This window comes from Desmodus rotundus, chromosome 8 (assembly GCF_022682495.2).
Source record: "Desmodus rotundus isolate HL8 chromosome 8, HLdesRot8A.1, whole genome shotgun sequence".
NCBI lineage: Eukaryota > Metazoa > Chordata > Mammalia > Chiroptera > Phyllostomidae > Desmodus > Desmodus rotundus.
In genome coordinates, this window is record NC_071394.1 from 59,202,513 (window position 1) to 59,346,691 (window position 144,179).

The 144,179-nt window shown below is 37.2% G+C and overlaps 1 protein-coding gene across 1 annotated transcript; it reads right to left on the reverse strand.

Annotated features, from left to right (window-relative positions):
* Nucleotides 1–3,308: 3,308 nt before the first annotated feature.
* Nucleotides 3,309–48,978, reverse strand: IL7 (interleukin 7). The gene is made up of 6 exons (XM_045186145.3): nucleotides 48,717–48,978; nucleotides 43,161–43,294; nucleotides 13,251–13,331; nucleotides 12,103–12,234; nucleotides 7,747–7,800; nucleotides 3,309–5,583 (listed from the first exon to the last, which is right to left on the reverse strand). The coding sequence occupies exons 1-6, from the start codon at nucleotides 48,724–48,726 to the stop codon at nucleotides 5,464–5,466; spliced, it is 531 nt and encodes a 176-aa protein (XP_045042080.1). The 5' UTR covers nucleotides 48,727–48,978; the 3' UTR covers nucleotides 3,309–5,463.
* Between the last annotated feature and the right edge of the window lie 95,201 nt (nucleotides 48,979–144,179).

The following is a 144,179-nucleotide window of genomic DNA, read 5'->3' on the forward strand; positions in this document are numbered from 1 at the left end:
AGTATTCAGTTGTGATGAATACTTAATGATTGAGACCATCATGTTTAAAATTTTAAACAGGAGTTATCTCTAGTGAAAATACCAGATTAGACATATTTGTACTCACTGTTTCTTAGGCTAGAAGTGAACACTGCTACCATAAGTAGAAGCTCAGGAAGTGAAAAAATAATAATAGGAAGAAGTGTAACCGGGCAGCGGGGGATCCAGTGGCGTGCCACTACATTCACGCATAACACAAATACTTTAGGGGAAGCAAAGACGTTTTTATTAATAGGGTTCCCAATTTGAGGGGCCATTCCCAGCCTTCCTCTTCCTCAAAGCACAAAAATTCCCTTGTTCCCCCAAAGCTTAATGTCCAAACCCATGCCCAGAAATTCCCGATCACTCCTTATCTGCAGCTCAAGGTTGTTACTCAAAGGGGTCTCTGTTTCTCCAGCTCCAGCCTTTCTCCGGTGTGCACTCATGAGGTCAGTGTCTCCACTTCCCCTCCAGCTTTTCCTCTCTCAGGACTGCCAGATCACTCCAGACGGTCTTGAAGGGAAAGTTCCATCCTTGTGGCCGAGGTGCCCAATGCTGCCTGCACCCTTGGGGCTGAGGAATGTTCCCAGTTCACTCCTCCATGTGCCACTTGCAGCCTCAGAGAGGAAAAGTAGAGGGTGAGCTTCTGCCCGCATTCTGTTTTAAAATCCCCCAATCCCACCTGCTGCCACAAGCCAGTGGGAGTGTCCAACTTTTCAACCAATGTGTACTAATGTTGACTTTGTTCGCCTTTGCCCCTCTTCCAGTGCGATGTTCGGCAAGGGGGCAAAGTCTCCAGTCCTGCATAGGTCTCATCCCAGGGCGGGATGTTTGGCCCCCACAGCTCACACAGGTGCAGTGCAGCCAGTGTCACAAGCAGTGTTGAACGTTTACAGGAGCCCCAAGTTGTGGGAAGGCTATCAAGCCCTAGCTCCATTTTTTTTCCAGGGGCCCCGAGCCCCCGTCTCTGCCCTTTTTTCTGCAGGCTTTGCTGCTCGGTTGCCAGAGCAACACACCCTGGCTTGTTTACAATCCCCTGGGGCAATTTCCTTTACCATCGGCTCCTCCTTTTGCAAGAAGGGCAAGCCTCTTCTGGGCACCCCTACTTACTTCCCCAGCTGTTTGGCCTGACACCACCCTGTACAGAGGTACACAGCTACAAAGAGTAGGACTCTTGTATGTATTTGCGTTGCAAGTATAAGTATTTTATATGGTAAGTATATTTTTAGTAATGAAATAGATTGAATTTTCCAACTGACTGTATTATTGAAAGAACAGTGGAATCATTAAAATGAAGTTAGTGATAGCCACACTCATTTTTAGTCTCATTTAAAATTTCTTCAGTTAAAAATGTTACGGTCACCATACTCATTGACTACATGTAAAAGTGTGTATGTGACTTGCTTTTTTTTTGCCACTAGGGGGTGTTTTGGGATAATATTACCAGCCCTGTAATTGTTATTTTAAAGGCCTCTCAGCAATATAGGTATGGATTTTTTTTTTTGAAACATGAAATTACAGAGCTTTATAAGAGCTAGGTTGTTTTTGTTTTGTTCTGATTTTGCAATCCATATGTTGGTTCTCAGAAACGTAGTCTAGCTCATCTTGGGCATTAGTGTGCTTATAATTGCCAGAAATATTTAATATTTACCTCACAGTATTTTGTTATCAATTACACATCTCTAACACATTACTCGTGCACATTACCAAATACTCCATGGTCTATTACTTTCATATTTCATTTTAGTTGTACAACAGTTATAATCTCCTTTAACATAAGACATTTTTCAGCCATTTAGCCTAACAACATGACCTGTGAGAGTGACATCTATTTAAATAGGAGTTGAATAAATCACTTAGACTAAATAATACTAACATGTACAAAGCTGAAGCTTTATATTTATAAATATTTTAAATATCCTTTATGTGGTCTTTATTATGTGAAGTCTTAAAAATCAGGAGAAATAATATGTGATTAAGTTTTTGCCCTGAAGTTGACATATTCAGTAATTTATTTGAAGAAGCTGATGTGTAAGCAATTACAACTTAGGACAAAAAGGATTTAACAGAGCTTTATTATGAAGTTACCAACAAAATGATGCAGAAGGTTGAAAATGGAGTTTCTTATCACAGGTTAAATGGCAGGCCATTCCTAATTTTCTATTCTTCATCCCTGTCCCAATGCTCAGGAGGAAACCTGGGGCGTATGAGAGCTGCATTACCTTTTGGAGGAAAAGGCCAGTGGCCGTGGGAATGATGTGTGTGTAGTGGGTCCACCCGAGCTGTAAAATGTGGGCAACTCGCATTGTCCAGATGACCGAGAGAGAGCGATGTGTGAAAGTCACTGATACTTCCCTCCATTCAGTCTTATCTTGCATAACTCTTCACTTTTACTTTCCTTTTTTCTCTTTGTCCAAGCACCTCAGCTTCTATACAATTTTGAATTTGCAACAATTAGGCTGGGAATAGGAGGAGGGTGCTGGTAGTGCTGAGTACACTCAACAATGAAGTGTTGATTCGACTCATCCAATCAGCAACCTTAAAGTACAATAAAAGTGAAAACTGCCATGGGGCATGATGATGAAAGACCTTACCACTGACAGCGGAAATATAAATTGATAATACTTTTTATAAGGTAACTAAATTTAATTTAAAAGCCTTTCAAATATTCATGTCTCATAATCTAGCAATTTTATTTATAAGATTAATTCTTGGAGGAATAATCTGAAGTGTGGAAAAATAATTATGCAAAACACATTTAATACTACTGTTATTGGTCTCATACATTCTTGGTAATGTGGTATTAAAGGTTATATATTCAGTAAAAAAGAGATCAAATAGTGGGGCAACATTAAAAAACTTTAAAAATCCTGTTGGGTCACCAGTCATTAGGGAAGTGCAAATTTCAACCCTGAGGAGATATCACCTCATGCCTATTAGAATGGCCATCATCAAAACGACAAGAGGTAACAAATACTGGCTAGGATGTGGGGAAAAGGGAACACTGTGCTCTGTTGCTGGGAATGTAATTTGGTTCAGCCACTATAGAGGAGCCTTAAAAAATTAAAAACAACTACCAAATGATGCAGAAATTCCACTTTTGGAAACAGAAACAGTAACTCCAAAAGATAACTGCACCCCCTATATCACAGTAGCATTATTCACAACAGCCAAAGCTTGGAAAAAATCTAAGTGTCTATTGATGAACAGATGAAGTTGTGAGATTATATATATATATGTATGTATATCCAGAAGGTATCCAGCCATGTAATATAAAAAACAGACATTTATTGAAAAGATAAGATACAAAAAACATTGTACATAAGACCATGACGCCTCAGTCCCCTTCAAAGTAGGCACCTTGGACTTTACACAGTTCTCTAAATCTCTTCCCTTTCATAGGCGATTTTAGTTTGGGGAAAAGCCAAGGAGTCACAGGGCACCAAATCTGGGCTATAGGAGGGCTGAGTCACCTGCAGATGTTTCTGAGGACTTGATGTTTCGCCAAAAAACCCTGCATGAGACATTACGCATGAGCAGGTACATTGTTGTGATGAAGCTGCCAATCACCAGTTACCCACAGCTGCGTCCTTCTGAATCATCCAAATAGTTTCAACGGAGAAATGTTCAAGCTTAACGCAAAATTTGATGCAGATTCATTGCTCTAGTCTCTCAGTCACATTGAATGCGATGGTCACACAGTACACATGCTCACTCAGCAGCACGTACCACCCCCACTGACTAGTACAGTGAAGTCATCATTGTCCACACACACACATTCCAGTCCACTCTCCTTGGCTGCCAGGTTACATCAATGTCACTCAAATTGTTCCCATTATATTAACAATGGCTGGACTTTTTCTGGACAGTATATATATGTATGTGTATGTATATATGTATATATATGTGTGTACATATATTCCATATTAGTATATATACATATATATAACACACATATATCATATATTTATATAAAATTCAGCCATAAAAATGAAGAGGAAATTCTACCATTTGTGACAGTGTGGATTGACTTTGAAAGCATTATGTTAAGTAAAATAAGTCAGACAGAAAGACAAATACTATATGATCTCATATGTAGAAACTAAAAATAAAAGCTCATAGAAAAAGAGATCAGACTGGTTGCTAGACATAGAGGGTAGGGGGAGGTGGTAATTGGAGGCAGGTGGTTAAAAGATACAAGCTTCCAGATGCGAGGTAACTAAGCACTAGGGCTACAGTGTACAAGGTGATGAATATAGCTAACATATGTAGCTGTATGCTACATAAGACAGTTGTTCAGAGCAAATCCTGTAAGTTCTCATCACAAGGAGAAAATATTGTTCCTTTTTTATTATATGAAAGATGGATGTTAGCTAAACCTAATGTATTAATCATTTCACAATATATGTAAATCAAACCATCCATCATGCCCTATGCCTTAAACGTACACAATGATGTATGTCAATTATTTCCCAATAAAACTGGGAAAAACATCCTGTTGCGATTAAGTGAATCTGACAGTGTTAATACATAGGTTATTTATTATCAAAGGAGAAATGTTGTCCAAAGTAAGCAATTTGTTTGTAATACTGTATGAAAATAGTTTAATATACAGATATAGTCAAAATTAAATATACACATTCCATTAATTAAAAGGCAAACATATATTATTCTCTTAAAAATATACTTTCCAAATTGAAAACTCATTTAGACATGTTTTATTACATATAAATGACAGAAGAAACTCAGTACTATGGTTTAGCATCCTTAGAACAGATAATTTCCTATTTTGTGGAATTATTTTTATTTTCATTTTAAAATATTTGCTATGCCATTTATTACAGGCACTGTGCAATACATTCATGTTTAATTACATGTCTTGATATCTCTCTTAAGCATCTTTTACTTCTTTATGTTGCTGCTTTAAGAGAAATGACTTGTTCGCATGGGCATTATCCATAGCTCCCTGTTAACTCTGAAACATTTTCAGCACAGATGACAACAATTTCCACACTTACTGCAGTATACTGATGCATTGGAGGCCATAAAATATTTTAGTAATAAAGCAATGTTAATTTTTAATTCTTGTAACCTTTATATACATCACAGATTTTAATTTCTTTTGAAATTTTAACAGGTCTAAATAATTAATATTGCAGCTAATACCTTACATGGATCATCTTACAAAAATCCGCACAAAATTAACACCAGCTGATCTATGTCCACATACGTATGAAATAGTTCCTTGATTGCAGCATTCAGTTTCCATTGTTTAAATCCATCTTCAAGTACCAAAGTACGTATTTCTCAGCTGCCCTAACCCATTCTTACCAGGATGCATTCAGTAACTTCTAGGAGGCATTCTCCGAAAAACTGCATGAGCAGATCAGTTCTTGAAGGATGCAACTAAAGTTCACACATTTTTATATTGTCACACCATACTTTTCAATGTTCTTTAGTGCCTCTCAAAATTTTATTCCAACAAGTTTGTATCTTTTCTAGTAGTATCTTTAGGAAACACATTTCATCCTGTCTTTTCTGTTCCCTTAAAGATTTTTTCTCTTCCTACAGAAATACATAAAAAAAAAAAGTTTTAAGTTCATATTTTTATAAATATACACATTTCCAAGTATGTATTTCTTAATTCTCATCATCTTAGGTTCTAGCGAAAATTTGGCGTCATGGAAAAGGAGAATCTCACACGATATTTTTAAGCTATGATTGCTAACTCCAGGTGTGGTTGTGGTTTAAGATCTAGCGTTCATTAAAGAGCTGTGTTGGGGGCTGCAACAGTAGGACAAGAATGTTGTTTCAACTTTTGTGACAACAATATTTGTAAATTACTCAAAAAAGGTTTTGTAATATGGAAAAATGTATTTTTTTGTGGAAGGAATAGTTAACACTAAAAATATGCGGAGTATTTTGGCAAAGATGATTAATTAGGATCTACCTGATTGAGCTTGTGCCCTAAGGTCCACCCCAACAGTCTGGTCTTCACTAGAGTATGGAGGACACCTGCCTCATTTCCTGATGAAAATCTTAAAAAGTGTCACCTATACAACCTACAGAAAATGGAGAAAGAGATACCTCGCATGGAAGAGACATACAGGGGAGTAGTGTTGCCTGTACTCAGTTTTACTCCTGAAAGACCCTGAGAAGTGGGACTGGTACATGGCAGAGGAATTCTTCACTGAGATAAGGCCCAATTATTGGGTGTTTTCTAGGTCGGTGTTGTGCTCAGTGCTTCGCATACATTATTTCATTTTATCTACTCCTCTAGGGTATTGCTGATTTCGCTTCCTTTCCTAGATGATAAAACTGAGCTGCAGAGAGGATAAATAAGCTGCCATAGTCACATGTCAAGATAAGTATGATGACTGGGTCTTGAGCTCAGCTATTCTATTTTAAGTCAGAGGTTCAGATCTCTTTTAGGTATTTATTTAGTAACAGATTAACTTTTGGCCTTTAAATAATCCATTCAAAAGATCAGACAACAGATATCAAAGGTAAGTATGAAGAAGAATTTCTATAGACTTCTCAATGAGGGTCCCAAGACATATTTTAAAGTATAAATTGAGGTTTATGTGACTAAGCAGATTTGAAATACATAGATGTGAAAATTTTGTGACTTTTCCTTAGAGACCAAGATTGAACATTCATTAAAAAGACAAAAACGAAGAACCATGATTTTATTTCTGTAATCCTGAGAAGACAGATAGATATTAACTCCCTTTTGTATCTTTCTTTCCAAATTTTATTTCTATTTTTATTCTCATGTCCTTTATTTCTTTTCTTTTCTTTCTTATGAAATTTATTGGGGTGACATTGGTTAATAGGATCATATAGGTTTCAAGTGTACATTTCCATGACACATTATCTGCATATTGCATTGTGTGCCCACCACCCAAATGTTCTTTGAAGCCCTCGTTGTATTTATATTGCTCATGTATTCATTTCAACTCTGCCACTTTGGGTGGAATTCCTAGGTTTCCGGAGTCCCAGGGTGAGCAAGCTTATCCTGTTTCTGTAAGAGGAGTAAGGAATTTTCATGTTTCCGTGTATCTACTGGTCAAATGACAATAATAACAATGAAAATATAAAAGAAAAACCCATCATTCTTATGAACCAGGGGTGTTTATTTTTACATGTCCTTTCCTATTTGATATTTACCAAGTTAATGTTTAATCATATTAAATTATCATGAGTTTTTATTCATAAATATGTTTATTTGCTATATAATGTGCAATATTTACTAGTATAAATATTTAATATAAATATAGAGTATTCACATATATAGTATATGTTATATACTCTATACTGATAAAATAGGTATAAAATGGGTTATTCATTTTAAATTAGTATTTCTTTACTAACAAACAAGAATGGCTTCTTTCTTCACATGCTTATTTTCTGGTTTATATTCTCCCATAGAGTTTGCCCATGTCTTTTGCCTATTAACTAGTATTTCTCAATTTTTTTGCTTTTTAAAAAATCAATGCTTTGATAGTTCCCCTAGCTTCTTGTATTTTAAAATAGTGGGTTGTTGTTTTTTTTAAGAAAGAATTTAAAGGACTCTAATTTCTAAGAAGTAACCTCTTACTCCTTTTAGTAACATTATAATGAATACTTTCAAAACCAACCATAAAAAAAGAAAATTCAAAGAGAAAATGAAGAAATTAAGGTAAGTAAAAAGCTAATGAAGAAAGAAAATCATACAATTATTCTCACCAAATTCTTAGTGGGTTGGGCTTCACCCAGGGAAGGTTGCTTTTTTTCTTTATCCTTAAAAACAAAATGACATTTACAACATTTAATATTAATTTTTGTCTCTTCTCCCATTAATAAAATTGCTAGTTTTCATGGATTACTCTAAACTCATTTAATCTTTTTGAGGATCTACTTTAAATTATTTATTGTTAGTATGGCAGAATACTAATTTCGTTTAGAAATAGAATAGAGCATACCTCATTTTATTTTGATTCATTTTACTGTGCTTCACAGACATTGCTTTGTTTTACAAGTTGAAGATCTGTGGCAATCCTGCACTGAGCAGGTCTATTGGTGCCGTTTTTCCAACATTAGTTCGCTTCGTGTCTCCGTGTCACAATTTGGTAATTCTCTCAATATTTAAAACTTTGCCATTATTGTTATATTTGTTACGATGATCTGTGATCAGTGATCTTTTATGTTACTATTGCAATTGTTTTGGGGTGCTGTGAACTGCACCCATATAAGATGGTGAACTTAACTGATACATGTTGTGTATGTTCTCACTGCTCCAGACCAGCCGTTCCTCTGTCTCACTCCCTTTCCTTGGGCCTCCCGATTTCCTGTGACACAATAATACTGATTTAGGCCATAGCCCAACAGTGGCCTCTGAGTGTTCAAGTGAAAGGAGGAGTTGCACTTCTCTCACTTTAGGTCAAATGGTACAAATGAGTAAGCTTAATGAGGAAGGCATGTTGAAAGCCAAGATGGATTGAAACCTAGGCCTCTTGCGCCAAAGTTAACCATGTTGTGAAAGCAAACACCCTTAAAGAAAATTAAAAGTGCTACTTCAGGGAACACACAAATGATAAGAAAGCAAAACAGCCTTATTGCTGATATGGAGAAAGTTTTTGTGGCTTGAATAGAAGGTCAAATAAGCCACACCATTTCATTAAGCTAAAGCCTGATCATGAGCAAGGCCCTAACTTCAATTCTATGAAGTCTGATAGAGGTGAGGAGGCGGCAGAAGGGAAATTTGGAGCTAAGAGTTTGGTTCATAAGGTTTAAAGAAAGAAGTCCTCTCCTTAACACAGAAGTACAAAGTGAAGCAGCAAGTGCTGATGTAGAAGCTGTAACAAGTTATCCACAAGAACTAGATCAGATAATGAAGATACACTGAATAACAGATTTTCCATGTAGATACAACAGCCTTATATTGGAAGATACCATCTAGAACTTTCATCGCTAGAAAGGAGAAGTCAATGCTTGGCTTCAGAGCTTCAAAGGACAGGTTGACTTTCTTATTAGGGACTAATACATCTGCTGACTTTAAGTTGAAGCCTGTGCTCAATTCCCATTCTGAAAAACCTAGGTCCTTTAAGAATTATGCTAAATCTCTCTGCCTGTCTCTATAAATGGACAAAAAAGCCTGGATCACAGCACATCTGTTTACAACATGGTTTGCTGAGTATTTTAGGTCCATTGTTAAGACTTACTGCTCAGAAAAAAAAAGATTCCTTTTGAAATATTACTGCTCATTGACAATCTACCTGGTCACTCAAGAGCTCTGATGGAGCTGGACAACAAGATTTATTTGTTTTCATACCTGTTCACACAACATGCACTCTGTAGTCCATAGAACAAGGAGTAATTTCAACTTGCGAGTCTTATTTTTTTTAAGAAATACCTGTCAAAAGACTATAGGTTCATAGATAGTGATTCCTCTGATGGATCTAGGCAAAATAAATTGAAAGCCTGGAAGAAATTCACCATTCCAGAGGCCAGGAAGAACATTTGTTATTCAAGGGAACAGGTCAAAATATCAACATTAACAGGAGTTTGGAAGTGGTTGATTCCAACCCTCATGGATGACTTTGAAGGGTTCAAGATTTCAGTGGACAAACTAATTGCAGATGTAGTAGAAATGGCAAGAGAACTGGAATCCGAAGGAGATCCTGGGGTGTGACTGAGGTTCTGCAATCTTACAATAAAGCTTTAATGGGTGAGGAGTTGCTTCCTATGGGTAGGTAGTAATGAAATCTACCCCTGGTGAAGATGCTGAAATGTCAACAAAGGATTTATAATATTACACAAACTCAGTTAATAAAGCAAGTTTTGAAAAGATTGATTCCAATTTTGAAAAGTTTACTGTGGGTAAATGCTATCAAACAATATCACATAAAACAGAGGAATCCTTCATAAAGGGAGGAGTCAGTCAATGTGGCAGACATAACATTGTCTTATCTTAGGAAATTGTCACAGCCACCCCAACCTTCAGTAACCACCCTTGATTAGTCAGGAGCCATCAACATCAAGATAAGACCCTCCACCCGCAAAAATATTATGACTCACTGAAGGCTCAGATGATAATTAGCATTTTTTTTAGCAATAAACTATTTTTAAGTTAAGGTATGTACATTTTTAGGCATAATGCCATTGCACACTTAATAGTCTATAGTATAGTAAACACAACTTTCATATGCACTAGAAAAACCAAAAATAATTGTGCAACTTGCTTCATTGTGGCAGTCTGGAACCAAACCCACACTATCTCTGAGGTCTGCCTACAGGAGAGAAAAGGAAGAAGCAAAAGAAATTAGTCTTCTGAATACCCTGGATCCACAAGTTTACAGGTATGCCCAGCACTGTGTTAATGGTTGTGAGGTATGAAAAACTAATATAGAAGGGTATAGTAACAGAGACAAAACTAGAATTTCAATCAACATGACAATAAAGTAATCGTTAAATTGTTAAATCCTAACCATAAATTTTATTATGCTTTACCCATCAGAAGCAAAATGAAATAAACAATAGGAAATGCTTATAACAGGCCAGACTCATGAAGAAATTTGATGTAGCTGACTATCTTTAACATCTCACCTTACCATTTTAAGAAAAAATGGACTGTATTAGATTAGTTAGGTTTGTACCATAATTTTATTTGCTTTCAAGAATAAATTATTTGTGTTTTCCTTCTTGACAGTTAGTTGGTTTTGGATCACAGTGATCCATGCAAAGCTAAACACATGAGAGAAGGAACTGCAAATATATAACATACCCATGACCCTTACCCCTCCATTGGTCAAGAGTTTGTTCTGCAGTTTTTCAGTTAAGCCCTGACTTGAGACTATACTCAACTCAGTTTCCAACAGTCACTACCAACCAATTGGATGTGTTAGCAACATAGAGTCTATCCCCCATTCCTGCATCAAAGAGTAGTTTGAAATCACTATGAGTAAGGATTAAGAGCTGGTAGGCTAGACTATGAAGTCTTCATGAATCTTGAGCTTGGCCTTGACAGATGTAGAGGTCAGGACAGATCAGATTTATAGAAAACAGTAGAAATAACACATAAAGGACTAACATAATGGGACAAAATGGGAAATAACCTTGGCAAATCCAGGACACCAAAAGGAGACTGACTAGCGTCGTGGAGAGAATGCATGGCAAACGAATGGTCCAACCTGCATCATCTTTATCATCAGTGTCAGTAAGGCTCAAAAACAGTCTCATCATTTTACCCTCTGTGAGCAACCATTAGCATTAAAACAATAATATGCCATCCTTTTTCTATCATTATTTTTTAAAATTATCTAAAAAACAGTCATAAGAAATCTTTTGGCTTTGTGTGGCAGCTGGTAAAATTCCTGAAGAGGGTGGGTAATAGTAATAATATAACATTTATTGAAATCTTCAATACTAAGCACTTTGCATGAAATACTAAGCACTTAGGCCATTTAAGCCTTTAATATCCTATAATGTAGATACTATATTCTTCCTCCATTTCATAGATGAAGAAGCTGTTGCCTAGTCTCAAGATACTGTCTTCCAAATTTTGTTTAATTGCTTAACAACCACTATCAGGAAAGTGGGAAAAAATAGCCATGTACTTATCAAAATTATTAAAACAAAGAAAGAGGAAATTTCTGGGTATACACACACACACACACACGTATACATATGTACATATACCCAGCATTAGCATAGAAAGGTATTTATTAAATACATTTATTACCTTTTGTATTGGCTATGTTTTTATAAATGTATACACCCATGGAATAAAATGATTAATAAGTTTTAAAGATAAAAATTTACCTTTACCCACCTAACTCATCCCACTAGCCTCCTTGAAAGTTATTATGGCAGTGAAGCATGCATTTTATTCCCCTTTTAAAATCTACTGACTTGCCCTAGCCAAGAGATGAATAGGTACTTTCGAACTTGAGATTGTCCTCTTCCACAATTGAGTAAACGTATATCAACTTTAAATTATAATAAGCACTTAGAATTCCATGATAATGGATCACCAGAGAACAATAATATCCTACCATGGGAGTAGTTTGTATTTTTGTTCAAAGTAAACAGTCCTCAGCTTACCTTCCTGGTGCAGTTCAACAGTTTTAATGTGCCCTGTGAAACTACTGATAAGTGGTGCTTGAAATCCTCACGGATATTCATTTTAACAAATTGCTTCAACTTGCGAGCAGCAGTTTTTAAAAACGTAGCTTCCTATTACAGAAAAAAACCAGAAGGGCTGTGATTCAAAGAAAATATTAAGAAATGATAAGCATTCTTAAGGATCCTAAAGCCAGAACCCTATTTCCAAATAATGCCCTACCTCCACCCAGATTTCTATTCCAGTTAATCACATGACTGACAATAACTAGACTGAAACTGCTGAGCTCCTAGGTGACAGCCTGAAGAGCCTAGAACTTGGTTTAATGATTAGCTGGTTTTTTAAACTCTCTTTCCGTGTTACATATGTGTGATCTTATCACTTGTGGGTGAACACCTAACAAATTTAATATTAAACAGTGAAAAGGGAGGTCTTCTGGAAGTGGCAATAATGAAAGGTATGTGTGGCTTTTCTTACTGTTATGTTTGCCCCTTTTAGCTATGGATGAATAGCTGGTAATAGGAAAATAGAGTCATATTCATCTAAAACAAGTTTTTCAGACATTTAATGTATTATGGAAATTAAAAAAAATAATTTACAGATATAAACTACTAGATGCCATGAGGTTAACTCAGCTATTATGAGTTTTTTAAAAAGACTATTAATACATTGGCTTTTTTTGAAAGAAATCACACCAATTTTTGTTAAAAGTTTTGTAGATTGTATTATTACACCAAGTACAAGTGCTAGTGATGTGAAGATTAGAGAATAGCGAAAAAATGTTCTGAATGCCTACAGCTAAATCATGCCCATAACATATCCATGTGTGTAATCACTCTAACAAGCTTTTTACTGCATAAAGATTTCAGATAAAACAGATATGTGTCTTTGAACCCAGCAATTCTTCTAGCATTTTACAAGTGAACATGAAATGATTAAATAAATAAATATAAAATCAGCACAGAAGACTATAGTATGAGATAATAGATCACTAGGAATTGTCTGGTTAGAACCAAAGGAATCTGTTATTAATATAATCAATATAATTATCTAACAGAGATACAAAAATATATCAGCTTCTATGAAGTCAAGTTTGAATAAGATATAAACTACAAATAATTGTCATTACCTTATCATCATCACATGAATGCCTTTTTAAAAAGTTAGGTTCATTATTCAGGCAATTACTAGCATTTTCTCTTATATGTTCCTGTAATAAATAATATAAAATTAAATGATTAAATTGGGAGCTTTTCTAAAAAGTAGTAATTATAAAAATAACAATGAACTTGGTAGTTATATGTACATTTTAAGGAAAATAACTTTAGCTTGGCTTAGCTGACAAGGCATGTAGAATGGTTTTCTATAGTTAAAGAATAAACAAGCATATACACAGAGCCTCACAGACTTGGAGCTCCCTCCAGACTCCACATTTACTCCCAGAAATCATTGAAAGAATCTGATTCATTTGGGAAAATAAAAGTACCTATTTTAGAAGTTACACTATATACAGAAAATACTAAAAATTTTGAGGTCTTAGAGTTGAAACGTACTTGAGGTTATTTGGTCCGATTTTCTGTCACTATCGAACAGTAACAAAGGGCACTTTTCATTAGAAGGAAGGGAAAACCTCTTGGGAGTGAGAGTCAAGTAGAAAGTCAGTCTGCAGCATTTTTTAACAATCCAATTTGTCTGGAATGTTTGAGGTAGAAATTTGCTGAGAAACAAAGGAAGAGAGTGTGTGCGTATTGTAAAGCAGGAGTGGGGAAGCAGACTGGTACATTCTCATACTTCATTGCTAAGGAATTCAAAGATGGGGGTTGCCTGAGTCAGAAGCTTTAGTGGACACATGAGGAAGAATTTCCTAAGGAATCAGATTCTCTGATGCACACGGTTGAACTAGGTCTGTCTGACAAACTGGCAAGTCCATGCAGTCAGAGCTTCTAGAACTTCAAGCAGTCTTAATATATTCTCACCAAAAAATAGGATAAGAAGTGGAGTAATGACGTAGTCATGGGCTTTTAATCTTCCTTCATCTGACTCTCAGAAAATGCATTACTCTTGCCACCTGTTAAAAGCTTAGATGGTTTCTAGGTTCACCCTAACCCTAAATGAATATACTATGTGTTATTCTTGCAGGAGTTAGTGTCTGAACACATAATCATTCCCTTAACCTGACTGTAGGCCAACGTGCAAGATCCTCTACCAAACCCTATAGGGAAACAAAGATAAGAAAATACTGTCCCAGTTTCTTGTGCCTTTTGATATAAAGGGTGGATGCTATATGCATTAGACATTTTTAAATCACTTCTTATTTTTGGAAAAGTATGTTTTTTTAAACAGATTTGTTAGTGGAAACCATCCCAGCCATACTGCAGATGTCTCTAGTGCAAACACATATATTCTTTTTTTTAAAGGTTTTATTAGTTTATTTTTAGAGAGCTGGGAAGGGAGGGGGAAGGAGAGGGAGAGGAACATCAATGTGTGGTTGCCTCTCGTGTGCCCCCTACTGGTGACCTGGCCTGCAACCCAGGCATGTACCCTAGACTGGGTATCAAACCAAGACCCTTTGGTTCGCAGGCCCGCGCCCAATCCACTGAGCTACACCAGCCAGGGCAACACATATATTCTTTATAACTATCCCCAGGTTGCCCTTATACACATTCCTGAAAAGGTAGTGGAGAACTACTATTTGTCTATTATCTTACTGACTTCCATTTAACCCCAAGCAGGAGAATAAATCACACATATATTTCTCTTTGATAAAACATATGTTCATTTTTTTGGCTATGCCATCCTTTGGCTATAGCCAAAAAAAAAATAGACAAATGTGCAGCAAATCTCTGATATCCTCCAATTTACCAAAAATATTGTATGAAAATATGTCACAGAATTAGTACACATTTCTTGGGGCATTTTAACAAACTGCATGACTCATGAATATTTGAAAAGCCATACTGGTTAAACCACTACTCCTGGTATTTAATAAAACTCATTTTAGGCAGATACAGAAAGGTAATGTTATGCCAGCTGATTCGTTTGCCAAGTGTTTGCTACAGTATATGAAGATGAGTGGGGGAGGGGAAATGGAGACAAGTGTACTTGAACAACAATAAAAAAAAAGATGTTATTATTCACTTGAAAGATTGACTTCTATAGAAGTCATAATTATAATTGACTAGTTGACTTTAGTACATTTTATGAATAAATTAAATATAAGTGTACAACTTTACTGTTAAATTTGCTTTCTGAAATTGTTTTCATTTAAGCCTTATAAGAAGGATGACACAGACTAAGATTTATAGAATTCTGGAGTTGGAAAGAAGCTGCTACAGGGTCGGGCACAAAAATGCACCTTTTTTAATTACAAAATCATAAGCATGTAATTCTTATGTAAAAACATAACAATGTCACACTCAAGCACACCATATGACATTTTAGGTGAAATTTTCAGATTAAAACTATAAATTATTGCACCGTATTATGACCCTACCGACCACACTCAAGCAGGCCTTGCTTCTGCCGGACCCGGTATATCTCTCTTGATCTAACAAACGGTAGAATTGCTTTGCCAATAATAGTTTCTTATATGCATCTTAACATGTTTGAAGATTTCTTCATATCTATTACGAATATGGAAAAACCACAAGAGAAAAGCCAAGATCACTCTAACTCTGAACTGCAATATTTTCCTGTGTAAAATATTGCTTTATATAAGCTGTTCATAAAATACATGTCCTTTCACTTTTTAGAAGTACATTTTTTCTCATTTCAACAGTTTTATTATATCTTTGAATTTTTTCTATTGTAACAGTCTCATCTTCAGAAACACTAATTATGTATACAATGGATTATTTCACTTTTCCTTTTACATATTTGTCTTGTATTGTGTGTGTGTGTGTGTGTGTGTGTGTGTGTGTGTGTGGTTTTTCTCCATCATGCCTTTCGTATGCCTGTTCTAATAGGGCACTCATTTCTGGTTTTATTTTGTCACTATTTACCCCTCTGCCCCCAAATCTAGATAACTCACTTTAATTTCTTTCTATCTTTCATCTGATATAATACTATTTTTAGCTGTTTGTAATTTGGTTTCTAAGTGTTAAGAAGAAAATTATTGACATTTTCTACTGCTTTCATGGATAATTAATCTGTGGTCTGAATTCTTTATCTTCCTGTGTATTCATTTGGTTATTTGTGTGTTCATTTGGTCCTTTATTTTGGTAGTATCAGTACATAGTGTTTCTTGATTTTATGGTTATTTTTGAAGGGATGCTATAATAGATTAGATTATTGTTCAGCCACATAAACATATTAAGAAGTTCTCTTAATTGATCTCCATTTAACCAACTTGCTGAGTTAATCAATTCTCACTATTCCCTCTATAAAAATATATTGACTAATTGCCATAGCACATTGAACATTCTCAGCTATAGTCCAGTATCTTTTTTTGTATATTTTATTGATTATGCTATTACAGTTGTCCCCCTTTCTCCCTCTCTGCCCTGCACCACCCTCCCTCCAGCAGTCCCCCCACCCTTTATATGTCCATGGGTTGTACGTATAAGTTCTTTGGCCTCTCCATTTCCTATACTATTCTTAACCCCCCCCCCATCTATTTTGTGCCTACCAATTATGCTTCTTATTCCCTGTACCTTTTTCTCCCATTCTCACTCCTCTCCCTCCCTGTTGATAACCCTCCTTGTGATCTCCATTTCTGTGATTCTGTTCCTGTTCTAGTTGTTCACTTAGTTTGTTTTTGTTTGTTTAGGTTCAGTTGTTGATAGTTGTGAGTTTGTTGTCATTTTACTCTTCATAGTTTTGATCATCTTCTTTTTCTTAGATAAGTACTTTTAATATATCATATAAGGGCTTGGTGATGATGAACTCCTTTAACTTGACTTTATCTGGGAAGCACTTTATCTACCCTTCCATTCCAAATGATAGCTTTGCTGGATACAGTAATCTAGGTATAGGTCCTTGCTTTTCATGACTTTGAATACTTTTTTCCAGCCCATTCTTGCCTGTAAGGTTTCTTTTGAGAAATCCATAAATCAGAAAGCTGATAGTCTTATGGGAACTCCTTTGTAGGTAACTGTCTCCTTTTCTTTTGCTGCTTTTAAGATTCTCTCCTTTAATCTTGGGAAATTTATGTGTCTGGGTATGTTTCTCCTTGGATCCTACTTCTTTGAGACTTGCATGTCTAGTTCATTCACCAGATTGGGAAAGTTTTCCTTCATTATGTTTTCAAATAAGTTTTCAATTTCTTGTTTTTCCTCTTCTTCTTCTGGTCCCCTATAATTTGGATATTGGGACATTTAAAGTTGTCCCAGAGGATCCTAAGCCTCTCCCCATTTTTTTGAATTCTTATTTCTTCCTTCTATTCTGGTTGAATGTTTATTTCTTCCTTGTGTTCCAAATCTTTGATTCGAGCCCTGTTTCCTTCCTTTCACTGTTGGTTTCCTGTATATTTTTCTTTATTTCACTTTTCATAGCCTTCACTTCTTCCTCTATTTTTGACTGAACTCAATAATTTCTGTGAGCATCCTGAATACCAATGTTTTGAACTCTGCATTATATAAATTGGTTATCTTCTCACTGCTAAATTATTTTTCTGGAGTTTTGATCTGTTTCTAATATACTCATGTATTTTCATGCTCATGATTTGAGTTGTATATTTACTAAGTCAATTCCATTACAATAAGTTATACTTATTTATATATCAGTTAATAATTCTATATAAACCTAAGAACTATTAGTATGAGGATAGAGTTGTTTAGGGGACTTCTGGTTTCTAGTGTGACAGTCAAGGAGCTTAGGAGTAACCATTCCATCATAACAAGTAAAAATGTTGAATAGGCTGAAGAACCAGGAACTCTTCTTATACCATCAGAGGAGTGCAGTCACAGGGCAAACTGCTGCCCAAAATATTGGAGAGATAGACAGGTAGATATGATCATCACAATTTACAGGGGCCGGAACCTCTATGGGAAACAGTTCTGGGGTACAGAGACCCCAACTGTAATTGATGAATTGTTGGAGGCTCAGAATGGACAAGTCTGAGAAGTAAATACTCTAAGAAAACCCTATCACTGGGGGTGGGAAGCACACTTTTCCAACTTTTTCCTGCAGGAATTCTATAAATTTCTCACAGTGAATATCTGAAAAAAATCCCTTTGTGCTTCTGGCAGAGGAAAGGGAAAGGAACCATTCTGTCTATGCCAGAGCCTTATGTTCTTCACAATGCCCATTCTCGGGAGAAACTAGTTAACCAGAAACTGACCTACATCTGAAGTAAGGAAAATACCCATCTCAGACCCTCTAGCCATTCTGTCTTACCAAGGTGGAGGGTACTGAGCAGCACTAGTCAAGTTTATAGCCCCGAGGCACAGACTTATCAAAGACTGAGACCTAATCACAGGACTAGACACTGCTTCCTTTCTCCCCACACTCAGCACTACATTACTGCCACACATCTTTCTGCCCAGTACATCCTGTTCACAGTTCAACGAAAATTACAAGGCCTATTAAAAGGCAAAAAAGCACAATCTGAAGACACAGAGCATTTATCAGAACCAGAGTTAGATAGGGAAGAAATGTTGGAATCATCACACTGGGGAGTTTTTAAATCTATGATTAAGATGCTAAGGGCTTTAATAGGAAAAGTAGAAAACATGCAAGAAAAATAATGTAAGCAGAAATGTGGGAATTCTAAGAAAGAATCATAAAGAAATGCTACAGATTTTAAGAAGCTATAATAGAAAAATGGGCTCTATATTACATTAGACATGCCCAAGGAATCTTTGAACTTGAAGATATCACAATGGAAACTTCCAAAACTGAAAAGCAAAAAGAAAAAATACTGGGGAAATAAAGGAGAATAGTTGAGAACTGTGGACACCTACAAAATGTAACACGTGCACAGGGGAGTATTAGGATGAGAAAGAAAAGAACACAAGCCATATTTAAAGCAATAATGACAGAATTTTCTCCAAATTAATGCCACACACCAAACCACAGAACCAGGAAGCTCATAGATCACCAAGCAGAGAAGTGCCCTAAACCTAGGTATATCATGTTCAAACTTTAGGAAATCAAAGATTAAGAAAAATTCATGAAAAAAGCTGTGGGGCAGGACCTTTCTTATAGAGGACGAGTTAATTACATCCACCTGCCCTCAGAACACACACAAGCAAGAAGAGAGTGAAGTGACATATGTACAGTGTTGAGAGAGAAAAACCACCAATCTAGAATACTGTACCCTGATAAATTATCCTTTAAAAGCTTTCCTAAGATCAGGAACAAGGCAAGAACGTTCCTCACATTGTTTTTCAACACGCCATTAGAAGTCCTGCCTGATTCAATTAAAAAAAAAAAAAAGGAAATAGAAGGTATACAGATTATAAAGGATGGAACAAAACTGTCTTCTTTTACTACATGACAAAATCAACTATATACAAAATCTAAAATAATCAAAAAATAAATTCAAAATCTCCTGGAACTAATAAAATGACTATAGTAAATTTGCAGTATACAGGTTAGTGGAAAAAATTGTTTTTCTATATGACAGCAATGAACAAGTGGACTTTGAACTTAAACACACCATTTACAGTAGCACCCCCCAAAAATGAAATACATAGGTACAAATCTAACAAAATATGTACGATCTTCATGAGGAAAACTATAAAACTCTGATGGAAGATCAAAGAACTGAATAAATGGAGAGATAGTCCATGCTCATGAATTAGAATACTCAATGTTGTCAAGCTGTTATTTCTCCCAAATAGATTTAGAGATTTATCACAATCTCCATAAAAATCCCAGCAAGTTATTTTATGGATATCAATAAACTGATTTTAAAATCAGCACATGGAGAGGCAAAAGATCCAAAATAGCCATATCAATATTGAGAGAGAAGATCAAGTCAAAGGACTGACACTACCCAACTCAAAACTTACTGTAAAGCTACAGCAATCAAGACTGTGATAATGGCAAAATAATAGATAAATACATAATAAAACAGAAAGCAAGCCCAGAAGTAAACCCACATAAAAACAGGCAACTGATCTTGGACAAAGAAGCAAAAGCAATGTGATGGAGCAAAGACAGCCCCTTCAACAAATGGTGCTGGAGCAAGCGGACATACATATGCAAAAATAAATATAGTCACAGACCGTTACCTATCACAAAAATTACTTAAAATAAATCACAGTCCTAAATCTAAGACATAAAACAAGGCTTCTAGAAGGTAACGTAGGAGAAAACCTAGATGACCTTGAGTATGGTAATAGCTTTTTAAATAAAATCCCCAAAATGTAATAGCATGATTTATAAAAGAAGTAATCAATAATTGGGATTTCATTAAAATCAAAACTTCAAAATAGACACAAATACACTTTCCCCCTGATTATAGTAATTAAAGTAGCACTCTCCTTACCCATACACACACATGCAGCTGGGATGCGTATGTGTGTAATATGCACTATAATATAGTATATATATGTAATTTATTTTATTTACATATAGGAACATCATTCATATCCATACTATAATACATCATATCGTATATTACTTATATACACACACCTATATCTTTGAAAACAAAGTTTGCAAATTAAATTCTTTTAGAATTTACAGGTTGTTCACATAGGCAGGCAGGTAAGCAACAGGTTAACATGCTGTCACTTAATTACTGCAACTGTGATTAACCTTGCAGTCACAAAAACTGATTTCTTAAGAACCTTAGGTGTTTTTAAAAGGTAGCATTCTACCCAGAGGTGAATGCCACCCAGACAAGGCAGTATACCAGGTGCTTAAATAACATTGTTTCATTGTAACATTGATGAGATGCCCTAGGAACTGTGGAAGGGGCCACATATTAACCTGACAAGCTCAGGGTAGGTCTGCAAGGCTGCTTTCCAAACTCATAGACCTAAAGTAATCACAAAGGATGGTCTGAAATGGGGGACAGGGAGGGTGTGAAGGGATTAAGCAAAAAGGAGAAAAAGACTCATGGACTTGGACAACAGTGCAGTGATTGCGGGGGTGAGGGGTGACGTGTGAGGGATGAGCTTTAAGGGGTTTAAAATGGTAATGAAGAAAATGCGGTAAAAAAAAAAAATTAACTAAAAGCCATTTATGGCAAGTAGTCACGTCCTAGGTCAGCATTTTCCCTAACAATGGTCAATCTTTATCTTAACTAAACCCTCCTGTTGTCTTTTTGCATCTATGATAACACACCTGTGGATTGTCAAGGTAACTTCCCTTTTCCCCCAAAACCCTTGGGCACAAACTGAGCCCAAAGCACACAGAGAATTATTTAATCAGGCTTGAAAGACCCACATTCTCAGATTAAGCCCAACAATCATTGTCAGGTAGTAATGATCAAACAACAGATAACATTCAAGGAACTGTGAGGGCTTATTTAGAGTCAGGGTCAGATGGCTAAAGGGCCAGAAAACTTTGGGGAAACAAGCTCATTTCAGGCTTGGGCCCTTATCATTTCAAATGAGGGTATTAGCAAAGCAAGTTTCACAGGATTTTATGCATTCCTTCTTTTTTTTTGAAAACAGTGTTTTCTTTTTTATTTATTTATTTATTTATTTATTTTTAATTTATTTTTTACTGTTATTCAATTACAGTTGTATGCCTTTTCTCCCCTTCCCTCCCCCCACCTCCCTCCCCCACTCCCACCATCCCCCCTACTTCCCCTGCTTGACCTAAGCCTGAAACAATGCCGGAGGTGGGTGCCGCCCTGTGCTGGAAAGGGCAGGTTCCCCGGGGCAAGTAGGCCTAAGAAGGAATGCTTAGGTGAAATGGACACAAAAGCATTTCTTCTTAGGCCTACTCGCCCCGGGGAACCTGTCCTTTCCAGCACAAGGCCGCACCCACCTCCGGCATTGTTTCAGGCTTAGGTCAAGCAGGGGAAGTAAGGCAGTCAAGAGATAAGGAGACTTCTTGCAGACAAAATGAGGACTCAGGCTATGTAAAAGCTGAGGGGTGAGGGTCCATCACCTCCTTCTTCTATAGCCCCCCAAGTCTTTCCCTGAGAGCCCCCTCGTGATTGTGCCTGTCTTAGGTCATCCCTCCCTTGAGGAATCTTACCCATCATTGACTAACTGGTCATGCACTAGGGGCCAGGCAGGGTGAAGTAAAGTGGGCAGAGGCAGTGCTACTGCCAGGGAGATAAGCTTTGTCTCCTCAGTGGCGTAGAGTCCCAAGGTCTCTCAGTCAGCCTTAGCCATGGGGGGTTACAGCTTATGAAACCAGGCACGGCGGTTCCCAACAACTGAACTCTGTGTATATTTATTTATCTTGCACATTCAGTGAAATTCACCTAGCTCTAGGATTTTGAATTCATGCTCTTATTATCACAAATCTCAGTAGAAATTGGTCAGCTGAGGGTAAAACTTGATGAAAAATTGAAGGGTAGCCTGATTTCATTTTCCTTTATTGGAAACCTTTCCTTCCTATTCTTCCAGAAAGAAGTTGTTTGAAAAATTTCTCCTTGGTATATCCCAGTGTTTGTCTCTTGTTATTACTGTTGACTCACAATGAACAAACTTTATTTTTTCAAGATACAAAAATATATCTCTCTTCAATTCTGGAATTTTGGCTTCTGTTTCATTTGTTAGCTTTTCCTGAGAATCATTTATTATTCACAGATTATCTCTCTATGGTATCAATATGGCACCTTCTCTTAATTGTATTTATGCACAAATACAGAGAATACTAAGTATGTATATGTGTGTGTATGTATGTGAGAGAAAGAGATAGAAAGATAGAGGAAAGATAGAGAAGAGAGAGGTAAAAAGATAATATTTATAGTAGTGTAGTTATATAAAGTCTTTGCTTTTCTATGGGAGACTTTACATGTGTGTCTATGATGGTTACAACACAAAGTCACTCTTCTTTTTTTATACACTCATTATAATAAGTCGGTGATTTTCAACCTTTTTCATCTCATGGCACATGTTAACTAATTACTAAAATTATGTGGCACACCAAAAAATGTATTGTTTGCTGATCTGACAAAAATATAATTTTGATTGATGTACAAAAAATAACAATAGGAATTACCTATCCTTTTTGCTCTAAAGTGACTTTTCAAAAAAATCAGGTGCCTATATTTATATGAGAACTTTTGGTACCAAGAATTAACAAATAGGATGCAACCGATTAGGTGATATGATCAATAAGATGTAACTCCATTATATGACCTACATATTATGGTTCAGCAAAGGGCATTCATACTGGATAGTTATCATTCTGTAGGCTATTGTCATGTTTTTTATTTGACAATGGAAGGGAAAAGGGGCCAGTGCCTCTGACTGTCAGGTATGGCATGTTTTAAAAATTTTATGGCACACCAGTTGAAAATTGCCATTATAAGCCTTTAATTTTCTACCTGATGGAGCCTACCTCCTCGAAAAGTATCTTTGAAATTCCCCATGGTATTACCTAATGTGTGCTCTTTAATAAAATCAAGTTCTTCCACTTGGTCTGCTCAACTTGCTGTCAAAATCTGTCTCCAGAGATGATGAACTTTAATGAAATCACCAGTTTCCTGGGTAAAGCTGTTTCTCTAGTGACAACCATTAATGTCCCCACTTTGGTGGGGATCATAGCCCTTATTGAAACCAAAGCATTTCTCCGGGCATTGGAGCTTCTAACATGCCCATTTTAAAGGATATTGTAGAGTTCTTTTCATCTTACCTATTCTCTCCTCCCCATTATGCAGCAGTAAAGTGTTTGGCTTTTTTTTTTTGAAACTACCATAATTCCACTCCCACCTAAATTGGGCTTTAATGGGTCTAATACTTAGATACTAAGACAGTAAGGATTATCCTATCTTCCCTGCCAGAGAAATTGGCTGAAATAACCAAGGTCTAAAGCAATCAGAGCCTTGGTGTTCCCCTGGCATAGAGCTTGTCTCATAAGTAACCCAGTGAGTATGCTAGGAGCTTGGTTGATTAGTTATAGGCAAGACAATGGTCATTCTTCTGGATTTGAAAGAAGCAAAAAACCCTCTGGTTGCTACTGGAAAGCCACAGCATGAAGTCAAGTGACAAACAGAAACACAGAGTGAAAAAAATTGTAAAGAAATAGCACTGAAGTTCTGACTAAGCCACAACTGAGAGCACACAACTGCTGAACTTTTCAGTTATGTAAGCCAATGAAGTACTCTGTATTGTTTAAATTTATTTGTGTTCAGTTTTCTGCTACTTGTAAGTGGAAGCACACTAACTAATATATCTGCTTGAGCCTGGAAGCTTTCATAACCCATACCCTGGATTCTGGTTGCTCTGAAAACAGCTCTGATGAACAACCTCCACCAATGAAAACCTATCGCTTGCTCCTGCTCAACCTTCATATGGTCAGAGGAAGTCCACCTTGAGCATTAAAGTAGCTCCTCTCGCCAGGCCAGTGTGGCTCAGTTGGTTGGAGCATCATCTATAAACCAAAAGGTCATTGACTCAATTCCCAGTCAGCCTGGGTTGTGGTTTTTGTCCCCAATTGGTGTGAATACAGGAGCCAACCAAATGATGTTTCTCTGTCGCATCGATATTTCTCTCCCTCTCTTTATCCCTCCCTTCCCTTCTCTCTAAAATCAATAAGCATGTCCTCAGACGAGGATTAAAAAAAAAAGCTCCTCTCCTAACTGAGATTTTTGGAGCAATTTATTTCCAGCTCCAAAGACAAGAGAACATGTCTTCCTTTCAAAAAAAAAAAAAAAAAATCTGCCACATTTCCTATCCCAGGAATATCCTCTTCCTAGAATGACTGAAGGTGCAAATAGTACTCAGCACAACAACAGGCGCCACCACCATTCCACCTCATAATCCCAGACAAAGCAGATTCACAAACAGGCTAAGTGGGAAAACTAATGACATGCACAGCTAACACACAAATAGGTTTGCCCAGTTACAAAGCCCATGCAGTTTCCTACTACACTAACTTTGCCATCTCAGTAATGTGAACTTGATTCAAAAATTTTTTAATGGAAGGGTTGAGGTTGTAAGTTCTAGACAAAAGAAGAATGGGAAAATATAATCTTTTCTAAATCTTAAACCCTGTCCATATGACATAGTTTACAATCCTTTTTCTTTGCTTATTCGTTGTGTATCTACTTAGGAAATTTATTGGATATATGTGAATATTCATGTTTTGTACATAAAATAGAGTGATAACTGACTTAATTGTAAAGATAGAATGCTTTAAAAGAAAGATTACTTTTGACCAGTCTAAGAATGAAGTATAACCTGAGCTCAATCTTAAAGGGTACTTAAATGTGAGCATGTGAATATTTGGGGAGAAAGACAGAGGAAGAAGAAAATTCCAAAATGAGAGAACACAGAGCAAAGGTACGGTGGTACAAAAATGTGGAGCTCCTTTGGGAAATACTAAGTAGTCTAGTTCTGTTGTGATGGGGGGCAGGCAGTCCAGGGCAATGCAGAGAGTGTAAGTAGGCTAGAAATGCAGACTGAGAGCAGATTTTGCTTCCAAGATGCCCAGAGAAGGTATTAGTCCTGCATTCAGCAGAGAATGAGTGGTAACCTATCGAAAGTTGCTGGGCAGGATGTGGCATGACTTCAGCTCTCCCTTATGATGATTAGTCCATGCTGGGGAAGTGCTCATATTGTATGGGTGATCATGATGCTTATTTAGTTTGGCTGGAGAATCAAATTAGGTGATGAGTAAATGTAAATTATGGAAAAATACAATGCGAGGAGGTAGGTATAAAGCTGTGAAAAATACAGAAGGATCAGAAGGAACGCTGCTTGTGAGACTTTCTGCCTTGCTAGAAATGTGCATCTGGGATAAGTCCCACTGAATAAAGGAAGTGACTCCAATTTGGAGATGTCTTAGTATGTAAACAGGCTTCTTTATTTTCTAATAGTCATTGTGAAACAAATGATCAATTAATTAATTGCAAACTTAAAATCATTCTAAAATCTTTCTAAATTTTTCACCAAAATTTAGGAGAAAGAAAACATACACAAAACTTTTACACAAATATTTGTGTACTCAACTCTGCTTGTCCTAATATTCTGGATTCCTCTATTACCGAGAGTTCATCCTCAATAGACAGGTTTTCAGAAGGTATCAAGTTGCAAAGACAGAGACAGCACATTCTGATCAAACCCTGCATTCCTTGCCTTTCCTTCGTCTCTTGTCCAACTTTGCAAGTTAACAACGGTTGGGGCAGGGAGTGAGTAGGGAAAATCTTTTGGTGTTAGCATTTATTCTTTTTTATGACAATAAATACAAATTATTACACTCTGACATTTAAGAAAGAGGGGATATTGAATACAGTAATTTAATAGCCAAAACATGTTTCTTGCTAAATTTTTTGCTAAGATTCTAAGGTGACTATGTAGTACTATTAACTCATAACTATAAATTAATTAATTAAAGCTCTGATGCTACCAAAGTGTAATTTTGGTAATTCCCCAGTTTTTCTTATGACCAAGAGTAGCCCAAGTAAAGTAGTTTTGTTTTTTGCAATGAGTTTTTTATTAATAATCCGTTTATTTTGAATATTTAAATTAGGTAGGCTGAAAGAAGTATGCTTATCCAAGAAATGTTTAAAGATAAAATATATAACCCACAGATTAAGATTAGATCATTTTTCTCCAAGGAAAGTTTTAATGAAATTTATTGTCACTTTGCTTCTTATTTAACTTACGCTCATAAAATTGCATGTTTTATATTGCATGTCTTCATAGAAGATAAACAACAGCAGAAAGAGAAAGTTAAATGCATCAGTAAAATTGATGATCATCCACTGTAGAGAACACTCCAGGAATAAAGCAAAGAACACAAGAATAACATTGAAAATGACTATATTATAAAATATGGTGTTTCAAAGTAATATTGTAAAAGTGTCCCCAGAATGCTTTTTTATGCAGAAGAGTTGGAAAAGAAAACTTATAAATGTGAGTTTTCATTTGTGAAACTAACTCTATAGAATTTCTTTGATAAGGTTCAATTTCAGAAAATTCAATCAGCACAAAGCATTAGAAACACTTACGAAGGTATGAATATAGAACGAAGGAGGGTACCACAAAGTGTGATGAATAAATCTTAGTTGTTAAACCCATTCTTTATCTTGTGTAAAGTTCCATATTCATTGAAGACTTTCCTTTGAGGTGAATATATATTCTCTATTCATGCAAGGTCTTCCCAGCTTCAGCAACACACCCTAGATATATAACTTGCTTTTTTATTCATTTGTATTAATCATGGTGTGATTAGGTACACTTGGGCATAAGAAATGGTATTCCAGAAATACATAATTCAGCAATTGGCAGGTTTTCCCAAATATTAATGTTGGTGTCAAATACAGACACTAAATATTAGAAATCAGGCAACATATTCACCTGTATAGGGTATAGTGCTGCACATGAAAGAGTAATATCCTACTCTGGTGTATAGGAATGCTGTTATATAGAAGCTTCATATGGGGTGTCCATCCTCTGTTTATTCTAAATAGACTACAATCCTACATCTGTGCAATGGAAAGAACATTGAAACACAAGTGTGAATAGGTGCAGCTAGTGGCATTATATAATTTTTCCACTAAAGACAGTATATAATTTTTCAGCAGCAATGGGCCTCTGAGATTACACAAGCCAAAATTCTAATTTTATGAATTATGAATTTTAAAGCCCTACAGCATTTAATTGACTTGTCCAGAGTTTCCAACTGAAGTGACAAAGCTGAGATTCTGACCCAAACAATTCCAGACCAGAAGACCTTCCTGTGGCACTGTGCTGATACGATGTGGCCTCTCCTTGAATTTCCTCACCAGTGAAGAAATAAACTTGAGCAGTGGTTTTCACAAGGTCCAGTTAGAAATGGGCATCAGATGACAAAGAGTAATCAAGGCTGGAGGCCTCACTGGAGTTCAGTATGGGATTTATTTGAAAAAACTTCATGACAAAAAAATTGAAAGCTAGTTATTGATGATCTACCTCTAAGTTCTATAAATGCAAAATCATCTTGTATATGCTGAATTTTTTAAAACTTTCACTCTCATAAATCAAGCAATTTATTGTCATTGAAAAAATTATAGGTTTTTATTTACTTTTGTTCTTTTAAGGATGTAAAATAGGAAATTTAGAAGATATTATTGCAGACATATTTCCAACATGAAAAATATTTAGAGCCATTACTTCTTGAATGCTAAGTTCCTGGCATTGTTTCATGAATTTTGCATACATTAGTTCATTTAATCCTTATAATATCCCCATTAAATGTGGTTCTAATTTTAACCTCATTTTAAAAATGAAGAAACTAAAGAGTAAAAAGATTAAACAATTTATTCAACATCACATAGCTAAGCAAATGGCATATTCAGGCTAAACATGCTAATTTGGAAAAAGGGTCTTCTCAGATACAACTAAGTTAGGTCACATTCACAGGTTCACAGTGCGCATGTCACCTGGGGCACCACCATTCAACCGCATTTCATTATTTTTGGAGGGGCATTGTTTTTAAGAGATGCTGTTACTATGTGGTTTCTTGAAAGATTTTTCTCATTCTTAGGCTGCCAGTTTTCAATGACTTTATTTTTTGCAAAAAAGATTGTCTTTTCCTTAGTTCAATTTTATATTTTATACTTTTGTAAGGCCTTAGTTCATTTTAATGTGCGTCCATCTGTCATCTTACCCCTGCAGCACATTTTAAATCATGAATCACAGTGATACATGTACCTATAGGTTCTATTGTGTCATCATCCAACATAGTCTGTTAAAATCCACTACAAAGCTTAGAATCTACATTATATAATTTCTTTGTATTCTTTGTATAATTTCTTTGTAATGAGGTCATAGTAGTTTTCTAAACAGATATGAATGCCTCAGCAGGTTGAAAGTACTCCAATGTCATATCTTTTCAATTTTTCCAATTAAAGTAGGTCTATCCCGACTTGCTAGATTAGCAGAAATATTTATTTTCAAGCTTCTGAATTCAGAATACAGAGAGTTTAATCACAGATGATGTTTCCTTCCATTTGCCACGTAGAGGAAACAGGACTATCTGATTTATCCATAGCCTTTGGCTCATGCTTTTTCTTTCTTCTTTTGAAAGAAAAGCACTTATTTTGATGGCTGTAGCAGCTATGAGGCATCAACATAGAAAACCCATGCAACATAGTCTGATGTTCTTATTGGTCCAGATATCTGTACTAGCTCCAACCATACACAGGCCTCAGGGACCAAAATTATAATTATTTAATTCATATTTATATGCCCAACATTGTCTCCAAAGATATCTGCAATTGCAGAGTACTCAATCTGAAAGTGATGACAGTCCTTATTTTTCTAGAGTAAACTTTCTCCAACAAATGTCTTGAAACTTGTGTGGAGTCCAGGTAACCAGTTATGATTCCTTTCTCTCATGATGAATTCCCCATCAGTGGATAGCAGCCAGGAACAATTCAGTCTTTCATAAAGAATCTAATCTCATGGAACCTCAAAAAATAAGAGGTTGGGTTTTTAATGTCATTCTTCCCAGTAGAGTATCTATGGAAGTGTAATTATTTCTTCCCTAGCAACTAGTTGTGCATACCAAAGGATGTTGGATGTGGACAATTTCTGTAGTCTTAACATAAGCACTTTTAATTTTTAATTAATTACTTATTTTATTTTGCTTTTAAAAATACTTTATTTTTTAAAACACTTTTAGGTTTACAGAAAAAAGAAGAGAGAGTTCATATGTATTCCCTCCTCTCCATCCAGTCTGCCTTATTATTAATGTCTTTGCATTAATGTGTGGCACCTTTGTTATAAAACATGAATCATTATTGTTACATTATTAATATCAGAAGCTCATAGTTTACATTAGGGCTCACTCTTCGTGCTGTAAAGTTCTCTGGGTTTTGATGTGTATGTCATGAATTTACCATTACAGTGTTGCACAGATAGTCTCATTGCTCTAAAATTACACTATGCACCATCCACTCATTCCCTCTTCTCTCCCTCCCTCTCCAACCCCTGGCACCCACTGATCTTTTTAATGTCTCCATAGTTTTGTAATTTTAGAAGGTCATATAGTTGGAATCATATAGTATGTAGCCCTTTAAGACTGAATTCTTTCATATCACATGCATTTAAGATACTTCTATGTCCTGTGTGGCTTAGTAGCTCATTTATTTTTATCATTGGTTGTATTCCACTGAATAGAATAGTGTGGTGTCTGTCCAGGTATTTTGCCCATTTTTTATTAGATTGTTTCTTTTGTTATTGTTGACTTTTAACAGTTCTTTCAATATTTTAAAGGCAATTCCTTTATCAGATATACTTTTGCAAATATTTTCCCCCATTCTGTGGCTTGTCTTTTTATTCTTGTAATAGTTTTAATTTTTAATTAAATTCAACCTCATTCTTTTTCTTTCATAGATTGTATTATTGGGTGCTGTGCATCAAAAGTTACTACCAAGTCCAAGGTCACCTAGATATTATTACTATGCTGTTTTCTATGAGTTTTATAGTTTTGTGTTTATATTTAGGTCTAAGATCCATTTTGAGTCTATTTTTATGAGAGGTAGAAGGTCTATTTTTTGTGTGTGTGGATGTTCAGCTATTCCAACAATATTTGTTGAAAAGACTATCCTTTCTCCATTGAATTGGCTTCGATCATTTGTCAAAGATCAGTTGACTATATTAGTGTTGGTCTATATTGGGTTCTCTATTCTGTTCCATTGATTTATATATTTTTCACTAATATCATACTGTTTTGATTACTCTAGTTTTATAGTAAGTTTTGAGATTGGGTGGGGGCAGTACTGTTTTTTCCTTTTCAATATTGTGTTGGCTATTGTGGGTCTTTCAACATTCCACAAAAACTTTAGAGTCAGATTGTTGATATCCACAGAACAACTTGTTGGATTTTATTGAAATTGCATTGGTAATTGGCATCTTAACACTATTGGGTCTTCCTATCAATGAACATGGAGTATCTCTATCTATTTAGTTCTTCATTGATTTCTGTACATCAGGGTTTTGCAGGTTTTCTCATATAGATATTGCATATATTTTGGTATATTTTTACCTATTTCTCCTTTTTGATGCTGTTATGAATGGTGTTTTTTAATTTCAAATGCTGATTGTTCAAAAGCAATTGTCTTTTGTATGTTGTACTTGTATCCTGCAACCTTGCTATAATTGCTTTTAGGTCCAGGAGTTCTTTTGTTGACTCTTCTGTATTTTTTATGAAGACAGTGATGTCTTCTTGAAACAATAACCATTTTATTTCCTTTTTTAATTACTGGATTAGCTAGGAGTGGTAAGAGGGTACATCATTAACTTGTTCTTAAGATAAAGAGACTTTAAGGTATTAAAGAATTTTTAAAAGGAGAGATTATCAGATTTGAATTTTGGAAAGATAATGCAAATGCCAGTGAGGAGGACAGATATATACTGGCAGTAATGAGATCAACCAGGCTGAAGGCTGTGGAAGTTGTCCCACTGATATTTGATGGCTACCTGAACTAAGACTACAGCAGTGGAAGTCAGTAGAATGAATGACTTATGCAGGTGTTACGGGGATAAACTAAATCTATAGGATTTGATGATGAATGATATGAAAGAACGAAGGTGTCAAGGATGATTCCAGGCTTTCAGGACTGAATGACTGGACAAACGCAAATGCTGGTACCCAAGACACAAAATGCAGAAGCGGGAACAGGATAAAAGTGATGATAATTAACTCTCTATTGTGCATGATGTGTCACAGTACCTCTGGGTAGATATTTATAATTCATATTAGAATTAAATGGTTCCAAAGTTCATGGAAGAGATGTATACCTGTGGCTGATTGAGAGCTATCTATGCAAAGACAGAAGTTCAATCTCTGAGTTCTTATCTCTAGAATAGAGATAAGGACATTAGAAATTATAAAAGCCAATTATAACCTCTTAGTCATTAGATATTAAATTTCAGAACTTAAAAGAAAGGACAGCCCTTCATGAACATGTGTGAGACTCAAGCATTCCTAGAAAGTATTTGGCCTTCTCTAGTAGTCTTTAAATTTTAACCAGCCTCAAGTCTGGTGACTAAGACTTGCATAATTCAATCATATGAGTCATGTTTAGGCAAAATAATTTGTTGTGGATAAAATAATGTATAACATCCAAAACCAGTTCATATTGCATATTTAAAAAGTACCTGACATTTGATTTATAACAAATTTCCAAAGAAACAAATGTTCAAGAAAAAAGACTTCCTAGCCTATTTGAAACAAATTCTGGGTTCTTACTAACTATGGTATTGATTTAAAATTCATATGTTATTTATCCTATATCATTTACAATTCATATTTTTATTTGTATGATAAACTACTAGGTGCAAGGTACTGTCCATTCTGTGGGATACAAAGGTAAATCAAACATAAACTGTCCGTGACAAACTTATGGCCTAGTATGGGGAAATAAGATACAAACTTAGGTAAGTATTCAAGAAGTACAGAGTTAAGAATCACAGACAACTTTAAAATGAAATTAAGAAAGCAATACCACTTACAATAGCATCAAAGACACATAAAAGGCTTAGAAATAAATTTAACAAAAGCAGTTCAAAGGTTACAGTCTAGAAACTACAAAACATTGTTGTTGAAAGAAATTAAAGAAGATTTAAAAAATGGAAAAGCATACCGTATTCATGGATTATGACCATCATTTTGCATTGTGAAAAAGACAACACCCTACATGTTGGCCTACAGGTGCAATAAAATCTCTATCAGATTCCCAACTCACACCTTCCTAGAAATTGGTGAGCTGATTCTAAAATTTACATGGAATTGAGAGGGACCTGAAATAGCCAAAACAATCTTGAAAAAAGAACAAAGTAGAACTCACACTTTCTGATTTAAAAATTTACTTCAAATCAATGGCAATAGAGACAGAGTATACTTGCACAGGATATTAAATGTGTGTGTGTGTGTATAGAATAATAAATAATTCTATTGAATCATCCAGAAATAAACCCATACACGTATGGTCAAAAGATGTCAGGACTGTTCAGCAGAATAAAGAATAGTCTTTTCTTATCCAAGTATGGCTTACTTGTTGCTTTATAAGATAATATTTCTGAATAAATTTCACTCTAGTCTTTGATTATATGTTCACTGAAGACCGTTTAATATTATTATTTGTAAGAATTTGGCATAGAACACTGTACACAGTAGGGGATTGATGAAAACTAATGAAAGGAGGAAAATAATCCAGACAAGTCAGCAATGACAGAAAGAAGAAAACAATTTTTCCCATGTCTCAAAAAATTTGAGCACTTTGAGTGACCCCAGGGATAATTCAATTTCCACATTTTAAGGGGATTGAAGATTCCAAAGAGGTTAAATGAGGTATCCAAGTTCACAGCGCTTGCTAAGAACAAAGCTAGTAAAAACTTTTTTCTGACCCTTCGCTCAGGGTCCCTCACACTGCACTGCAGTGCTGCTTCACTGCAACGCAGTCTAATTGAGGCTGCCAGTGGAAAAATATTTTTCCATGATACAGAATATTGCTTTTTTATCCTCAAAATGGAGGTTTAGTCATAGATTTTAAAATAAAATCTGTAACAAAAATAATAGCTAATTGAGTTTACAGCTCAGTTTTTTTCTGTTTTATTACTGTGTTTGAGCTATCTACAGAAAAACAAACAAACAAGGAAACTCACATCAGCTAATACCCTCAGAGTGTAATATGTGGCTTTTCAGAGCGGACGCAACAGAATTTAGGTATCAGACTAAAATCAGGCGATTATTCTAATTTTGTCTTTGACTTCATAAATTCCTTCCAAATAAGTGAGGGATATACATGAAATTATCCAGTAGGCTTCCCATATCACTGAAATTCCTCAAAAATAGGAATCTCTGGGGATGAGGCCCAGCAAATTGTATCTTAACAAGCCTTTCAGTTTGTTCTGAAGTACCCCAAAATTTTGAATCACTGCTTTGGTTTATGCTCATCAACAAATTTCACCTAAATGACTGAAGTTGTTTCCCATTGTCTTGCTTTCCATCCTACCCTAAAAATTATCTACAGGGTTGCCAGAAATAAAAAGTTGTAAGATAAAAATCTGATGGCATTCTTTCATTCATTCATCAGATATTTATTGAGAGTTCTAGTCCTTCCCAGTACAGCAGTGAATTATGAAGGACAAAGTTTTCTATTGTTATGGCTCTTACATTGAGTGTCTTCCCCCTCCCCACACCTCTGCACCCACAAACTCCTCAGTGACTTCCTGATGCTTATGAAAAAGGCTCCTCTGTATGGTAGGCACAGCACTGAGTGGTCCAGGCTGCCTCTGAGGATTCAGTTCTCATCTTGCATCCTATAATACAGCCACAGCATGACAAGTGATTTCCTACTTAAATTCTTTTGTAAGGTGATCCATCCTCTCCCTGGGAGAGCCCCTCCCAACCCTGTTCTACTGTTTTTGGTAACACCTACATGTATTTTAAGATTCAAGAATCACGTGTGACCAAAATTCATGTAAGAACAAACAGATGGTCTGAATTGCCCTATGTCTAAGAAAGAAATAAAATAAATAATTAATAACTTTTTAAAAGAGCAAGCACCAGACCCTGATGGGTTTGCTGGTGAATTCTACCTAACATTTAAGAAATAAGTTAGACTGAATCTCTACAATTTCTTTTACAGAATGAAAGAAGAGGAAATACTTCCTAACTCATTCTATGACACCAGCATTGCCTTAATACCAAAATCAGATAGATACATTACGTAAGAAGAAAACCATAATCCAGTATGTTTCATGAACATAGATACAAAAATCCTCAACAAAGCATTAGTAGATCAAATAAAAAATATATACAAAGAAATGCACATCAAAATGCAAGATAAAAATATAAATGATAAACTGGAAAATGTTTTCAACAAATATGACAATCATAAAATTATTATACTTAATATGTAATGATCTATTATCAAATAATAGCAATAGTAATAAAAACCAACAAGAGAATGACAAGGGATAATGAGGGCTATGAGGGAGAAGATACCCTTAATCTCATTGCCACCCTTTCCATGGTCCATGCCACTAACTGAGCCATCCTGACAAGTGTGTGGAGTTATTTGGTTAAATTACTATGCAGAATCATGTTACCAACAGAGAGTTTTGCATTGCATTTGAATTCTAAAGCGTTTAAACAACAGAATCCCATAAAAAATGTAGACAATCTATAGAATAAATATCAATAATTGATTTAATGTAAATGATGGGGACCCATGAGAGCCAAAACAATCTTGGAAGAAAAAAAAAACAAAAAACAATTGGAGGATACACACTTCTAACCCCCAAACTAACTGCTGAGCTATGGTGATCAAGATTGTGTGTGACTGATATTAGGAAAGACAAATAGACAATGGAACAGAATTGGAAGTCCAGAAATAAGCCCATACATTTTGGGTTGAATTGATATTTAATAAAGGTGGCAAGATTATTAAATGCAGAAAACAGTCTTTATACTGAAAGTTTCAGGAACAGCTGAAAAAGAATAAAGTTGGACCCCCACCTCATACCATATACAAAAATTAACTAAAAATTGATCAAAGACTTAAATGCGAGCTTAAACTATAAATATCTTAGAAAAAAATAGGTGTAAATCTTTGTGACTTTGTATATATACCAAAAGCATGACCAACAATAATAGAAAGAAAGGAAGGAAGGAAGGAAGGAAGGAAGCAAGGAAGGAAGGAAGGAAGGAAGGAAGGAAGAAAAAAGAAAGAAAAGAAAAGAAAGACTGCATCAAAATACAAAACTTCTGTGCTTCAAGGGACACTATAAAGAAAGTGAAAGTACTACCCACAGGATGGGAGAGAATATTTACAAACTGCATGTCTGATAAAGGTCTAGTATCCAGAATATATAAGCAAAATTCTTGCAATTGACCAATAAAAAGACAACACAATTTAAAAGTGAGCAAGGATTAAAAGAGATGCCTCTTTAAAGAACATACAATAATAATGGTCAGTAATGAGAAGATGCTTGATCATTAGTCATTAGGGAATTGCAAATCAAAAAACAATGAGCCTTTGGTCAGGTGGCTCATTTAGATGGAGCGCCATCCAGTACATTGAAAGGTTGCATGTTTGATCCCCAGTTAGGGCACATACATACATAGGTTGTGGGTTTGAACCCTAGTCGGGGCACATATGGGAGGCAACAGATCGATGTTTCTCTTTCACATCTCTCTCTCTTTCCCTTTCCCTTCCTTCCTCTCTCTGTAAAGTCAATAAAAACATATCCTTGGGTGCAGATTAAAGAAAAGGAGATACCACTTTCCACACACCAGGATCACTAGAGTAAAATAGTCAGACAAGCCTTGGTGAGGATGTGGAGAAACCACAACCCTCATTTACTACTGGGGGGGAATGTAAAATGGTGCAGCCACTTTGGAAATAGTTTGGCTTTTCCTCAAAAGTTAAACACAGAGTTACCATATGATGCAGCAATTTCACTTGTAGGTATATATCCAAGAGAACTGCACAAAAACTTGTACACCAACATTCTAAGCAGTATTACTCATCATGGAAAAAACTCAAATGCCCATCAACTGATGAATGGCTAAACAAAATGTACTATATGCATAGAACAGAATATTACTGATATATAAGAAGAAAAGAACTACTGATTCATACCATAATATGGTTAACCTCGAAAACATTACACTAAGTGAAAGAAGCCCAACACAAAAGCTACGTGTTGCATGATTCCATTTATATGAAGTGCCTGGAAAAGACAGATCCATGGTGACAGAAACTAGATTAGTGCCTGCCAGCATCTGACGCTGGGGAAGAGAAAGTCACTACTAGTGATTTTCATCACTCTTTCAGGTGATGAAAATGTTTCGGAAGTAGATAACGGTTATGATTGCACAACTTGTAAATATATGAAAAGCCACTAAATTGCACACTTTAAAAAAAGTAAATTGTAAATTGAATTTTATCTCAATGCAAAATAATTAAAAATATAAAATGAATGAATGTAAATAAAGGGCAATGTCACAAGCAATCAAAGAAATGCAAATCAAAACAAAAGGTTATTTTTCCATTGCCTTGACAGATTTTATCAAAAACGAAAAAAAAGAATACTCAATGCTGACAAGAATTCTTATTGCTGTAAGAACTATAAATTGATTGGTTCTTTCTGGAAAATAATTTTGTTATATGTATTAAGAAACTTAAAAATCAATTTAATTTAGTTATCCCAATTCTAGGAATCTAAATTCCATATTTGGCAGATCATATAAAATCAGTGTCTTTATCATTTATTATGAACCTGCCTTCCCTAGACCCTATTTGGATTCTATATAATGGCCTTCAGCATATCTATTTTCTTACTTCTACAACTAGATTCCACCTTATTTATCTCATTAAATGGCTGTAACAGTATTTACAACACCTGCTCATCTCCCCAGTTCCTTTCCCTACAATTCATCCAGTCTGGTTACCATCTTAAAGTTTTTGATACATTCTGACATTAGTTAACATCACAACTCCCTAACCCATGTTCTCCCACAAAAATAGAAGGTCAGAGGGGTGCTATTAACTGCTTTGTCTCATAAGGGCATTTTCTAGAACCAGAATGCTTACACTTGAATTCCAGCTTTGCCACACGCCATCTAAGTTATCTGGGTCTCTGTACCTTTATTACATAGATATAGGAGACTGTTCTATGTGGCGTGGGTCCAGCTCCCACTCAGAAAGGCCAGTGGGGAGCAAGGTCCATCACACAGGACCCACACCCACGGATAGGTTCTCCCATGGGGAATCAGGCCTGCATTGTACCTAGACTGCTATGAGGCTTGCTTTTGCTGAAACTCCCTCACCCTGAATTGAGGCAGCAAATGTTTACTGCATATCTTTAAAGTAACTTCCTAAAATCTATGCTTAACCTTCCAAGGATGAGTGTAACCAGTTCAACCACTTTTCCCTTTACATTGGCAAATATCCTTCCCTTTTGATGTAATTAGCAACATCCTCTCCTTTGTTTTCTGTAACCACCTAAAGAGAACCTGTGCATAGTAAATGAGGACTTTGGATCCTCATTTACCCATCCTCAATGTAATGTACCCAGAAAGCAATAAAAGCCTGTCAAGGCAAGGGTCGGGGTGCTCCCCCCTTGAGAGAGTGGCAGCGCTGTCCCTTTTCCTCCACAGGACTCAGTAGTCCGTGTGAATTTGTCTATTTCATCCACAACACAAGGATCCCACAGGCCAGGATCCGCATCACATAGAGTTGTAAGAATTATAAAATTAATACATGGAAACTACTCAGAACAGCATTGGCAAATAGCAAAACCTATTATTATCACATCATTATCACCTCATAGAAATATTGTGAAGCTCAAGTAAGATAATGTGTATCAAACTCTGTAATGTACTATTATCATTGTGTATTATAGTGACACATGTCTCCATCACCCCCATAGATTACAGAAGAACAAGGACTACCACTTATTTTAATGGCCCACTTTGCACATAGCAAATGCTCAAATTTGTATTTTAAAGAAATGTTACCTTATGATTGAATCACCATTGACTTTTAGTTATGTTTAGAAGAAAGCCTAAATACCATTACATCAAGACCACTCCCCATCTTGCTATATAACACATAGGCCCACTCATGTCTTCTGCTATGTTCATGATCTTCAAAGTGGAGTCCACAATGGGCAGTCCACTGCAACAGGGGAGGGCAATTTTGAAAATTCTATCACAATTTACTTTTTATCTCATCTAGGTAAATTTTAATTTTTGTATGTATCATTACTAATGTACATGGAAATACTATAAAGATGATATAATATATAAATAAATGTTAAATGTGCAATGAAAGAATAGGATCAAAAAATTTTTACTGACTTCTGGCCAAGATGGAGGCATAGGTAGACACACTTTCCTCCTTGCACAACCAAAAGGACAACAACAAATTTAAAAACAAAAAATAACCAGAACTGCCAGAAAATCAAATGCTATGAAAGTCTGACAACCAAGGAATTAAAGAAGAAACATTCATCCAGACCCACAGGAGGAGTGGACAAGCAGCTGGAATGGGGATGACTCACAGCAAGGTGGTAGCTGGAGGACCATACAGGCAAGGCGGTGGCTGCTCGAGCAGGTGACCCCACAATTGTGTACAGATAAACTGAGAGGAACAACTGGGGAGCAAGACAGATGACACAACCCAGGGTTCCAGTGCAGAGAAATAAAGCCCCCAAACCTCTGACCGAAAAAACCTGTGGGGGTTGCACTGTTGGGAAAAACTCCCAGTCACACAGGAAAGTCTGTGGGAGAGACCCATAGGGTCCTAGAACATAAAAAATCCATCCACCTGGGAATCAGCACCAGAAGGGCCCAATTTGCTTGTGGGTAGCCAGGGAAGTGACTGAAAGTTGGCCAAGAGCCCAGCAAGCAGCACTGTTCCCTCTTGGACCCCTCCCCTACATACAACGCCACAATGCAGGTTGCCCCATCCTGGTGAGTACCTAAGGCTCTGCCCCTTATTATGTAACAGGCGTGTGGAGACAAAGCAATATGGCCCAAATGAAAGAACAGATCAAAGCGCCAGAAAAAATATAACTAAATGACAAAGAGATAGGCAACCTATCAGATGCAGAGTTCAAAACACTGGTAATAAGGATGCTCACAGAAATGGTTGAGTATGGTCGCAAAATAGAGGAAAAAGTGAAGGCTATGCAAAGTGAAATAAAGGAAAATGTACAGGGAACCAACAGTGACAGGAAGGAAAGCAGGACTCAAATCAACAGTTTTGAGTACAAGGAAGAAATAAACATCCAACTGGAACAGAATGAAGAAACAAAAATTCAAAAAAAATGAGGAGAGGCTTAGGAACCTCCAGGACAACTTTAAATGTTCCAATATCCAAATCATAGGGGTTCCAGAAGAAGAAGAGGAAGAGCAACAAATTGAAAACTTATTTGAGCAAATAATGAAGAAGAACTTCCCCAATCTGACAAAGGAAATAGACTTCCAGGAAGTACAGGAAGCTCAGAGAGTCCCAAAGAAGTTGGACCCAAAGAACACACACCACGGCATGTCATAATTACATTACTGAAGATTAAAGATAAGGAGAGAATCTTAAAGCAGCAAGAGAAAAGGAGACAGTTACCTACAAAGGAGTTCCCAGAAGACTGTCAGCTGACTTCTCAAAAGATACCTTACAGGCAAGAAGGGGCTAGAAAGAAGTATTCCAAGTCATGAAAGGCAAGGGCCTACATCCAAGATTACTGTATCCAGCAAAGCTATCATTTAGAATGGGAGGGCAGATAAAGTGCTTCCCAGATAGGGTGAAGTTAAAGGAGTTCATCATCACCAAGCCCTTATTATATGAAATGTTAAAGGGTCTTATCTAAGAAAAAGAAGATCAAAAATATGAATAGTAAAATGACAATAAACTTACAACTATCAACAACATAACCTAAATCAAAACAAAACAAAAATGAACTAAGCAAACAACTAGAACAGGAACAGATTCACAGAAATAGAGATCATATGGAGGATTATCAATGGGGAGGGGAGAGGGGAGAATGGGGGAAAAGGTACAAATAGTAAGAAGCATAAGTGGTAGGTACAAAATAGACAGGGGGAGGTTAAGAATAGTATAGGAAATGTAGAAGCTTATATGTCTGGCCTGTGGACATGAACTAAGGTGGGGAATGATGGAAGGGTGTATGGGGTAGAGGGGAATAAAGGGGAGAAAAAAATGGTACAACTGTAATAGCATAATCAATTAAATATATTTAAAAAATTTTTTACTAGAGGGGTGTACTATCTCAAAAGTCTAGACATCAGCATGCTACTCCACAATGTGGTCTGTCTCCTAGCACCAAGATGACCTTATTCACGTCCTCCTGGAACACACTGTGTATCTTTCCAAATCCGGCTCACAACTTTTCAAGTTGCAACTTGAATTCTTCACCGCAAGACCTAACCATCACCAAAGGTAAGCTTCTTAAAAGAAGTGTCTATATCTGGTCCATCATTGCCTTATTCCCAGTCTTCCACCACTCGTAACACAGAGATTGCTACTGGGAGGCAAGAGAGGGTGCTGGTTACCAGCAGAGGCTCAGATCCTTCTAACATTTAATAGACTGCACAGCCTGAGCCTCAGATTCTTCCTCTGTGAAATGAAGTTAGAAGAGTACCTGTCTGATAGGGACGTTGACATGGTTAAATCAGTTATAACCTGGAACATAACAAGCACTTTCAAGTATCAGTATTATTATGGTCTCCCTGAGATTTAAACACAGTCATGTCTGAAAAGTGTGCATGAGTGAGGGACGGAATCTTCTCTACCCATCACCTCATATTTACAACTTTCCTGAGATTATCATGGCACTTTTCACTTGGATTGATTACCGCACATACTTTTCCCTGTCTTGTGAATTAATCTCCTTAAGACCAGTAGCCATACTTTGCTTTGTTTTAATAGTGTCATTGTTGCTGCTGTGCATTTTAATGAGATTAGCTCCTCTGTGTTTCTGGGCAGGGAAGCTGGGAATCTAGCGACTAAACTCTCCTTTTGAATTGTCAATAGCATTTTTATTTATTTTTATTTTTTGCAGTTTCACATGAGTGTTGCAGAACTAATACTGGTTGATTCCCTGCCCAGATAATAAAGTTTAATAAAAAACATTATCTTGACTCAGGAAGATTAATTTAGTAGTATCATTTAGTCCAGAAAATGTCAAAAATTCATGAAATATAAAATGAAAAATAGTATAATCACTGTAGAAGACAGTTTGGCAGTTTTATTCAAAGCTCAACATGGTCTTCCCATACAATGTAGTAATCTCTCTCCTAGATATTTATCCAAGTGAATTAGAAATTCACTTTGTATGTCCACAAAAAACCCTGCACATGAATGTTTATAGAAGCTTTACTAATAAGTGCCAAAAATTAGGAGCAACCAAGACATGTCCTTCTATCAGTGAATGGAGAAACAAACTGAGGTACAATCATTCAATGGAATTTTATTCAATAAAATGAGATGAGGTATAAGTCATTCCACAATAAGTCATTGTGAAACCTTAACTTCACATTAGCAAGTAGAAGAAGCTAGTCTAAAAAATGTGTACTGCCTGACTCCAACTACGTGACCTACAAGAAAGGCAAAACTAGAGATACCACAAACAGGTGAGTGGTTGCCATGGGTTCAAGGGGAGGGCACGAGGGATGAATCAGTGGGGCATAGGGGAGTTTTAAGGGCATTTGAAACCATGCTATAGGACACTGTATTGGCAGACACATGACACTATGTATTTGTCAAAACCTATAGAACTGTACAACACAAACAGTGAAACCCAATGTCAACTATAAACTTTAATTAATAATAACATATCAAGATTGGTTCATCAATTGTAACAAATGTACCACAAAATTGCAAGATGTTAATAATAGAGGAAATTGTGCAGAGGGAGAATGGATATCTGGGAATTCTTTACATTTGGTGCAATTTTTTTGTAAACCTATAACTGCTTTAAAAATAAAATCTATTATTAAAAATTTTCCATGGTAAATAGAAAAATTAACTCACAGAAAATTATATATGCATATGTATACAAATATATACATACGTGCATGTACATATATTCGGATAAAATGAAATAGCTATACATGTATATCTTTTCATGATAATCTTAAATGTTATATTCTGTTACTTTCCCTCTTGACATTATGCTTCTGCAGAGACTGTTAATGACACATGAGGAAATGCACACAGCTATGCTAAATTATGCTCACAAAAAATTTGATAATGAACAGCAGTAGGGTTTAAATGGATAGTTGTGGGAGTCTGAAAGTCTAGGAAAGAATTATTTTTAAAGGATATAATGATGCCAGTTATGAAAATACATAGTAAGTAGCTCAATGAATTTTATTCTTTAGTTATTTCACTTTTAAGAATTACAAATGGATACTAGAATATAAAACTGAATAGTGACAGTACCTATTAAATTTTCCCAATAAGTTAGAGTGTGAGAACAGCAAAAGAAGTACATACCAACTCCTTGAAGCTGACCATAATAATATGCTGATATTCTTCACCATTTTTACCTTCAATCTCACAATCAGATGATGCTACTGGCAACAGAACAAGGATCAGGGGAGGAATTCCAAAGATATACCTAAAAGAAACTAAAGTCAACAGTAAGTTAAGAATAAGCTAAACATTATATGTCATATTATCTGATTTGATAGTAGCATTTCAATGGGACTGGCCACATAGTTCTAATAATTGTAAACATGCATCTTGGTGTTTTGATAGGGTGAGAAGAACTCTAAGATTCAATATTAAATAACAACAAAAGTAAGACAGAATTTTAGTGTTCAGGTTTCCTTCACTTTTTAATTGAGAAATTACTCTTTGAGACAGTGCAGAAAAGGGTAGATGCCAGCAGTCTCTTGCTTCTGGGAAACACTGAACATATAAATACTATTTAATTTTGATTTATGTTGAACATCCCTACAAGAAAAGGCATTCACAGGTGAATAGGTAAATCTAATGACAGGTATAAACAGTACGCATTTTTGAAATTTTATGATCTATGGCATGTGATTGAATATGTATGTAAAACTCAATGGTTGTCCAAGTCGATGCATTATAGGTTAATCTCCATGGTACTACTCTGTGATCATGTGTGTGTATTTATATGTGTGTGTGTGTATAGTGTTTACCCTTCCCAGAAATGTTAAAGTTGACATTTGTATTTTGAGACTCCTTATCTTTTCAGTAACTGCTGTTTCTAAGTGCCCAGAGACCCCTATCCTCCTCAAACACTGCTTAGCTTCTTGATGTTAGAAAAATCCAGTAAATAGGTTCACACCCTGTTAACTAATTATTTCTATCTGTTTTTTATAAGCCTTCCTAATTAGAGGCAATTGTGTAATCAAAAGGAATGAAATCATACATGGCATAATTTGGAGCAGTAATAATATAGGAATAGAAAGCCAGTGGTTCTCTTAGACATAAAAATCTGGTTATATAGGGACTTAATTCTTCATAAACCTGCCAGAGTATCTTGTCTGCATCTTTGGTAAACTCTCGTGTTACACTGACAACGTATTTTCTGTTAATTCCCCGAATGGACTTAACTGTATTTATTGAGTGCCAGGCATTTCACATGTGCACCGTCTCTGATGGAGATTACAAGCAATCCTCCTCAGAACCCAAGGTACTAATATTGTGACAATGACCTAAAGACTATTAAATATATCACAAAGTTCCCAATAACATTGTCATCTATGATATCATCATTTGTTATAAAAATCACTAGCACTTAATAAATTATGTGCTATGAAATACCCGTATTTTACAAATAAAGTAGGGTGGGTAGCAGATATGGGAACAAACATGAATCCTACATGAATCTCATCCTCACATGTCACTGACACTCGGAAAGGCAGTAGAAACAAAATGAGACATGGAATCTATTCATTGTTTCGCATGAAATATCTATATACATGACAAGCAACAATCCCTTAGGAGATTAATAATAATGGTGACACTAGTTTCCTTTAATTGAATACCATGTGACAAGCACCGTTAAGTGTCACATACATATCAGTTCTAAAGAACAAGAGTTCTGCAAGTCAGTCTTTTTCTGAAACATGGACCGTAGGTGCCAGGTCTGGATTTTAACCTGAGCTCGCTGCCTCACCAGGACTTGGTCAGAAATGGTCACCATCTTTTGATAACATGTAATCACATTGGTCTTCTGGATGCAAACCACTTCCGTGCAACATTATACAGCTCCGCTCTCTCTTCTACTACTGTTCCTTCAACCTGAAGATTCTCAAATGTGAACAACTACTAATGATTTACTAGGTCCCAACTTTGTAATCAGATTTGTATGGATTGTAGAGAAACTAACTTTTCTCTGTCACCTTACAGGTGTCCCCATGATGTACTTTGGGAGAATTAGATCATAAAAGAAAAGTTATATGGCATATAATTGAAATGAGCTTTAAGGGAAATACAATAAAGTAATTAAATACCAGAATGAAATACAGGCATTTTTACCTTTATACATAAATGGTATTCCAAAGGAACACCTTCTATGCTTTAATAAAGGAGGATGTTTTGTTTTCTATGTAGAGCACTGGCTGTGGTGTCTTCACCTCAACTTTTAATAATTCATGCTTCCAAATTCACATAAACCTGTTTACTCATTGAAAGGTATTTTATCAATGCTTTTGAATGATGACTTGGTGGAAAATTCAGTCTTTTTTTTTGTAAAAAAACTAGTTTCAAATTCTAAAACATAATATGACCTGTCAGTAAGAAGTGCTCTTTGTTGCCATTACTGTTAAATAAGTTACCCTCAGTAAGACTGGGGCAGTGCAGGGCAGTGAGGCTTTACAGAGTGGAGATGGGGTTTGTGTCTTGGTATGATGATGGGTTGTGGACTGAATGAATGACAGAGTATCTTTTAAGCTTCACTTTCCTGATTTGTAAAATGAAAACCTGAGACTAAATGATCCCTTCATGTCCCTTCCAATTCTCAAGCACTTTATTGTTCACACTCTACCTGGCCATCTACATGCGGTAACTCTTTAGATTTGAAATCACTCATGGACAATGCTGCAAGCACACCCTGGGCTTCGGACCTACATCTCACAGATTCCCAGCTCTCTTGCTAATGACTTGCACTTTGGTCTGTAATTGAAGTCTTTTCTCCACACCACATAGAAAGTAACATTAGTATTGCCTGGTTTGAGCTTGCTTTAACATTGTCACAATGGGAAAAGGACTCATTTTGTTTTGTTTCAAATTATATATCAGTACCCACACTTCCCCCAACCCTGACCTATTCATTAAGTTACAGAGAAGAGAAACCATAAAGAATAATGCAAGGCAAGCTAGGACTTGTGGAATTTTCTTTAGATCTCCTGAAGGGATTGAAACTGGAGAATTTGTTTTCAGCAGGGAATTTGGTTAAACCAAAATGATGGCTGTCTAAAAAATTCTTGTTGGTTTTTAATTTAAGCCAAATAATACATTCAATCCTCAGCTACTTAAGTTATGGGGTCAAAGTGAACATAAATAAATTAGTTTCTATAATCCATCAAATCCAATCTTTTTTTCAGCCCTTAAGACCAATAAGTGTTCATTGATTGTCCTTTACAAACATTACATAGACCTATTGTCACTGGAAGTTTTAAAAAGTGGTAAAAAGACTTTCAGGATGGATTAGAAAACATCTGAATGTATAAGACTTGGTTTTAATATGATCAATTGGCACAAGCAAATGGGTGAATAAAGAAAATGTTAATGAAGAGTATAAAAGAATCATATGTTATATGGGAATCAGCTTTTTAAGCTTTCAGAAATGAGTATGATGCTGCTCACATAAAGAAATCTTATAATCGCCATGAGCATATTCAGATTGGACTGTAAATTCTATCCACAAATCCCATGATAAACACTAAAGACATTTCTGAAGCCCTCCTATGACATTGCATATAATATTTCATATCCATTTCATGAATTAAGGACTGCCAATTATTAACATTCTTGCACACGGAGAATCTGAAACCCAAAAAGATGTTTTTTTCCATATATAAAGTCTAGCGAGAGGCAAGATTTAAATTCAGGTTTGTTAGGTTGAAGAGTCTAGAAACTCAGCTTTTAGCCACCAACTTACCCTGCTTCCTAAAAATAACCCAAAACACACACACGAACAATTGTGTGTTGTTCAGTCAAGGGAAACGTACAACAACCCATCTTGCTCCACATGAACCTCCCTGCAGAAGTCCCTGGCCAAGTTCTGACACACTGCCATCATATACTCTTATCTCAGGAAAAGAGACACTATTATTTGCTGTAATTTCACTAGGTTATGTGTCAGAGGTGAAACCAGAAAAAAATTCTCATCTGTGATAAGATGTGTCAGTTAGTCCTATGAAAAATGATCTTCTCCATTTTTGTTTAAGATATTTAAATGCTAATGTGGTTCTGTGTGTAATACTCCTTTATCCACGTTCAAGTTTGCCAATCTTTTTTAGCTCTCTGTTTCCATTACCATCCCATTTTTCGGTCCTCAAATATGAGCAAATTATCTAAACTACACGGTACAGTTGAGGACCACATAGCAGGTCAGGTCCTCAGTAACTTCAATTCCCAAATGAAGTAGCAAAGAGACAGGATAAAGAGTAACCCTACCCTTAAACTTCTAGTGAAATCTATTGAAACAAACTGCAGAAAGCCACTTATTATAACCATTATTCCAAGTTTAGAATTCTAATATTGCTTGCTGATAATAATTTATGGTGCATAATTAATATAGATATATTTCAGAAAATAAAGACTCGTTCATAATGTGCACGCTTGGCTTCCTTTTCTTGTTTTACCTTCCACTTCGGGCCAGAGGTGACTCGAGGATGAGATAAAACCAGGGACGACCCAGAAAGAAGTAACGGCAGGACCCATGGGCATTGGAAGGAAAACAAGAATATTCCTAATTTTTAATTCTCCATAAAATTCTGGAGGATGCCCATTATAAGTCTTCTTCCATAATTGTCTTCTATGCTCCAACCCATGGCCCCTTATTTTGTTACTGATCTGGTAATTCTGGACTATGTCAATTCTCGATTTTTCAATACCTATGAGATGGGAAAGGGCTCTTGTGATCCCACGGTGGAGCCAGGAAAGCCCACAGACCAAGCGTCAAAGGGACCAACCAGCTGCTCCCTATTCCAGCACTTTCCCCTACCCGACTCCTTTTGCTTGAGGAAGTATTTACTGTAAAACATTCCAATTTTCCTTAGCAGATTATCTCCCCTCACATCTTTTTGTCCCATGTCTTCTTCCAGGAAACTTTTGGACTCTGGCCACATGGCTGCCAACGAAACCCAGCTCGCCCCCCTCTGCCCTTGTTCATTTCAGGTCTGCAATCGCACAAATAAAATAGGAAGAAAAGGAAACCTGAAACTGGCCTCTCCCGGTGCCAGCCCGAGGACTTGGTTCCCGGCAAAAGGCACAAGGTACAGCCCTTGGCGGAAACTCCCGGCCTCTCTGAGGGAGGAAAACGGTGTTTTCCAGAGTCCTATCCCCTTAGGGTTCAAAAGCACTTCTCGTGGGAGCCGCGCTTTCACTTCTCCGGGGATTTGGGAGCTGTAGGAGCCCAAGTGCTCCCCGACGCTGGGCGCCGGTAAATTGTAATCTGGAGCCGCCAGGGACGCGAGCAGGGTGGCTGGGCGAGGGGGACCGAGGGCAGCGTAGCTGAGGACAACTGACAGAGCCCCCGTCGGCCTCGGAGACCCGTCTGCCCCAGCTGACCCACTCAGAGGCTGCGGCGCACGGTCCCGGGATAGAAAGGGGGCGTCGCGGATGGCTTCTCGCAGCCTGCCAGGCGCAGCTGCCCCAGGTGCCAGTGGCTTTGGGCCAGGGTACTCCGGCACAGCTACCGGCTGCTTGTGCGAGAGCCGGTGCTCTCAACAGGTCCAAAGTGCAAGGCCCTGCTGTTCCCGGACGCGCCTGGGCGCGGGGCCCGGCTGCGCGCCCCGGAGCCCCCAGCGTGCCCGGCGCGCGAACTTGTGCGCCGAGCGGAGCGCTTACCATGGAACATGGTCTGCGGGAGGCGGGCGTGGTCATGATGACCGCAGCTGCAGCAGGAGCGGACTCTCACAGCCCATGGTCACTGCGAGGACCACGGTGTGCTCGGAGGTGCCGGTAGTCGGGCCCGGCGGCCGCCTCTGCGGCTGGTGCCTCTGCGGCTGGTTCCTCTGCCCCACGCCGCGCCCGCTGCTTCATCCATCCCAGGGGAGGGGGTGGGGGGGAGCGGCACACGCCACGGCCCGCCTGGGCGCTCTGCCTTTCCTAGAACTTCCGTAGGATCTGCCGCAGTGCACTTTCAGTTTCTACTTCGCGCTGGGTCTGCAGGTTCGAGCTTTGGGTTCATCACCAGGCACCTTCAGTGGCCCCCTCCCCCGCGCACCTGTGTACCCCCCGCCCCCGGCGCTTTCCGTGAACCTGGACCAGGACTAGAGGAGGACTCCGCAGGAGGACTGAGGGGGCGTTCTGAATTAGAGCGGTTCGAGGCAAGACACTTTCCAGATGACCTCTAGCCGCCTTGGCAGAGCTAGGTCCCTGGAATAAGCAAGCATCGGTTGCCACTGTGGCACGGAAGCGACAAAAGTATAGGACGAAAGCTGGGCTACTGCAAGCGGACGCCAGGGAGGGGGTGTAGCAGCTCTGGCCACAGGTGTGATGGCCGATGCCAAACGGTCTTCTAAAGAAAGAAAGTAGGAAGGATTGAGAAAGTCGCGCCCTAAGCCTCTCCAACTCCTCTCATCAGTCTCTTTCTGCTCTTTGTAGATGCACCTGCTCAGGTGAGACCTTAGGGAAAACTAATTCTGTGGGTCCACATACGCTGGTAAGTAGTATCTTTGGACGTGGAAATCAAAGCCCAAATTAGGTGGAGGAAAATGGAGTCTGACTATCATAGTTAAATAACTGACTCTCACATTTATCTGAATTGATAAGAAATCATACTTTTCGTTTTGACTGTGTGTTACTGAATAAATTTTCTTCCAGACCTGAATTATTTAGGTATATCCCATTTTAGTTTGGTTTCTGATAGTCTGCAGAAGCTTTGCTTAAATGAAGGCGGGTAGTGTAAAGTAATAACGGTGATAATAATAGTGGCTATTATGTATCTATCATTTGTTCTGTGCTAGTATTATGCTAAGTAAGCGTTTTGCATATGTGGTCTCATGCAACATTTTCTGTGAGGTAGACAATTTTCTTATCTGTACTTCACAGATGTGGGAACCAACACTTCCTTAAGTTACTTGGCAGAGTTCACCTAGCTAGTTGGTGAGGGAGCTTGTGCACAAACCTGCTGCATTCTGGCTCCGGAGTCTATGCGTGGAACCCTGTGTTAGAAGTCCTCATGAGTCACGTAGAAACTGATGCCAGGAGGGGTACAGGGTCATGCATCGTGTGGATGCATCTTTGCCCCAGTGCGAGGACCTCAGCAAAGGTTTCTGGAGGTTGTGATTTCTGAATTGAGACCCCATCAGGAATTCACCTGGGGATAGGAGCATTCCTGATTAGGTTCTGGGGTGAAGGAAGAGAGAAAGAGGGGAGGGAGAGAGAGAATACCAGTAAAATAGAGAGTGAGACAGGATTGCTTAAGCCTGAAACTTGGATCCTCTATTTGTCTGTTAGTCTCATGTCCCACATCCAATCCACAGTCAAGCCCCGTCAGCTCTACCTCTAAAACATCCAAATCCACTCTTATCTGCTCTGAGAATTGTCTGTGGGCCAACCATAGACACCCTGCAGTCCAGAATGGCCAGCTTTCACTTTTGCTGGTGACCCTTTCTTCTCACAGGAGCCTGGCTACTTCCAATTACTCCAAGCCTAAGGCCCTGGGTGACCTGGGTTCTGCTGCCCCTCTGACCCTCTGTGGCTCCAGCTACAGTGTCCCGTTTCTCTCCTGTCCCAGCCAAGTTGCCTTCAACTAAGTACAGTATCTAGACTCAGGCAGCCAGACAGGACTGCTTCGGGACAGAGTGAGACAACAACAGAGAGAGAAGGCATGAATGGGAACATGCCTCAGGGAAAGAATGTGAATGCAGAGGGAAACAGGGAAGATGGAGAGGAGGAAGCAAATGAGAGCAGGAGAGGGAATGGGTGGGCAAGCAGAGCACTTCCATGTGACTGGAACCTAGAGTAGAGATGAGCATGGAGACACAGGAAGCTACAGTGACTTTTAAAAGGGAATTCAGTAACTAAACACACATAGGTTGGTTATTTATTATCCCTGACAGTGACATTGAGGTATAGAAATTGCCCACCCCCCCTTTTTTTTTTCATTTTTCGGGGACAGATAAAAGAGCATCTATCAATAACTCCCTCAAGAGGAAATCCGTCTTCCTTTTTCATGCAGTCACCACAAAATCTGGCACAATAAGGACTTCTGCATAAGTGAATGTTGGGGAAGCATGAGGAGAAAGTATTCAGAGCTCCAGGAGAGATGTAAATTCCTCATTCTGACCCCAAATGTGAAGAATCACTCTTCAGAAGATAGGATTTGGAATTTTTGTTGCATAAGAGTGGGCACATTCTCACCACATTTTTATTATTTTTCTATCAGAAAAAAATTTCAAAATGAAGTCTTAAATGAATGGTTGATATTTTGATAAACTGAACATTATTTTTTATAAGACAGATGGGCAAGGACAGAATGTCTGTGACTTTATATATGCCAATGTTTTATGATTAGAGAAATGGAGTTATTACTATTATGTTTATTCATAGTCCCAGTGAATTGTGCAGAACAGTCAACATGGAAACAGTATGTAAAGTTTACAAATTATAACCAATAAATACTATGAAGGAAGACAACATTCTCAGGATATTAATATAATGCAATAGAAAAAGATGAAGTAAGATGATATAAAAGTCAAGTAAAAGAGAAACTTGTTAAAGGTTAATCAGTGTCTTTTTTAATGTTCTAGCAGGGGTGTCCAACCTCTTAGCATCTCTGGGCCACACTGGAAGAAGTGTTGTCTTGAGCCACATGTTAAATACATTGCAACATGTAATCACAAAAAAGTCTCATAATGTTTTAAGTAAATTAATGATTTTGTGTTGGGCTGCATACATAGCCATCCTGAGTTGCATGCGGTCTAGTGGCTTCAGTCAAAATAGTCAATTATTGGTAACCTGAAAATATTTTCTTAATTAATTATCTGAATATTTTTACCTAACTGTAACTATTTTTTATAGTCTGAGATCTGAATGCTAGCTGTTGCTCTGTCTGTGGATATTTTCTGAAGTTCCTGTGACTTAATTTTCCAGGCATAATATTCAACATATTTTGGAGACACACACACACACACACACAAGTTCGACATTTTTAATGGGCATATGTTCTGTGTCATAGACCAGGGGCCTGTGATAGTACTTACAAGGGCTCCATGCTTGGTTTAATGCTCTACTGTCACTGTCTTGTGATTCTTAATTTTTTTGGGGGGCCAAAGGCACTCTCATTTTCACTTTGTAACTGGGCCTCACAAGTTCTGTAACTGCTTGTGTACACACACATATTAAGCTGGACATTACAGATAGCAATGTAAGTCTGGTGGGGAGATAGAAGTTAAATGTGTAATTTCAAAGATAAAAGAATACTATAAAAAAGAAAGGACAAGATGTATTGATATTTCAAACCAAAGATTTAAGGCAATCTAGGCAGACTCATTTTAAAAATTAATGAAACTGGGGTCCAAAAAAGGTTCATTTACCAGTCCAGTGGGAAAACAGCTATAATGGAGAAGCTATAAATTAAATCAGGTCTCTTTGTTTTTCAGGACTGAGCATGAGAAGTGAATTTTAAATTTTATCAAATGACTATTGAGCATCTATTTACATAGTTATGTCTTTTCTTGTTCTGTTTCTAAATAAGCCACAAGTTTACCATAATGCTATATTCAAGTTGCTAATATTTAACTTAGAATTTTGTAATTACATTCTTAATTGGTAGATGTTTGTTCATCATATTTAACTGACCTTGGGCTATTTTTGTCAGATTTTTAGCTTCCTAAAGGGATTAAGGAAGTCTCTTATCTTTTAGAAACCATGCTATTTAAGTATTATATAAACTATTTGTTTCCGGATGGTTGACTATAGTTCAACAATGAAAACATACTTGATTTAGTAGGATGAACTCAGGGGTAAGATGAGACTGCCAGTTTTGAGCACTACGAGAATGAAAATTAAAAGGTTTCTTTTGAAGTTTGAATCAAGGCCATGTCAAAATATCAAGAACCCTTGCCTTGGGTGGTGTGGCTCAGTGGACTGAGTGCCGGCCCGTGAACCAAAGGGTCACCAATTCAATTCCCATTCAGGGCACATGCCTGGGTTGCATGCAGGCCAGGTCCCCAGTTGGGGGCGTGGGAGAAGCATCCACACATTAATGTTTCTCTCCCTCTCTTTCTCTTCCCCTTCTCTTCTCTCTAAAAATAAATAAATAGTCTTTAAAAATTATCAAGAATCCTGCTAGAAATGTGTATGTCAGCATATTGGTGATTGCTTGAGCTATAAAAATGAATGAAATTACCCAACCTACAACTAAGAAGGAAGCAACAAAAAATGAAGGCTGGGAGGAACCTTGAGTATTGAACACTAAAGGTAGATGGAGAAAAGGGTGCCCACCAACAAAATAACAAACAGTGGGCAGCAAAGTGAGAAAGTCAGAATCTGGTGTCCCAGAAAGCAAAGGAGGATAGAATTTCAAGTTACATTAAGTAGTCAGTATTTCCAAATGCCACAGAGAGACTGAACAAGTGAAGTCTGAAAAGTGGGTCCACTGACTGGCATAGGAGAGACTGTCTATATCCCTCATGACGACAGTTTGAGAAGAACATCGTTAGAAGCAATATTCCAATTTGGAGGGTGTAAGCAAAGATACAAATAAAGTGAGAGACAACTTTTTAAAGATACCTGGTAAAAGTAAAAGGACTTGGGTAATGGTCTGAAAGGCATGCCCAGCATAATGGAGGTTTTTATGTAGGAGAGGTGCTGCAGCATATTTATATATTAATTGGTAAAATTGGGTTCTTCTGAAGAAGTAGCAAAGGATAGAACCAAGAAACCCAAGATGATTTATTTTTTTAATGCTTCCTTCATTTCTCTCTCCTATTTCATTTCAGTCCTTAAATTCTCTAGTTCTACATAATAGGAACCAACTATAAATCTGGTGCCTAATTTTATGTTCTTTATTGAAATGTTCCCTTTAATACTCTCATGTATACTTCCGGATTAAGTGTTGGCTACTTGAAGAGAAAAATATTTCCTAAATTGCCTTCAGAGGGAGCAAGTATAGCTTATGTAGTTTGCATTATCCAGTATTTTTGTATATTAATGGATGTGTTGTAGGCAATCAGAGGTATCTTTCATATACTAAATTCTGGAGAGATTATGCTTTTAACCACTGCCTGTGTAGATGCCTAATTAGGGACGATTATGCCTATGACAGTTTTCTTCATGCAAGTTATCTGAAGAAAATGGAAAAATACTGTCTTTTCTTGCCTTAAAGCCCCTGGAGAGATTCCCTTAACATCATTCAGTTACTATGTAAAGATGCTTATGTTGTTCTTATGAAGTCTTGGACAATAGTGGCGGTCTTATTCAACCTGGAATTCTCTGAAGTCAGCAGAATCCCATTCAAGATACAGATTGTACTGAAGTTTGGCTTGTGGAAAAGGAAAAAAAAATCAGATGCACAGGTTTTGACTTGTTTTCACAGAGAACCAGTTCTTGGGGTGAACCTATGACAACATCCAGGAATGTTATAACAATAATCACTGATTGACCTGAATTTGCCTGAGTTTCTGGTAAGCATGTCAAAATTCTCATACGTAGTAGATTTAGACCTTTTCTAATATGAAGGACTATGGAACCTATTAAAGTCCTTTTTATTAGTATATTAGATAACGAATCCAATCTATCTGTCCTTCAGGCAAGCCAAGTTTGTCCTACATAATGTCATTACCTTGGACTGTGAGTGGATTCTCAGAACATCCATTAATTTGTACATGACATGGAATGATTTACATGTATTGTCATAGTAATGAAGTCAATAAACAGTAATCTGAAAAGATTTTGTATTTCCCCGAGCTCCTAGGTTATCAATCATGTGTCAGTTAACTGACATCCTATAAGCCTGAAACTACCATTAACATGCTCACCTAAATTGTTAATGTATTAGCTGGCAGTGACAAGTATACCTCAATGAGAAGAGCACAAAAATGGAAGTTTTCAAGAGATTAAAACACTGCGACATCAACTTTGGTGTATCAATATTTTCTTCAAACAATGGAACAAAGTGGCACATGTTTTCTGAGTGAAATGCCCTATGAAATGGCGGCCAAAGGCTTTGATTTCCTTGTTTCTTTTACTGTGTTGGCAATTTTCCCTAATGTTTAACTAACAAATTTACTAATTATGTCTTATTCATTAGGTTTTTTTTTTCTGATAAAAACATTTTTCTGACCTGTCCTAGGCAGTGATTTTCAACCTTTTTCATCTCATGGTTCACATAAAGTGAAATTCTGCGGCACACCAAAAAAAAATTTTTTTTGCCAATCTGATAAAAAATAGGTATAATTTTAATTCACTCACCCCAGATGGCTATTGTTGTGTTGGCTGTTGTCATTTTTTTATTTGATAATTTAAGGAGAAAGAGGTCAGTGCCTCTGAGTAGATAGGTACTGTATGTTTTAATAGCTCTTGTGGCACGCCGGTTGAAAAATCTCTGGTCTTAGGTAAGACATTGTTTCTACCAGTAAAATGTAATGTTTTCTACTTCTTGTTTTTCTTTCCTTTCAAAGTGAGATTCTGTGTCATTTCTATTCTTGGTGACCTCTGAGCTTTTATTCAGATTTCAAAAGTTAAGCTCCTTTGATTTTAATATCCAAAGAACCCATTTTATAACTTTTTTTATTTTAAGAAAAGTATGAAATGATTGCTCCTTACCAAATACATATATGTTCCTATGTATTAAGCTGCTTGAGTTTATTTTTAAGCTTGCAGTGTATGTATATATATATATATATATATATATATATATATATATATATATGTATTTACATGAAACATACAATAAGACCTAACCCCCAAAACCAAGACAAAAATGAAAATTGTGTGTACTTGTGCACCGATCATTTAAGAATGATCCTCTGAGATTAGAGGTGTTCTCAGGCACTTTTGATTAATAGCAAGATTTAAATGTGACTTTAAACTAAAATCCAAAAACAGTCTAAACAAAACAGCAAAATTGAGGGCTTTCAGGAGCTAAAACAATCACTATCAAAAAGTGATAAGGATTGGAGCCCCAAAGAAATCTCAGGAGGTTGAATCTAAAAAAGTGCTAGGGGATCTGGAATAGATTAAATTCATACTTTTCTGTTTCTATATTACTACTATAGTTGCTGTTAATCTTGATTGAGATTAGTATCTTCTTTATGACTTAGGTTTTTTCTAAGTCTTTTGATGACCTTAATAAAAATTTATTTTGTTGACTTGAATTTGCCTTAATACAATTCCTTCCTTTTAATCTCCAGCCAAATTTTTATTAAATATTAAACTGAATATTAAGGAAATAAATCACCCTCATGGCAAAACTTTTGTTGTTCAAGTGCAGTTTTCTCCATTTTACCCCCACCATTCCCCCCAACCCCAGCCATCCCCACTCCCTACCCTTGATCCTACCCCGCTTTGGTTTTGTCCAAGTGTCCTTTGTACATGTTCCTGAAAACCCTTTCCCATTTTCCCCCCATTATCTCCACCCTCCGCTCTGGTTACTGTCAGTATGTTCTTAATTTCAATGTCTCTGGTTTTATTTTGCTTGCTTGTTTGTTTGTTGATTGGGTTCCACTTATAGGTGACTTCATAGCAGCACAATTTACAATAGCCAAGTGCTGGAAGCAACCTAAGTGCCCATCAGTAAATGAATGGATCAAAAAACTATGGTACATTTACACAATGGAACTCTATGCAGCAGAAAGAAAAAAGAGCTCCTACCCTTTGTGACAGCATGGATGGAACTAGAAAGCATTATGCTACGTGAAATAAGCCAGGCAAGTGAAAGGCAAAACTTTTTTTTAAGTAGACTTCTTTGGCAGTTCCTTCTGATTCTTTTTCCATAGTGTAAGTGCAGCTAGTTCAGTATATCATATCAGTAAATGAAATGAACTGGATCTCTGTTTTTCAGTGATACTAAGTACCAGCTTATTGTGTGTTTCTAAAATGTCCTGTTGCCAAGGCAATGAGGTTTTTTTCCCTCCTCCTGAAAAAGCACCAACAAAATTTTATGTAGCTGTTTGTTCCGGCAATGACTTTTGTATTACTAGAAGTAAAGGTCAAATAGCAAGGACACACATGGTAATCAGTTCACTCTTTCATTGTCCTGTAAAACATTCTGAACAGCATTTTTGTCCTTACTCTATACACTCTAGGAAGATACAAGGAGATCTCATAAGGATTACTTCTCTCATCCTGAAGTTCGTTAATTGGGTTTGTGTTTCTCCCTGGTAATAGTCAAGGTTGGCACATAATTGTGCTCAAGTCTCTCCCAACGCTTAATAACCCTTATTTTAATTCTGTTTAAAGTTATTAAATAATACTAAGTGCCCATCCACTGTTCTAGGTGTCTGGGATATACCAGTGTACAAAACAAATAATTTATATTAAAGTGAGTTTACATTCCAGTGGAGGCAATAGGCAATAAACAATAAAATTACATAAAACATTAGAAATTTACTAAGGTCTATGGAAAAAAATAAGGTCAAAGTAGGAGATTTGTGTATGTGGAGGAAAGTGATAGGGCGAGAAAGTGCTGTGATTATGAATAGGCTTTAGCAGGAAGGTAACATCTGAACAAAGACTGAAATGAGGGGACTGAGTAAGTCACATGGATCCCTGTAAGAAAGCGTCTTCTGGAGAGGAAAGCAAGCCAGTGCCAAAGCCCTGTGACAGAGAATGCTTGCCTGGAGACTAGGGTATCTGCTTTGAATTACTGTCCTTTGTCCTTGCTTTCTCATGTGCCTGACTCATTATGAGTAGTCCACACTTATGATGTCCACGCCTAGCCATTCTTTACCCCAGACACCCTGGCTTCTGTCCACCATATCCTAGGTCATCAGTGAACTAGTTGACAATGCTACTTTTAAAATTTCTTTTTCAAAATAAAAGCAGATCATGTTAAGTGTAAACGTAATAAATTGAGACAAAATTTTAAAAATTAGAAACTCCATCTAGCCATTGCACTTGTGATACTTAATATACTGTGTCTGTATATATGTGTATATACACACACACAACTATATATATAGTTTTTTATTGTTGTTCAGTTACAGTTGCCCTCATTTTTCTGCCATTGCTCTTCCCTGCCCTGCCTACCCCTCCCACATTCAATCCTCCCCCCACCATTGTCCTTGTCCATGGGTCCTTTATACAAGTTCCTTGATTGTTTTCTTTCCTCCTTTATCCCCCCCTCCCCTCCCTTCTGGTCACTGTCAGATTGTTCTTTATTTCTATGTCTCTGGTTCTATTTGCTCGCTTGTTTGTTTTGTTGATTAGATTCCTTATAGGTGACATCATATGGTCTTTCACCTCCTGGCTTACCTCACTTAGCATAATGCTCTCCAGTTGTATCCATGCTGTCACAAAGGGTAGGAGTTCCTTCTTTCTTTCTGCTGCATAGTATTCCACTGTGTACATGTACCACAGATTTTTAATCCACTCATTTACTGAGAGGCATTTAAGCTGTTTCTGCTACTTGACTATTGTAAATAACGCTGCTGTGAACATCGGAATGCATAGGGTCTTCTGAACTGCTGTTTTGGGATTCTGAGGGTATAATACCAGCAGTGGAACATTACACACGTTGTTCTACAACATGCTTTGTTTTCAGGCCTCTATCTCTACCTTTATATTTTAGTAAATTCTTACCTAGTAACCAGATATTCAAATTTCCAAAATTGTCCCCAAAACATCCATTACATTGGAGTTCTGGTTTCTATAAATACATTATTGTATTAGTGACCACAACCTGGACACTAGAAGTACTCATTGCTTCTAGGCCATTTTATTGGTCATAGCTGGAAAAATTGTGAGTTTGTGTTGATCTTTCTAATTACATTTTAAGAGTTCAGGTGTATTGTTACTTTTTAAAATTTAGAATGTCATCACTTTTCTTTTTCACTGATAATATTGACTGACTCCTGAGGTGATTAACTGAATTGCTTACTTTTAAACAATAGATATAAATAAAGTAGCTGCAAAATATTGATACAATCATTATATGAAATAATGTAACTTCTAATGGAATTTTAAACCATTTTTATAGTTCCTTCTGTTACCTGAATGCCTCCCTCTAAGCATGTATATAACTTCAAAATGCTGTATTCTAAAGTCACTTAAAATCAATATTTTCTATTTATGGTTAATTTACCAATTTAATACATTATAGGTTCATTGTTTCCATGGTATTTTTAAAATCTAACTATAAAGACAAGCCTGCTGCAGAAGTGCTGTGTGGGATAACTACCTCTTTCCTCTTGCAGCCTTTTATCCTTCTCCCAATAGCTATAGTTTCCCCATACAAGGACAGAGAAACCTTTTGTGACTTTTGATATAGCTGCATTCTGTATAAATGGCCCATAATTTTTTCCACCAGTTCTCTCTTGCTGGTCACTTGGGGTGATACAGTTTTGTAAAAACACTTTGGGCACATTTCACCACCCAGTTGACTGACATCTCAGGAGCATTGGACACTTACTCACTCTTTTTTGGGCATGTTTTCTCTCCTATGTTTCTGCTGACATCATTCTCCTGATTCTTGTCTTATAGAATTGAATTCTTTACTTCTCATGCTCTGGACTCTTCCTCTGTCCGTCTATTGTGACATCCCTATGTTGCACTTCCCTCCTGAGTCACCTCAGCTACTCGGATGGTTTCAACCACCAGTTTGTTCTTATTGCCCACATTTTATATTTCCAGCCTAGTCCACCATGACATCAAATTCCAGCCCTGTTAACAACAAGCCATGTATGGTGCGTCTGTCCCTGAATTTCTCAAAGATATTTCAAACTCAATATGTACAGACACATACTTATTTTGTACCTTATTCTTCTCATCCTATATCTTTTCAGAAGATATACATTAATAGTACATTTTATAGCTCAAGCTAGAAACCTAGGAATTATGGAATTAATCACTAAATCCTATGTGATACCATTTGCTTGATACTAACTATTCTGTCTGTCGTTCCTACTGCATTTAGGTGTTCTTTTTCTCTCTTCTCAACTACACAATCTCCTTAAAAGGCATTTTTGAAAAACTTGACTCTGAGACTCTGTTTTTCAATGGTTTCCTGTTTCCTTCCTAAGGGTAGTGCCTACATACGCCCCGGATATGAGATAAAGTTTTCCACGATTTAGCACCACCATCTCGTCCTGCTATTCAATCACTTAGACACCCCACCTGGCATCCTAAACCCCAGATCATTTAGACCTTCAGGCTTCCATATATCTTCACATGCTTTCCCTTCTGCCCTGCGTGCCCTTGTCCACTCTGTCCTTCAGGGTAAGCTCAGGTTTTATTTCCTGAGGGATGCTTTATATAACGTCATTTGTGTGGACTAGATTCTTCCTTCATCAAGTGCTTCTCAGCTATATTGTAATTATTGTGATGATTTTCTCCATACAATGTGAGATCTTTGATGGCACAGACTTCTGTTTATTTATGGTACCTTTGAGCCCAGCACCATGGTTGTCCTACCTTAGGTGTTTGATTCAAGTTTGTTGAATGAATAGATGGCTACTTCTGCTGTTGTATGTGCTACACTATTAGACTGCACCAGTTTCCTGAGGACAGACACCAATCTTTTTTAAAAAAGATTTTATTTATTTGTCTCCAGAGAGAGTGGAAGGGAAGGAGAAAAAGAAGGATAGAAAAAGCAATGAGTTCTGGCCAAGAGGAGTCATAGGTAGAAACGCTTTGCTTCCTCACACAACCAAAACAAGGATAACAACGAATATAAAGACAAGAAACAACCAGAACTGTCAAAAAATCAAACTGCATGGAACTCTAACAACCAAGGAGTTAAAGAAACATTCATCCAGACCAGTAGGAAGGGCAGAGACAGGACAGGCAGGCAGGACCCACAGCAAGGCAAACAAAACAAACAAAAAAAAACAAAAAAAGAAATAGAACAAGATCAAAACTATGAACAGTAAAATGACAACAAACTTACAACTATCAACAACTGAACCTAAAAAACTAAAACTAAGCAAAGCACTAGAACAGGAACAGAATCACAAAAATGATCCCATGGAGCATTATCAGTGGAGAGGGGGAGAATGGGGGGGGAAATGTACAGGGAATAAGAAGCATAATTGGTAGGCTTAAGATACGCAGGGGGAGGTTAAGAATAGTATAGGAAATAGAGAAGCCAAAGAACTTAAATGTACATCCCATGGACATGAACTAAGGGTAAGGAGAATACTGGAGGGTGGAGATGTACAGGGTGAAGGGGGGAGAGGGAAGAAAAAAAAAATAGACCAGTGTAATAGCATAATCAATAAAGTATACTTAAAAAAAAGAAGAAACATAAACGAAAGTGATATTTAGAATATTTGGCTATGTTAAAAGTGTAATATAAGGGACTCCTATAAGGACAATTCAATGTCCTCAAACCTCATATAATTTAGATAGAAAAACACTACAAAAATGAAAAAAGACTTTCTTTTTAAAAATGACCTCCAAATGGATTTAATGCCAACCAAATACTTGTATTTTTGTGTGTTCTATAATTAAGAAATAAGTATAAGGAAATCTCAAAGTGAAGGGGAAAGGAATTGAGTTTAGAACAAAATAGTTTCTTATGTTAAACATTTATTCAAACATTCCATTTACATATATTCTATTAAATTGAAAATATAAGTTTAGTTGTAAGCTCTACTTCAGTTATTTTATCCTCCTCTTGTTCCTTCCAAAACAAACAAACAAATTTGAAATTGATGAGACTGGCTGTAGAAATTATTCCAGAATCAGTTGTTTTTATTGGCAACATTTGATTTATGGGAGTTATTTGGCTATAGCAATATTTAGGATGACTAATCGTGGTATCTAGGCAGCATTGTAAATAGAATTTTGTAAATATGCATCTTGGCAGATGGAAGATGATATTTCATAAACTCAGTCCATGAAATGTTTGTAAACTAGTATAGGTGTCTGTTTTGAAGTTTATTTGTAACTGGGAATTGTGAATTAAAAACTGTTTACCTGAATTAATTGCAAAAACTTGATAACCTTTGCTACATTCATTGATGAAAAAAAAATATTTGCATTGATTTGTCATTAATTTGGTCAAATTCCTTCATATTGTCCTATACATATTAAATGATTTCAGAATATGAAATGCTACTTATATTTCATTACATTTTAGTAATGCTGATAGTGTAAGGCCAATCATAAGAAGAAACTGTCTCTAAAGCTTGCAGTTAATGTTAAAATAGGCACATTGAACAATATGAGTATCTGTATAATGTCATATATACCTTAATTACTAATACAAGGTATTGTCCTTTTTAACACTCTGGAGATTTTATTTCCTGATATTTATTTTCACGTCAAAGTAAGTACCTTAATTTATACACCTGTTTTATATTTATGCTCTCATTCTTCAAAATGGTTTTTGGAAATCCCCATAGAGTAGGTTGCAGAGCTTCTCGCATATTATTTAAATTTTTTTGTTTTGTTTCGATGGTGGGTTTGATTTTCAGAAACAGTGAAACAGCAGTTTAGAAACAAACAAATTATGAGATTCTTTTAAAAATTATTGATTAATTTTGGCAAGGTCACAAATTCGAAAGGCTATGGGGGGCAGGTAGCTTATGTAAGGTGAATGCAAACAGCCTGCTTAGGACCACAGGGCTGACTGGAGAGCTGGACATGTCTAAAGGATTCTACAATGCAGGGGTCACAGTGCCTGATCTTCCGATCTTGCAGGCGAGGCTGAAAATGTGCATATTTACTGGACCCTCCCAATTGTTAAATGTTAGCTCAGTTCTTTTGAACACTTAATTTACAATCTCTTCTTTAAAACAATACCTCTTTACAGTGCTTACACTCTATATAAACTCTTCTAAAAGTTTTCATAAATTCAGCTTTCTTTTCCTAAATCCAACAGTTTTCCACACTATTTTATTATGACAAAGAGTGAGAGCAAGGAAGAATATCATATGGTCTTATCAGTGAGGCTTCCCTGTCTAAAGTGGTAACTCCTCATCCCTAGATACTCTTTCCCATGTCATTTATCAACATGTGACAGATTGTAGATTTACTTCTTTCATTGCCTTTTTCTCTCCACTATACCATAGCTCCATGGAGATGCTTTTTATTTGCTGACATATATCTAGTTCCTAGAATGTTTATTGGCAAAGAGTAAGCCCTTAATAAGTATCCATGGAATGAATGAATATTCCACAGACAATCACTTCTGTGGGGGGAAATAAGTAAAGAATCAAAGATTTTAACCTTGACAAAAACAGACATAGTCAGGATACAGCCAACAGTGTGAAGATGCTGGCTCCCACTGGCCTGTGAGGGCCGACTGAGTGCATAACTTCTCAGCTCCATGTTCAGTGATCTTTCATTGATTTCTTGAAGCCAGCCATTTACAGAACACCACTGAACTCAAGAATTGTGAGAAACTGGCTTAACAAAGGAAAGCATTTTGAAACATTTAGAACTATCTAACATTGAAATGGCCTAATTCACAAGCAGTATTCAGGTCTATTTTAGAGGTTTACTTATTCAGGATATACGTTGTGAAACTCACTCAGGCATGTAGAATTGCTGGGTCTCAGGACATGCTTCCCTTTTGAAAATAATCTGTCTGATTTCCTATGGCTTTTAAAAGACTTTACCTATCATCATTAATTTTTCTAAAGTTTTACCATGGTATAATAGATGTAGATTTCTTTTTATTTATCCTGCTTTAGATTTATGAGCTTCTTGAATCTGCAATTTGGTACCTTTTGTCAGTTTGAAAAAATTTCAGCTATTATTTTTTCAAATATTTTTTCTGCTCTATTCTTTTTCTTCTATTTCTGAGACATTATACTTTTTCATTGTAACCTCAAAATCTCTTACTTTTTCCTCCATATTTTCTATCTTTTTATCTTTCAGTGCTTTGCACCATTTAGTTTCTTCTAATCTTTCTTCCAGTTTAATAATTCTTTCTTTAATTATGTCTAATCAAATGATAAATCCCTCAGAAAGTTTTTTTAATAGGTATTATGTTCTTGGTTTTTTTATTTGGTTCTTTTTTTAACATGCTATATAACTTTTTATAAGTTATAGTGTCCTTATGAAATATTTAAGCTTGATCTTTTATTTTTTATTGAATAAAATACCCTGTGAGTTTTATAGTCTTTTTATATTTCCAGTTATTTATGGTAAGGTATTATATCAAGTATTTGTGGGTAACTTTTTATCCCCTATTGTTTCTACTTGTCTACACATTAGGGTCTTGTTTCTTTGTGCGCCTGGTTATGGTCATATCATATTGTAGGCTACACATTGTTTCAGACCTAATTTGTAAGAATAACTGAAATGCTAAAATGATAGATATCCTCCTCCAGAGAGGACTTTTGTTTACTTTTTCTGGGTAACTTGAGGCACTTCCAGTCTGGGATCATCTTAATCAAGTTTAAAGTTTGAGGTCTCTTGGACCATCCATATGATGGAAATTCAGGCTATAAGTCTATGCCATGACATGTTGCTTTACAGTCCCTGCTTACAATGAGGCTATACCTTTTTCGTGTCTCAGTTTACAAGAGTGAGTGATTAATTGGAGACCCAATTTTTTAGCTTTTATTCTCTGATTCTTTCTCTTTTTTCCCTATTCTTGATTTGTGACTGCAATATTTTCTTTTATGTTGAGAAAGAAAGGAAAATATATATTTAAAGGTCCATCTCTTTTACCTAAATTATCTTCATTTGTTTGGGTCTCTTCTTCCTTGTTTTGTTGTCTGTATCTGTTGTTAAAAGCAGAGAAGATTCTTCCTATCTCTTAGACAGGACATTCGGCATAAACCAATGCCAGGGTGAAGCGAGGGGCCTAGAAATCTTGCATTCAACATGCAGACTTCCCCTTAACCCCCTTTATTTTGTCTCTTCATTAATGTGTATGGATGCTGTAAAGAACTGAAAACATTTTTACAAATTTTCCTGCAGATAGGTACTAACATTATCCTCATTTTATAAGAACTTGAGATGTTTAAGTAATTAAGAAATTAAGTAACCAGCTCAAGGTCATGGAGTAATTAGACGGTGGCACTAGTATTTGAATTCAGGCAGTCTAGTTTCAGTCTATGCTCTTAACTCCTACAATCTATTTACTCTCTCTCTCAAGTAGGATTTTAAATTAGTTGGAGAAATGATAGAGGAGAAAAGCAAATAATATCAAAGGGGCTTTGAAGTAACTCTATAGAAAGAAACGAATAAACATGCCATATAGAAGAAAAAAGAAGGTGTCTCCAAGAAGATGACTCTAAGAGTCCTCCTCCCTCTGCGAAATGGGTAAAGGTTTGCCTGTAGTCTGTGGGTTTTGGAAAGAGAGAAGGCATGCCGTTGAAGGCAGCTGGGTGCCTGGAGGCTGCAGCTTGTCAGAACCCATCTCATTTCAGTAACTGGAAGGAGATCAGAGTATCCAAAAAAAAGTCACTCACAAGGATTAAATTTTGGTGGTATGTACAGTTGGGCAAACAGTTTTACAATTTCTTGTACCAGTTGCAAGAAATTATTACACCTTGCACCTGTCCCACATATTATGACACCTTGTGATTTGGTTGCTTAAGTTGGTTTATAATGGTTAGTTTTTATATGAAATTGATGTGGGACTACAATTTCCCCATTCTGAGTTAATGTGATTGACATCCCCAAATATGTTATGGAGTAGACATTATTTTTTAAAAAAATTGAACTCATTTATTTCTATGTGTTTCAAAAATATTTTTATTGTATTTTTCCATTACCACTTAACACCCTATACCCCTTCCCCCCTGCAATTACACACTGTTGCCTATGTCCGTGAGTCATTTTTCCTTTTTGCTCCATCCCTCTACCCTACCCCTATTTATCTGTTACCCTGGTCTGTATCTATGAGTCTGTCTCTATTTTCCTTGTTAGTTCAGTTTGTTCATTAGATTCCTTGTCTAAGTGAAATCATACTGCATTTTCTTTCTCTGACTGGCTTATTTCACTTAGCATAATGTTCTCCAGGTCCATCCATGCTGTTGCAAAGGGTACAATTTTCTTCTTTTTAAGGCCAAGTACTATTCCATTGTATAAATGTCCCATAGTTGTTTTATCCACTCACCTACTGATGGGCACTTGGGCTGCCTCCATATCTTGGTGATTGTAAATAATGCTGCAATGAACAGAAGGGTGCTTATGTTCTTTCGAATTAGTGTTTTGTGTTTGTTTGGATATAGTCCCAAAAGTGGGATCACAGGGTCAAAAGGCAGATCCATTTTTAATTTTTTAACCCACAACATGGGAGAACATATTTGCCAATGTACCTAAGGGGTTAGTATTCAGAATTTATGAAGAACTTACAAAACTCAACACCAAGAGAACCCAATTAAAAAATGGGCAGAGGACCTGAATAGACACTGCTCCAAAGAACACATACAGATTGCCAGTAGATAAATTGAGAGATGCTCAATGTCACTAATCATCAAAGAAATGCAAATTAAAACCACAATGAGATATCACCTCACACTCTCAGAATGACTATGATCAAACAACAAGTGCTGGCGAGGATGTGGAGAAAAGGGAGCCCCAGTACACTGTTGGTAGGAATGCAGACTGGTGGAACAGGTCTTAATTTTTTATTAATACTTTTATTACTCCCTTCAATAGTGCTCTCCTTGATCTCTCAGTTCCCAGTTTTCCCCCTGCTTTTATTTTATTTTTTTACTGCAGCTAGAACAAGTTTTCGAAATGTACATTTGATCATAGCACTCTTCTGCCTAAAAATCATCAGTAGTCCTCATTGCCCTCAGACTGAAGCCTGAACTTATTAAAAACCTTTAGCAGGTGGCCTCTCCCTACCTCCCAACATATTTCTTACCAACCTTTGTCTCCTAGCTAAATATCTTGCAAAATTTCAAATGTGTAATGCAGCTTCACGTCTCTTTCACTTTGCACACACTGGTTTTCTGCAAGACATATCTTGATCTAGACAGGTTTTCTTTCTTTTTTCTTTATCTTTGCCAATTTGAGAGGTTGGCAAAGAGAGCAATGCTAGAATTGGGAAGGCATGTGACTGTAGCATTAGGGAAATTGTGAGAAGTGGCGTGTTACTTCTGGGACACAGCAGAGAAAATATTGTGCATGATTCTCTTCCCCTCTTCTCTTCTTCATTTGCTAAGAAGGCACCAGTTTTGGATGGAATATCTTCCTCAGAGGAGATCCCTAAGGGACTCCCTCCAATCTGTGATAAACTTGTCACAGTGAATGAGAAATCAATTTCCTTGTGTTAAGTTACTGAGATTTGGAGATTAACATAGAGCCACAGAATAACTGCAGTGATCATAAAAAAATATTGTTGCACCATTGGTTTTCATTTCCATGGTTATTATTACTAGTGAGTTTGAACTCAAATATTTTATTGAAAATTTATCTTTTAATGATCTTTAGTTCTTTAGTAAAACCCCTTTTTCATGTCCTTTGCCTATTTTTCTGCTAGGCTATTCATATTGATTTATAAAACACCTTTACATACTAGGTTACATTAACCCTTTCATGTCATTTGTGCCCAAATATTTTTTCTGTTTATTAAAAGCCTTTTAATGTTATGATGTATTTTCATGTTCAAAAATTTAAAAATAGAGTAATCTACAAATCTTTTCAAATTGTTTTTCCCTATTTTAGAAGCAAAAAGACCTCCTTAAATTTTATAGATTCATTTTACTCTGGTTTTATTTATTTATTTTTACAGAGATATAAGTGAGATATAACATTGTGTTGGTTTTATATGTAAAACAATGAAATGATATATGCACATATTGCAAAATGATCACTACAATAAGTCTAATTGCCATGTGTAACCATAGCTACAAAGATTAATTTTTCTTGTGATGAGAACTTTTAAGATTTACTATCTCAGCAACTCTCCGCTCCCCAGTGCCGTGTGGTTGCTGACTGTAGTCACCGTGCTGCGCATTCACAGCCCCAGGACTTAGTTACCTTATCACTGGGAGTTGGTACGTTTCAACCATCTATACCTATTTCTCTAGTTTTAGTAGTTTCTATTTTTTAAAAATGAAATTCTTTAATCTTCTGTGATCTATGTTGTCACATGCTAGTAGGCAGGGATATAACTTTGTAACAAATCTTAAAACTTACTTGACTCTTTCATCTAAACTAAAAAGAAAATTTTAGTGGTGTGCTCATTCCTTAAGCAATATCCTCATGACATTAAATGTGCATTCAGTGCATCTGCACGATGCCACATAGTGCTTTGCTGGAGGTCTATCCGGTCCAGGGATGCAGAGCATGAGGAGGGCCAAGCAGGAAGCAGAGATGGGCCCATTCTTGGTGGGGGGCAGGGCAGGGGGAAACACCTGATTCAGAGATGCCGGTGGGTGAGAACTGGACCAGGAAGCAGCTCTCTTCCTCAGTAGCTCTCAGCTGGTGCTTTATTTCTTCACTTAGTCACTCAGTCTTTTACATGGTAATAAATAAAATACAGATGGAGGACTGAGAAGCATTTTGCCAGGCTAATGAGAAACACACTTTTTTTTTCAGTTAAGTGAAACAATCTCGTAATTTACAGTCATGGGCACTTCCACTATGCTCAGCGATAAACACAGTATAAATACTGAAACATTGAGTCACTATATTTTTCAGTTGCATGTCATGTGTTGTAAGATTTACAGGAGAACATAGTAATATTCAGTTTTCTAACCAAGCCCATGTAGATGCTCTTCCCTTACACAGGTCTGACGAGGACCATGGGACCCATGAAAAAAGAGCCTACACAACTGCGATTCTACGAATTGCCTTCAGAAATGTGCCTGAGTGATGGGGGGTGGGGCAAGGGTGGTGAGGGAGGTAAGGATAGAGATGATAGATGATAGATAAACTAGATAGATAGATGATAGAAAAATAGATCGATCGATAGATAGATGAGAGAGAGAGAGACCTAACCACAGGCAGCCTGGACAGAGGCAGGTTTTTAAGCCAGGTCCACAGCCATCTGTCCAGCAGCATGTCTTCATCATTCATGAAATGGACACCCTACCCTGCCTTAGCTTAATTCACCTTGTGAAGTTTTGGTGACTCCTGGTTACAATGGTTTTAGGAAAAAAAGATGAGCCTCCCTAGTACCATCAACACAGAGAGCAGGCAGTCACAGCCACACTTCCAGTTTTCTGCCTTTGGAAGAACCGTCATCTTTAAATGCTCCTATCCACTATGATTTCCCAACAGGTTGCGAACTCTACATATAATTGGTCTGTTGGTTTGATTTTAGAGAGAACTAAAAAATATTGGTATTTGTTTTACCAGTTATTGTTTTTTGAAACCCTTTGTATTTTAACAATTGAAAGGGGTGGTAAAAACTCTATTGCAATAATATTTTTGTGTTTTAGAGATTGGTCTTCCACGTATCAGCAGGGTCACATTTCTAAATTTCTTAAGACACAGATGATTTTTAAAAGCGATCTAGTCACATTTCTTCAATTTGGCATCTTTGAAGGCAAGTTTGTATACTGCACAATTCAGACAGTATTATTATCTTTTATGATAAATCGATACTTTTTAACATAAAAAGTTATTTACAGCGTGTCTACCTGTATTCAGCAGACAGTCTAAATTCTTGTAGCATTCTACAATTTATATCCATAGCCTCCAAGAGTATCACTGGGCAGGTTTTCTCTACCAGGGGTCACAGAACAGATGGAGTGACAGACTAAATCCTGGTGTCTTGAACTGTTTTATTCAATAAATTTATAATATCCTATGACATCAGAAGGAAAGAGTGGGGTCAGTTAGCAAACTGCCTGAGGATATGAGACAAGCAGAGTAGAATCAGAGCACCTGGGTCCTGGGAGATCACAAACCAAGCCTGGGGATCAACCAAGATTCAGATATTGGCAATATCTTGTGGATTTTCTCAGCTTTAAATTAGATTTGTTTCTCTAGAAAACCATTTTGCTAATTGTAAAAGCAGAAAGACCCATAGAATAAGCACTTTAAGTAAACAATAAGAAAGGTGATGAGCAATATAAAATGTCATTTTTTTATATTAATAACTGGGTACTCTGGAAGCACAGCATTCTTATTGTAAATCCCATCATGGAAATGAGCCACTCAAGGAGAGACATTCACTCACTCATTCAGATAATTATTTATTCCTTTACTACATGGCAGGTGTGGTTCTGAATGCAGTGGCTAAAGCAGTGAACAAAAGAGCAAATACCCCTGCCCCTACAGAGCTTCCATATGGTAGGGGGAGGGAGACATAAAACAAAATAAATAATTAAGTTGTATGGTGTGTAAGAAGGTCGTATATACTATGAAGAAAAATAAAGTAAAGTAAGGGGGTTGTGGAATACCCAGAGGATTAAGGGTTGCCACGAGGGTAGGTGTCACTGGTAAGGAGATGTCTGAGCAGAGTGAGTCTATAAATATTGGAAGGGGGGAAGAAATAGGAGAACATTTTTGTGCAGATATCAGATTCTAAAATTAATTTGAAGATAGAGCCATCAGTATTTGTTAACAGACTGAAAGTAGATTGTGGGAACAGCAAGTGCAAAGGCCCTGATATAAAGGGCTCCTGATTTCTTCCAAGAACAGGTAGGGAATCCTCTGTGGCTGAAGCAGAAGGATGAAAGAGGGGAGCAAGGCGACAGGAGTTCACTGTGGTCATGGTGGGGCCAGGTGTGTAAGGCTTTGGAGGCAATTTGAAGAACTTGGCTTTGCTCTGAAGTGGGTAGTTATCTACTTATATGCAGGATTTTATATGTCTATATATTTGATTTGCAGGACTTTAAGCAGAAGAGTAATAGGATGCAACTTACATTTTTAAATGATCACTCTGGCTGCCTGTTGAACATAGAGACCAGAGTGGATTAAGAGTGAAAGCAGGAAAACCAGTTTGGGAGATGTTGCAACAATGCAGGTGACAGTCCAGGGTGACAATAGTGAGGGTGTCATGGGGCCGTTAGATCCTATGTATAATCTGAGCACTGAATCATCCAAATCTGATAATGGGGTGAATAGAGGGTGTGAAGAAAAGACAGGAACCACGATAAGTCCCAGGGTTTCCAGGTGAGTACCTGAATGGATTGTAACTCAATAAACTGAGATAGGGAAGAGAGCAACATTTGGGAGGGAAGAAAGGCCGTTTCGGATATATCAAATTGTGTCACCTACAATATATGAATATGTAGTTCAGGGGAGAGTTGTAAGCTGCAGATATAAATGTGAGTGTTGTCCATGACAGGGTGATATTGAAAGCCATGAATCAGGATAAAGTCACCCATGCAGTGGAGCTAATTAGAGGTGAGAATAAAGTTTTGGGAGATGAAAGGTGTAAAGGACACAGAGTAGGAACAACCAGTAAGGGGAGGAAAATCAGGAATATGTCTTGAAGTCAAGTAAAGAATGCTTCAAGTTGATCAAATAAGATGAAAATTGAGAATTGATCAGTGATGTTGTGAGTGAGGGAGCATCCATGAGGGGAGTTACTCACACGTGTTTGTATCTTTCCACGGTGGCAAGTTTATTAAGGGAAACTTCCCCAATAAGTCAACAGAGTCACAAGCAGGTTACACACAGAGAGGGGAGCATAGGTGATAGAAGTGAGCCAAGTAAGATGAGCATCAGGCACAAAATCTCCCCTGGTCACTGGTAGCATGGGCATCAGCCTCTAGCCAGGCAGCTACAGCGGGGCGTCAAGAAATGATCCATGATACAGCCAATCCCTGTATCACGCACTGGGCGCTCAGGGCTCTGAGTTTTTTATAGCCCACCAGGTGTGGAGGTGCCACTCATATGAGTGTCCAGATAAAGTCCTTATCCAAGTGTCCTGACTTGGGGTTTGTGGTGCTCCAGGCCTGTCCAAAGGGTTTTCCCATTAAACCCCATTACCTCTTGACACAGCACAAGGTTGTCATGGCTGACAGTGACTCCATATTGGATTGTCAAAGATGTGCAAAAAGCTTGCTTTGCTCTTGCTCTATACAAGTGGATTTAGAAATATGGGGTCACTGAAGACTATGGTCTGAGTATGGTCAATGGCAGAGGCAGGAAAAGGAAGGACACAGGGCAACTACAAGGAACAGAGCAATGGGGTGGAATCAAAGAGAAATGGGGTCAGAGTTGAATGTGTGTTCTTTTTTTAATTTAATAGGAAAAATAAAGTGATTGAAGGCTAATGGAAATGATCTCGTATAGAGTAAGAAAGTGATGATGGAAGGAAAGAGAGATTTGAGGAGCTGTGTCCTTCAATAAGCTAGGCTGCATGAGACCATGTACCTAGCTAAGGGATCACCTAAAATAAGGATGCAGGCAGTTCATCTGTAAAAACAGAAACACAGAAACTAAGGGTAGTGACTACAGGTAAATATAATGGTGGGAGCCAGTGAGGGGGTCATCTGTCTGCTTCAATCTTTTCAGCAGAGTAGGGAAGTACAGCCACAAGTCAAGAGTGATGTTAGGAGAGGTATTGGAGGCATGAGGGAGAGACATTTATGAACAGAGTCATTTGGAGGGTAGATTAGATCATCACATTGCACACTGCTGTGGAGCGGGTGAGGGGTCCTAACCATCAGAGCTCAGGCCAGTTCGGAACTCAGACCCTTGGCCTCTCCTCTTCTGCGTCTGATTCCTGAGAAGCAAACCCATAATTCCCCTCCCTTTCTTTTTCTTAAAAGCACTGCTTGCATTTTTGGCAATTTACCCAGTGTCCTAGGTGCTAATTGTTTGCACTTACTAACTTATTCATTTTTATATTAATATTTAATGTTGACCATGGTCTATGCTTGGCTGAACTATGATTTAAGACTAGATGTGAAAAAAAGATCTCTTTGTTTCTGAATCATTTTTGTGGATTGGAATCAGGAAAATGTGTTTATAAATTAGTGTAACCCCTTTGTTAATAAAATGATACCTAGCATCTGATCATACATAAACCCTTTAATTCTGTTTAAATAGTTGATAAATGGGCAAGGAAGAGGTGTGTTCTTGTAAATGGATATGCCAAGTTTTTTCTATTTCTGTGCTTAGATGGATAGGAAGGAGAGCGGGAGGTCGAGGAGCCACTGGAAAGGGGAAGAATTTCCCATGTTTAGTTCTATTGATTTGGCAGAAAAGAACTATCTCATGGCTGTGGCAGAGTAGTCTGTATCAGATGAGAAAAGATAGATGCAAGAATTTTTGATGCTAGGCTAGCCTGAGCCTCTCAATCTCCACTGATAAATTTCACTAGGTCAAAATATATAATTTGTATATTAAGTATAATTAGTACACATAATTGTATATATAATATATATTTATATGTATATATATAATTACTAATATATATATATATATACTAGTATGGGTTGAAAGAAGTGTCTTATTAATACTCTCAAATCTATGTTGAGTTAAACAAAGACCATGAATACCTAAAACATTATTATTAACATAATGAAGAGTAGATAAGAGAAATTAGGTAAAAGTAAAGGAAATATGGATTCAAAATTAGAAGTCATGCATTTTATTTTTTGTTTTTTTCAAATTATACAATTTGTATTATTTTCAAATACTATACAAAAGAAAAATAGACAATGTGTATTTCTTGATTAATGGATCCAGAAATATTGATTCCAAATTAAACATGCTTTTTCCCTATTTCAGTTGTTTCTTTGAGTCACTACGATGATAATCCAGTGAGTTCTACTCTCTTCCATTGATTACTTTGGTTTCATAAGCATAAGAATTCTTGCTTTATTTCCCACAAACTCCATAAACCAAAGACATCCCTTTGTAAAAATGGGACAATTTCAAGAGATATTTTTATTTCTGATGCTTCTCGAATCCTTGAATAACTGAGAGTTTGCTCTCAAGTAGCTGTTTTCTTAAAGTGTCAAACAAAACACAATACAGTGGTGCTGTGAGTTCATAACTTTGAATCTGCCGCAAAGACCATTTTGAACATTTCTAAATCCATGTCTACTTTTCTAAATTCATCCTCCCCTTACTTTTGACTACTTCTTTTAAGAAGCAACTTACTATGCAAAGGGTTAAATCATTTTTAGATTAAGTGTAGTGATTCTTTGATTTCTTCTTTCACAGCCATTGTCAATACCCACATACACCCACCCCACTTTCCACATCTATTTCTACCACTTCTCCCCATAAGCTAAAGAGACTTAGGATATCTTACTAAACTAAAAAAAAATTGCCATCTTACTCCATCTTGCCTTGTTGACAAGACAGTAACAGCAGGATGACCAAGAAAAGATATCATCATAAAAAATTGAAAAACTACATAGTTGGTAGAAAATTATAACTAACAGTTATGCTGAGTAACCACAATATTTCTATTTAAAAATTCTACAGACCCACTCCTCTGGGACAATGCTGCATTGACCTTCACCTTAAATCTTCCACAAGGAAGTAATTTATACGTTAGTCTGATGCCATGAAGCAATTACTTAAAGCAGATAGTTTAAAAAATGTTTTTTTAAGAAGCATAGACACCTGTTAGTTATTTAATACAATACAATGTTTCCAGACCATTGGTCTCAAAATAAGTATTGAGTCCTGTCCTATAATCCTGGCTTTGTCATTGACTAAACAAACCCTATGAAATGTCAGGTCCTAAATATCCTAGTTGAAAATGAAGGCTTGAGTTAGACATCTTCTAAAGACTCTTTTAGTACTAAAAATAGTAAATAAAATAAATAATAATGACCAATAACATAAAAATAACTAAAAATATTCTATGAACTGATTATTGATACATCATCTATTAAACTACAATGGTAAAATTTGTTGATGTATTTTACTTTTTCAATTTTTAAAGAAAATAGAGCTTTAGGTATTGATAATAAAATTAATGTGTTTTATTTAAGCAGTATAGGAACCTAATAAAAAAGTGGGAAAAAAGCACAGGCAATCCCATCTCTCACTATTGACATTTTGATGTCTGTAAGACTGTTATTGAGTAGCAATTGCTATTGTGAATGGAGAATGCTTATTTTCTTCTAAGTAGGTATTTACTGATATTGGGAAGCTACATTTAAACACATAAATTTTGTAACTAGATGCCTTTGCAGAACTCTTATTTCAAGTCATTTTTAGTCAATATTTTTGTTTTCTTCATGTAGGAAACTGTTTTATCTGCAAATTTAAATTATTTAACAATTTTGAGCCCTTGTTAAGTAAAAACTTTTCAATTATTTATACTTCACATTTTCAGAAAACATTTAAAATAATTCCTTCATTATTTCTAGAACAATATTTAAAGCAATATGTCTAAAACAATATTATTTCTAGAACAATATTAATAGTGTTGACAGAAAAATATCTAGCTGTTAGTGAGGTATATTTTTAAAATCATGTTAAAGTTTTTTATTAAGAAGTTAAGAAATTGAAGAGCAGGTGTTTGATAACTTTTTGGCACTTATGATGATTACAGAGTATTTTTTTCCGTATTTTTTTAACAGAAACTATATTAACAAGCCTCCTAGCATTAAATCATTCTTACATCCTGGAAAGAAGTGTCAGTTAGTCATAAGGTAGTAGAATTTTAATACAACAATGGGTTACAAATGTTATCATTTTAACAATTTGGTTGTTAAATTAATATTGAGATGAGTCTGTGGTTTTATTATTTTAACTATTGTGGTCAGATTTTGTTTCAGGGTTACATTGACTTCACATAAAGTGAAGTTTTCCTTCTCTGTGCTCACAGAAATAAACTCTTCCTTGAAATCTGAAAGAATTCTGCTATAATACATTCTTTGTTGTTACATAATAGCTTTGTTGGTGCTTTGTTTTATTGTTAACTTGTTTTGACACAATTTGGCTTACTTTTTTTCCCCAGAAAATAATGTCTTTCGTACAGCTTTTCAAGCTTATAGGGTTGAATACTTCATATATATGTAATAACTTCCCTGGGAACTTGAAAAGAAGAATTACCTGTACACAATAGTTTATATTATTTCATGTATTTAAAATTCTCTTGCCCTGGCTGAGTGGATTGAGTGCCAGCCTGTGAAACAAAGGATCGCTGGTTCAATTCCTGGTCAGGGCACATGCCCAGATTGTGGACCCCGACCCCAGTTGGGGGTGCATGAGAGGCAACCACACGTTGATGTTTCTCTCCCTCTCTTTCTCCCTCCCTTCCCCTCTCTAAAAAATAAATAAAATAAAATCTTAAAAATTTTTTCTTCTCTTTTATGAAGTGAATCATTTTTCAGAGAATATGCTTAATCTATATTTTGCAATGCTATCCTTTCTGCCATATTTTTAAACACTTTTACTCTAAAATAAAACACAAAGAAAAATATAGAAATCAATGAATTATTATAAGGCAAATAATATTTTTAAACCACTGTATTGAGGTATGATTGTCATGTAAAAAGTTGTGCATAACTGTGTGTGCAACTCAATAAGTTTGCAGATACATGTACACCTGTGAAACCTCACCACCATCAAGGCCATAAACATATCCATTGCCTCTCAAAGTCTCCCCCTACCCCCTTTATTATTAGTAGTAGTTTACTTTGTGGAAAAATCACTTAACATAAGATCTACCCTCCTAACAAGTGTTAAGCATAGAATGCTACAGAGGTCTCAAGAACTTATCTATTTTACATAATTGAAATAAAATAAATAATTTTATTCATTTTAGGTCAATAAATAGAAATTTTAGAGCCATCTCAGAAGTCCCTTCATTTTTCCCATCTTTTGTTGTTGTTTTGAAAATTTTATTTTCTAGTGAATATAATTTACATAAAGTATTGCAATAGTTTTAGGTATAAGAAATAATGATTTCATATGTATGTATATACATATATGATGAGGTCTGTCCAGAAAGTAGCCATCCATGCAGTATGAAAAATAGAGACATTTATTGAAGAAGATACAAGATACAAGAAACATTGTACATAGGACAACGACGTCTCAGTCTCCTTCAAAGCAGCACCTTGGGCCCTCACACAATTCTCCCAATTGCCATCAGCTGCCCCATTGTATTTTCCTGAATTTCACTGATGGTCTGAAATCTCTTCCCTTTGCAAGGTGATTTTAATTTTTGGAAAAGCCAGAAGTCTCAGGGTGCCAATTTTGGGCTGTAGAGGGGCTGAGTCACCTGGGTGATTTGATGTTTTGCCAAAAAACTCTGTGCGAGACGCAATGCATGAGTGGGTGCGTTGTCATGATGAAGCTGCCAATCACCACTTGCCCATACCTGTGGCCTTCTGAATCATCTGAATAGTTTCCAGAGAGGAATGTTCAGGCTTAATGTAAAATCTGATGCAGATTCTTTGCTCTACTCATTCAGTCATTTTGAATGCAACAGCCACACAGTACACATGCTCTCTCGGTGTTGTCTCCCACCCCCACTGACTAGTATAGTGAAGTTGTCATTGTTCATGCATGTGCATTCCAGTCCACCTCCTTGGCTGCCAGGTTACATTGATGTTGCACAAACCATTCTTTTTATATTAACAATGGCTTGATTTTTTCTGGACAGACTATATATGTATGTGTGTGTGTGTGCCACCAAAATAAGTTTAGTCAACATTCATTACCACACATACTTACAATTTTTTTCTTGTGTTGAGAACTTTTAAGATCTACTGCCTCAGCAATTTCAAATATACAACACAGTATGAATTGCAGTCCCTATGCTGTGCATTACATCCCCAGGGCTTATTTAGCTTATTTTCCAGAAGCACCCACTATCCTGACTTTTATAAGAACCCCTTCCTTGTTTTCTTTATGATTTCATAGCCAAAGAGCACTTGCCTAATTCTAAAAACTTTATATTACTTTTATTTTTTAATTTTATTTATTTATTTTTAATCCGCATCCAAGGACATATTCACTGAACTTAGAAAGAAAAGAAGGAGGAAAAGGAAAGGAATTCTATGGGTGTCCTTCTTGAGCGTATGAAGATATATCTCTCCTTTTCTGGATTGCTCACCTACTTTAGCCATCTAGACATTATGGATTGAATGTTTTTGTTCCCCGAAATTCATGTGTTGAACTCCCCATGTAATAGTATTTGGGGGTGGGCCTTTAGGAGGTGATTAGATTTAGATGCAGCAGTGAGAAGCGGACACTCATGATGGGATTCATGCCCTTCCAAGAAGAAGAAGAGGAAGTATCCACACTGAGGAGAGGCATGTGAGCATACAGCAGGATGATGGCCATCAGGAAGCCAGGAAAACAGCACTCAGGACACCCAGTCCACCCTGATCTTAGACTTTCAGCTTCCAGACTGTGAGAAACTAAATGTCTGTTGTTTAAGCTTCTCAGTCTCTGGTATTCTGTTGTTAACAGGCCAAGAAGATTAAGATAGAGGTGAAGAGTCAGGTTGGAAAAAGTTATAGGGCCTACGGGTTTTTAGCATGGTACGGACACGTGGTTCCCCCTCCCACCCGATTTCTTACATAACCACATTTGCATCTGTGGAAATTGCTCACCCTTGTTTCTAGAGGCTCTAGATTATGACACCCTTCCTTATTGTCTTGTTGGAGAAAATGTGTCAGTTTTATGGAGATTGGTATGATTAAACATTAACAAAGTGCAGCGGAGTGTGGGTTTAGTTTCTGCATTTGCCTAGCCAGGGTAGTCAGGGCAGAAGTCTGTTTCTCCAAAGTCCATTTCTCCAAAGTCCATTTCTCCGAAGTCCTCCTGTGCTTCTGGCCCTGTTCCCCCATTACTCACTATTAGTGAGAATTGTCTGAATTTGCATTAGTTACTTCTCTGAAAACTGCATATTTTCAGGAAAGGAAGTTGCCCAGCAATTTTGATGGTTTTTTATTTTTCCCACATGGATTCAAATTCATTGTATTTGGTAGTAATTCTTGCCAAAGATTTGAGACATATTGTTGGCAGTATTTACTATATTCAGAACTGATAAACATTTTCTTTCTCATTTTTATTTCTTTTTTAGTTTTATCTGTCAGTTTTCCAAGAGGAGGCCTTCATATGGGGTTCTCATAAGATGTTGCCCATTTTATTTCCTTTCAAATATAAAATAGGTGAGTAAAACTCATACAGGGCACTTGTTTATTTGAACCATGAGACAGTGAACATCTCATGTATCAATTCTCAAAGTGTGGTTCTCAGAGCCCAGTTCCCCTCTTTTTAATAGGAGTTATAGGAGAAAAGTTTTCCATGGTCAAATAAATGTTAATAGCACAAAATTAAACAAAATTAAACATGATTCTTTACTGAAGGACTTTTCAGCACTTGGAGTGTGAAAGGTTAGTCTACAAGACAGACATAAAGTATTTTGCAGAATTTACTTAAATTCAGCATTTTTTATTTTCTATAAAGCATCACTAATGAAAAACAAATTTGTAGAATAGACTGTAAAATACTGGTATACTGGCACAATTTCCTAATTGTAGGTGGAAAAGTTAGGAATAGAAGAAAAGTCTTTAGAATGGGAGCCTTACATACTTAATATGAAAACATCCCTCCCTCCTCCTTCCTTTTCTGCCCCCTTCTTCCCTCCTCTTAGGCTGAAAATGCTGAAATGTCCCCTTCTCATATTAGGGAGGTGCTACGTCCATTGCCCATTTCCCGGTAACCTTGCGAGAACTGAATGAAACGTGTGTGAAGTACTGCTATAAAAGTCCCATTGCCTAACAGTGAACTCATGGACTGACGGTTTTCTTTTGTTTTTAATTTTATGCTTCAATTACCGTTGACATTCAATATTATTTTGTATTATTTTCAGTTGTGCAGCACAGTGGCCAAGACAATCATACACTTCACCAATGTTCTCCCTGTATTTCCCGCACCCACCTGGCCGCACACATAGTTATTACAATATTATTGACTATATTCCATATGCTATACTTTACACTCCCATGACTGTTTTGTAACTGTAACTACCAATTTGTACTTCTCAACCCTTTCACCTTTTTACCTACTCCTCCATCCCCCTCCCCTCTGGCAACCTCCAGTGTGTTTTCTGTATCTGTGAGTCTGTTCCTGTTTTGTTTGTTTATGTTGTTTAAATTCCATATGTACCAGTAAGTGAAATCCTATGGCATTTGTCTTTCTTTGACTGACTCATTTCAGTTAGCATAATACCCTCTAGGTCTATCCATGCTGTCACAAATGGTAAGATTTCATTCTTTTTTTAAGACTGAGTAATATTCTATTTCATATACGTACCACAGCTTTTTTACCCACTTATCTATTGATGGGCACTTGGGTTGCTTCCATAATATGCTGTTTAATACACTGGTGTGTTAGATTACTTATGAAATATGTTGCAAGTTCTTAACATTTGCAAATTTGTGATATTATATAATTTTCTTTTTAAAGACAAAACATACTGTGTTCCAGGTTATACTTATAACAGCACTATTGTCATTCACTTGATTTCTGATGTGATTTCTTAAGTGGGAGAGAAAGAGGACAGTTCTAGTTAACCTTTGGAAAATATCTCAGAGGATGGTGGTCTCTGTCATTGCTATGTGGCATGTGAGGGTAGCATAAAGTTGGGAATGGACACAGCAGACTTTGTGCCCTGGGAGAAAAGACAGTCATCATTTTGATAAAGTAAAAGTGCATGAGGCTATGACCTGAGGTGGGTGAGGCACAGAGTTATGCCATGTGCCGTGAAGCTACATCATAGACCAGAAGTCACTTTGTAGTGACTGAACCTAGTGGCTCGTGGCGAAACATGGTTTGGGAGAAAGTCTGATGCTTATGCAAATCTCCCTGTGAACAACAAAGGATGAAGGCACTGGTTTGGTTACCACAATGTTGCTGTGAGTAAAGTATCAACATTTTAAAGAGAATTTTTATTTGCATAAGATGATGTTAACAGAGTGATCAAATGACTTTGCCACCTTAGATTTTTCTTTTTTAGGCTAAAGAATTTCATATAGGGGAAGAGTTATACACTGGCTACAACTAGTGGTCAGTACAGATGAATTAAAACCTGGCTGGAATCAGAGAGATGCAAATTAAAACCACAATGAGGTACCATCTCACACCAGTCAGAGTGGCCAACATAAACAAATCCACAAACAAACGTTGGAGAGGATGCGGAGAAAAGGGAACCCTAGTGCACTGTTGGTGGGAATGCAGACTGGTGAGGCCACTGTGGAAAACAGTATGGAATTTCCTCAGAAAACTAAAAATGGAACCGCCCTTTGACCCAGCAATTCCGCTGCTGGGATTATACCCTAAGAACCCTGAAACACCAATCCAAAAGAACCTGTACACCCCAATGTTCATAGCAGCACAATTTACAATAGCCAAGTACTGGAAGCAACCTAAGTGCCTATCAGCAAACGAGTGTATCAAAAAACTGTGGTACATTTACACAATGTAATTCTACACAGCAGAGAGAAAGAAGGAGCTTATACCCTTTGCAACAACATGGATGGAACTGGAGAGCATCATGCTAAGTGAAGTAAGTCAGGCGGTGAGGGACAAATACCATATGATCTCACCTTTAACTGGAACATAATCAACAAAAGAAAAAAGCAAACAAAATATAACTAGAGACATTGAAGCTAAGAACAATAGCCAGGGGGGAGTGGGGTGGGGACAGTGGGAAGAGGGGATTACAGGAACTACTATAAAGGACACATGGACAAAATCAAGGGGGAGGGTGGAGGTTGGGGAGGGAGGTGGGTTCAGCTGGGGTGGGGTGGAGGGATGGGGAGAAAAGTCATACAACTGTAATTGAATAACAACAAAAATTTAAAAAAATAATAAAAAAAATAAAACGTGGCTGGAGAATAGATGTGACACACGTGTCCCGTGAGGAGAAGCCAGGCTCGGCACCGACAGGAGAACCGGCACACTGAATCTCCTGCTCAGTTGTAGTGCGGCAGACTTTATGACTCAGGGCAGACTTGTTCTGCCCTCCTACTAACCTGAGGGCATCTAGCAACAAGAACAATTGCCCTCTGTCTGTGTGTTGCTCTTAAATTTATGAATAGCTCTTAAGATTTTTCTCACATTGTTTGGTTAATAACTCAGTGGAGCTCTTGAGAGAAAGAGGAATTGAGGTAATGTGACCTGGTGAGACAGATGTTCCTTCTTCCCCTTTTGCTGTGATTGCCTAGAAACAGCCTGGGCTACATAAAGATGGGCATGTAAACAGATACACTCACGTAAATATATGTGGTCTCAGAAGTGGGAGGACAAATAGGTTGTCCTAACGTGAAAGTGTTTGATGATTTCTGAAAATACTCAAATTCTTAAAGCTGATCTTATAGACCTGATAGAGAATGATTTTGTTTTCCTATATTTGAAATTATCTGAATATTTTTTAGTTCTTAAATTATTGCTAATAAAAATTTCAGTCAGGCCCAGAGATGAATGTGACTTACTTTCTTTATAGTGCCCCTTAGGACACCATTTGGAGAAAGAAACACAAAGAATTTTGTGAAGGTTGGAATAATTGGGAGGAGGTGGTGATCTTCCCATTCCTGGAAGATTTTCCAGAAATAAGAAGCACTGTCTGATTCCCTCTGTAGTTCCAGAACACCCTCATTCCACCACGATTAATGCTATTGATATCATCAGCTAAGAAGTTATAATTGATAAGGAACTTTGACAATGCAGAAACATCTCATGCTCCCTATAACTTCAGCACAGGGAATTTTTAGTTTGGCACAATCCAGGCCATGAGGGTCTTCATTCCACTCTCAGTAGGAAACTAATAACGTCAAACTCCATCATCGATTGGGGGAAAGGAGAGAGGGGCTGAGGAGGAGATGAAAAACAAGTCCTTTTCTCTCATGAGAACTAGGAAAGAATGAGGGAGAAATAAATCCTTCTATCCAAAAGACTTTCAAAATCCTGACTTCTCTAGTAAAGCAACTATAGTTTTGCATTGGTGAATACACACCAAAATATTGAATAAAATAACAAAGTTGTTGAAACAACATATTGGTAATAACAATGGAAATGTTAATAGCATCTTATTGTTGTGGATGCTTCATTTCTTGATATTTAAGCACTTCAGAATTTTGGATACTGATTGTGAACCCAGGAATGTTGTTTTTTAATTTTTATAATGCTTTCTGTAATCTTATTTATTTTTTAATATTGTGCTTTTAAAAAATGTGTAATTTTCTTTGCCTTCTCTGCTTGTTTTTGACAGATTATTTTCATCTGTGATTGGGACAATCAACACAAACCAGAGTTGAGTAGAATGTTTCCCCTCCTCCTCCACCTTCTCCACCTTCTCATACTCCTCCTCCACCCCCTCCTCTTCCTCCTTCATCATTACCAATGCCCTGATGGATGTCATACCTTAAAAATCAAAAAACTCTCATATTATCCAGAAAGTTATTCTATGTAGATCTTAGCTTTTTATTCTTTTGTTTGTTTGTTTAGCATTACCAACATAAAATGGTATTGTATTCAACCACCAGAGGGAGTCCCCTAATCTATGGATTCTAAAAGCCAACAAGAATAAAATAAATGTCACAAGCTTTATATGTATTATGATTGAAAATAAAAAATTCATTTAGCTGTGTGTCATGGTATATGGGCTGTAAACAGGTCTTTTGTACATAAAATGCCTAAAATCTTGTCCTACTAGAGATGCCCCATCATTTTAATTAACAGGTATTAAATAATAGACTATGTTTTATTCTCCCTGGGAGAGATAAGTGTTCCAAATATTTTTTCCACAAATATTGCGTGGGTGTGAAATGGGAAAGAAAATTACTCAACTGTTTCCTGCAAGCAGAGCTGGTCCTACCAGGCTGCTTCTCTCCAGCAACGAGGAGCCCTGGATCTCCCAGAAAAACTCCCCTTTCAAATGACAAGCGTCTTACAAGCAAGCCTCTGAGTTACATGTCCCTGTGGCTTACCAGGTGTCTTCTATTAGGGCAATTCTTGGAGGGGTGGTAGTGCAGGGCAGTTTTGGGGAGCTCTGGCATTTCTCTACTGCATTTGCAACCAACTTTAAAGCTCTTCAAAGCTTTCCCACACAGTAACTCAACCAACCCTGTTTTGTGGCTGTGGAAATTATTGTTCACAGAGGTTAAGCAAATTACCTAAGGAGGTGGAGCCAATGAATGAGACCTGGGAGTGAGGCCAGGACTCTCCACTGCTTCACAAGGCTGCAAGCTGGCCTGCTTCTCCCAAAACACTGACTTAAATTCAGGTATTTTATTTCCCACTTCTGAGTGGAAGTCAATGGTTTTTCTCCACCATAACTAGAATTTTGTCTCAATTGAAAAGTAAGCCATAGACACTGATTAGTGGTGGAATTTACTCATCTGAAGTCAGCATTGCTACATTCTCCCTTTTTCTTCTCCTTTATACCCATCAGGGGTGTCCAACCCATGGCCTGTGGGCCACATGTGGCTCAGGATGGCTATGAATGCAGCCTAACACAAAATTGTGAGGTTACTTAAAATACTATGAGATTTTTTGTGTGATTACATGTCACAGTGTATCTAATGTGTGGCCCAAGACAACTCTTCTTCTTCCAGTGTGGCCAGAGATGCCAAAAGGTTGGACACTCCTGTGTCTCCAGGCTGCTTACACATATATTAAATATAACAACAAATTTAATTTAAAAATTGCCTGCATATTAGTCTTGGACCAAAAAAAAAAAAAACCTATATGGTGCTAGCATTACTTTGCATTTTAACCAGGTCTAAATCCCTCTGTGGATAATTCAAAACATATTTCTTGAAGTAAAATACTAACTACAGAAAATTTCCACTTGACACATTTTTCCACAAAGCACAACCACTCTGACAAACATTTACTTAACAGATGGGTCAATTAGGGACTTCTAGAAGCTTGCCGAGATCCCCTTTCAAACTTGAGACACCTGAGCCATACTATGATCTCCCGGACACCCAGGAGGCAACAAGCCCTAGGCCCCACTGTCATTCCTAGGCCAGTGTTTCCCAGCTGCTGCAGATGCACAGGAAGTACGTCATAGTTGGGCCACGCAATAGTAGCTCCCTCAGAAGCATGGGCAATCTTGAATGCTCTTTTCCCTTTCCCTGTCCTCCACTGGCCCCGCCACAGCTTCTTATAAAGCCACAGGGCAGATTTTGTGCCAAAGGGCAGGGTCCTTATCACAAACATTCTGTTACTTTCTCTAATATACACATAAGACTACTGCCCCCTCAGCCCACCACAGGGGTCAGATGCCCAGTGATAAAGTGTTCAAAGAAACATATCTTGAAGGATAATCAGGGAGTTATGAAAATGTAAGAAAGAAAGAAAAGAGGGAAGGGAGGAAGAGACAAAGGAAGGAAGGGAGGGAGGAAGGAAGGAGAGAAAAGAGAAAAGAAAAAAATTTTAAAAGGTGTTTTCTAGTGCCACTTCTAACAACGCATTCCATGAGATGGGGTGTATTTCACTGACTTAAACATAAACCACTCTGCATTACTGTTGGAGATGTATGAACTTAGGTTTAAAGCAAGAGTGACTTAAAATTTTTCTGCAGAAAAATACTGGATAGGGCTCTGTTTTTTATCCTTTAACTCCAAATTTAATAATTCTATGACTGTGTTTCACTCAAATGTTATATTCCTCCAAGTGAATAATACATTCTTAGAAAATTTTCTTCCCAAGTCTGTGGACATTAATTTTCCCTTCCCTTGCCAGCCATTGGTTTTCATTCTTTACTGTACTTTCTTAAAACCTGAGTAGGCCCTGTCTAGGTAGGTCAGTTGGTTAGAGTGTCATCCAATAAGCCAAGGTTACGGGTTCAATCCCTGGTTAGGGCTCATACAAGAATCAACCAATGAATATATAAATAAGTGAAATCATAAATCAATGTTTCTTTCTCTCTCTCTTTCTCTCCCTTGCTCTCTTTTCTCTAAAAAGAATTCAATCAATAAAAGAAAATTATTTTAAAAACCTAAGCAAAGGCACATAAGCACTATTATTCTCAATGAGATGCGCTCCATGCAAAATTCAAAAATCGCAAATCTGTGGAAGGCTCTGTGAAAAAGCATTACCACTGGTGACTGCTCTGTGTAGACTTGCCTGTGCTTCCCTAATCTTACCTTCCGGTGTGATGGCAAAGAGCACAGTCACTGAAGCCTGCTGGCCAGGATCTGAAATTTTGCTTCACCACTTCCTGAGTTATCTTGAACAAGTTAGAATATCTCTCTGCCTCAGTCTTTGTATCTGCACAATGGGGATAATAATAGCAGTTATCATGTTGTTATAAGCTTAAATGTTATCATTTGTAAATTACAAATGTTTATTAAAAACAAAACTGCTTGACAGTGGTATTTGTTTAAATAAAATATTAAATAAACATATTTTTTTCACAGCACTTCTATGCTCTGGTCAACATTTTCAAAATAATGATTTAGTCTTTTTCCTGTCCATGCAGGGTGCTTGCGTTAGAAGTTTATTTGACTTTGAAAAAGGACTATTCAGAGAGAATTTCTGAAAAATTTCATCTTCTCTAGGTGTTACAGCTGTTTCTTGACATAAACAGGATAAAAATTGCCAATATATTAATAATACATTTTGAGTTACTAGAAAGGGAAGATACTGTTCAGGTTTACCTAAATGCTGGCAAAACAAATGAAGACACTTGTGTGTTTCTTTCCTTTCTGTGGTGCTCAGTGGTGGAGAAATAAGCATGCATGGTTTCTTTTGTGAGGACAATTAGAGAAAAAATGAAAAGCACATCTGAGTACAGTTCACTTATTTAGGTGCAAAAAGGAAGTAAATTATGTGGTGTGGAGTAGGCACCATCTTAATTTGAATGAACCACATTTTTGTACCAAATGACTGAGAATGTGCCCTAGAAATTCCCCTCATACATTGTGTCATATTCAGTAAGTCCCTGAGATATGGCAGCAAAATTTGGAGAGCCTGTGAAGTGGGCAACTAGAAGGAAATGAGCAGGCTATGTTGAAATGTACAGCCCATAACCAAGAGATTCTTGGAGAATAGTGCTCTGAGAACTATTAAGTAGAAGAGCTCTGCCAGAGCTGTCTGTTTAGCACCAGACAATAGACATCATTTTATCACAGGGCTGGAGTTTAGGGGCAGCACTCTAAAATCTAGGAGGCCTGGTATTAGGCAGAACAAAGACCTGCTTGAAAAGATACAGCTTTACTTGGGCAGAACTTAGTTACTGAAGCTGGGCTCCAAGAAAATAGCCGGATTTTAGAGATTAGGATATACCATGAGAACAAGATTAAAAATTGCTCTGCTTACAGAATAAGCTGGTGTTAAAAGCCTGAGTTATGGTTGAGCCTGTGGGTGACAGCTTTACTGTGCAATGTAATTAACACTATTCACCAGTATCCTACAGTGACTACATTTATGAATCGCATAGGATGGTTTCCTTTAACACCTTTCACAAATGCAGATGGCATAGAACACCAGAGTGCCACTGAGTAAAAATGAAAGCAGGCCCCTTATTATTCCATGGATACATGTAACCTGCTTTTATGCCAAAGGGTTTTTGCTTTATGATGATGGAACCAAGACTTAATAGACTGGGTCATACCTCTTGTCTCATGAAGAGCAACTACCAGATTTGGATGTATACATGGATTTGGAAAGATGGGGATGGAAAATATAATAAAATAATTTCTGTTACCTATGAAGGCAAAGTAAACTTGTAGCCTGTGAGGGCCACTATACTTGAATTGCTTTTGTCTTTTTTGAACACATGGTTTTGGGCTCCACCAGCAGAATTAGAGGCCACAGGGCTTGCTCCTGGCATGCACAGTTCAGAAAGAGGGCTCCTGACATCAGTGACCCAGGGGCTGTCATGCCTTCTTTCTAGTGTGGGCAGCTACGTCAATGGAAAACCATGTCCTGTAGGGCTGGCTTCTTCTGTAGGAGGAGGCAACAGGGAAGAATTGGTGGAGAAGCAAACACCCTACTTGAATTATGCAGGGTTCTCAGAGTCTCATCATTTCACCAAAGACAACTGCATCTCTGACCTCGTATATCTTCTTAAATTGATATAAAAAACCACCAGTACATAAAAATTGTCCCTTCATTGTGAAATACCTGAGGGAAAAATGGAGAAATGGTTTTGCTGAGAGAAAATGTCACTAAAAAGCTATATACTCAGCCAGAGCACTGGTCATGTGCTTTGGCAACAGAAAGTTCTCTTCTCATATGCTAATTCTTTGAAAATACACTGCCCACATTCACTTCTGAAAAAGAAATTTCACCAGTTGAACAAGAGAATCATTAACATAGAGATCACAAAAATGAGGAAGTTATGATATAAAATGACAGTAATAAGCAATGAAATTATTTGAACATTGTTTAATTCAATCAACATCTGTAACAATTCATGTAAATATATATAAAATAAGTCTTTTAAAGAGAAGACCTATAGTATGTATTAATACCAAATTTAACCTAAGAATCTAAATGATCTGTTATTAGAATGAGGCAGTGGGATGGGTTGGTGGCAAGAGGAGAGGAAGTGAAGCCAGCTACATTTCTCATCTTTCATAGCAGGAAGTCAATGGTTACACTTTGACACTGGTGTAAAATAGTTAAATGCACATATTACAGTAGTTTTTAAATATTATTTTTAAGAAATCAGTAGAAACATAAAAACAGGGTGACTCCTAAATCTCCACAGAAACTAAGTAAACAAAATATGTATTATAGATAAAGACAGGTAAAAGGAAACAGAAGACACAAAATAAACAGAGCATAAAACACAGGGCATATGACTATTTTATTTACAACCATAACTTTAAAAAAGGTTAAACTCACTGTTCAAACACAAAGATTAAAGGTCGGGCACTCCTTATACACAAAAGATAACCCAAAATAATTTAACAAAATTAAACAATAAAAGGAAGGATGGGAAGGCAACAACTAAATAAAAGAGTGGGACCATGACTATCCACTGAAATATAATTCCAAAACAAAACCAGTAAATAAAGGAAGATAAAATTCACTATTCATGCTGAATTCATAACAGAGCCAAACTCCAGATAGCCAGTAGTGTGACAGTGACATACACGGAGCAGACTCTGCTGGAGAAAAGGGGAAGTAAAACAATGCAATCGTTTTGGAACATGTTATTTCCACTTTCAATTTTTGACACGTGATTAGATATAAAATAATTAAGGGCATAGAACACTTTAATTAATAGATTATTATTAAAATTGTAATTGGCATTTCTTCTTTTAAAACTAATTCATCCTTTTTTCCCCCTCAAGGCATTTATGAAATTGATTGATACACTGTACCACATTAGAAATTCCATTAAGTTGCCCAATCAGGGAAACTTATAGGTTATGTTTTAGAATAACCACTCCCCCCCAAAAAAAATCTCAAAATTAAGCAACAATACTCACAACTATTTGCAAAGTAAACATTACCCTCTAAGGAACTCTTGAATCAAAGATGAAGTTAAAATGAAAATTTTAAGATTTGAACTTCTGGTAGTAATGCAGAATAGATACTCAGATAAGCTTCATTACAATGTATATTTCCATGTAGGTAAAATATAACAAATGATTTTTAATGTGTTCACTATATTGTAAAGGAATCCCTAGAGAAAAAAAACAACAAAGAGTTAGACAAGTGATTGGGAAATAGAGCTGTTATCTATAAATCGCCTGCAGAATAACTTCCAGAAAACCCAGGAGCCTTCCCAGGATCAGCCCTTGGACCCCGGCGAGTGGAGGAAAGTGAAAGTGAAGCTCCTAAACAAATCTGAGAATCAAAACGGCTACAATGTAGTAAAAGAGTAGATATAAAATGTAAAACAAAACAAACAAAAACAATAACCAAGAAAAGTTTCTTGTGAACAAAGGTAGAAAACAAAGAAGAGTATTGTTTAGGGAGTACTTTCAGTGGGTGAGCAAACAATGGACAAAAAGTTTCTGCTGGGAATGTGTAACCACATTGGTCTGGAGTTTAAATCTACTTTACTCTTGTAGTTTAGGGAACCACAGCTGAGAAATTAACTTAAGTTTATCCAAAAGAAACCAAATATAACATGCATAGCAAGAGGCATGTATAATGATACAAAAAGAACAAAATAAACAACATGAACTGCACATGTTGTAGCAATAAGATGCTGCACATATGTACTAACAAAATCATGCATCCTCTGAAGAGGGATGCACCGTCATCCAGGCCAGGTGAAAATTCCACAGAAAAAAAATCCACTGATTATAAATTCACAACTAAAATGAAAACACACTAAGAAATTAGCCACAGTAAATGAGAACAATATAACATAGAAAATATGGGAAAGAAGCATATCTTATACAAAGAACAAACATATTTTATAACAAGAAAAAAACATGTAATGAAAAATATAAACACGTACATTTATCATGAAAAATTTAATCAATCAAACTAATAGGACTTTTTTTTAGAGAGAATGGTTACAATGAAGGAGAGAATCTAAAGAGATAAAGCTTAAGATTTTTCCATAATTGATTAAAGACATGAATCCTTGTATCCAAGAAGCATAAATGAAGAGGAACCAAGATGGCGGCGTAGGTAGACACACTGCGCCTCCTCGAACAACCAGAGCTGACGGAAAATCGAACGGCAAGGAAGTCCAACACCAAGTAAATAAAAAATAAACATTCATCCAGACCGGTAGGAGGGGCGGAGATGGGCGAAGAGGACTTGCGTGGCCGTGGCGGGACTGAGACTGGCGGAGTGTGGGACGAACGGGGCAGGCAGACTGACCACTAGCAGGCCCTACAGCCCTACATTCGCGCACAGATAAACTGAGAGGGCCAGACTCAGAGTGGCAGAGAACGGGGCAGGTGGAGCAGCAGGTAGCACCCCACAGCCCCACACTCACGCACAGATAAACCGGGACACAAGGTGGGGAGTGAAGCAGACTGCATAACCCAGGGCTCCAGCACTGGGAAATAAAGCCTCAGACCTCTGATTGAAAGTGCCCCTGGGGGTTGGGGTGGCAGCAGGAGAGACTCCCAGCCTCACAAGAGAGGTCATTGGAGAGACCCACAGGGGCCTAGAGTGTGCACAAGCCCACCCACTCGGGAACCAGCACCAGAGGGGCCCAATTTGATTGTGGGTAGTAGAGGGAGTGACTGAAATCCGGTGGAGAGTGGAGTGGGTGCCAGTGCTCCCTCTCGGGCCCTCCCCCACGTACAGCATCACAGCACAGCATCAGCGTTACCCCGCCCTGGGGAACACCTAAGGCTCCGCCCCTTTAAGTAACAGACTCGCCAAGACAACAACAACAAAAAAAAATGGCCCAAATGACAGAACACTTCAAAGCTCCAGAAATAATTCAATTAAGCAGTGAACAGATAGCCAACCTATCAGATGCACAGTTCAAAACACTGGTAACAAAGAAGCTCACAGAATTGGTTGAATTTGGTCAAAAACTAGATGAAAAAATGAAGGCTATGCCAAGAGAAACAAAGGAAAATGTACAGGGAACCAATAGTGATGTGAAGGAAACTGGGACTCAAATCAATGGTGTGGACCAGAAGGAAGAAAGAAACATCCAACCAGAAAAGAAGGAAGAAACAAGAATTCGGAAAAATGAGCAGAGGCTTGGGAACCTCCAGGACATCTTGAAACATTCCAACATCCGAATTATAGGGGTGCCAGAAGGAGAAGAGGAAGAACAAAAAATTGAAAACTTATTTGAACAAATAATGAAGGAGAACTTCCCCAGTCTGGCAAAGGAAATAGACTTCCAGGAAGTCCAGGAAGCTCAGAGAGTCCCAAAGAAGCTGGACCCAAGGAGGAACACACCAAGGCACATCATAATTACATTCCCCAAGATGAAAGAGAAGGAGAGAATCTTAGAAGCAGCAAGAGAAAAGGACACAGTTACCTACAAAGGAGTTCCCATAAGACTGTCAGCTGATTTCTCCAAAGAGACCTTACAGGCAAGAAGGGACTGGCAAGAAGTATTCCAAGTCATGAAAGGCAAGGGCCTACATCCAAGATTACTGTATCCAGCAAAGCTATCATTTAGAATGAAAGGGCAGATAAAGTGCTTCTCAGATAAGGTCAAGTTAAAGGAGTTCACCATCACTAAGTCATTATTATATGAAATGTTAAAGGGACTTATCTAAGAAAAAGAAGATAAAAAATACAAACAGTAAAAATGACAGCAAACTCACAGTTCTTAACCACCACACCTAAAACCAAAACAAAAGCAAACTAAGCAAACAACTAGAACAGAAACAGAACCACAGAAATGGAGATCACATGGAGGGTTATCAATAGGGGATTGGGAGGGGGACAGAGGGGGGAAAGGTACAGAGAATAAGTAGCATAAATGATAGGTGGACAATAGACAGAGGGAGGGTAAGAATAGTGTAGGAAATGTAGAAGCCAAAGAACTTATAAGTATGACCCATGGACATGAACTATGGGGGGGAATGTGGGAGGGAGGGGCTGGGCAGGATGGAATTGTGTGAAGGGGTGGAAATGGGACAACTGTAATAGCATAATCAATAAATATATCAAAAAAAGCATAAATGAGTGTTGAGCGATAAAAAGAAGATAAAATCAGTATCTAAACTTATCATAGTGTCTTAGATCATCAAAGTAAGAAGATTCTTAAAAAGCCATAGAAAATAAATGTATACATGAATAAAATTGACAGCAGATTTCTTAACAATGGAAGCCAGAAGAGAGTGGAAGTCTATTTTCAAAAAGCTGAGAAAAAATAATCTGGCATTTTTGTTCTCTTTCCAGATCGACAGTGAAAAAACTTAGGGCAAATAAATAGTGACTTTATCTCCAACAGATACTCATTAAAGGAACTTCAGAAAGAAGGAAATTTATCTTGGAACTAGTGTGAAATGCAATGTTAAATGGGGAAAAAAGATATTCACATGCTAAACACTTAAGTCAACTGAAAAATATTAAGTGTATAGAATAACAATGTCTATATTTTCATGTGAATAAATGAGACAGATATAAAATGCAGCATAATGATAGCATGAAAAATAGGACAGAGTTGATTAGAGTCAATGTTCCAATGTTTTGTTGTTTGAAAAAATACAACATACAGAAAATTTTAACTTTTAAGCAATAAAGTATGTTAAATAACTATTGGAAAAAATAGAGTATAAATTATCAAAGAATAAAGAACAAAAATAAAATACTTTTAAATATTGAGTATAATTACCTGAAAGAAGCATAAAAGGGAAAAAAGAGAGATCATAAAAACAGAATAAATAACAAACATAAAATAGGATGGTAGAAAGACTTCCAAATATAGTAATAATTATAGTAAATATAAATGGATTGTTCTTACTAGTGAAAATAAATACATTATATTTTTAAAAATCAGCTATATGCAATTTACACCCAACAACTTGAGGATACAGAAAGACAACAAAAGGAAAAGTACCTAGAAGATATTAACCAAAAGAAACTGTTATTGCTATGTTAATATCAGCAAATTATATTTCAAAACAAACCACTTAGAGTTATAAAGGACACAGCTGAAGACTCAGTGCCCAATCAGATTATCATGCATCATTGGCTACTTCTCTGCAGTTGCTGGCTGTTCAGATACCTTTGCTTACTTTTTCTTCTGTTATCAATTTTCTCTTATTAATTGTAGAATGTTTTATATTCTAGATATTAGTTGTTTGTAGTTCACTGCATTGCACATGTATTGTCCCAGCCTGTGATTTTCTTTTCAAACATTTGTGTTGTTTTTAGGGATTGATTCATTTTTCTCTTTGAACTAAACTTGACTGCAGGGATGAGACCCTTGCCAAAAGGAATCCAAAATAATGGGATCCAAATAAGTGATGGCATTCGGTGGCATAGTGATTAACAATCTCATCATCCACAGTTGATGGTGATGAAATGTCCAGGGAAGCAAGTGTTTGGAAAGCTGAAGTGGCTGCTGTGTTTCCCTGTCTTGGCTCCAACAATGACTACAAACACGGAGTGCTAGGGCTGCATTCAGTGCAATAAAGCACTTTGAAAAGAAATCGTATCTCAGATCTTTAAACTCTTAAGCAATAACTCAGTGAAGTCACATTCAGAGAACCAGAAAACTCTTATGGAAAATCTAACCATCATCTTTCATTTCCTAAATTCTATGATAATTTCTGAAAAATCAGAAACAAAATTTATTTGTATAGATTACAGAAGGTGAATTCACAGCCTTGTCAAGTCTCTTATGTGAACATCAGGGCACTCACTGGGAAAGCATGAACCCTGAGATTTGGAATAGGATATTGGAAAAGACTTGAAGTATGTTATGTTGGACCTCTGAACACTGAACTTTCTGTACTAGTGGATGGAGCCTTTCCTCCTGTATTCAAGGAAATTAGCCTTTTCTTATTAAAGGTTCTACAATAACTTTTCCTGGTGGAGTTGTCTTACCAGGACATGCTTCTGCTTCTCACGCTAACCTCAAGCATCGTATAACTAGTGTCAATTATCAGCATGCTTCAAGAGGTCATATACACAGTGACCTGGGAGGAAGTAGCTGTACCTCAAAATGATTGTAAAATGTGTATGAATGAATGAGACCAAATGTATAGATATGGATGCAACTACCAGTGAGTCTTAATATGATGTATTCTAGCTGGTAGGAGAGGTTCTAACATTTTAGCTGGTTGGTTGAGTAAAATATTTGATTCAGTGGTAACTCAGTGATGTTGAGATACCAGGCCATGTTGGTGTAATGCAGAGGAAAAACTCCAAAAGCTTAAGGAAATAAACAAGTTGGAATGAATTCATCATGTGCTAATTTATCCTACACTGCTTTTTCTGAGAAGGTTCAGAGATCACATCTTTCATAAGTCACTGAGAAATTTCATAGGTGAGAGCAATATCTATAACCTTAAAAGATGGAAATATCCTTAATAGCCCATGTATAATGTTGGGAGACATCATCATTGACTTGAGCTCCTCTTGACAATAACAGCCAGACACTAAGAAGGTATATTAGTGTATTTTATATTAGAATAGAAATTTTGATCCAAAGAGATCTTTAGCAGGGGCTAATCGATCTCATGTCCTTAAAAATAAAATAAATGTGCGGCCTGGTAAAACATTACTTGATTTACAAAAATAAAAAATTCAGGTGGTGGGCTACATCCACACTTTGTGTCATTACAATAGAGAATTGTATCCTCTCCTTAATTCTAGATCCAAGTCAGTTCACTTGACCATATATGCATGAGTTTATTTCTGGAGTCTTTATTCTCTTCCATTGATCTGTATGTTTGTTTTGTACCCATACCATACTGTTTGGATTACTATTGCTTTGTAATATGGTTTGAAATCAGGGAAATAGTCTCTTGATTGAAGGACAGTTTTGGGTGTTCTGCAACATTGCCACAGGCATCTATCATTTATCTTCCACAAACCTTGTCAAAAGAGATTTGAGGCCAACTACTGGGGTAATTGTGCATTGGAGAAAATGAAATATCAAAACTCTTGGAGATAGCCCTGAATTCATGAGGGTCCCAAATACCAATGCAGGATTTATAATAATCAGATAATAAATAGAGCTTTGTCCAAGCTTTGAATCACCAAGTACCCAACAGGTTCATGGATCCATCCTGTGGTTATTTCTCCAGTTACTGTATGTGTAATTAGAATGTCCATAATAGCCATTGAGCAGCATCCCTGCAGTGGCCCTACGATCCAGAAAGTAAGGGTTTTTATGATAGGATGGCTAAGTGAAAGCTGCTGAGTTTCCCCTTCCTGTCAGGATATTAGACTAAAAGTAGCACTGCCTCCCTGGTGGGAGCTGCAGAAGTGAGTGCCTCCATGAAAGGCTGGAAAAAGGCACACTGGTGATCTGTTCACTTTCCTATTTGTCTTGTTCTATTGGCCTGTAGAAAATGCAATAGGTTTTTGAAAATGCCTGCACTGTTTTAAAGTTCATCAGGTGGTAACTCCAATTGCAGCTTCTGTTCCAGATATGGATATTTTTCTATTTTTTCCCTGAGAAATTGTGAGAAGCCATCATTTTTTCAATTTTATTTTTCAAAAAGTTGACGTTCAATATTATTTTGTATTGGTTTTATGTGTACAGCATAGTGGTGAGGCAATCATATACCTTACAAAATGTTCCCCCTGATATTTCACATACCTAACTACATAATAACTATATGTAGTTATTACACTATTATTGACTATATTCCCTATGCTGTAGTTTACATTCCCATTACTATTTTGCAACTACCAACCTGCACTTCTCAATCCCAAAACCCTTTCATTCCATACCCCTCCCCTCTGACAACCAACATTCTGTTCTCTGTATCTATGAATTTGTTTCTATTTTGGTTGTTCATTTATTTTGGTCTATATAGAGTTCACACATAGGGGAAATTATATGATATTTGTCTTCCTCTGCCTGACTTATTTCACTGAGCATAATACCTTCTAGATCCATCCATGTTGTTGTAAATGGTAAGATTTCATTCTTTTTTATGGCTGAGTAATATTCCATCGTATTTATGCACCACTACCTTTTTAGCCACTTGGGTTAGACAAGCCATCATTTTGAAGGCTGTGTTACAAGATGGACTGAACTTAATGTGTAATGGCAATAGACCTGAAAAATGCTAGGCTAAGACTAAAGTGAACAGTTTTGATACTAGGCCAAGGTATTCTCAGATCCTTTTTATATTGGTTTTATATGCCATCACTTTAGTCTGCTTATTTTTCCGATAGCCAGCATTTATGGCATTTTCTTTGTCTGTTTGTCTGATTTTAGGTTGGTATTATAACACTGATTAAAATAATTCCATGGGTTAATAATTCCATGAATTAGAAAAGAATAAAAAAACTGAAAGGTATGTGGAGGATCCAAGATGGTAGAGGAGTAAGCAGGAGCTACACTGACCTGCTCCCAGGACCAATCTGGAATTACAAATTAATTGTAGACAAATCATCCAGAATAACCAACTGAAAAATAGCTGGAGAGAAGCCTTATAATTGTAGGCAGACAGAAGAAACCACTTCACCACAATGTGACTGGTACACAGTGCAATGGTGACAAGAGCAGCTGGCTGGGCTCCCATGGATGGTGGCTGAAGTGCTGGAGGGAAATCTCAGCAGCAAGGGGGTTCCCTGTGAGAAGTGTGGGGCCTAAACACCAAGCTGGGCTCCCAAGCCTACAACACCAGAGCCAGAAAGAAACTGAGATTACATGCAGCTGTGAAAAGCAAGGGGTCTCTGTCTGTCAGGGAGACATGGATGGAGCCACAGAGAGCCTCTTAAAGGGTCAATGCTTAAAATTTCATTTGAAGCCACTTATCCTGGGATCCAGCAAAAAGGGACAGAGTAGACTAGAGGAGAATTTGGGATTGTGGCTTTGGAGAGAGAAGTAAAAGAGCAGCCACCAGGATCTCTGTACTGAGTCATTCCCCATACTGCAGCAGCTATCTTGCTCAGGCAGAGCAGTCTGCTCCAAATGGCATCAGCCTGAGGGGAAGCAATAGCCCCACTCACAGGAATTACCCTGCCCCACTCTGCAGCACTTAAGGCTGACTGCTGATTATAGATCCACTAGATTAACAACTAGAGGAGACAGCCATAGACTGTGGATTGCTGGCAGTCTCAAACAGGTTGCTTAGGGCCAGACTGGGACACCATCTGACTTCACTAGGGACTGATATAGAAAGAGAAGACAGTGGTAAAAACTAGATACTACTTAGATGAATTCCATCATAGTCTTCCTAATTATCTTTCATTATCTTCTCTCCTGTATGGCTTTTTAAAATTCATTTCTTGTCCTCCAAGTTTGTGCATATTAAGTTACTAGTTTTTGTAATATAGTACATTTCAAATCTTGTATTTTGCTCCTCCCTTCTCTTACTCCATTTAACTTTCTTCTTTTCTTATTTTCATTTTACATTTTATTTTCTTTCTTGCTGTGACTTGTTTCCATTCCTCACTGTTACTATTTCTCCCCACTCTAGCCTCTCAAAACCATTTTTTTCATTAGTCATCTCATATTCTTTTTCCCATTCTTGCAATACCCTTATTCTCTCCCCACCTTTCTAAGTCTTTACTCATTGATTGTGTATATGGTGGTTGTTACTTCATTTCTTCAATTTTATTTTTATATCCTTAAGATTTTTGTATTTCTCTTTTTTTTTTTGACAGGGAAAATGACCAAATTTATTGTGTATGTACATACAGTGGTGACATAAGGATCTGGGCCCCCAGGACAAATGGGGACATTAAAGCATCTATGCCATTTTGAGAGGAGGAAAGGGGGAGGGGCTGGGTTGTGGTTTGGGAATTCAAAGGGCAGGAAGGCAATTCACATGGAGAAGGTAAAGCAAATTTTAGTAACTACATGTTTGCTGGACCATCTTTAACAACGGGCGCAGAGAGGACTTTAAGCAAATGGGCCCTGCCAGGTTCTTACCTGTCACATTTGGTTCTTCTTTTTTTTCTTAGTGTGCTATATATATTTTTTGATATATTTATTGATTATGCTATTACAGTTGTCCCATTTCCACCCCTTCACACAATTCCATCCTGCCCACCCCTCCCTCCCACATTCCCCCCCATAGTTCATGTCCATGGGTCATACTTATAAGTTCTTTGGCTTCTACATTTCCTACACTATTCTTACCCTCCCCCTGTCTATTGTCCACCTATCATTTATGCTACTTATTCTCTGTACCTTTCCCCCCTCTGTCCCCCTCCCAATCCCCTATTGATAACCCTCCATGTGATCTCCATTTCTGTGGTTCTGTTTCTGTTCTAGTTGTTTGCTTAGTTTGCTTTTGTTTTGGTTTTAGGTGTGGTGGTTAAGAACTGTGAGTTTGCTGTCATTTTTACTGTTTGTATTTTTTATCTTCTTTTTCTTAGATAAGTCCCTTTAACATTTCATATAATAATGACTTAGTGATGGTGAACTCCTTTAACTTGACCTTATCTGAGAAGCACTTTATCTGCCCTTTTATTCTAAATGATAGCTTTGCTGGATACAGTAATCTTGGATGTAGGCCCTTGCCTTTCATGACTTGGAATACTTCTTGCCAGTCCCTTCTTGCCTGTAAGGTCTCTTTGGAGAAATCAGCTGACAGTCTTATGGGAACTCCTTTGTAGGTAACTGTGTCCTTTTCTCTTGCTGCTTCTAAGATTCCCTCCTTCTCTTTCACCTTGGGGAATGTAATTATGATGTGCCTTGGTGTGTTCCTCCTTGGGTCCAGCTTCTTTGGGACTCTCTGAGCTTCCTGGACTTCCTGGAAGTCTATTTCCTTTGCCGGACTGGGGAAGTTCTCCTTCATTATTTGTTCAAATAAGTTTTCAATTTTTTGTTCTTCCTCTTCTCCTTCTGGCACCCCTATAATTCGGATGTTGGAATGTTTCAAGATGTCCTGGAGGTTCCCAAGCCTCTGCTCATTTTTCCAAATTCTTGTTTCTTCCTTCTTTTCTGGTTGGATGTTTCTTTCTTCCTTCTGGTCCACACCATTGATTTGAGTCCCAGTTTCCTTCACATCACTATTGGTTCCCTGTACATTTTCCTGTTTCTCTTGGCATAGGCTTCATTTTTTCATCTAGTTTTCGACCAAATTCAACCAATTCTGTGAGCATCTTAATAACCAGTGTTTTGAACTGTGCATCTGATAGGTTGGCTATCTCTTCCTCGCTTAGTTGTATTTTTTCTGGAGCTTTGAAGTGTTCTGTCATTTGGGCCATTTTTTGTTGTTGTTGTTGTCTTGGCGCATCTGTTACTTAAAGGGGTGGAGCCTTAGGTGTTCCCCAGGGCGGGGTAACGCTGATCGCTGTGCTGTGACGCTGTACGTGGGTGGGGGAGGGGCCGAGAGGGAGCAATGGCACCCACTCCACTCTCCACCGGATTTCAGTCACTCCCTCTACTACCCACAATCAAATTGGGCCCCTCTGGTGCTGGTTCCCGAGTGGGTGGGCTTGTGCACACTCTAGGCCCCTGTGGGTCTCTCCAACGACCTCTCTTGTGAGGCTGGGAGTCTCTCCTGCTGCCACCCCAACCCCCATGGGCGTTTTCAATCAGAGGTCTGAGGCTTTATTTCCCAGTGCTGGAGCCCTGGGTTATGCAGTCTGCTTCACTCCCCGCCGTGTGTCCCAGTTTATCTGTGCGTGAGTGCGGGGCCGTGGGGTGCTACCTGCTGCTCCACCTGCCCCGTTCTCCGCCACTCTGAGTCTGGCCCTCTCAGTTTATCTGTGGGGCCGTAGGGCCTGCTAGTGGTCAGTCTGCCTGCCCCGTTCGTCCCACACTCCGCCAGTCTCAGTCCCGCCACGGCCACGCGAGTCCTCTTCGCCCCGGCTGCCCATCTCCGCCCCTCCTACCGGTCTGGATGAATGTTAATTTTTTATTTACTTGGTGTTGGACTTCCTTGCCGTTCGATTTTCCGTCAGCTCTGGTTGTTCGAGGAGGCGCAGTGTGTCTACCTATGCCGCCATCTTGGTTCCTATCCACCCTATTTTTGTATTTCAAATCTCAAATTTTACCATTCCCTTCTCCTTCTCCATTTTGCCTTCCTCCTTCCCTTTATTTCATTTTAAATTTTATTTTTTTCCTATCTTAGCCTGCTTTTCAATCCCTTCTTAGCATTCTTTCTTCTATGATCTCAAAATTGCTTCTCTTGCCTATAGACATTTATTAACCTTTTCTGTCTTTTTTTCACCCCATATTCCCATCCCACCTATATTAATCTTTGCTTATTTGTTGTTGATAGTGCTGTGCTGGATCTTTTTCTCCAATTTTGTTATTTTTTTATTTCTCTTTTTCTCTTCTTTTTCTCTCTCTTACACTATATTAGTATTTTTTAAGTTGTGTTTAAACCTAATACTATATGCTTCCCTTCTCTTACTCCATTCTGCCTTCTTCCTTCCTTTTTTTATTTATGATGTAAATTTTACTTTCTCTCTTCACTTTGTCTCCATTCCCTACTCTCATTACTGCTCCTCTTCTATGCACTGAAAAATAATTTCTCTTTCAGTTAGTCATCTCATGTTCACTTTTCTTTTCTTATGATAGTCTTAATCTCTTTACACGTCTATTAATACTGGATCATTTGCTATTGATAGTGCAACTGTGAGTAGGAGTTAATTTCATGGGTGCGAGTTTGTTTCCTGGGCTGTTTGGTTTTGTTCTGGCAAAACCTGTACAACAGCATACAAGATGTGGTGGGTAGAGTGACTCTCAGTCAGCTAGCGGAAGGGAAGGACCCACCAAAGAATGACCCAACAACAACCAGAACCTATAAAAACCACAGAGCCAACATAAACAGCAGAAGGGACATCTAAAGAGCATCAAGTTCAGGAGATGAGAAAGATGGCACCTCTAAATCCCACAGGTCTCCTACCACAGAAGGTCACACCATGAAGACAGGGAGTCAAAGTAGATCAATCTAAGAAGCACAGACAAACAAAAAAGTCACCTAAAATGGAGAAAAAAAGAAACAACCCCCAATCAAAAGGAAAGGAGGGACCCATAGAAAGAGTGCTAAATGAAATAGAGGCAAGCAAACTATCAGGCACTAAGTTTAAAATAAGGGTTATAAGGATGCTCAATGAGCTCAGTGAGAACTAAAAACTCTAGGGAAGCTATAAGGAACTTACTGAAAACTACACCAGCATGAACAAGGTCATAGAAACTATCAATAAGAGCCAGGAGGAAATGAATTATACAATTTCTGAATTGAAGAATACAGTAGAAGGAATTAAAAGCAAGCTAGATGAAGCAGAGGACGAATCAGTGAGCTGGAGGACAAGGTAGGAAAAAAAAACCTCCCTAAAAGAGAAAGAAAAGGAAAAAAAAAAAGACACTAAAGAACAAAGAGGGATTAAGGGAACTGCAGGACAACATAAAATGTAATAATATCCATATCAAAGGGATATCAGAAAAAGAAGAGGAGCAAGGGATAGAAAATCTGTTTGAAAAAGTAATGATGGAAAAAGTCCTTAACTTGATGAGAGAAAAATTCATGAAAGTCCAGGAAGCACAGAGGGTCCCAATCAAGATGAATCCAAAGAGGCCCAGTCCAAGACACATCATAATTAAAATGACAAAACTTAAAGACAAAGGGAGAATCTTAAAGGCAGCAAGAGAGAAACAGCTAGTAACATACAAGAAAGTTCTGATAATGATATCAGCTGACTTCTCAATGAAAATGTTACAGGCCAGAAGGGAGTTGCAAGAAATATCCCAAGTAATGAAAAGCAAAGACCTACAACCAAGACTACTCTATCCAGCAAGGCTCTCATTTGAAATGTATGGCAAAATAAGGACCAAAAAAGAAAAAAAAGGCTAAAAGAATACAACTCCAAAAAACAAACATTATAAAGGGTGCTAAAGTGAACTTTAAGAAGATGAAGAAAAACAGAGAGAGAGAAACACAGGTACAAAGGGGAAAAAGCTGGCAATGAATAAGTACCCATCAATAATAACCTTAAATATAAATGGATTAAATATTCCAATCAAAAGACAAAGGGTAGCTGAATGGAGAAGAAAACATGTCCCACATATAGGCTGTCTACAAGAGACCCACCTCAGAGCAAAAGATCTACACAGACTGAAAGTGAAGGAATATTGAAAATGAAGGAAAAAATATTCCAAGCTAACAGTCATGAAAAAAAAAAGCTGGTGTAGCAATACTCATATCAGACAAAATAGATTTCAAAACAAACCCATAAAAAGAAACAAAGAAGGACACTATGTAATACTTAAGGAAACAGTCCCTCAAGAAGATATAACCCTTGTAAACATGTATGCAGCCAACAAAGGAGCACCCAAATAAATAATGAAATCTTGAAGGACTTCAAGGAAGATATTGACATCAACACACTCATACTAGGGGATTTTAATACCCTATTGCCAACAATGGATAGATCTTCCAAGCAAATAATTAACAAGGATATCCTGGCACTGAATAATACTCTACATCAAATGGACTTCATTGATATATACAGAAATTTTCACCCTAAAGAAGCAAAATATATATGTTTTTCTAATGCACATAAAACATTTTCAAAGACAGACTACACAGTGGGACATAAAACAAGCCTCAACAAGTTCAAAAAAAATTGAAATCATATCAAGCATCTTCTTGGATCATAATGGCTTAAAACAAGAAACCAACCACCAGGAAAAAACTCAAAAACAATCAAACTAATGGAGACTGAACAATATGCTATTGAATAATGAATGGGTCAAAAATTAGATCAAGAAAGAAATGAAAAAGTTTCTGGAGACAAGTAAAAATGAACTAATAGCAGCCCAAAACATATGGGACAGAGTGAAAGCAGTCTTGAGAGAGAAGTTCATAGCAATACAGCCCTACCTAGAAAAGATAAAAAAATCTCTAATAAACACTGAACCCTCCATCTACAAGAACTGGAGAAATAAGAACAAACAAGACCAAGAGTGAGTAGAAATAAGGAAATAATCATGATCCGAGCAGAATTAAATGACATAGAGACTGAAAGAACAATTCAAAGGATCAATAAAACTAGGAGCTGGTTCTCTGAAAAGATGAGCAAAATGGATAAGCATTTAACCAGACTCATCAAGAAAAAAGAGAGATGACCCAAATAAATAATATCAGAAATGAAAGAGGAGAAATTAAAAGCCACACAAATACAGCCCTTCCTGGTGTGGTTCAGTGGATTGAGTGCCAGCCTGAGAAACAAAGGGTCACCAGTTTGATTTCCAGTCAGGGCATGTGCTTAGGTTGTAGGTCAGGTCCCTAAAAGGGGGTGTGTGAGTTGCAACCAAGCATCGATGTTTCTCTCTCTCTCTTTCTCCCTCCTTTCCCCTCTCTAAAAATAAAATGTTTTAAAAATATAAATACAAAGGATTGTAATAAATTACTAAGAACAGCATTATGCAAAGAAATTGGACAACCTAGGCAAAATGAACAATTTTCTAGAAATATATAATATTGCAAAGTTGAATCAAGAAAAAAAATAAAGCCACAGTAGACCAATAACAACTAGTGAAATTGAAGCAGTAATCAAAAAACTCCCAGCACACCAAATCCCTGGACTGGATGGCTTTACAGGTGAATTTTAGCAAACATTTATTACAAGGGAAACAAGTGAAAGAATAAACAAATGGGACTACATGAAATTAAAAAAATTCTACATGGCCAAAGAAATTCATCATCAAAATGAAAAGGGAAATGACCATGTGGGGAAACATACTTGCCAATGATACCTCAGACAAGGGTTTGATCTCCAAAATATATGAAGAACCCACACAACTCCACACCAGGAAGACAAACAATCCAATTAAAAAATGGACAAAGGACATGAACAGATACTTCTGCAAGGAGGCTATACAGAGGGCTCCTGTGCATATGAAAGGATGCTCAACATCACTAGTCATCAGAGAGATGCAAAATAAAACCACAATGAGATACCACCTCACACTGGTCAGAATGGCCATCATTTATAAATCAACAAAGAAGTGTTTGTGACGATGAAGAGAAAAGGAAAGCCTAGTGTACAATTGGTGGGAATGCAGACTAGTGCAGCCACTGTGGGAAACAGTATGGAATTTCCTCAAAAAACTAAAAATGGAACTGCCTTTTGACTCATTTATTTCACTGTGGGGATTATACCTTAAGAATCCTGAAACACCAAGTCAAGATAACCTATGCACCCCTATGTTCATAACAGCATTATTTACAATAGCCAACTTCTGGAAACTGCCTAAATGCCCAATAGTAAATGAATAAATCAAAAAACTATGGTACATCTACACAATGGAATACTACACATCAAAAAGAAAAAATGAACTCTTGCCTTTTGCAGCAGCATGGATGGAACTGGAAAGTATTATGCTAAATGAAATAAGCCCAGTAGCAAAAGACAAATACCATATGATGTCACCTGTCAGTGGAACTTAATGAACAAAATGAACAAATGAGCAAAATAAAACCAGAGACATGGAGACAATGAACAGACTGACAGAGGTCAGAGGGGTGGGTGGTGTGTGGGAGTTAAGGAGGGAAAGAAGAGGAAGGGTCTAGTCAAGGAACAGATATAAATGACCCATGGACATGGACAATAGGATGAGGATTGACTGTGGGAGCAGGGTATGTTTGGAGAAGGGGGGAGCAATGGAGAAAATTGGGACAACTGTAATAGAACAACAATAAATAAATAAATAAATAATAAATAAATAAATAAATAAATAAATAAAATGCAAGCTATATAAGATTCCAACTAAAACCCCAAAGTATTGAATGTATTCATTTATTAGCTAACTAAAAAGCCCAAGAATACAAGACACCAAATATAATAAAGTGCTTCCTTGAGGCTCCTGGTGACTACTTTGCCTGAATGAACACCCAAAAGTGTCTGGGAACATCTTCCTGGGTCTGTCCATTTACCATTGACTGAATGTGTGGAAGTATGAAAACCCCAGCTTCTTGCAGTGAATCTTAGCTGCCATGTCACAATCCCCCATGGGATCAAGTTAAAGGTGAATTAAGAAGGATTTAGTCTGAGATTGTCCTTGGTGAACCTTCCCCCTTCCCTGTCCTCCTTACACTTACTACCTTGCAAGTTTTCCCTGGGACACTTTCTTAGTAAATTACTTTCGTTTGAATTCTTATTTCAGCATCTGCTTTTGAAAGAACCAACCTAAAACATCAGCAATTACCTGTAAAAAAATATGTTGGAAAAAATAATTCTGTTCATAATAAATCACACAGAAATGTAAAATACCTATAAATAACAATGAATTAAACTATAAAATGTTAGTGAGCAACAGTAAAAAGGGCTTAAAATGGAGAAAGGTTATGTACTTACATAAGAAGATTAAGTATTATAAATATTTTCTCCTGTATAAATATAAATTTAAAGCTTTTTCAAAGTTATTCTAAAAATATCTGGAAGAATTAGTATGTGTATTAATTACTATTCACCATCCTGAGGTTATCATGTCAAAATTTTTATTGAAATTATTATGTTAACTTCTCATAAATTTTGCAATATTTTCAAAATATACTTAGTATGGTTAAAGGTATTATTTACATAGGGAAAAGTAAATATCTTAAGAGAAAACTCCTTAACAAAAAAAAATCCAGAGAATGTTCTCTAATTATTTAATAATAATAGTAACAGCAAATATTTAGCACATCATATAAGCATGTCTATAGTATACACACATATTCACATGTGTGTATATATGTATACATATACACACACACAAACATATATGGGTATGTATGTCCAGAAGAACTCCAGCCATTGTTAATATAATGAAAATGGTTTGCACGACATCCGTGTAACCTGTCAGCCAAGGAGAGTGGACTGGGATGCACATGAATGAACAATGATGACTTCACTGTGCTAGTCAGTGGGGATGATAGGCACCATTGAGTGAGCATATGTACTGTGTGGCCCTCACATTCAAAATGACTGAGTGAGTAGAGCAATGAATCTACATCAAATTTTGCGTTAAGCCTAAACATTCCTCTCTGGAAACTATTCAGATGATTCAGAAGGCTTTTGCGGATAATGCAATGAATGCAGCACAAATAAAAGTGTGGCACAAATGCTTCAAAGATGGTCAACAATCTGTTGAAAGTGACCCGCGTTCTGGAAGCCTTGCAACAAGTAGAACCCCTGAGAATGTTGGACTTGTACAGGCTGCAATCAACAAAGATTGGCGACTGACAGTGCAAGAACTGGAAGCTGATCTGGGGATTCCAAAAACAACTGTGTCTGAGATTTTGATGCGAGATCTTTGCATGAAACATGTTGTGGCAAAATTCATACCAGGGCAGAAGGAACATGGTGCTACAGTTGCTAGTGACTTGGTTCAAACCACTACCAATGAATCTGATTTCCTCAAGAAGGTCATAACGGGAGATGAATGGTATGTCTAGAGCTATGATCCAGAAACAAAGGCCCAGTCATCCTAATGGAAGTTGCCTGATACCCCATGCCCAAAGAACACACCACAAAGTCGCAGCAAGATCATGACCATGTTAACTTTGTTTTTTGATTGGGGAGGTGTTGCCCATCACAAGTACACCCCTCCAGGCCAAACAGTTAATAAGGAGAACTGATGTTCTTCATCAGTTGAGAGATGCAATGTGAAAAAAATGGCCACAGCTATGGGCAACTGGTGATCAGCAGCTTCATCTGGACAATGTGCCTGCTCACGCATCATGACTCTTGCAGAGTTTTTTGATGAAACATCAAATCACTCAAGTGGCTTACCCTCCTACAGCCCAGATTTCATGCCCTGCAATTTCTGGCTTTTCCCAAAACTAAAATCATCTTCGAAAGGGAAGAGATTTCAGACTATTAATGAGATTCAGGAAAATACATTGGGGCAGCTGATGGCAATTCCAACAAAGAGATTTGCAGAGTGTTTTGAACAGTGGAAGAGATGCTGAGAGAACTGTGTGAAGTTCCAAGGTAACTACTTTGAAGGGGACTGAAGCATCATTGTTCAATGTACAATGTTTCTTGTGTCTTGTATCTTTTTTAATAAATGTCTTTATTTTTCACATTTCATAGCTAGATACTTTCTGGATATAGATATGTTGATCAATGAGAGATTATAGATAAATAGGTAGATAGAGATGATATAAATATAGATAGATATGGATGTAGATATAGATTAGATATAGATATAGATATAATTATTTACTCCTCATAGCTGAATTATATACAGAGTTAGAAAGTAGGAAATATCTGCATACATAGGTTAAATAACATATTCAAGGTCTTACAGGTAGGAATTGATAGAGTTGAGATTTCAGCCCAGGTATTTTTGTTCCAGACTCCATATTCTTAACTTTTTTTTGCTATGCATACAGATATTCTGACAATATATTACCAAAGACAATTAAAAAATTGATCCCCATAACAAACAGGTAATCTTGTCATATAGAAGATGTATGTCTCTACCCTAAAATTTGTTTCCAAATTGTTTTGATCAATGGTAATTACAGAGACTGTTGTGTATCTACTCAAACAAAGTGATGACCCTGAAGAACATCACAAAGGCTCTTAGGTTTATAAAAATATTTGTCTCAGCATCATGTGCCAGTTATCTCTTTATTTTCAACAGCCATTTCTGTATGATCAGTTCTCGATATTCTTCTTTAAAAATAAAATGATGGTTATTCTTTGTTCTTATTCACCTACCTTATTTTCTATTGAGTCCACTGGCATTGAACAGATATTTATTGACTTATTAAAACACTGGGAACATATCAAATGTAAAATGTTTTGCTGAAAAATGTCTCTCCTCATTTCATCCAGATACACAAGCAGAATCATCATGCAATATTTCCATCTCTTCTACATGCCATATGACTCATCATGACTGTGGTAGCCTGCAGGATAATCATGGACATTTGACCCATGCCTACTATTTAGACCATCAGTTGCAATGAAACTGGTGCTGTTCCCAAGGTCACATTAGATTTAGTTATAAAATTTTAGCTTCTTCTTTGATAACCTTTTCAACCATATTCCCCCAAAGACAGCTCTGAATAAAAGTATATTCATATTCATGAGACATGCAACATGATTCTAGTCCAACATTATTTTTCTCTTTAAAATATTTTGATATCAGCTATGACTTATATTTTAGTCATTATTATTTTTATTAATATCCATTTTGTCCAAAATGTTAAAAATTCTATTATTTTAGTGCATTAAGAAGCTAATGCATTCTTTCAAAAAATAATAATGATAACACTAACAATTTTAATTCTCAATTAACTATAAAAATTATACTTATTATCATAAACGATTCCTCCTATGTGTGTGGTATTACAATCATTTCAATTGATTGAGATCAAGTGTTTTCCAATATCAATTTGTTATTCCTTCTGTGTAATTCAAGAAAAAAAAATATATCTAATAGCTAATTATTCTATCTTTTCTGAAGAATATTCTGTTATAATCTGTGAGGAGAAAGACCAGAGAGAAGGAAATCTCTGCATAGATGGGTTAAATAACATGTTCAAGGCTTGATAGGTAGGTCTTGTATCTGTTCTCTTGATGAGGTCATCTTAATTGTAATGTCAGATTCTCTGGTAAATGAGAAGAAATAGGGTTAAACACAGCAAGAAAAAATGAATGTTTTTCATTTGATACAGTGGGAGATAAACAATGAGTATGATGAGTATCTCTGTTAATGAAAATGACCAACTGGTGAGGAGCAAACATTATGGCAGGAAACAGAACACAGACACATAATTCACAAACCAGACAGTGAGAGAGAAACTTCAGAATAAAAAGAAGCATAGTTGTTTCTGTGAATGGCAAAGTGCAGTCAGGGAGGCTGCCACCTCTGTAGGAATGGCAGTGGCTGTCAGGCTCTGAGCACATTTCATCTGTGGGTACTAAAGGGCAACACAAAATGAGAAAGAATGTTTGGCTGCAGAAAAGTGATGGAATTGTTTCCAGGAAGAATAATTAAGAGAGACATTTTAAAATTGGGAAATAACGCTTAAGCTTCTCCCTGTTCATATTTAATAAAATTTGGATTTAGCTTGCATTCAATATGAATAAACTGTAGAGACCTCATTTAATTGCCATGCAGATGTATGACATTATACATATATGGAAACTGAGGCACTGACGGGCTAAGCGGCTTTCCAAGTTCCTGAAGCTTGATGGTGGAAAAGCTGAGGCTAATGTCAACACTTTGCAGATGTCAGATTATGTACAAGTGGTTGTACTCAGTGTTTACTCTTTAATACAGTTATAAATGCTTCAATTAGGAGATGGATTTATAATAATTACTCTACTTTTGTCTTCTTTAATTCAGCTCAACATAAAGCATGTATTCCACACCCAATATATGTAAATACCATGTAAGGGAATACACAATTGAAAGAGACACCATCCCTGTGTTGAGGAACTTATAAATTATCAAGATAATCTATTATAAAGGAACATTTAATATATCAATAATTTGTTTCCAATCTTTCCTGAGAATGAGGTTTACCTATGATACATTAAAAATGCAGATCCTTCTGTCTCTGCCTTGAAGATTCAAGTTCTTAGGTTCAACGCAGAGACTCTTTTAATTACTTAGTAAATATTCCAGGCAATTCTTATGATCAGGTAGATTGGGGAGACACTACAACCATATTTCTTAAATTTATAGGCACATTGGAAACACTGAGGGAACTTCAAAAACTACAAATTCTTCTGTCCCACCAGAATACTGTTATTTGACTAATTGTTCTGGGGTGTGCCTTGGGGCTTGGATGTTTAAAGTTTCTGTAGGTGATTATATATAATGTACAAATAAGTTGGGGAAGTACTTCGTTACTGGGATATGGTACCCAAGGAAGATTTCATGAGGGAAATGCCATCCTACGACTTTCTAAACTCATATCCATTGAAAACCTACCACACATATAGTATGTTTTAATTATTAAAATAAACCCACCAGGCGAATACCATTGTTATCTGTATTTTATAGACTAAAAAACAAAGTTTAGAGAACTTACTCAAGTTCATGGAGTTTGAAAGTAGGTGAGCAGTTTTATGAAACCAGTCTGATCTGGAGCCTAAGCCTTTATCACTTTGCCAGACTGACTTTCAGATGCAGCTGGAAAGATGGGGAAATTTTCAACTGACAGAGACGAAGACAAAAAGCAGTCCAAGGACAGGCAGCAATGTCTGCACGGGAAGATGTGTGATAAGTCAGGTTGGAAAGTTTGGCTCCAGATAATGGACAGTTTTGAATTCATAGATGCTTGACTAATCATCACGTGATTGATGGGTTATTTATTCAGCTCATTTATTTATTTATTCATTATATTGTTACTTTATCCAACAAGTATTGCATATTAAAATGCAAAAAATATACTTTTGGACTGAATATACATTAAAAATTTACCTGAACTTTGGAAGCTAAGCTTCATTCAATTTTTATTGATTTATTTTTTTAACATCTGGCCAAGATAGAAGCATAGGTAAGTATGCTTCACTTCCTTGCACAACCAAAGAAGGATAACAATGAATTTAAAAACAAAAAAACAACTGGAAATGCCAGAAAATCAAACTGTGTGGAAGTCTGACAATCAAGGAGTTAAAGAGACAAACATACAGACTGGTAGGAGGGGCAGTGATGGGAAGCCAGGGCAGCAAGGACATGTAAAGGTGGCAGCTGGTGAACCAGGACAGGTGAGGCAGAAGATGGCAGACTGGGATACCACACATTCACCTGGGAATTAGCTGGGAGGAATAACTGGGGAATGAGACAGATCACACAACCCAGGGTTCCAGTGCAGGAAACTAAAGCCTCAAAACCTCTGGCTGTAAAAATCTGTGGGGATTGTGGCAGTGGGAGAAACTCCCAATCTCATAAGAGAGTCTGCTGGAGAGGCCCACAGGATCCTAGAACATGCACAAGCGTATGCACCTGAGAATTACCACCTGGAAGAGCACAATCCACTTGTGGTAAAAAGGGAAGTAACTGAAAGCAGGGCAAGAGCCCAGGAAGTGACATTGTTCCCTCTCTGATCCCTCCCTCAAATACAGTGCCACATGAAAAGAAGTGGGTTGCCCCACCTTGGTGAATACCCAAGGCTCTGACCCTTAAAATGTAACATGTGTGCCCAAACAAAGAAATATGGTGCAAATGAAAGAACAGATAAAATCTCCAGAAAAAGAACTAAGCAACGAGAAGATAGCAAACCTATCAGATACAGAGTTCAAAACGCTGGTAGTCAGGATGCTCACAGAAATGAATTGAGCATGATCACAAAATAAAGGAAGAAGTGAAGGCTATGAAAAGCAAAATAAAGAAAAATATACAAGGAACTGACAGTGAAGGGAATGAAACTGAGACTCAAATCAAAGATTTGGAACAGAAATAAACATTCAACCAGAACAGAATGAAGAAACAAGAACTCAAAAAAATGAGGAGAGGCTTAGGACCCTAAGGACAACTTTAAACGTTCCAACATACAGGTGTCAGAAGAAGAGGAAGAGCAATAAATTGAAAACTTATTCGAAAAAATAATGAAGGAAAACTCCCACAATTTGATGAAGGAACTAGACATGCAAGTTTAGGAAGCTCAGAGTCCCAAAGAAGTTGGATCCAAGGAGAAACACACCAAGGCACATCATAATTACATTACCCAAGATTAAAGATATGGAGAAAATCTTAAAAGCATCAAGAGAAAAGGAGACAACTGCCTACAAAGGAGTTTCCATAAGACTGTCAGATGATTTCTCAAAGGAAACTTTACAGGCAAGAAGGGGCTGGAAAGAAGTATTTCAAGTCATGAAAGGCAAAGACCCACAACCAAGATTACTGTATCCAGCAAAGCTATCATTTAGAATGGAAGGGCAGATAAAGTGCTTCTCAGATAAGGTCAAGTTAAAGGAGTTCTTCATCACCAAGCCCTTATTATATGAAATGTTAAAGGGACTTATCTAAGAAAAAGAAGATAAAAAATAGGAACAGTAAAAATGACAGCAAACTCACAGTTATTAACGACCACACTTAAAACAAAAACAAGAGCAAACTAGGCAAACAACTAGAACAGGAACAGAATCATAGAGATGGAGATCACATGGAGGGTTGTCAATAGGGGAGTGGGAGGGGGAGAGAGGGGGGGAAAGGTACAGAGAATAAGTAGCATAGACGATAGGTGGAAAATAGACAGGGGGAGGGTAAGAATAGTATAGGAAATGTAGAAGCCAAAGAACTTATAAGTATGACCCATGGACATGAACTATAGGGGGGAATGTGGGAGGGAGGGGGTGGGCAGAAGGGAGTGGAGTGAGGGGGGGGAATGGAACAACTGTAGTAGCATAATCAATAAATATATTAAAAAAAATTTGACCAAGGGGGAAGAACCATAACTTGGGATAAAAATAGCCTCTTCAACAAATGGAGTTGGGAGATCTGGACAGCTACATGCAAAAAAAATGAAACTCAATCCCTAAATTACACCCAAAGAAGACATTGGAGGGAAAAAGAGACATAATGCCACCTGTCATGGAGCTTATGAGTATCTGATTTGAAATTTAACATTGATTTTTAAAAATTACAAAAATAAACATATCATTGCAAACTGAGATAAGCACTGTGTAAAGAAAGACTTAATCTATGAATGTTTTTCACTCAGCTGCTGGTCCAGAGTGAATAAAATGCAAATTGGAGTGGAGGGATTGAGCAAAAAAGAAAAAAAAAAACTAATGAACACAGATAACAGTGTGATGATTTCTGGGGTGCGGGGGGGAGGTAGAAGAGGGTATGTGGGTATAAATGGTGATGGAAGGAGACTTGACTTAAGGTGGTGAACACACAATACAGTGTACATATGATGTGTTATGGAATTGTGCACCTGAGACCTGTATATAATTTTGTTAACCAGTGTCACCTCCAATAATTCATAAATATCCTGTACCACTTTTTAAAACATCAAATTGGCAAAAATAAATAATGGCTAGTAATTATGAAGGGTTTTATGTATAAGAAACAGTTTTAAGCATTTTCAAATGTTTCATATAATTATTATGAAAATCCCATGAAGTACCTGCTAGTAGCATCATCAGCATTTCTCAGCAAAAAACTAACCCCCAGAGGTGGTAAACGGCGGGTGTGAACTTTGCACCAAGGCATTCTGACCCCAAGGCATGCACGCTCAGTTCAAAACTGATGAGAGTCAGTCGGACATGAATGCTGGCCTGGCAGGCGCTCATACTGCTGGCTGATGTATGTACTAATACATTTTTACTTTTATTTTTATTTTTATTTTTTGTGTTTTAAAAAGGGTCATTGTATTTTTTATTGTTGTTCAAGTACAGTTGTGCCCATTTTCTTCCCACTACTCTCCCTCTCCCCATCCACCCCCACCTCCCACCCTTAATCCTACCCCTCTTTGGCTTTGTCCTTGGGTCCTTTATATATGTTCCCTGATGACCCTTCTCCTTCTTTCCCCCTTTATTCCCTTCCCCCAACCCTTCTGGAAAGTTAACTGTCAGTATTTGTTAAAATGACTAATGTATGCAAATATGTCAGTGTTTTAACCCAGCAATCTCACATTTAGAAAATTCTACTGAATCACTATAAATATCTTTTGGTAAGGTTCTATGTACAAGGATGTATAATGCAACCTAAGTAGTAATAGCAGAATAACAGAATCATTCTGAATGTCCATTAATATAGCAACAATTGAATAAGCTATGAAATATGCATTTTAAAATCTTATGTAGTTGTTAAAAGGAATTAATTACATCTAGAAGTTTTCTTTGACCTTGAAAGATGATTTTGACATTTAAGCCAAGCATGGAAAGCAAAATATATAAATAGGCAGGTTTTACAGGAAGAAACACAATAGGGCTATAAAGACATATGAAAAGATGCTCAAACTTATTAAACATCAGAGTGGAAAGCAAGAAATTAAGATATTTTCCCCCTTACCAATAAGCAAGGTACCAGGCTATTTCTCCAAGGGAATTTTATTGGCTTCAAGGTCAATCTTTATTTCTTAAAGCTTTTACTGACATCCAGAGTCTAGGCAGGTCTTTCTCAGATGTGACATCCCAGTCAAAGTCTTGGCTAATAAATCTACAATTGGAAACTGGAAAACATCAGATTTCTATTGAATTCATGTGCACAAGTATAGTGCCATGAAAATAATAATACTCACTCATTAAGAGTTTCCAAGTTCTGGAGGGATCAAGTAGGGAGAAAAATATAAATGCTTCAATATTGCTACAATTTACCAAATTGTTCTATGAAAACAAATAAGTATTTTTAAATCAGTAGTATTTTTAACGAAGTCGTAAGAACAATAATTATCCTCAGTTCATTCAGTCCCACAACCAATTCTTGTTTTTGTTTTTCTTTTTTTCAAGATTTTATTTATTTATTTTAGAGGGGAAGTGAGAGAGAAGGAGAGGGAGAAACATCAATGTGTGGTTGCCTCTCATGTGCCCCTATACCTGACCTGGCCCCCAGTTCAGGCATGTGCCTTGACTGAGAATCGAACCGGCAACCCTTTGGTTCATAGGCCGGCACTCAATCCACTGAGCCACACCAGCCCAATTCTTGTTTATCCTGATTACTTGCCAGTGTCTTTATGAAACCAGTCATTCTGCAGAGCCCCACAAATCCCTATTTCATAGTATGATTTAAAAATGTATTCTCAGTAAGGCATATTCTAGAATGAGATACAAGATGTAACATTTTTGCAAATGCATCACAGTAAAAAAATGACTGTCTCTAAAATAATACTTAAATAATACCAAAAATAATACTTAAAATGACATGGTTATAGGTCAGATCACAATGCAATTGATAAAGTAATTTACTTTTTTTTGTAACAACATTTTAAGATAACAATCAAAATTACAAATGAAATTATATCAGGCTAAGCAATCAATTAATCTGTTCTGAACTGTCAATTTTACCTGAAGTTTCAATTGGGAAATAACAATTGGTTTTGGAAAATCAAAGGGAGATTTTGCCTTTTTCATTTGTCCATAAAATTATTACTTTGCTTTATCATCTACCTACGTGCTTTTGTTTTTCTTTCTTATTCTTTTTTTATTTCCATTTCCATTGTGGAGAATTCTTTCTCCAAATGTTCTCCCTTTCTATAATACGTATATCCATTTTCTTTATCTTTTCTTGTCTTTTTGCACTTCCTCAATTCCTTTTCTTTTTGCTTCTATCATCTACAAATCCTTCAAATTACACATACCCTCTTCTATTTACACAGACCATCTTCAACTTAAACAGACCCTCTACAACTTACACAATTCTTCTTCAACTCATAGGAACTCTCTGCAACTTTCCTAGTTCCTCTTAGTTTGCCCTTTTAACTCATCCAGAAATAACGAAGTTTATTTAGCCTAACCTACAATCAATTCTATTTCCTTCAAAATATGCTGCCATAATTTACACCTTTTATTACCAAAACCATATATTTTTCCCAACTTAATTATAATTTTCAGTGTCTAAAGATCACTGAAAGTAACTGGAATTCATTATATTGATACATTTATAAATACATTTTATAATTTTCAGAACCATTTTTTTCACTGACAAATACACTTATAATACTTTTCTTCGTGATTACTGCATTCCTTTAGTGTGCTCAAAAGTGAGTTGTTTAATTATCTAGTGTCCTTGATAACTTTTACAGAGGGTGAAGAAGAGACAAGGGAGATATCAGACTTAGCATGACTTTAGCCACTTAATTTTAAAAATGCCTGGGTTTTTTTCCTTTTCTTTTCTGATTTTTACTCTCTGAGAGGGTAGTGAGATCTTTTCCTTTTTTTAGGCCGTGAATTTAAGTCCTTTCCCAGTAAAATCCTTGTGATATAAGAACATGAAAGCTTGCACATGAGAGATCTTATCCCATTTGTCAGACCTTTGGCAAAACAATTCTAGATTAAGACCAAGACCTTCCTTTCAAAAACACAACCAAGAATCAATATATAAAGCAAAAACAAAATTTAAACAGAAGAGTACACTCAAACTAAATCCTCTAAAAGAAGGGACTGGGACTAGCCTTAAAATCTTATCTCACACCAGTACCACAAACAACCCTGACAAATTCCAAATAGCATGAGGCCCAAACAGTGGGGACAGAGGATTCCTGATGTGTAGAAAGAGCAAAGATTAAACCAACTCTTCAAAAGGTGAGAAAGCAAGCAAAAAACTCTAACCAAATTTTCATTTCAGACAGATAAGAGAAACAGACACAAGCTCTCAAACAGAAATAGACTTCTTCCTGCAGAGGAACAGAGCAACAAAACCAACAGATAATTAAAAAGCAGTATGCAATAAGAAAATCAATCAATACCCAAACCAAAATCAAAAGCGTGCTCCAACCAAATCCCACACTGGAGAATTGAGATATTTTCTTGTCACTGAGCTGTGCCTATTGCTTCCACAGAATCCTAAATGGCTCAAAGAACCTAAGTAGGGGGATAGAGGCTCCTGTTTGTGCACACCAGGGACTTACCCAGTCTGGGCCCATCAGCCCACCAACAACTTGTTTCCTTTCACCAGCAAAGCATTTAAATGCATCTGATGCCTTGAGAAGGAGAGCAGGAAGAGTCTCTGAGATACAGAACTCTCAGCAGCTGCTGGAAAATTCCTGAAATCCTTGTCATGGTGTCAGCCTGCCACAAGCAACTGGGACATCCAGCCTGGGCCCTCTGGGTCTTACTGGAGTCCACGTGGTCTCATCTGGAGTTGCCAAAAACTGTAACCTAAAATAGGCCTGGCTGCCTGCTGGTACGAAAGCCTATACTTGAGAGGCAGGTGCTGATGTAAAGGAAAATGGTTTATTTTCAGGTGCTGGCCACCTGGAAGATGGGAGAGTCATGTCACAGAGCCCATTTCCACCTCTCAGTGGAGGCAGAGGTTTTTATAAGGAGGGAGAGGGGAACAGAATAAAAGATCAAAGGAGGGGTTTGGAAAGTTCTCTATGTGAAGACTAGCACAGTCCATTCCAATAAGGACAGTGATGGTCCGGTGTGCATCATCTTGGTTTAGTCATCCTGGCTTCACATCTTCCTGATTGTATGTCATCCTGACTCTTCAGCTGAAGGTCAGCAATCCTCCCAGAGCTGGGATGCCTGAAGGTTAGAGTTCGTATTATTTGAAGCTAATTCCTTGGATTCTTTTATAAGCATGCTGTTCATCTACAAGGTACATGTTAATCAGAGTTAGCACTTACAGAAACAATGTCAAAGGAATGGTAGAGTGGGTTACAATTCTCCACTGATATAATTATGCACTACTAAACTAAGATTTTTAAAATTACAAAGATTGATAATATCTTCTGAAGATAAGTATGAAGCTGAATAGATAATATTGGTTGTGACATAAGTGGAAACATCTTTAAAATGATGTTTCTGGCAGAATGCATCAAATGAATTGTGTATGTATTCTCCTTTTTGGTAATTTCACTTCTAGGTTATTAACCTCCCAAATTACTCATACATGCGAATATAGACATATATGCTACTGTTATTTGCAGCATTGTTTGTAATATTAGACTACTTAAATGTCTACCATCAGGGCAATGGGACAATAGATTGTAATATTCATAAAAAGAAAGACTGTACAATATTGAATATAAATAAATTAGAGCTAAGTATATTTATATATACAAAACTCCAAAACAGTGTTATGAAAACAATTTTGTAAAGGGATATTTAAGTAAAAAACATACGTGTGTGTATTGCAGGTATAATATGGCATTGGCCACAGTTTGGAGGCATGAAAGAACATGTCCAGGCAACAGTGAATAGTGTGGTGTAGCAGGAATGTAGGAGGATTGAGTGGAAGGTGTAGGCATAAGAATAAAAGACAGAAGCCAGGATTGAACAGTTACCGGCTACCCTGCCAAGGAGCCTGAAGTGTATTGCTTAGGCACTGGTGAACCCTGCAACACTTTGAGTAAAGAATGCCAGGATCATATTTTAATTTTAGAAAAAAACTTGGGTAAATATACAGAGGTGAAGTTGAAACTAATTGGTGAGACGATGACAAGATAAGAGTAGAGGTACAGGCACCAGTGAGGCAGCTATTGTACTGAGAAGAGAAAGGATCACCAATATTTATTAAAAAAATAAAATAAAATAAAAAGAAATTATAAATTGATTTGAATAGAGAGGTTATGAAGAAAAGGGGAAAATAAAATCACTGAGCTTTCCAATATAAAAAATCAAGGGCAAAAATTTGTCATAACATTAAAAATAGTCTAGAATTTGAGAATGGAGTTGTGATGTGGTTAAATGCCTTTTAGAAATGATGTGTAGAAAATAAATTAATCTAGGTGTGGTGTGTAATACATGAGCTATAAATTAATCTATGCTTTAGTATTTTGTATTACATATGTGTGGGAAATGTCAACTCACCTATTTACACAAGGTAACATGAACGCTAACTTTTTAGAATATTTTCTAGTACAGTGGCCCCAAGAAACTATGAGTAGGAACATAACTATGGCAAACAACTGCTTCATCAAATCTGTCAGTATCTCTAACAGAGAATAATAACAAAAATGCAGGATGAGCTATTTTTGTAATGCTGGCTATAAGTTATTTTTAAATGGCACTAGTGAGTCAGTCAATACTAAATGAATTTATTATTTACAAAAAACTGGAAAGAGATTATTCTAAGGATGCGTGATTGTTTTTAAATTAATTAAAAAATTAAATTCAACTTATCTCTTCAACTTAAAAAGCACAAAGAATGCAGTTATAATAAAAACTACAAGCCATATGTGTCCATTACTCGGAATCTAGTTAAGCTCAATGTATGGACCAGTGAAACTACATTTTATTTATCTGAAACTTGGCAAACACATAGTAGAAAGCCACCTTTCAAAATCATATCTTGTGGATTTCAAGGGAGTTGCCACAAAGCAACAAAAATCTCTCAGGCAAGTTTCATAATGTCAAGAGTAGCAGACCCAATAATTGCATCTCTATCCAGCATGGAGGTGAGACCTTCTGATCTACTATTACACCAGTAAAAGCATGTCGTGGGTCAGGAAGAGCAGTTAAATCAGATTAAGTACAGGACCCGCAGGAGCGCGTGCACGCGCGTGTGTGTACACGCACCAGCTTTATGAAGCTGAAATTCAATCCGTGGCATTCACAAAGTCATCATCTAGCCTCAAGCTAGAGTTAATGTAAAGTGACAATTCTATCTTAAAAGTAGTTTAACATATTTTGATACAAATCAATGTAACAAGATCCTTCTAATTTCTTTAAATGGTAAAAAGATTCTTATTAATCACTGAATTACTCAACTCGTACTAAGTAAAATGGACAGATTTTGAGAAAGAAGGGAGAAAGCGATCATAACGTTAAAACAAGTAGTACTATGAACTTTGGTTGAATTGAAAATGTCCTATTGTCTTCCACCTTTTCAATGTATAATTGTCAAAGTAATAATGCTTAAAATGACTGTATTATAAACTTTCCCATTAGCTGATTCATATAGTCAGACTGCCTGAAATAAAATATGTGCCATGTTGTCAATTTTTTCATAGTGAAAAGGTCATCCAGTCAGATTCCTTAACATTGTTTAGAGAACTCTTTAGTACAATGTTCCGATTTATCCTGAAAATCTCACAATCAAACTGTAGGCAGCTGAGGCATCATGGGTCCTCTGAAGATGAAGAAACTGGCACCCAGAAAATGTAAATGGCTTTCCAGAAACCACATAGTAATATAGGTGGCCTGACTCTTCAAATTTTTTTTGGGGGGGGAGCAGAAGTTAATTTATGTAACCTACAGAAAAAGATCATCTCTTAAAATAACTTTTTGTTTGAAAGGGCTGCCATAACAAAGTACCAAAAGCTAAATGGCTCAGGCCACAAAAATTAATGGCCTCACTGAAAGCCAAAAGTCCAGAATCAAGGTATTGGCAGGGTTGGTTCCTTCTGAGCAGGGAGGACCTGTTCTACTTCTCTCCTTGTAGTCAGCCAGCAATCTTCATGTTCACACGACATTCTCTGTGTCTTCACATCTTCTTCCATCTCTGCATACCTGTATCCAAATTTCTCCTTTTAACAAAAACACCAGTCATATTGACTTAGGGCCCACATGAATGACTTCATTTTAACTTGATGACCTGTACTAAAGTCCTATCTCCCCATGAGATCACATTCTGAGGAACTAGGTGTTAGGACTGCAATATACAAATGTTGGTGGTACACTGTTCAACCCATAACAATGACCTTTGGCCTTGTATCCAAGAATATGACGTGGCTGGTCTCCTAATTGCTAGTAAGATAGGTGAGGATTGAAAGTCGAGTATCTGCTAAGCCAAAGCTTTTAGGAGACCTGTCCTGCTATAGAGGTGAACCCTCAGCAGTCACTTTGGGGTCTGGTGAACCTGCCCTGTGACCTTGGTTAATTTTTCTACGGGGATACGTGAATCAGCTAAGGTACTCAGGTTCTCCTAGGGATTTTGAAATGGTGGGCCAAGAGCAGCTGTTCTCTCTGGGCTGGAGGTACGGGAATTCAGGAGCTCTGGGCAGTTCTTCAGTGTCTAGTCTTTGCCCCACCCACTCCATGGCTGTAGGCATTTTCCTTAGGGGTCTATGAAAACCTAGAATATGTTCAATAAATTTCTCTCTCTTTCTCCTTCTCCGCATTGTTATTTGTGTGTGTGTCTCCCAAACTATCTAGTTTATTTCTTTTCCTGACAGCAACAAACTTTAGTTAAGAGATGAACAGCTCGATAGATTTCTGGTTATCAAACATTGTTTTTAATAAACAACTCTCTTTGAATCCTAACATACAGAACAAATCAGCAGAGTTCATTCTCATAGAAGAAGAAGCTGGGTATCTCCCAGATCTACCCTCTTCATTTTTGCCTTACTCTTACCACCACCCCACAACCATCCTGCCCTGGCAGGAGCTGTCTGGAGCCCTGAGTCTTTATAAACTGAAGTTTAAAAACAATAACAGTAGCTCTCTTCCCCACTCATTTGTAGAGGGTTTTATTTTATTGTTTTATTTTTGGTATTTCTCTCTCTGTAGCCAAAATATTTATTAATTTTGTTATAAAATAACTTTTATTTCCTATCTGTCAATTACCAAAAATATGGCCCTAAAAAGAAGTCAGAGAGAGCCGATGAATTTCAAATAGGTGACAGTATGACTTATGGTGAGCTGTGTTTAGAAATTCAAGAGTAAAATTTCTCCCAAAGTCCTTAGGAGAAAAAGGTTTTCATATTTCTAACTGCATTTCTTATTTATTCAAATTTCCAGGAGCTATTAGTCATTTTCATTAATACAGAGTTTGATAATTGAAGGCAAGTAGGTTCTAATTACAAATAACTGATCACTATTATAACAGAAGAGCAGGTTTTTTAAACATAATAATGCTGTTATTAATTCGGCAAGATATGTTAATAATTATTAGTATCTTTCTCTTATTTTTGTGATGATACTGACTTGCTTCAGTGTCCTTCTTTGCAACAGAAATGTGTCCCACTTCACTTTTAATTGGTTAATCTTTTTAGAATTAAAAAAAAAAAAATCACTAGTCAGAAACCATGAGGCCTAAACTGCCATTTTAAAAATTTTTTATTGAATTTACTGGGGTGACATTGGTTAATAAAATTATATAGGTTTCAGATGTACAAAGCTACAAAACATCATCTTCGTATTGTACTGTGTGTTTGCCACCCCAAGGCAAGTCTCCTTCCATCATCATTTATCCCCTCTTTATCCTCTTCTACCTCCTCCCACCTTCTCTCTGGTAAAACTGCCCTTTACCGTCTAAATAAATTTACTGGTCCTTAGCGTCCTTGTCTGTAAAATAAAGGGTCTAAAGATAATATTTTATATTTCTAGTGGGTTGGGAAAGCAAGGCTGTAAGTCAGCTTCTAGTCAGTGATGCCACACTGCACAACTGCAGGGGACGCTCACCATGCAGAGTAGAGGACAGCCCAGACCTGATGAGTCAGAGTCAATGTTCTAGTCAATTCTATCCTGTTCTCATTGCAATTAATTAGTATCATGGCCAGATTTTACTAGGTGCACCGAGTTTAATTCACAGACACATAAATCACTGACAAATTCCTTTGACACTTCAATATACGGTATGAAGCTTTCTCATTTTTGTATACCATTTCTATGTAGAAAAATGAATTAGGCAAGAATCAAAAGGCAAGAATCAGTATTGTATAATTTAGTGGCAAAAATAATATTGTTATCATTATTATTTTTGTTGTATTCCTAGAGTATCTATTAAATAAAAAGGACTTAATAAATTGTATTGAATAAAAAGAAGAAAAATGGAAAACCCATATCATCAAATTAAGACCATATGCATGTATAAGACTTGACATACAGAGGCATACATGAAGCTTCAAAGAGTTTTCTCCTAAAAAAAGTAGTTATTTATCTTGATTAAATAATTAATAGATAGCAATGTAATTAGTTAGTTTTATTTTAACTCATCATGTTATAAAAATAGGAAAAGAATTAATTGAGGATAAGTCCATAATGTTGTAATACAATTTTGCTCACTTTATACAATTAATTTCAGTATGCCAACACATATAAGAGTACATTGTTTACAATGACCAGAATTATAAGGTTCTGGTATTAATTTCTAAATACTTCCTGCTAAAGAATTGATTATTCTGTCAGATGAAATTATGGAAAATATCTGTCTTCATCTGGTCTTCTCTTGCTAGTTCTTTTATGTGGCCCTTTCCATGACCCCAGCTTATTTTATTTTTTTATTGATTTCAGAATGAGAGAGAGAAATATCATTATGTTGTCCCACTTATTCATGCATTCATTAGTTGATTGTTGTATGTGCCCTGACCAGGAATCAACATATGGAGATGACGCTCTAACCAACTGAGCTAACTCACCAGAGCCCAAACCTATTTTTTAGAGTAGGTTTTTTCTTGAATAAGGGGCCTTTATTTTTTTAATTATAAAATACAACAAAATTTTATGATAATAATTGTCACATGTAAGTTCATAAAATCTAAAATTTTATCATATTTGTTTTAGATTTTTAAAAATGTGTATTCAGTAAATTTGTCCATTTGGTCATTTTTCTGAGCTTCTACTGTGTGCCAGGTGCTGTTCTAGTTACAAAATGTGCAACAGAACAATGAAGCAACATCCTAGCTCCCAAGAACTTACACTGCAAGTATCCATACCGTTATCACCATGACTTTAAGTTTTTCAGATTTTTTTCTTTACCAGACTCATATGTTGGAAATTATACTCATTGCTCACTCTCCATTCCTCTGATTTCTGCTGAGTTGGGCATTCTTTCCTACTTTCATAAATATCCTATTGTCCTTTTCTATATATTCTCTCTTCATATCCTTTGCTGATTTTTCTATTTGATTATTTATAGTTTTACCACTAATTTATAAGATTCTCTCTCTCTCTTTCTCTCTCTCTCTCCTTTATTCTGTATGTTCATGCTTGATTGGTTAGGTGTTTGGTAAATAATTTGCCTGAGTATTTTGCTTCTCTTTTTGTTAAATAGTGTAAACAATACAGAAAATTTATTTTCTTGTCCACATTATTTCCAAGCTGGTTTTTGTAGGGATTGATCATTTCAGTGGTTTTCATAATTATCAGAATCCAGGTTCTGTCCAGCTTTCATCTCTGTTATGTTTAATGTTTCTTTTTTGGTCTTTGGCTCATTCCCCTTCCTGTCACTCTGTGGCTGCCACATAGACATCAAATCTAGACGTAGAAAAAACTACAAGAAAAGTTTCTGGTGTCATGTTTGAAGAGCAAGCAAATATTTTGAAGGAGCACCCATCACATGTCCCATACACTGTTGGTTTCCCTCAACCAATCATAAGTCAAGAGAATGGTAAATGTCAACAGTTGACTTTGGCCTTTTAGAATTTACTTCTGAGCTGGAAATCGTGTCCCCTTCTTAAAGACAAAGAGTCTGACATCATTAGAGTTTTAGCACAGAAACAGAAGTGAATGTCTACTGTGTAGGCAACAGAAACCTCATATTACACATATATTAATAGTTTACAGATATTAAAATGGAATCTCTGGTCAACTGCATTTTTAAGCATTTATCATTGATTTATACTGATACTAATGACTGTATAATTTTTACAAGAAACCATGCTGAATTCCCTTACTAGCTCAAATAGCATAATAGTTATTTGCTTGGAATTTTTTGAATACTGGCATGTTTAAGGACAATTTTGTACCTTCCTTTTAATTACTTATTCACTCATTTATTATCCTTCTTTTATTTTATTGGCTAAGATCTCTTATAAAGTGTTGAATAATAGCTGAGATAGAATCTTTGTCTTGTTTCTAATTTTAACAGTAATTAATATTTTTTTCCAAATAGACTCATGTACTAGAACTAATCTCAATGTGTGTGGACATTTCTAAGGGACATAGAAAAGCCCTCTATATATCACATGTTTAACAGCTGTGCATAGGAGAAATGGGCTATTTTGTGAGACCTTGAAATTCTCAGTGGAAGAAGTTTCCAAGCAATTGCTTGCCAACTTCTTGGTGAGTATATTGTGATAACAATAATTCAATGTTATCTCAAACATGAGACCCTGGGTTTTACTCAAAGCATTAGATATTTTGCTTGATCTCTCAAGAGTGAATAGAGGTACATTTCTTGACCATTTATTTATTTTCTTCACTCAACAATTTTTTTTAATCACTAACTCTGGGCTAAAGTTTGGGAGCACATAATTTAAAGCAATTTAGACCTTGCCCCTTTCTTTCAGTTTCCATATTCTATGTCAGAGAAGTACATATTAATATATATACATATATTAATTAGTCAAAGAATTTTATAGTAAGTGCTATAAGGTGTTACAAACAAAAAGCCCAGAATGGAATGCTGAAAAATTAATCTACACATAAAATATAAGGAAAATGAGGATGTGACTCTGTGGTGGGTCCATTATTGAGAGGTGCCCTGAATCACCAGCAAAGTCCATGGTCACAAACTTAGGCAGATGGGAAAATGGACCTCATATTTTTCAGTGAAAACTAGACTATTCATATTCCATCCAGGTCTTGAGGAAAACAAAGATTTCTGGGTGTTTTAAGGCCAGCAATTATTGCTCTGTCTCTTCCTGCTGTGTGGATACTGTGGCTGTTTTGCTACTTTCAGGTTTCCAAGTTGGTTGATGCTTCTGAGACAATGTGTGGGAGCAGTAGCAGAAAGAAAAGAAAACAAGGCTGGGAGTAATTGAGAAGAATAGATACTGTGTTGTTCTCTTTCTCCCTGTGGTTCCCAGAACACGAGAGTCTGTGACAAATTGCTTTTATTAGCCTGAACCCCCCGTGCTTCAGTGATAGAGTGTGTCTCGCTGAATAACTAATGAAGTCCCCTTGCTATTCTTCTCTAGCCTAAAACATTAAATCCAGTCTAATTTTTTTTTATTCTGGCTACCAAAAATCAGTTCTGAACCCTGATAAAGTACACCAGTGATTTTCTCTTACATGTATAATGTATACAGTGTTCGTAATGTGTCCCATTCACAAATGCCCACAAAAGGAGGGGAAAGACTCAGGCTAAACTTTGTACTTATAATTGAAAACCAACAAGGGCTGCTTTCTGCAAGTTTGTCATCTTATGTATCCAAGACCATCTGGGCCAAAAGATAAAGCTTTACACAGATTATGTAAATGGCACACACAGATTGCATTCTCAAATTATCATTAAAAGGCTTTTAACAAGTTGGAGATGCTCAGTATCATTCAAAGATTGTTACTGCCCTGTGATTCTTCAAGAATAAATTTACAATCTGAGGACTTCAATAAACTATGGTTAAATTAATACTTTTGTTTTGCCTTAGTCTTGTCAAAAGAAAGGTAAATGTGCAGTTTTCGGCACTCAATACAGCTTTTCTTACAGGAATGGGATGTCTAAATCAAAATTCTATTTAGATGCAGAGAAACTCACTAGTGTGTAATAATCTTCTCGCCTTTCCTCCAGTTTCTCTCACTCTTATTTTTTTCCCAAGTAAGCAACTGTTTTCTCCTGTTTCTCCAAAACCTCCCTCCACACTCTCCCCAGTCCTGAGATGTTGAATGCTCTCATCTTGAATCTCACTGCATAGGTGGGGCAAGGGGGTCACAGTTCTGCCCAGGTGGAAGCTCAGAGAAAACACCTGTAGGGTCATTTTACAAGTGAAATCACTAAAAAGCAATGCTTCTTGCTGGGTAATAGCACAGAAACTTTAAATCACAGAAATTAGAGACAGGAGACCCGTCAGGTCACCTCATAGACCTCTCATAGCAGCTTCGTGTGTTTTGTGTGAAATGACATGAGCAGTGAAGCCTTTCTAGCAGCCCTGGGGAGACTCACTTTCCAGTCATAAACTCCCTGATGAGGAAATGTTGCTGAAAGCCATCCAGCTTTTCTTTTGCCTAATTTCACATTGTTCTGCTTGGCTATAGCCTTTAAAAATGCAATCATACTGTGTCGCTCCTCCGTCTATAAAACCTACAACCTTGCAATAGTACACTATTATTGTCTTTCCTTATAGTTATTTGAGCAAAGCTATGCAATTTCCTCTTAAAATACTGCTTTATAAATTAGTCCACATTGCTCAATCCATTGCTTTTTCTAAATGGTTGTCCAATGCACTTGCATTCACTCTGATCGGAACTAAGTTTCTTATAATTTCATTGTGTTTGTACATGTGTGTGCATTTATAGAATTAAGGAGTTTTGCTCAGTTCTTATCAAAAATGAACATGGTGTTCAAGCCAGTGACTGAACCTCATAGTTCCCCAACATTCAGACAAATTTGCCACCAGCTCTTATAGCCATGATTTATATTTCTCCAAGCCATCATAAAGTTTACTATCCCACAAGTCTTCCTGAGTTATCAGGCTGTTCACATATACCTGAATAAACATTACTTTAATAATGTTTAACTTAATAGAATAAACTTTAAATACTTCTTGCTCTAGAATAAGTTACTTCCTCTATAGGTATGTTATTTTTATTTTTTAATCTTCACCAAAGGATATGTTTTTATTGATTTTTGAGAGAAAGAGAAACATTAATGCAAAAGAGAAACATGCATTGCCTTCCATATGCACCTTCAACCAAAGATTAATTCTGCAACCTAGGTATTTGCCCTGACCTGGGATTGAACCCACAACCTTTTGGTGTATGATCCAATGGCCCAACCAACTGAGCCACCAGGCTGAGGCCATCACAGGTATTTTTAAAGTGCCATGCATTACATGGCCTTCTACAAGATAAAGCTGTACATTTTGCAGTTATAAAATCCTCATGTCTCCTAGTTTGGAAATGGAAAGACAATCTTCACTCCAGTTGTCTGGGATGGGGGAAAAGTCAGTTGAATCTCACAGATCTGATTTCATTCTGCCCTGGAAGTTGGAGAGGCTCTTGTAATTTTTTCCATTTTTTCCCCCACCAGCACCACCATCACCACCAGGCTGGCCTCATATGGTGAACTGCTCACTGTTAAACATCCTGACACCAGCAAGGGTATGCAAGTTTTCCCAAAATGCCCAGAGCAAGGTTACAATGTTTCAACAAGACTGTAATAAGAAGTTTGGGGCAACCTTAGGGACGTCTGTACAGAGAATCTGGCATGTAGATTATAACCCGAGTTCCTAGAACTAATATGGGTCTCATCCCATGTTAGTTTTTGACCTATCTCTGTAACTGCAGAACCAGCTCAAAATGGTCTTGTCCTGTTTAGTGTAAGGGACTGGCTGAGTTGATTTTCAGAGATAACAGTCCAAAACTGCAAGTTCTGCAGCTTGGGCATGCTGCAGAAGAGAAAACATTTCCTCTGGCTGCATGGGGACCGAAGTCTTGCCCTGCCCCCATGGAACCAAATGACCAAATATAACCAGAACTTGAACACCAGAATCTTTTCAGAAGAGACGTGTCAGCTGTCCAGGAAGATCCACTGCTGATGCCTTTTACCGTAAGTGGTAAAGGTCCAAGTTCCTCCAAGTAACACTTGCCCCAACAGCATTTCCACATACCTGATCTCCCTAAAGCCTTACAAATCCCTCACCTAGTGCAGCCAGCAATATGGATTGTAGGCACCTTTTGGTCTCCCATCTTCTTGGTTGGCAAGTTCTCAATCAAAAAACATTTCTTTACTCCAAACTCATGTTTCTTCAAGCTCACCAACTTGGGTTCAATAACATATTTACTTACAGATTATCTGTTTCATCCAGGTGTTCAAAGTGTAGGCATAATGATGCCTCAGATTTAAGACTCTTCTAACTGATGAAGAGTAATGCTGGCAGAGAAGAGTTACTTCCCTGGCCCTTCAGAGACTTGAGTGAGGTAGGACCTGGACTCTATTGCCCATGCATGGTAGTTAAATAGTGATAATAAGTTTTACAACTTCTTCTCTGAGAGAATCGGAATACTCTTGGGTCAATTTTAAAAATCACAAAAATCAAAAAAAAATTGTCTCAGATTTCACTACTATAAAAGAAGGGAGGCAGCAAGGTCTGGAGTAGAGTCAAGAGAGAAGATGGGGAAGAAATGGCCAGTTGGTCTGGAGAGGAAGGAAGGAGAGAATTATGTACAGCGCTTACCACACTGGCACACACTTGATGCACGTGATCTCATTTACTCATTTCCAAAACCATCCATTTGGACTCCCTAGCTCATAATCTTCCAACCACACAACACAGCACCATTTCTCAAATATGTGAGATTAATGAGACAATAATGTTGCTAAAGTGTTTCAATTTCCTTTGAGATAAGAACCTTAAAGTGTTATTGTTATTGTTACTCCTATTATTGAAGTGGTGCTGCTGATGTAACTAATATTGCTCTCATTTATTTCATTTAACAAAATAAAGTCTAAAAATAAGAATGAGCATCTTTATTGGGTTTTGAATTCAGCTAGTTATCTAGTTCAGCTGCAAGTTTTTGTAGATCACAATCTTGAGAACTAAATCTACAGCCAAGATCACAGAACTGTAACCCAGTAGGTCCTCGTTCTAATGTTGGGTTCTCCCAAGGCGGTAGAAAAGGGTGGATTATGGTGAAAGGCGTGAAACATGGAGTCTTCTCAGTCTATAATTGTTAAAGAAAGAATGTAGCCATAACTCCTGTGCTTGTTTGTGGAAGTAATAATGGGCTCGATTCAGATAATTTGCTTCTCTGAGAGAACATTTTTTTCCCTTTTCTATGAAAGAGAGTTGTGTTAATTATGAAAAACAAAATTATGTAAAGGACAGGAAGGCTTTGCAAAGGGACATGGAGTTATGCACATATTGAAATACAAACAAGAACCATGGCAAGACTTATTTTAGTTTTGCCAATTTTATAAGTCTTTCTATGGGAAAATCATTCAATCCCCCCCCCCCAAAATAATTGCATTTATGCTCGGTAATCACCAGCAGAAACTGTAATTTGAGAATGGAAGAATAGGAATTCGACCTGAATTTTTAATGTGGCTGTTACATGTTTAATTTTCATTTGCTTAAGTTGGATTTAAACTTAATTATGTTAGGATTTTATTCAACATGCTCTGTACTTTTTTTTATTTAATAGAATTCTACATTTTGTTTAGTCCCAGGTCCTGACTGAACCTTAAGCAGAAAAGAATGTCCATATGATTATCCTCAGGTTTTTAGAGAATAAAACTGAGTCCCTGAGAAAACAAATGCCTCAGCCAAGGTCCCTCAATTGGTCAGCAATGTCTGGAGTTTAATCTAGGTCACCTTCGGAGAAACATTCTTCCATAGCATTGACTTTAAATTTGTACAGAGAAGCCTTTCCATTTATTTTACCTTGAGATTCTCTAAACTTTTCCCTAAATGGAAAATCCAAAAAAGGAGAGAGACATTCTCTGCTGTCACCAAGAATAGAAACAATGGAAAGCAACCACTGGTCACTACATTGGCTATGCTGTGTGTCCTTGTGTGTACTCCTGCCACGGAAAAGCAAAGTTAAGTCTAGGCATGTCATTGAGGTCCATGACTGTCACTACTAGGTAGCCTGACTTACATCAGGGGATAAAATCTCATTGATTATTGCAAAATGTGCAAGAGCAAATTATTTCTTCATTGTAAACCACAAGGCATTTTTAACCATCTCCCTCCAAAGTCCCTCTTTCTATTTCATAAGTTTGCTACAGAAAGTATATAGTATTAAGAACTGGAGGAAAAGAAGGAAGGGAAATACAAGAAGTGGCTAGGAGGAAGGAAACATAGCAAATGACATCGAGCATGTATGAAAACCTTGTTGGTATCTTGGTCTACAAATAAATTCATTGTCTTGGACTCACAGTATCTGCCTGTTATTTTTTGCTAGTCTTACTTCCTCACTAGAAAAAAAAAAATTTTCCCCATCATTACCTCCTCTCACACTCCTGTTCACCTTCCCAGGAACCATGTTTTGTTTTGTTTTTTAAAGTCTTATTTATTGAGAGGGAGAGAGATTTTGAGATTTGTTGTTCCACTTATCTATGCATTCTTTGGTTGCTTCTTGTATGTGCCCTGACCAGAGATTAAACCCGCAACCATGTATCAGGATGATACATTAAACAACTGAACTACTCTGCTGGGACTTTACCCAACTAATTTTCTATTATTAAAAGAAAAGGAAAGGAAATATCTTTGTTTTATAGTTGAGCAGCTTATATTTACTTTACATATGGGTGCATTTTATTTTTTCTAGATAAAACTCTAATACAGTATTAAATAAAGAGTAGAGGCCAAAAATCTGTTGATATGATTGATCAGATTTGGTGGTTAGTACTCATTTTCTGAGGATCTATGACTGGTCAAGCTTTGTGGAAGGGGGAGGCCAACAATCCATGTGATTAAAGAACTTATAGTGGTCTAATGGAAGAGACATACAGGAACATAAATAGTAAAAACAGTGTCACCTGGTCAATGTCACTGAGATAAGAACAAAGCTTGGTAGAATCATTGAAGGGAGAATGACAGCTTCCCTAGGGGAGGCAGGAAAGGCTTGCAGAAGTATAAACACTAAAGTTGACTCTTACAGGATAACTGAGACTCTCAGGAGCAGAGGTGGAAAAAGCTTTCAGAGTGAGTAAGGACTGAATGTTACAGGAACTTGGTGTAAACACTGAACATTTAGAAGCTCTTTAGCAGGAACATTTGAGAAAGTGGCAGGAGACAGTATAGGGTAGGACCAGAGTTTGAAAAATCTCGTGCATCATACTAGGAAGTTTGGGTTTCATTCTATACACAGTAGTTAACAAACAGAGGCTTTCAACCTGAAAAAAAAAGAATCAACCATGAAAATTTTTTTCTTTTCAATGAAAGAAAGCTAGAGATGATATGTATCATGATCTTTAGAGAGAAACTAGTTGGGGAGCCATTTCAATAGCCTGGGTAAGATGTGATGAGGATCTTTGGTGGCAGTGGAGACAGGGACAGAGGCCCTGGAAGAATACACACAAACTAATTACTTGGGAGGAAGTTGACAGTGGGACTGAGGTTCCCATGGTGGTAACTCATTCAATTAATCTGAGAACAGAGGATGCAAGTAAGATTTTCATTTATTCAACACACCTTTCACTGATCATTTTCCATGCTCTACAAGCTGCTTAGGAAGCTGGAATATGATGACGGAGGAATACCTCCTACCATCACGAATCTCAGTGTTTAGTGCACAGAATGTAGGATTAAAAACATATGTTGATAAACGCAATGATGACTAATAATGGCTAAATTTCAGAGTGATTACTATATGTTAAAAACTTGTTTTAGTCCCTTTGGGCTACTATAACAGAGTAACATAGACTGTGTAGCCTGAACAACAAATTTATTTCACACAGTTCTGAAAGCTGGGAAGTCTCAGATCAAGGTGCTGGCAGATCCCATGTCTGATGAGGACATGTTTCCTGGATTGCAGACAACCATCTTCTCATTGGACTCTCACATGCTGGAGAGCAAAGAGAAAGAAAGTAAATTCTGTAATGTTTTTTTATTAAATTAATTGGGGTGACATTAGTTAATAGGGTCATATACGCTTCAAATACACATTTCTTTTTTCTAAATATTTATTGTTATTCAATTACAGTTGTATGACATTTCTCCCCATCCTTCCACCCCACCCCAGCTGAACCCACCTCCCTAACCCACCTACACCTTGTCCCTTGATTTTGTCCATGTGTCCTTTATAAGTAGTTCCTGTAAAACCCTCTCCTCACTGTCCCCTCCCCACTACCCACTGGCTATGGTTAGATTGCTCTTAACTTCAATGTCTCTGGTTATATTTTGTTTGCTTTTTTCTTCTGTTGATTATGTTCCAGTTAAAGGTGAGATCATATGCTATTTGTCCCTCACCACCTGCCTTATTTCACTTAGCATAATGCTCTCCAGTTTCATCCATGCTGTTGCAAAGGGTAGAAGCTCGTTCTTTCTCTCTGCTGCATAGAATTCCATTGTGTAAATATACCATAGTTTTGGGATCCACTCGTTTGCTGATGGGCACTTAGGTTGCTTCCAGTACTTGGCTATTGTAAATTGTGCTGCTATGAACATTGGGGTGCACAGGTTCTTTTGGATTGGTGTTTCAGGGTTCTTAGGGTATGTTCCCAGCGGTGGAATTGCTGGGTCAAAGGGCAGTTCCATTTTTAGTTTTCTGAGGAAATTCCATACTGTTTTCCACAGTGGCCTCACCAGTCTGCATTCCCACCAACAGTGCACTAGGGTTCCCTTTTCTCCACATACTCTCCAACATTTGTTTGTTGATTTGTTTATGTTGGCCACTCTGACAGGTGTGAGATGGTACCCCATTGTGGTTTTAATTTGCATCTCTCTGATGGCTACTGATGCTGAGCATCTTTTCATATGTCTCTGGGCCCTCTGTATGTCTTCCTTGGAGAAATGTCTGTTCAAGTCCTTTGCCCATTTTTTAATTGGGTTGTTTGTCTTCCTGGAGTGGAGTCATGTGAGTTCTTTACATATTTTGGAGATCAGGCCCTTGTCTGAGGTATCATTGGCAAATATGTTTTCCCATTCTGTTGGTTCTCTTTTCATTTTAATGCTGTTTTCTTCAGCCATGAAGAAGCTTTTTATTTTGATGAGGTCCCATTTGTTTATTCTTTCCTTTATGTCCCTTGCTTTAGGGGACATGTCTGTGAGGATGTTGCTGCATGGAATGTCTGAGATTATCCTGCCAATGTTTTCCTTTAGGACTTTTATGGTGTTATGACTTATATTTAACTCTTTTATCCACCTTGAATTTATTTTTGTGTATGGTGTAAGTTGGTGATCGACTTTCATTTTTTTGCACGTAGCTGTCCAGATCTCCCAACACCATTTGTTGAAGAGGCTATTTTTGCTCCATTTTATGCTGCTGCCTCCTTTGTCAAATATTAATTGACCATGAAGACCTGGCTTTGTTTCTGGGCTCTCTGTTCTGTTCCATTGGTCTATGTGCCTGTTTGTACGCCAGTACCAGGCTGTTTTGATGACAGTGGCCTTGTTATAGTTTGATATCAGGTATTGTGATCCGTCCTGCCTTGTTCTTCTTTCTCAAAATTGCTGAGGCTATTCGGGGTCATTTATGGTTCCATATAAACATCTGAAATGTTTGTTCTATGTCTGTGAAATATGTCATGGATACTTTGATAGGGATTGCATTGAATCTATAAATTGCTTTGGGTAGTATGGCCATTTTGATGATGTTAATTCTTCCAATCCATGAGCATGGTACATGCTTCCATTTGCTTGTGTCTTCCTTAAATTCTTTCTTCAATATTGTGTAGTTTTCTGAGTACAGGTCTCTTACCTCCTTGGTCAGGTTTATTCCCAGGTACTTTATTTTTCTTGTTGCTATATCAAATGGGATTTTTTTCCTGATTTTTGTTTCTACAGTTTCATTGTTGGTATACAAGAATGCCTTTGATTTCTGAGTATTGACTTTGTATCCAGCTGTTTTTCCAAATTCATTTATTAGGTCAAGTAGTTTTTTGGTGGGGTCTATAGGATTTTCCATGTACACTATCATGTCATCTGCAAACAGTGACAGTTTCATTTCTTCCTTTCCAATTTGGATGCCTTTTATTGCTTTTTCTTGTCTGATTGCTGTGGCTAGGGCTTCCAATACTATGTTGAATAGGAGTGGTGAGAGAGGGCATCCTTGTCTTGTTCCTGATCTTAGGAGGGAAAGCTCTAAGTTTTAGTCCATTGAATATGATGTTGGCTGCAGGTCTCTCATATGTGGCCTTTATTATATTGAGGAATGCTCCCTCTATTCCCGCCTTGCTGAGTGTTTTTATCAGAAATGGGTGCTGTATCTTATCAAATGCCTTTTCCACATCTATTCATATGATCACATGATTTTTGTCTTTGCTATTGTTTATGTGATGTATTATATTCATTGATTTGCAAATATTGTACCATCCTTGCATCCCTGGGATGAATCCCACTTGGTCATGGTGTATGATCCTTTTAATGTATTGCTGGATGCGGTTTGCCAATATTTTATTCAGAATTTTAGCATGTATGTTCATCAGTGATATTGGCCTGAAGTTTTCTTTCTTTGTTGTGTCTTTATCTGGTTTTCGGATTACGATGATGTTGGCTTCATAAAACAAGTTTGGGTGTCTTCCAACATTTTGGATTTTTTTGAATAGTCTGTGATGGATAGGGGTTAGCTCTTCCTTAAATGCTTTGTAGAATTCTCCTCGGAAACCATCTGGTCCAGGGCTTTTGTGTTTGTCAGTTTTTTGATGACTGCTTCAATTTCATCTGCTGATATTGGTCTGTTCAGTTTTTCTGCTTCTTCTTCATTCAGTTTTGGAAGAATATATTTGTCTAAAAATATGTCCATTTCACCTAGGTTTTCAAATTTCTTGGCATACAGTTCTTCATAGTAATTTCTTACAATCCTTTGTATTTCTGTGGTATCAGTTGTAATCTCTCCTCTTTCATTTCTAATTGTGTTTATTTGGATCCTCTCTCTTTTTTTCTTGATGAGCCTACTTAAAGACTTGTCGATTTTGTTTATCTTTTCAAAGAACCAGCTCCCGGATTCATTGTTCCTTAGAATTGTGCTTTTAGTCCCCATGTAATTTAACTCTGCTCTGATCTTTGTTATTGCCTTCCTTCTGCTTGTTCTGGGCTGTCTTTGTTGTTGTTCCTCCAGTTCTTATAGGCATAGGGTTAGGTTGTTTGTTTGAAATGTTTCTATCTTCTTAAGGTAGGCCTGTATTGCTATGAACTTCCCTCTCAGGACTGCCTTTACTGTGTCCCATAGGTTTAGGGTTGTTGTGAGTTCATTTTCATTTGTTTCCAGAAAGTTTTTGATTTCTTCCCTAATCTCATTCTTGACCCATTCATTGTTTAATAGCATGCTATTCAGTCTCCATGATTTTGAGTGTTTTGGATTTTTTCCTTTGGGGTTGGTTTCTAGTTTCTAGTTGTGGTCAGAGAAAATGCTTGATATGATTTCAATTTTCTTGAATTTGTTGAGGTTTGCTTTGTGTCCTATCACTCGTCTATCTTTCAAAATGTTCCATGTACACTTGAAAAGAATGTGTATTTTGCTTCTTTGGGATGAAAGGCTCTATATATGTATCAGTTCATTCCATTTCATCTAGTGTATTGTTAAACGACACAATATCCTTGTTGATATTTTGTTTGGAACATCTGTCCATTTTTGACAGTGGGGTGTTAAAGTCCCCAACTTTAATTGTGTTGCTGTCAATATCTTTCTTGAAATCCTCCAAGATTTTCTTTATGTATTTGGGTGCTTCTATGTTGGGTGCATATAGATTTGCAATGTTTATGTCTTCTTGGTTGATTCTTCCTTTGAGTATTATGAAGTGACCATCTGGGTCTCTTTCTATGACCCTTCTTTTGAAGTCTGTTCTGTCTGTTATAAGTATTGCTACCCCAGCTTTTTTTCCCTGTCAATTTGCTTGGAAAATTTGTTTCTAGCCCTTCACTTTCAGTCTGTGTAAGTCTTTTGTCCTGAGATGGGTCTCTTGTAGGCAGCATATGTGTGGGTCATGTTTTCTTATCCATTCACCTATTCTATGTCTTTTGATTGAAGCATTTAATCCATTTACGTTTAAGGTTATTATTGATAGGTACTTATTCATTGCCATTTTTTCATACCTGTGTTCCTCTCTCTTTCTCTTTTCCTTCCTTTCTTTAAAGCAGTCCCTTTAGCATCTCTTGCAGAGCTGGTTTGGTGGAGATGTATTCTTTTAGACTTCTTTTGTCTGGGCATCTCTTTATTTGGCCTTCTATCTTGATTGAAAGCCTTGCTGGGTAAAGTAGCCATGGTTGCAGGCCTCTGGTTCTCATTACTTGGAATATTTTTGCCATTCTGTTCTTGCTTGGAACGTTTCCATTGAAAAGTCAGCTACTAGTCTTGTCGGCGCTCCCTTGTATGTTAGTGGCTGTTTCTCCCTTGCTGCCTTTAATATTCTCTTTGTCTTGGAATTTTGTCATTTCAGTTATGATGTGTCTTGAAGTGGGCCTCTTTGGGTTCCTCTTGCTTTGGACTCTCTGTGTTTCCTGGATTTGTGTCACTTTTTCTCTCCTCAGATTAGGGAAATTTTCCATCATTACTTTTTCAAACAGGTTTTCTATCCCTTGCTCTTCTTCTCCTTCTGGTATTCCTAATATAAGGATATTGTTACATTTCATGTTGTCCTGCATTTCCCTTAATCCCTCTTCATTCTTTCTGAGTCTCTTTTCCTTTTCTTGCTCTTTCTGGGTGTTTTTTTCTACTTTGTCCTCCAGTTCGCTGATCCGATCCTCTGCTTTATCACGTCTGCTTTTGATTCCTTTTAAGTTGTTCTTCAGTTCAGAAATAGTATTGTTCATGTCCTCTTGGCTGTTATTGATAGTTTCTATTTCCCTTTTCATGTTGATATAGTTTGCAGCGAGTTCATTGTAGTTTCCCTATAGTTTCTGGTAGTTCTCTGTCAGTTCAGTGAGCTTCCTGATAACCATTGCTTTGAACTCAGTATCTGATAGTTGACTTGCCTCTTTTTCAGTCAGCATTCTTCTGAGGCTTCCTCCTTTCCTTTCATTTGGGGATTATTTCTTTCTCTTCCCATTGTTTGTGAGACTCTTCTTGTTAGCCTCTGCTTCTTAAATTGATCTGTTCTGACTCCCTGGGTTTATTCTATGAACTTCTACGGTAAAATGCCAATGGGATTCAGTGGTGCCATCTCCTTAACCTCCTGTGCTCACTGTTCTTGGGCTGACATTTATGAGTCTAACAGTGTCTAACTCTGGTCTTTTGAGAGCTCCAGGTTTTATTGTCTCACCTGTGGGAAAAGAAGAAAGAAGGGGAAAAAAAAAGGAGAAGTGAGGCAAGGAAAAAGGAATAGGAAAAGAATGGAAGGAAGGAAGGAAGGAAGGAAGGAAGGAAGGAAGGAAGGAAGGAAGGAAGGAAAAATGATCAGAGGAAAGATAAGAAGAAGGAATTTTAACAAAAATTAAAATAAATAAATAAAAGAAGGCAGGAAGAAGGAATAAAAAAGTAAAGGATGGAAGGAAGAAGGAATAAAAAAAGAAAGAAGGACAGAAAGGTAGAAGGAATTTAGGAGGAAAGGGAAAAAAAAAGTCTTCTGCTGGCTTTAAACTGGTCAGGTCATTTCTGCTGGTCTTCCTCTCTGTGAAATGGGAGGGGGTAGGTGGAGGGATTGGTTTCACTTTTCTGCCTTCCTGAGCCACACTCTTCACTGTTGTCCAGCCTCAAGTCCAGTTCCTCAGGGTCCTTCTGCTCCCCCCTAGGCCTTTAGTTCACCATTTGTGCTGTCCTTGAGGTGCACCAATTAGGGGCAACTCACACTCCACTTTCTTGCTCTTTGCTGTCTTAGATGCTAGGGGCTCTTGGTGCTCCTTCAGGGTAGTTCAGCCCCCTACTGGTTCAAGTCTTTCTGGGGACTGCAGTCTCCCCTATCCCTGCAGCTCCCCTCTGCTGGGTGTTCTGCTTTCCTCCCAGAGAGCGAGTAGACCCTGCAGGGTTCCCTGCACAGGGGCTAGGTCGAAGTTTTTCAGACCCTTTGCTTCAGGCGTGGTCGCCCATGGGCAGCCAGGCTGTTAATCGGGTTGTACACCGATCGGAGGCTTTGGGCCTGTGCACCCGGGCAGCCTAGCCACTGATCAGGTTATGCACCCACCCAAGGTTTCAGATGTGGGCCCCCGGCCACTGATGGGGTACACACCCACCTGGGCGCTTTGGGTCTGTGTGCCCAGGCAGCCGGGCCACTGATCTGGGTGCACACTGTTCCCTGGCCTTAGGCCTGTGCACCCCGAGGAGCCAGGTCACTGATCAGGATGCGCGCCCACCCAGGGTGCACATTTCTGATGTAGGTGCAAGCCAACCTGCCTTTAGCTGTGTGCCAGGGCTACTTATCCCGAGTTCACAGTCCAGGGGCTGGGAAGGGTAGGGGTGCAAGAGGCCACGGCTGCTGTGTAGAGTTCTCCAAACAGCTGCTTAGTGCCTCTATTTTCTCTTTTTCTTTTCAAGAAATTCCTCCTATTCAAGCCCCCCTGATCCAAACAAGCACCTGGCCTCTCACACAGCCCAGCCTGGCTCTCTCCCAAGAATCCTGCAGCAGACCCTGCACCCGGGGCGGGGCTTCAGCCGCCCTGGTCCCCGCACAGGTCCCAGAGACCTTATTGTCCTTAAGCACTCTTCTTACCGTCTGATCTTTCAATGTCCTCTATCTTTGGGCTCGGATCTTCATATATGCTGGAATACCGTTGGCTGTTTGCTCTGTTCCTCAGATCAGCTAGGCATTTCACTGGTGCCCAGGGAAAGTGGACTTGGCTCCCACCTATCTCGCTGCCATCTTCCAAATGCTTTTTCTTAATCTATTGATAAGATCATTACCTTTTACCATGATTTTTACCTTTTCTTTTGTTAATGTGTGGTGTATTACGTTGATTGATTTGTGTATGTTAAACCATCCTTATGCTCCTGGAATGAACCCCACTTGATGGTGATGCATTTTTTAATGTATTGTTGTATTTGATTTGCTAGTATTTTATTTAGAGTTTTTGCATCTCTACACAGCAGATATATTAGTCTTACCCTTCTTTCTTCATGTTATCCTTGCTAGGTTTTTGTACCAGGGCTTATGTTGGCCTGATAAAATGTGTTAGGAAGTACGCCTCTTCATCAATTTTTTAAAAAGAGTTTGAGAAGGATAGGTTTCAAATCTTTGAATGTTTGGTAGAATTCACTAGTGAAGCCATCTGGTGGCCCTGGGCTTTTATTTTTGGGGAGGTTTTTGGTGGTTGTTTCAATTTTGCCACTGCTGATCAGTCTGTTTAGATATTCCAATTCTTCATAATTCAGTCTAAGAAGGTTATACATTTCTAGGAACTTATCTATTTCTTCTAGATTCTTGAATTTGGAGGCATATAGTTTTTCATAGTTTTCTATTATGATCCTTTGTGTATCTGTGACATTTGTGGTAACTTCTCTTTCATTTCTGATTTCGTTTATCTTTTCTCTTTTTTCTTTAGTAAGTCTAGCCAGGGTTTGCCAATTTTATTAATCTTTTCAAAAATCAGATTTTCATTGTATTAATTTTTTGAATAGTCTTTTGCTCTCTAGTTCATTCAATTCTGCTTTAAATTTTGTTATTTCCTTTGTTCTGCTGATTTTTGGATTGCTTTTGTTCTTTTTTTCTAGCTCTTTAAAATGTAATGTTAGGTTATGTACTTGGGATTCCTCTTGGTTCTTGAGATAGGCCTGAAATGATATAAACTTCCCTCTTTTTACTGCTTTCTCTGTATCCCAGAAGTTTTGATATGTCATATTGTCATTCTCATTTGTCTCCATATATCTTTTTTTAAATCCTCATCTAACGATGTATTTATTGATTTTAGAGAGAAAGAATGGGAGAGAGAGACAAACAATGATGTGAAAGAAATACATTAATTAGTTGCCTCCTGACCAGGGATTGAACCTAGATATGTGCCCTGTCCAGAGATCAAACTGGCAACTTTTCAGTATATGGGATGACACTTCAACCAGCTAAGCCATCTGGCCAGGGATCTATATATCTTTTGATCTCGTTTTTTATTTCTTCTTTGGCCCAGTCATTTTTTAGTAGTATGTTTTTTAATCTCCATGTATTTATGAGGTTTTAACTTCCTTTTTTTGTTGTTGTTTTCTAATTTCAAAGCACTGTAGTCAGAGAATATGCATATTATTTCAATCTCCTTAAATTTGTTGAGACTAGTTTTGTGACCCAATATATGGTCTATCCTTGAGAATGTTTCATGTGCACTGGAGAAGAATGTATAATCTGATGTTCTGGGATAAAAACCTCTGTAAATGATAATTATGTCCATATGGTCTAATGTGTCATTTAAGGCTGATATTACTTAGTTGATTTTCTGTTTGGATGATCTGTGTAGAGTTGTCAGTGGAATGTTAAAGTTTCCAACTATGTTGTATTATGGTCTGTTTCTCCCTTCAGTTCTGTGAGCAGTTGCTTTATATATTTTGGTGCTCCCTGATTGGGTGAATATATATTAAGAAGAGTTATGTCTTTGTGATGTAGTGTCCCCTTTATCACCATAAAATGTCCATCTTTGTATCTTGTTACATTTATTATCTTGAAATCTATTTTGTCAGATATAAGTATGACTATTCCTGCTTTTCCATGGATGTTATTTGCTTGGAGAATCATTTTCTGCTCTTTCACTTTGAATCTACTGTTGTCTTTACAGCTTAATGTGTCTTTTGATGACAACATATGGCATATGATTGGGTTTTGTTTTTCTTTCTTTGATCCAATCTGCTACTCTCTGTCTCTTTATTGATGAATTTAGTCCTTTCCATTTAGGGTAATTATTGATGTTTGAGAATTTCCTATAGTCATTTAATATTTTGTTTTAGCTCGGTGCCTCCATTGATATTTTCCCTTTGTGTTTCTGTCTGTCATTTTTGTTTGGTGGTATTCTATACTTCTTTCCTCTGTTTCTTTTTTTTTTAAGCTATGTGTCCCAGTTATGTGTGTGCATGTGGTTACCATTAGGTTTATGAAAAAGAAAGTTTTATTTTTACAGTAGTTTTTTTTTTTTTCTCAAGTGCCTCTGATCTCCATCTTCCTTTGAAAATTCAGACCTTTACCCCCGCCCCTTTTATGTTTTATTGTCACAAATTATCCCTGTTGATGCCATATGTAGGTTTGATGGTGATCTTACTCATAGTGTTGTGACCTTTTGCTCTTTGTTTCAGGTAAAATAATCTCCTTTAGTATTTCATGCAATGGAGGTCTTCTGGTGATAAATTCTCTCAGCTTCTGTATGTCTGGAAAAGTCTTTATTTCTCCTTCATACTTAAAGGATAACTTTGCTAGATATATTATTCTTTCTTTGTGCTCAAGTTTCTCTCTTCTTTCCTCTGCATCATTTCTAGATTTTTATCTTAGATATCACTAATTCTTTCCTCTATCTGGTCCACTCTATTTCCCGTGCTTGATAGTTCATTCCTGATCTGATATTTTTAATTACATTCTTCATGTCCAGGATTTCTGTTTGGTTCTTTTATAAAGTTTCAATCTCTTTGGTAAAGCACTCATATCATTCTTTGTTTTCTGGGTGTATTAATTTGCATATCTGTACTTTCTTGCATCTTGTTGAGCATTTTCAGAATGGCAGTCTTGAATTCTCTATCATTTATATCACATATTTCCATAGGCTCAAGTTTCTGAGAGTTTTCATTTTCTGAGCTGTCTCACTACCTTGGTTATTCATGGTATTTGATGGGTTCCTTCTCTGTCTAAGCATCTATGTACAAAAAGATCTTACCACTATTTTCTAGAAGGTGGTGGTGAATTAAAAGTTTTTATTTTTGGTTTTGGTTCTTTGTGGGGTTTTTTCTGTTTGTTTGTTTTGTTTTTAGCTCTGTGTAATTCCAAAGCTGAACCCTGCAGCTGTCATCAGTGTAGTTGCAATGCTGGGGGGGGCATTGTATGGAGGACCCTGGCCATCTTCTTTGTTTTGTCTTCTTAGTAATGACCATCTCAAACCTCCATGAGGGTTCCCCAGTTATGTGACCCTATCAGAGCTCAGTTACAGTACACCCTCTTCTCTAGGAAGACACTGATTATATAGAAACAGTTCTTCGGTTTGCAGATATTGTGCTCTGCATTTTTATACCAATGACATCAGGAGAAGGGTGTTGGAAGTCTACCCTCATCAGGGCTCCATTACTTTGGCTTTTTTTCTTTTTCTGGAATGCCAACTGCCTGAGAGACATAGAAGAACCCCTGCACTGTGTCCTTACCCAGGTCTCTCATCTCAGCTGCAACTCACACTGCTCACTCCTGCAGAAATGCCCACTGAGCCTCTGAACAACTCCCAGCTGAAAGAAGCACCAGCCTCAGCTATCCTCCTCCTCTCACTGGGCGGAGCCCACTGTCAGCTCCTGGCTGCAGGGTTACATTCATAGCCAGTCTGAGCCCACCTCCCTCCTCACTTCCCTATTTGTTCCACTTGCACAGCTTTAGATGCTTCAATGCACAAATCTCACTGACATGACTATATGTTAAGTAGGGAATCCTTTGTTGAGTTGTAGCTGTTCAAATTGTTGAAATTTCAAGGGGAGAGACCAAGGGGATTTCTCACATTGCCATTCCTCTTATACCACTCCTGTAATGTCTTTTTTTTAACAGACACATCCCATTTATAAGGGTTCTACCATTATAACTTAATAACCTCCCAAAGGCTGGCCTCCTAATGCCATTACATTGAGCATTTAGAACTCTGACATGTGAATTTAGGGAGACACAGACATTCTATCTGTAGCAATACTCTTCTAAATATTTTACATGAATAACATTTTTATATTTTTATAACAATATTTTTTAAATTGCTGTTATTATGCCCACTTTACATGTGAGAAAGTGAAAAACAGCTGTTCAAAGTCACAGAACTTGTAGTGAAGATTGTCACATTGTAAAAGGCATTTGGCTCCAGAGTCCATCCTATTGATAGTAGACACACTTCCTCTCTGATGGCGGTATATGTAGGGTATTCTGTGTGGAGGCAGGTGTGTTAAGAATTTTGTTCTGGATGTTACTTTGGAGTAGTACAATATCAAAGTTTATTTTCCTAGGAGACAATTAGAAATTTAAATTTAGAGGCTGGAAACTATATGAAAAGTAAAGACATAATTAAAATTTGTATATAAGTAAAGAAATGGGAGTGTATCTCCAAGAAAGAGCATTTGCCCCAGGATTAGAAGGCCTGAGGCTGGGATCCCTGACACACAGTGAATATAAAAAAGGACTAGCCACGAAGTGAAAGAGTTAGAATGCCATAGGATTACTAGTCATTGGACAGAGTGGGATACAGATACCAGAGTAGAGTTTCTAGACAGAGGGAGTGAGGGTGAGCAATTGTCTCATCATCTGGCATTAACAGACTCTTTCTTTGATTTATGAACTACCTTCTTCAAACAGAAATCATCAATCACTCTTCGCATGACCTTTTGTTCTCATCCTTTCACAATGTGACTATCTTCACAACAATAAAAATTGTTCTCACAAAACCCAACAATAACCCTCCAACTACTAAATTCAACCATCTATTTTCAGTCCTACATAACTTCCCTGAGCACTTCTGATAGACAATATCTCATTGGGGAAAATAGCTTATAGAACAAAGAAAGCTATAGTTTACTAATGCCAGATGATCAGACAGCATTTGGGAAATAGTTTTGAGTGGGGAGGAAACAGAACAGATCATTGCAGCTACAATTCTTACAAGGGAACAAGTTGGCCCACAGATTTGGGATGGTCAATCACATGGTCTATTACTTGTGCTTCAGCTCCATCAAACTGCAACTTAGCAATGTATCCATTATACACTGTTATTCATTAATTCA

Excerpts from the sequence above, each read along its gene's own strand:
- IL7 (XM_045186145.3), bottom strand. Across the intron at positions 7,801-12,102 it reads TGTTGAACTGCACCAGGAAG|GATAAAGAAAAAAAGCAACC; the intron begins GTAAGCTGAGGA and ends TTTGTTTTTAAG. Across the intron at positions 5,584-7,746 it reads CCCAACCCACTAAGAATTTG|GAAGAGAAAAAATCTTTAAG; the intron begins GTGAGAATAATT and ends GTATTTCTGTAG.